The sequence below is a fragment of the Alosa pseudoharengus genome, unplaced genomic scaffold (assembly GCF_046254945.1).
Source record: "Alosa pseudoharengus isolate Yale_2024_CS ecotype anadromous, Long Island Sound unplaced genomic scaffold, YU_APseudo_1.1 YU_APseudo_1.1_scf_13, whole genome shotgun sequence".
NCBI lineage: Eukaryota > Metazoa > Chordata > Actinopteri > Clupeiformes > Clupeidae > Alosa > Alosa pseudoharengus.
This window is the reverse complement of record NW_027468598.1, coordinates 28864168-29008346: the sequence shown is the minus strand read 5'-3', so window position 1 is coordinate 29008346 and position 144179 is coordinate 28864168. Positions and strand designations below refer to the sequence as shown.

Below are 144179 nucleotides of genomic sequence, written 5' to 3'. Positions count from 1 at the left end.
GGGCCAAATACAAAACAAATATTACAAATGTCGCCTAGATATCGGTAAATCAGAGGACAGCTGACTATAAGAGTTTGTGAAAGTAGCCTTCATGATCACAAAATGCTAAACATGCATCTAGGCTATTTGAGTTTCTTAAAGCTGAGCTGTGCTTAAATTGTTCAATACATGATTTCATAACAGGCCAAATATAAAATAAATGTTAAATATAGCCTAGATATCTGAAAATATTAGATGATCAGATGATTTACAGTTATATGTAATATGTCATGTTTTATGTTTTTGTAATGTTTCATACAGTGATGCAGTGAATACAACTCTACTGCAGTGAATACAACTTTGATCATGTTTATAGCCTACTACTGTATAGTTAACTTTGGCCTTGGTGCCCTGACATGTGGCCTTTGTGCCCCCCACCAAATATGCCCAACTGAAGGCCAAGTGGCCTTGCCCCTAAAATGGTGAAATTCTAAGCCTGATTGTGGGTATGCCCTGTTATGAAGGCCAGTCAGTCTTTTAGCCCCGTTCATTGGACTAATACTAAAGGAGGACTTTGTTTACTACTCTGGAAGGTCTGGATTGAAACTGTGCCTTCCTTGTTCTTATTGCACACTACCTTAATGTTGCATCTCTTTGTTGTTGCTCATGTAGAGCAGTGCTGATTGAGCCCAGTTTATAATTTAAATGATTGCATTAGCCCAAGTAATGGGCTAGGGACACAGGCTGCTAAGATTTGTACACCTTAAATGTTACATTTTTTGTACTTCACCTCAAGCCTGAAGTATTTTTTGTAGCTCAAACAAATGTTTTCAAAATTGTGCAGTATAGTTGCCACATTGTAATTGACTCATATTTGTGCATTCATTCAATTAAGGTGATTGAGTTTTAGTTAAAGAAACAGTTCATGAAGCATCCTACAAATGCAGGCTCATTTAACACAGAAAAAGGGTAGCCTGTCATACACTATGCCTGTTATTTTAGTTGGCTTTACATTCTGCTATGTTGCACATAGTTGTTCAGGTACAATGTTTTATTATTTGTGAAGAAGTCAAATTTGCCCTATTTGTTGTGGGCATTATCAAGATTATCTCAGGGAGTGTAATCCAAACTGTTGTTTGAGACAATTTAAAAAAATAAAAATAAACATGGCACTTTTTCCCTAAATTAAGTTGAAGTATTTTTCTTATTTTGCACAGACAATGTTAACATTTGGAAAGCCTTGTTGCATTCAAGAATGCATCCAGTGGGGCATCACAATAACATTAAGCATGTTGTGTTAATTCCACAACAGGAGATATGTGATGTTACCTAAATTAGTTTTGAGGAAAAATAACCCACATATCGACATCGGTATCGGCTGATATCGGAATCGAAATTTGAGAGTTGGACAATATCGGCATATCGGATATCGGCAAAAAAGCCAATATCGGACATCCCTAGTCCTCCTAAACCCTACGGTTCTCGAGATATTCACAGAAAACTGTGTCTGCCCTACCCTCCTTTCGGGGGGTCCAGTCCAGCGGGGGGGCTACAGATCAAAACGAAAAACAATGTTTTTCTCCATCTTGCCATAATTCTGAGAAATTCTTGAATTGTGTGCATGTACATGTTTATGTTATGCGTGTGTGTGTGTGTGTGTGTGTGTGCGTGCTTGTGTGTGTGCCTGCGTATGTGCCTGTGCATGCAAGCGTACATATGTCTACAGTGTGAGTATGTGTCATACGTATGATTACTGTGAATGTATGTGTGTGTGTGTGTGTGTGTGTATCTGTTTGTGCACATGTGTGCACATGAAATGGGTTAACATGACCCCTGGAGGAAAACATACAGAAAAAAATGGTCATCCTAGGCCCTACAGTTCTCAAGATATTCACAGAGAACTGTGTCTGCCCTACCCTTCTTTCGGGGGGTCCAGTCCAGCGGGGGGGCTACAGATCAAAACGAAAAATTACGGTTCCATGCTATCCATGTGGGGGTACATGCCCACCAAGTTTTGTGTACCCCGGTCTTTCAGTGTCCCGGGAATCCTTGTTGGTGTACGTCACTAAATGTACACATAAATTATTTTATTGTAAGGCCCCCCATGAACGAAAGTACACAAAACTTGGCATGCATTCGGAGGGTGTCATAATGATCCTACACTTTTAATTTCGTGCAGTTTTGACCTTGTCAGCCAGAGATATTGTGATGAAAACACCACATTTTTTGCTTTTTAATTTTTAACTAGGTGGCGCTATACATAAAATAAGTGGTAATGGGATGGGTTGACATGCCCCCTTAAGACCAACATACATAAAAAAGGTGGACCTCCTAGGCCCTACGGTTATCGAGATATTCACAGAAAACTGTCTCCGGCCACCTACAGGCCAGTTGGTGTATAGTAACATAAATTAATTTATTGTGTGGCCCCCCATGAACGGAATTCCACGAAACTTGGCGTGCATACAGAGGGTGTCATAATGATCCTACACTTCCAATTTTGTACAGTTTTGACTTTGTTAGGTCACAGATACCTTCAATTACAACACCTCATTTTTACTTTTTTGTGTTTAACTAGGTGGCGCTATACATGAAATGAGTGGTTATGGAATGGGTTGACATGGCCCCTTGAGATCAACATACAAAAAAAAAATGGTCCTCCTAAACCCTACGGTTTTCGAGATATTCACAGAAAACTGTGTCTGCCCTACCCTCCTTTCGGGGGGTCCAGTCCAGCGGGGGGGCTACAGGTCAAAACGGTTCCATGCTATCCATGTGGGGTTACATGCCCACCAAGTTTCGTGTACCCCGGTCTTTCAGTGTCCCGGGAATCATTGACAGAAATTTGGGCATGCGAAAAAGAAAAAAAAAAAAAAATCTGCCTAAACCTATATGACCGCCGCTTCGCTGCGCGGCGGTCATAATAATAATAATACTAATACTACATGTAATATAAAAATAACTTTTCTGGAGGGCTACAAGCATGTGAATGAGGTTTCCTAAAACTGCGCTGAGATCACTACAGAAACTTCAATGTAAACTACCGCAGGGGAACTCCAACCCAGTCCCGTTTCAGAAATAAAAACATCTTTAGAGCTCCTAAAAGCACCGGGGTGGAGACCCTTGGTGGCTGCTTACCCTGAGACTTGGAGGGAAATGTGTTGTCAATGGCAACACAATGAGTCCGGTGGGACAGTCTCTGGGCACACAGCGGTCAGGGCTCAATTTAGTTTGCAGACATTTTTATTTTCTTTTTTATCTTTTTTATCAACATCTCACCAGTGCCAGGACCTGTAACTGTATTATATCTGTAGTGAGCACTGTGTGTGTGTGTGTGTGTGTGTGTGTGTGTGTGTGTGCATGTGTGTGTGTGTGTGTGTGTGAGTGTGTGTGTGTGTGTGTGTGTATGTGTGTGTGTACCTGTATTGCGTGTTACATTTGAGACTTTCTTAAAACTACCACAACCATCACATCCTCTGAAAGCCCACAGGGAAATCCTCAAGTTCCACTGAATCACCTTGACAGCGTTCTGATCCATTAATCCGACTGCCATGCATGCAACACAACCACACTCATCTCACTGAGCCGAACACCTTCAGTCATTATACATTACATTACATTACATTACATTACATTTGGCTGATACATTTTTAACCAAAGCGACTAACAACATGGTAAACAGTTTAAGTTTTGAAGCAATTCTCTCAACAATTTTAGGACAATTTAAAAACGGTAGAGTACAGTAAGAATAAGAGCATCAGTGAGTGCTGTTTTTAAACAGTTGTGTGTCAGTTCAAGACAGGTAAGTGCTAGGATCAGCAAGACTTGTAAGTAGTGCTATGAGAGGAGATGTTATCTAAAGAGCTGGGTCTTCAGGAGTTTTTTGAAAATGGAGAGGGATGTCCCTGCCCTTGTAGGAACTGGCAGTGTGTTCCACCAATGAACAACAACAGATGAGAAAAGTTTGGATTGGCCTGAGCGTACTGGTGGTAGAGCTAGACGTCGTTCGTCTGAGGAGCGCAACGGTCTGGAGGTAGCGTATGTCTGTATGAGGGCATTCAAGTAGGTGGGAACAGAACCGGAGACAGTCAGCCGAGTACCGGCCCCAACGTGGGCCAGCTCTGGCCCTGCTCTGACACATCCAACCCTTACATTTGAAGAATTCAGATGCAAAATAAAACCCTCTAAATCCATCTGACCACTTTTCTTTTATTTATTTTTTTATTATCAGGCTCCTATAGGTTTTTGCCTACAAATTGATATCTCAGACCAGGAATGGATTGGTGTTTAGCGGGTTTTGAAGTGAAATTATTTGATTAACATTTGCTATGTGTGGAAAGCATTCACTCACCATGGTTATCTAATTTTTGACGGAGGTAGCGTTTAGAGGCTTTTGCATCTTCATTTATTCACTTTGATCCACAATGACTAGTGCCACTTAACAACTAGATGTACCACAGAGCGGTACAAAATATGACCGCCGCCCAGTCCAGCACATTTTTTCCACAAAAATAAATCATGCTGAAAGGCCTATATGATTCTAACTGTCTCACTAAATTGCATTATCCACACTCAATGCTCACTGGTATCTGCTAGACAACAAGTACCAAAACATGATTAGTGCATAGATTTCACATGTAAAATTAATTTTATACAACCCCACCTCCATCTTGCCTGTTCATAATTCTGAGAAATTCTTGAATTGTGTGCATGTGTGCATGTGCATGCTTATGTTATGTGTGTGTGTGTGCGTGCTTGTGTGTGTGCCTGCGTACGTGCCTGTGCATGCAAGCTACATATGTCTACTGTGTGAGTATGGGCTCTATCTTCCGTCCCGGCGCAATTGACTTTGTATACTCGCGCGTTTGTCTTTCCTATTTTGCAGTCAGCGCATATTGGAATTTTCCCTCCACAGGTACATGCCTGTAAATTAGGGAATTCAATTGCGCCCACGGGGGCGGTTCAGCGAAAAGACGGCGTGTTCCGGCGCAAACGTTCACTGTTGATATTTTGCAGTTTCAGAAAACAATTCCGCCACAGACCAGGAACTCCCTGGTCTAAAGTCTGTGGCGAAAATTCAGATGCTATTTTAAGGACGCATGCATGACCACAGGCCTGCATGAATGAATGCGTTGCACACCAATCTACAGACACCCCCGTGCACAGACGGAAACATTCAAAGCCTTGATAATATTTGTCCATTTCCCGGTTTTGTTCGTGCATTGGTGACCTAAATATTTAGTAGCCTATAAAGTACAACATCTACATGCAATATCTTTACAACAACGCCTAATTACGACCTATTAATCTGGACAACTTTATAGGCTACAGCCCTATAAAGGCTAAAGTTACTTTTAGTTTTGTTCCAATTTACCGTTGTGTAAGGTTTTAAGCACCATCATTTTGCCTACCTTGTTGTAGCCCATCTGAAATAACTCCAAGCTTTGCTATGTTCCCTCCATCCTTTCGTTATTTTCAAAAAACGTTTTATATCCATGATGGCCTTGAAGTCTTGAGTTAGTGAATTAGCTTAAATCAGCTTTTCATGTGCTGTTAACCAGCAACAGATAGTACAAGAAAGCAGCAAGTATGTTTACAATTTCTGTACAATTTCTGTAGTTGCTGCATCCATTCATTGTTATTCTCTCTCCTGCTCAAATAAATGTTGTGCCTGAATTAAGTTGATGATAATGTGTTTACAAACTCTGCTTTACAGAAAATATTGTAAATAGTCTACTGTCACGCAGTTAATGGGATACTGTGCAGAGTTGAAAGTTAGGTCAACTTAAACGAAGCCCTTGCTTGGTGGCCTGTGCTGCGCAACGCACACTTAGCTCCTCTCATCTATACAATGTAGTTCCCATTTCTGTAAACCATACATAATTTCAAAGAAAAATATTACCACTCGAGGGAAATCAGTGTGGTGTCCATGTGAAAAAATAGGCATAAATCTAGCGTACACATTTTCACGAATCACTGATGTGTTGATGACATAAATTAGGAAATGTTAGAGGACTTAAGGAGACGTGATGTTGAACTGCATGCCGATGCCATTTAACCCAAATGCCCCAGCGGCAGCACGGGAGAGAAGAGATTAACTGACGGAAGATATGCATTGTCTATAGAGAGGTAATGTTAGATTACATTGAACATTGCAAATATATCACCATGCATTCATAACCTCGTGATTCAGTGAGAATGATCCCAAAACATCGGAAAGTATGTCTTTGTGACAATTCTGTATTACATTTTGTCAAGATGAAAAATCAATAGCTAACTGTTCCCAACTGAACAGTGATTATAGCGCTGTGAACGCTCCTGGCTGCGCCTGGCAAATACGCCACCATAATAGCAATCAGCTATGGAACAAGCGTGCCTATTGTTAAAGGGAATGTGCGATGACGCTCTGATTGGTTTATTGCACGTTACACCCAAACCACACCCATGATTAATGTAGCTACTTCAGACCACCCCATTTTAGATTTGCGTCGGGCGCAACAGTCAATATCCCGCCGGTAAAATAGCATCAGCGCCCAAGATCCGCCCACAAAGTCACTTGCGTTTTGCGTGAAGACACTTCCGTTTCAGACCATTAAAATAGGGCCCTATGTGTCATACGTATGATTACTGTGAATGTATGTGTGTGTGTGTATCTGTTGTGTGCACATGAAATGGGTTAACATGACCCCTGGAGGCAAACATACAGAAAAAAATGGTCATCGTAGGCCCTACAGTTCTCAAGATATTCACAGAGAACTGTGTCTGCCCTACCCTCCTTTCGGGGGGTCCAGTCCAGCGGGGGGGCTACAGATCAAAACGAAAAACGACGGTTCCATGCTATCCATGGGGTTACATGCCCACCAAGTTTTGTGTACCCCGGTCTTTCAGTGTCCCGGGAATCCCTGTTGGTGTACGTCACTAAATGTACACATAAATTATTTTATTGTAAGGCCCCCCATGAACGAAAGTACACAATGCATGCATTCGGAGGGTGTCATAATGATCCTACACTTTTATTTTTGTGCAGTTTTGACCTTGTCAGCCAGAGATATTGTGATGAAAACACCTGATTTTTTGCTTTTTAATTTTTAACTAGGTGGCGCTATACATGAAATAAGTGGTAATGGGATGGGTTGACATGCCCCATTAAGACCAACATACAAAAAAAAGGTGGACCTCCTAGGCCCTACGGTTCTCGAGATATTCACAGAAAACTGTCTCCGGCCACCTACAGGCCAGTTGGTGTATAGTAACATAAATTAATTTATTGTGTGGCCCCCCATGAACGGAATTCCACAAAACTTGGCGTGCATACAGAGGGTGTCATAATGATCCTACACTTCCAATTTCGTGCAGTTTTGACTATGTTAGGTCACAGATACCTGCGATTACAACACCTCATTTTTACTTTTTTGTGTTTAACTAGGTGGCGCTATACATGAAATGAGTGGTTATGTAATGGGTTGAAATGGCCCCTTGAGATCAACATACAAAAAAAATGGTCCTCCTAAACCCTACGCTTCTGGAGATATTCACAGAAAACTGTGTCTGCCCTACCCTCCTTTCGGGGGGTCCAGTCCAGCGGGGGGGCTACAGATCAAAACGAAAAACGATGGTTCCATGCTATCCATGTGGGGTTACATGCCCACCAAGTTTCGTTTACCCCGGTCTTTCAGTGTCCCGGGAATCATTGACGGAAATTTGGGCATGCGAAAAAGAAAAAAAAAATTCTGACTAAACCTATATGACCGCCGCTTCGCTGCGCGGCGGTCATAATTACTACTATATTCAGATGAGAGTGCAGAAGTTGCAAGTACTACTAGTCAAAGTGTAGTCAAAGGAGAATGTGGTAGAAGAAGACAGGGGTAGAGGAGGAAAGGGAAGTGCTTGGGAAGTGCATGTTAAGTGTAGTAAAAAAGCTATCGAGTTAGAGTGCTGCCTGGAACGAAAAGTCTTGTTGTTGAGATGGTGATCTTAGGTTGAGGGCTTGATCAATTGTAAAAATAAGAAGATACCTAGGCACTCATCGTGAAAACATTTAAAATGCCTTTATTTCATGGGCAGATCAATATTACAAAAACACTTTGACGCGTTTTGGCACAAAAGCCTACGTCAGAAAGTGAGAATCCCATCCTGATGAAGGATTTTGAGCTGCAACGCGTCGAAGTGTTTTAAAGGCATTTTAAACTTTTTCACTTGATGAGTGCCTAGGTATCTTCTTATCTTTGCATGTTAAGTGTGTTGGGTTCCATTTGGAACAAGAAAATATAAAAAACTTCAGGCATCAGTGAGGAATAGGAAGCCTGTAGGGGTTAATATGTGTGAGCTTCTGGTTGTTGGTGCATAGGTAGACAAAAGCCAGTCATAACAGAGTGAGTTTGGAGTATGTATGCAGTGTAATTACACGTACAGACGAGAATGATTGTGCGTGTGTGTGTGTGTGTGTGTGTGTGGTACAGTGCGAAGGAGAAAGTGCGTCAGCAGAGGCGTCTGAGTGACTGTTGGGATGTCTGAGTGTGTCTGGTAAAGGAAAGATGCTCTGGCCTGTAGCCTACAACCCATTCCCATTCCTGAGTAGATTGTTAACACTAATAATTACACTCTCAATGCATGGGCACGATGAAGACTGCAGGGGGCGATAAGGGTCATTATACAATGATGCATCAACATCATACAGTAACTTGTAAAGTGTAAACTGTTATGCTGCATGCGTGAGTGTTTGTGTGTGTGTGTGTGTGTGGGGGGGGGGGGGTCCTATCCTATGCAGAGAGGAGAGTTAACACATACAGTACACAAATGTATGAAATGTATGAAATTTGAACACACACACACACACACACACACACACGCATGCACGCACACACACACACACATGCACAGACTGCATGTGTGTGCCAATGTGTGATTGGTAACATTAAGGTGGCGTGGTAAGTTGACTCAGAGGCAGGTTGACTCCTTAAGCTCAGGCTCTGTGGGAAGACAGTTTCATTTCCTTAAGTCAAGCTAAATAAGGAACAAAAAAAACACCCTCCTTTCCCGAAAAGGGAGTCCAAAAACAGATCAATGTCAGTGATCAATTTGACCTCTGCTCTTATCGGAATTTGTTACTTATGATTTATCAAAATCATTCTCCCACATATTACTTCGATAAAAGGCCTTTGAAATGGCCATCCAGCAGACTGCAGTAAATCCTCTACATGACAATTATGTAATGTTTAGATCGTCAGCGTGTGTGGATGGTGGTTGCGCATATCACACCCTCTCCCTCTCCTTCCTCTGTGAGCTGGTACAAGGCCCTGAGTCATGCCGTATCTGTCTGAATGTCTGGGTATTTATTTGAAGCTTTCCACTGTGTTTGAACCAGAGGGCTGAGCGGGTGCAAACCACAGCAGCTATCTTTTGTGCCAAACGCAGGACATGTGCGACCTCTCCCTCTCCCCCTCTCTCTCTCTCCCTCTCCCTCTCTCCCTTTCTCTCTCTGTCTCTCTCTCCCTCTCTCTCTCTCTCTGCTTCTCTTCTCCTTCTTTCTTTTAACCGTTTGATCCTGGCAATGTATTCATGTTGTATATGAACAGTAGCAGACAATCCAAGGCATGCATACACAAATATCTGCTTATGTCACATGTGTTATGATTTTTGTTTATGTTGGTGTCCGGACCTTGTTATTATAAAGACCAAGTATTTACACATACTGAGTACATTGTGTCAAATGTGTTTTGGTCTTAGACCCATTTGCTAACAGACATACTGCTTCTGTTTAATCTATCTGATTCTGATTGTGTGCATGTACTTAGCCAACCCCAGCACTGTAATGGATGACACCAAACCTGATTACGTTTTGTCTGCTTAACAGAGGCTCTGTACATTTTAATTGGATTCCCTAAATTGTCAATATATTGAGTATGAGGTCAAATATGTTAATTTATTGTCAGTGGACTCTGGCCCAAGATTCACGCAACTGTTTATTGAAGAAGTGGAGGACAGACATTAATAAAGTGAAACACAAAGGTAGCCACAATCATGCACGCAACACACAGTAAGGGTAATCACACACCAACACAAGATAATACGAGGCACTACCAAAGACTACACACACTGTCCAATACATGACATGATAAAAATGCAAATACAACTCAATACACAACTAATTAGACAGCACACACCCGAGAATACACCCGCATGGCATTCTGGGTACCTAGCACAGTCACTAAAGCCACCTTCGTTACTATATTGAATGTATGGTTTTGGGGCTTGTGAAAAAGTGTCCATACTCTTGCATTTTTTAAAGACAAAAACTTTCAAGATATTGTTTCACAGAAAACGTTCTCTTTTTTTAATCAAACTGAATAAAAATGGACACCACACAAAACCCCCAGCAATATGGCGGCCACATTCTAGTATGCCACCTAATAGAACTTGATGGACAATGCAGTATCTAGCTTTCTAACACCTATGGCTTCAAGCGCAGATAAAAAAAGTAATTAGTGCTTTAAAAGATTAGTTTTCTCAGGTGACTGCCATCACTCCTTCTTGGCCCAATACTGCACTCTTTGCAGTGCACAGTCAACCTGAGACTTCCTCATCCAGGCCTCCTCAAACCTCTCAGGCCACGTCTACACGAAACCAATGGGTGTATTTTTTTTCTTACCGCTTTCACATCTCTAATGATAGTAAAGAAAAAACTTGCAAGCACACACAGAGGTAAAAGCGGCTCAATGTGCTGTAGTGCTTATGCCAGACCAGTCGATGGTGCCGTGATGGTGCAGAGGCTTCACATTTAATTTGTGTAGAAGACAAAACATTATTGTTAAATCAGTCACATGAAATAAGAAGACTAGACAATTCAGTTTTCAATTCAACTGTTAAATTAATAAAGTTCATTTTCAAGGTATGTGACTGCTATGTGGAATTCAAAATGCTTTTACATTTTGCATTAATTCTGGTATAGAGCATGTTACACTGGATAAAACATGCGTTAGTCATAGGTTGTAATTAAGCTAATGTTTAAGCAAGCTAAACTAAAGGTGTGCCTCTAACTTAGCCACAAAAGGCTGATACCTTGTGCACATAAATCATGACAGGGAAAAGAAAAAAAAAAACATTTTAATATGACAAACAAATAGTTTGGTTTGTTCTGACAAGCAGCGTGTCAGGTCGAGTGCAGTAGCTGAGTTGAGGGGTGGGGCTATGACATCATAAAATTGCTGGCTTTTCTGTCGACACGGCAAAAGTTAACCGGCGGTTTCAAAAAATCCCACTTCGGAACCTGGTTTCAAGAAATATCAGTTACAGCCTCCTAAAATGCCGGGGTTGTGTAGACGCAAGGCCTAACCGATAATTAAATCTCCGGTTAAAAAAAAACAAAAAAACAGCATTATGTAGACGGGCCCTCAGTCCTCTGCAATTGACCAATCCCTAGCCCGGCCCATCAAATGCAAATGAGCCAATTGCAGTTTAGCACCAGCCACAGAAGCTCAGATTTCAGCCTTTTAGATAGCTAGCAGCTAATTGCATGCTAACATTGGACCAGCGGGGTTTGTGTAGAGCAGTCTAATATCTATTTACTTTAAGTTAACAAAGTTGGAGAGGCACTGAGATTATTTTAATATTGCATATGCATACAAACCTATCTAACATAACATAGCAAACCTCAATATCAGAATACCTGTCAATTTGTCATCCAACAAAGTTAAATTAGAATTTTGTACATATCCCTCCATGAGACACTGAAGTCCTGATAAATACTAAACGGAATTAGATCCTTAAGTCTCCAAAAGTGCATCTTGAGCGTTGTTTTTTTCCAGACATGCTGACAGCTCCCATTGCAGTTCTAGCAAGCTCTAGTAATGTTTGACCAACCTAGCAACAATAGTAACAATGGGAGGCGGGGCTTAGGTTTGGTCAATACCAGTAGACACCATGGCCTCCGAGAACCGGCCTAATTCCCAAGGACACAGGCTAGTCCGCCACTGGATTTCCTCAGGAAGTCCTCGGCCACTGCTGCCCTCTTAGGTTTGGCAATAGCCACCCACAAGGCTCACGTCAGCAACAGGGAGTTCCCGAGCTATTCCTCCTTCAGGCTCAGGCCAACCTAACAGGACAGCAGTTCAACTCGTCCAGTGATCGCTTTCTCCCAGCAGGTCTCTTCATCAGCCTGCACATCCTCTTCTGCAGTGCACCTTGATGCTCAAATGTTTTGATATGTGGGTCCTCTCCACACAACTACAGGGGCATGTCCCACTGCTGCCACCAAACAAAATGTGAAAGTGTCCATAGTCTTACATTTTTAAAATGATGTAAAAGCGCAAACTGCCTGTCGCAGGAGCTGAACATGGCTAATTGCGTTTTTCGTGTCATCCATATGCATTCATGGGAGGATCCAGGGGAAAGTTAGCCTAGAAATCTAGATCCAATCTCCGTTGGCTTGTGAGCTCCAGAAATCGAAACTTAATCAGGCCAATGAAATCGTGTATAGAGTCGTTAGGTGGGCTTAACATAATGATTGATGGCAGAGTTGCAAGGGTTTGGCTTGAATTCCCTGCTACTTGAAAACAAATAAGATGGATGTTGCTGCTGGCGAACAGTGTGACACGAGTTAAGCTTTTATTAAGTTGGCAAACGTTTGAACTAGCCAACTAGCTCCGCTGAGCGCCTAATTATGTATTCCGCGGTATGTACAAAGACTGCTCCTGAAAGCGCACGTCTATTCTGCGCCTAAATACCTCCACCTTGTAAAAGCAGGTGTTAATCCAAATTGCAGTTCAATGCGTCAATAAGAGAACCTTTCAAAGACAACAGAATCGCTATTTAGAGCACCAGTTTTGTAAGTATTTGTACTATCAAAAGCAAACTTAACTTTCGTTGGCCTTTTGAATGTCTTACTTTCACTTTCACGCCATTCACTTAAACTTTCCTACTTGCTAGATTTGACCAATTTTCCATAGCCTACGTGCATAAGTACTTTGAGTAAAACTACTGACCTTCATTATCTCCCTGCTTGTTGACATCTTATCATATATGGTATAATTTCATGATCGCTAAATGTTTGATTCTTTTTAATGTTATCATCAGTTAACTTCATTCAACTGCGCTTGTATAGGCTCTGCCATTCAGTTGTGGACGTTCGTAAATTGCGTTTATGGGCGGAGAAAGGCAGAGACAGGCGCAGTTTACAATAGTTTTATAAATACGATGGAGACTTGGGTCTGACAGCGTTCGCAATTTGCGGTTTGTCCATGACGCTGAAAACGCTACGTTCGCAAATGTACGTACATCTGGCCCTGAGATGTTAGAATTCTGGGTAACACTTTACTTGACAGCATCAACAAAAGAGTGACATGACACTGTCATGAACACATGACACTGTCATGACACATAAACCCTAACCCTAATCCTAACCTCTAACCTTAACCCTAATCCTAGCCCTAAACCTAACCCTAATCCTAACACTAACTTGTTATGACAAAAACCGAATGACACTTAATAACAGAAGCGTTATGTCATAAACGTTTATGACTTGTTTATGACACATTCATGACAGTGTGATGTCACTCTTATATGTCGATATTGTCAAGTAAAGTGTAATCGAATTCTGTTAAATGAATGTTTGACTTACGTGTCCGGTTTGTGTTTGCTATCTGTGTGTGTTGAAATTAAAGACTTTGACCAAAACAAACTCTTGTAAGCTGCCCCCTTACTAACCAACATGTCCTGGCACATTAGTCTTCATCAGGGTTGGCCTTTATGGCTATTATACAATGAAAGTGCCTTGGGGAGGACGATTCAGTGTGCAAAGAATGTATGGCAGGTTTACACACTGCCAAAGTCATATAAATAATTAGCATTGGAGTATGTCACTGTTTCTTTATGTGAGTGTGTGAATGTGAGTGAGTGTATGTGTGTGTGTGTGTGTGTGTGTGTGTGTGTGTGTGTGTGTGTGTGTGTGTGTGTGTGTTTGTGTGTGTGTGTGTGTGTGTAAAAGAGGCCCAGAGAAACCGACCAGACAGAGGTAGGGATACCAAACAAGCACCTGGGACTGAGTCACACATATAAACACTCACACACATGCACTCACACACACACACACACACACACAGCAAACACAACAAACATAGAGAGAGAGAGAGAATTTACACACACTTACACAAGCATTCACTTGTACAATACACTTATACAAACCCCCATATGCTCCCAAATACCTCCCCCCCCCCACACACACACACACACACACTTATCTACAAGACAGACAGTCAATAATCACCAACATATACAGCCACAGTTAAACACAATCTCACTCAAACTTAAACAGATAATGAAACAAATAAGTGATAAGCGGTACACTTGAAAGAACATGGGAGGCTTCATGTGATGTCTGGACAGTAGCACCCCCCTACCCTCCTAACCTAACCCTAATTTAGAGGGTTTTAGAGGGTTTTAGAGGGTTTTGCATCTGAACTCTTCTATTGTCTATTTGGGAGGTGCAGTGGGGCTAAAGATGCATGGCTAAATAAGTACGCATCTGGGCTCTGCGCTGCATGGGAGCTAAAGATGCATGGCTAAATAAGTACACATCTGGGCTCTGCGCTGCATGGGAGCTAAAGATGCATGGCTAAATAAGTACACATCTGGGCTCTGCGCTGCATGGGAGCTAAAGATGCATGGCTAAATAAGTACGCATCTGGGCTCTGCGCTGCATGGGAGCTAAAGATGCATGGCTAAATAAGTACGCATCTGGGCTCTGCGCTGCATGGGAGCTAAAGATGCATGGCTAAATAAGTACACATCTGGGCTCTGCGCTGCATGGGAGCTAAAGATGCATGGCTAAATAAGTACGCATCTGGGCTCTGCGCTGCATGGGAGCTAAAGATGCATGGCTAAATAAGTACGCATCTGGGCTCTGCGCTGCATGGGAGCTAAAGATGCATGGCTAAATAAGTACGCATCTGGGCTCTGCGCTGCATGGGAGCTAAAGATGCATGGCTAAATAAGTACACATCTGGGCTCTGCGCTGCATGGGAGCTAAAGATGCAAGGCTAAATAAGTACGCATCTGGGCTCTGCGCTGCATGGGAGCCAGTGAACGCGCTGTTTTGAAAGCAGTCACAAAATAGGCCTAATTGTGGAAAAACAAAACAAAAACAAAATAATGAATACATCTCTCTCTCTCTCGCATACACACACACTTTCTCTCCCTCTCTCTCTCTCTCTCTCTCACACACACACACGCACACTATCTCTCTCTCACAATCTCTCTCTCTCTCTCTCTCTCTCTCTCTCTCTCTGTTTGATATGTGTTCATTCAGTGACTTGCAGATATTACAACAATCTGTTAAAAAAATTGTGGTCATTGTACTGTTCATTCTGCAGAAAAATGTGAGGAGGGACACATACAAATCCCTATAGAAGTGTATTATTGATAGATAGTTCAGATATCTACACTGAATCTGAATCAGAATCACACTAGACAGAAAATTGCTATCGTCATTACTCTAGCAGAATTAGATGAAATTGGGTGGAATGGAATGTGTGTTTTGGCATCACTACTTGACCCCTCTGTGATCGGTAGGGCTTTAATCCACATAGAAATGACACAGCATCTTGAAATGCCTTGATGGCATAGTCCGTGAGCAAAAAACTTTAAACCACCCCCAACCTGTTTCCCATTGAAATGCAATGTAGCATAAATCCCCGTGGAGGTCTAGTGAAAGTCCCAGCCAATTTCCTTAATAGCTCTAATAGATGACAAATAGGTCAAGATCTACTCAGTCTCAGTCAATATGTTAGTCAATGAAGTGAGCTCGAGGGTACCTTGACCTGAGATGACAAACCACCCAAAAAGCACACACACACACCACTGAGGAGCGTAGGCTGAGAGGTACTCTATCAGGTGAAAATAAAATAAAAATAAAAAAAGTAAACAAGTAAACGAGGTGATATGGTTTAATTGCCCTCGCAGAGTTCCGGGGTTCTCGTAAGTCTACCGTTCCGCTATCTTAGGCATTTACAGTAGGTTACATGTGAGGTGTCCAGTCTGTGACCTTGCTCCGTCCTGATGTCAAGGCTGTTATGAATAGCGGTGTGAAATAACTGTCATATCTGCGCAGCTGTCTGACTGCACTTATTCAAACATCATTCAAAGGTGTTAAAACTGACATATCAGTGCAATGAGATAAGGTTCCTATCCCCATGCTCAAAGCCCACCATAAAAGGTAGATGAGTAAAGCGCTCATGCTTCATGACATAATACACTACAATTATTGTAGTCTCAACCCTTCAAGTAGCCTTGTAGGCCTACATGAGTTCTCAAACTTTTACAACCCCAAAACATTATAGTAGGCTAGTACCACTAGGCCTACTACTATGCATGTTGGTGCACTGACTCCACTTCAGTTTCCACACAATTCGTTCAATTTCCATCCTTCGGTAGGCTACTTGGAATGAGTTCAGTGTTATGTGAAACAATGTCAAATAGTCTATTATCAAAATTGTGAAATTGTCTGCCCAATTTTGCACACAGACACACACACACACACACACACACATCCTGCTTTAAACACGGTTGTGCTCACGGTTGTGGCATTGTAAGCACGATCGGTTTGGAAAAGCCTGCACTGCACAAGTGACCTACCGAAATAAATTCTAATGCGGATCCGAGAATTTGAGGATATTGAGAGAAGTTGTATGTTCCATTGCAGACAAATAAACCCATAACACCGTGGACGTCAATTCCGATGTAAACATAACCTACCCCAGATAGTGCAAATAACTCAAGTAGTTATATTGTAGACTATTTGTGGAGATTTCTTTATATGGAAAGAGAAATCCGCATCTTCCTCTCAAGTTAAACTTGTGCTTGTCTGTGTCAAGGCATATTGGTGTTGTGTTGTGGCTATATTGTAAGAATGTAAAATTAATATAACAAGGCGTTTGCGCAATATGTGAAGAAGAGCAGAAAGATGAACAACAATGTGCCTACTGTACCACTTGGAGTTTATGAGATGGAAACAAAAGGGAACAAAGTTTAAGATGTCCATTAAAATTGTAGTCGGAACACTTGTGTGTTTTAAATCTGAAATATGGTGGAATGTGAGATGACTGCTATTAACTATAAAGAATGCATCTGCACTGGAAACAGGAAACTCAATCGCAACACTGCTAAGGTCAGGCAGAAGCAGCAAATGTGCATCTTATCTGCTGAAGTCATTCATTTTTCACAAGATAAACAGAGTAAGCAAGTAACAAAGTCATTTAAATTTCAGTAATTGTACACAGCAAATTCTGGCCTTTGGAATAAACTCTCTGGGAGTTTATATCAACTACATTTGAGTGTACATGTGAGACCATCGAATGTACTCCAGGGAAAAGTTAAAGTAACTTTTTTCTGGGAGTTGATTTTAAACTCTTTTCTGGAGTTAAAACTGAACACTTGTGGGAGTTAAAATGCTAATCCCATGTGGGGTAAAATACAACTCTCACCTGGAGTTAATTTTAATGTGAACTCTTTCATGGTGTTAACAGTTAACACTTAAAAATGTGTTTTATTTAACACTTTTCGGAGTTAATAATTAAAAATACAAATAATATTTTAGGTGAAAATTACTACAGAAAACATTCATTACCACAGATTTTTATTTTAAATTCATGTTTGACATTTTGAATGACAAACTGTTTAAACATGTTACAGCCAACCAACCAAACTTATTGTAATTAGTGCGGCCCCAATTTCATATTCAAAACAAACTGTTTTAACAACAGCTAAACAATTGACAAGCAGTTGGATATTTAAAAAATCATGTCAGTACCACATCTCTGTAGTGCAGAAAGTGCAAACATTGTATAAAAGTATGGCTGACAAGATAACAAAGAACTTTTCTGTAATACAGTAATGTATTAACATGAGGTAGACTTTTAACCTGTAATTTGTACATAAACATGTACATAAAAACAATGGTGAATTCCATATATTAAGTCAGCAATGTCACAACATACAACATACAATCACACCCATAGCACATTTGAGAATCAAAATATTTGAAATGTCTTAATCTATCCATTTCTAGAACCAGTATCTTTCTTGGGATGTTTTCACTTAAAATACAAAACAACAATTAATGACAATATTAAGACATTAATTAAGCTGGGCTTTGAAAAAAGGCCAAAAAGAACAAAGTATGGAAGTTATAAGATTACATTTTTTCCGCGGGTGCTGTCCATGACCGGCTTAATCATTTGAGATCCAGCATCGCTTTGAGGACTGCATAGAGTGCTTGAGAGGGACAACGTATCTGTAAGCCTTGGGCAGGAAGACCCTTCACCATCTAGCTGCAGTAGTGTAAAATCTGAGGACCACAAATAACAACATTAGGTTACAGGGCACATACAATCATAAATTAAGAAACACAAAACTGCCATATACAGTAGGGTGCCAAGGAAGATCAAGAACTAGTACATTGTAATTTCAAAAGTTTACTTAAATCACAACTTGCCCCATTAGATGAGAGCCATTTTGTATTTCATAATAAACATTTACTATAAGCCTGCCTACCACAAGGTGTGAGTGTCACACATTCCATCAGGTTGGAGTAGTCTGCAAACTCTGTTGGGTGTGAGCCATCAGCTATGTTCTTGGATGATTCTGCAAGTGGGACGACTGAAATGCACATGATAAAGGAGAGTTAAAATACATTTTTTGATTGCTCAGGGTGTCATCTGCAAGCTGCTGACATTTTTTGACAAACAGTAATACAAATCTTTAAAAGCTTTCCTGCAAAAAATAAACAAACTAGGAAATGTTCAATCCTCTTACCATCATCAGTAGAGATGACAAAACACATTACTTCTGCAAGTTCTTGAAAGACATGCTCATCTGCGACTTTTAGCACTTTATCTTCTGGTATGAGAAACTTCTGCATCACTGAAGCACAACATTCATTTATTAAATTATTATTTCCCCTTTAATGACATCAGACAACACATAGGTACATCACCTACCTGCATTGATAAAATCTGAGAAGCTGACCTCTTCCAGTTTCACATATTTCTTTGTCCTTCCATATTGTACCTTCAACAACATCTTGACCACTGGAGGGAAAAATAATAATTTTACCAGTAATAAATGCAACATGTGGACTGTCATTCTAACAAAAGTCTTTGTGGTAGCTGTTATTCAATCTATAACATGTTTAGCATAATATTCAGTGGTCATAGTCATGTCTTTACAATGAAAATGATTGACAGACAGCTTATAATAAAAGAGTTAAGTTACCGTCAAACTATCTAACACGTTCACTGACATCCAGAAAGAGTTCACACAGTGACAGATAACATCACAACACGTGACAGTAAAGAACAGTTTCAAACAACACTAACGTTACTGCTTGTTAGCTAGGGAAAAGTTAGGTTTAGCAACTAAGACGACTGTGTTTCGTTGTAACAGCCTCTCACGTGAGACAGACAGTAGATGTGCAAGCTGTCCGACTGTTCTCAAGCAAAGCCTTACCGTGTCGTAATTCCCTCACACAGGTCCCCTTCTCGCATCCGTTAGCTGCTACGGTCCAGCCGTGCTGGGTCAACTAGGTGATAAGGAAACAACAACGTTACTGTTCAGTATACGTTGACACGACAAGAAACAGCTTAAATTCACAAAGAAATAACAGTAATGACGAGTATGATGTTAATTCCATGCGCGATTTTTTGGGGCTGTCTAAAGCTGTCTAAGGCTAACTTAAAAAAAAAAAGTTCGGGGCTAACTTCAGCAGCTAGCTTGCTAGCGAGTTTGGCCTCGCAAAAATCAGTCTTCGACAAAACATAAAAATGTGCCGTTATATACTGATAGAAGTCTAATATAACGTTAGTTTGAGGAGTAAAATGGCACTTTTACCTGCCTCACGAGTCCAACAGGTTTGGGGCAAACTACAGTAGCTAGCTGCTAGCAAATTTGGCCATTACAGTCTGACAAAATATACAAATGTCCCATTATTATACGTCCTATTATCGTCTTAAAGTCCTGCACAGCCTAATATAACATTAGAAGTAAACGTATAGTAAAGTAAGTATAGTAACATTAGAAGTAAAATCACACTTTTACCTGGCTCAAGAGTCATGGTGAAGTCCAAGTGAAAACTGCTGAGCTGAGCAAGCTGAGACAAAGCTGTTAACTAAGGTTTAGTGTTGAATCAGGCTCCTCAACACCCAATAAATGAACACCTAAATATTACACCACCAAAGAGTACCCTGAACACAAGCTGTAGTTAAATGTAGAGAATAAACTCCCAAAATCTAACACTTTAACACTTTTTTGTTTAACTCCAGATTTTTGAACTCCAGAAATTTGCTGTGTAACTGCATTACTTGATTTAAAAAAATACTTTATTACATGCTCCTTACTGCTAAAAGTAGTGGAATTACAGTAACGCGTTACTTTGCACTGGTTATGGCCGAAAGAAAAAAACAACATTCAAGCCTCTGTAACTCTTTGCCAGTACATCACACAGTCACTTTGTTTCTCAGAATTATGCAGGGTCTGAGCTTTCAAAAGAGGTCAAGCATTTGATAATGGGCCAAAGTATGTGGGAACAGTGCCCTCCTAAGATGATGTGCAATCGGACCTGTTAAAAAGGGCAGCTGGCCCTTTAAGACAGCTATGGACTGAGCGGGAAGTGCGTTCTGATTGAGAACGTTGGCAGCGCAAGCTTGCAGTGCCAGAGAGAAGAATATCAGCGCAGCTCGGAGTTGTCCGTTAAGATTTAAGTTAAAGTTTAGTTGACATGTCTTAGCCATTTCGATTGCTGTTTCATTCAAGAAGTGTGCGTTCTTAAACAGTGAGTAATGCTGTCATGTCTTGTATGTTGATGTTAATATTTAGACGGTAATTTCATGCTGAATGTAAGTTTAAATGTCGGGTGTCAGTCGAGTGAGACGTTACCGTTTGAATGTTTGATTTAGTAACGTATGCCTAGATAATTATCTGCCGAGTGAAATCGCTAAGTTGTAGTCTTTATGTAGTTGAGGTAATTCGTTTGTATTTCAAGTACTCATTATACTTTATTGTATATTTGTTTCTTGTAGACAACCACACACACACACACAAGATACAGTCCTTTCATCAAGCCCAAATGCAATCTCAGCTGTAAACCATGCCTCAAGAATAAAAGATATTCACTTTGGAAGATCACGGATTCATGTGCATTCATATTAAGAGTTCTAACCGACTCGCCACAGCGTTCTGGAATATTCAAATCAGCATACTTAAACACTGTAAAACAATTTGGTCTTACGAGCCGGGATAAAGCAGATAGCTGTGTGAAGATGAATGCCCCTGAGTTACAGCACACGGTCACCAGAATAAGAAGACAGGAAAATGTTCCAAAGCACCTTCTGGATTATGACCTGAGTGGACCAGGATCAGCAATCAGGGGCCTTGCACCGGCGTTGCAGCAAGTGGTCGAACAACAGCATGAAGGGGATGAAGTGGCCAGATCCAGATCTGTATCACCAATAAGTCAAATTGAGCCAGCAACACAGCCCATTGTCCCTGAAATGATACAACTGGTGCAGGGAGACTTAAGTGACACAAACCAGAACCATCCGTTGCCTAATGCACCTACCCGCCAAACTGACATCCCTCTAAGGAATCGGAGCATCAACATGTCTGAGTTAGTAGCTGTCGTTCAAGAAGTGAGGCAACAGAATGTCACCCTCCAGCATCAGTTTCAGAGCCTAATGGCTGAGTTCAGAGCCCCACCCCATTATGCTGCCCCAGTGTCGTCACAACACTTACTGCCACCAAAGATTGACGTGTACAGCCACCCATCATCCCGCCTGACACAGACACTTGACGCCCCTTTCCAGCCCTCGCAGCAGCCGAGAGCAAACTACAGTCCCAGTCCCCATCCCAGCTTCACCGGTGTAGACCAGTATGGCCAGAGAAAGCAAGCTCATTCCTCACATCTCCCGTATGGCTTAAGATACGATAGCATGCTCAATGCAGACCCCGGGTACACCCCCTATCGTTCCCGTCATATGGATATGTCTCCTACACGTGAAACTGTATACAGAGGGCCCAAGGCAACCATCCCATGTATGACTTCACCTGACCCAAGACAGTTCTTCAGGATGAAGACAGCACTTGAGAACATTCTGCCTGAAGATGCCACAGAGAGATACAAGTATCAAATCCTCACTGACCATCTCAAGTGTGAGGAAGCCCTTCTCGTGGCAGATTCATATGTTAACTCCAGACACCCATACACCGATACAATGCTGGCCCTCACCAAGATGTATGGGCAACCACACAAACTGGCCTTACAGCGGATATCGGAAGTGATGGATGGCCCAAGTGTCCGTACTGGCGATGTAAAGTCCTTTAACATGTTCGCTCTTCAAGTTCGCTCCCTAGTGGGTATGTTAGAGCAGCTGGGGAGAGGAGGCGATGTCGAACTACTATGTGGTTCTCATGTGTCGAGGCTACTAAGTAAGCTACCTTACGACCTCACCTACAGCTTTAAGAGGTACATCTATCCCAGGAGAGTGAAGATCCCTACCCTCGTCGACTTCGCTGAGTGGCTAGAGTATGAACTCGAAATGCAAGATGACAATGGGAAGCCCCGCAGTGTCAAGAGCGAGGAGCCACAGAACAGGAAGAAAGACCACAAGCGAGAGTCAAAGCAGGGCATTAAGACCACGACTGTTCTCCTGGGTACAGAAGCCACTGCCAAGCCCAGCACCTCTACAGCGCCCTCTGCAGCTGAGCCTTCAGCCAATAAGAACACGAACGAGCAGAAGGGAAAGGCCTACTGTCCATATTGTGAGAACGACAAGCACTTTCTGAACAGCTGTGCTAACTTCAAGCAACTTAGCAAAGAGCAGAAGGTGTCATGGATTAAGGGCAATAACCGGTGTTGGCGCTGCGGCCGTGGTCACCAAGCTGCTAAATGCACGCTGAAGGCACCTTGCAAGACATGTAACAGGAGACATCTGCTTGTCCTGCATGAGGTTAATGAGAGAGGGGATGAGGCGCAACCCCCAGCAGAAGCCCGTGCAGAGAGCTATCTCACAAATACAGTCAGCCATGTTCTGTATGTCGACCGTCCCACTTACAACTGTAAAGTGCTCCTGAAGATCAATAAAGTCATCATCAGGAACGGGAACCGATCCATGGAGGCCTACGCTGTACTTGATGACGGTTCGGAGCGGACAATTCTCCTCCATTCTGCAGTGCAAGAATTAGGCCTCGTAGGCAAACCAGAGAAGCTTATCCTCCGCACAGTCAGACAGGAGTTACAGGTCCTTCATGGGGCGGCCAGAAGAAGAGCTTTGAGATACAGAATGCGTTCTCTGCTGAGCAGCTGGGGCTGGCTGAACACACCCATCCTGTGAGTGCACTCCAGGAAAGATACAAGCACCTGGCTGGGCTACCTCTCCAGGCCTTGAACCGAGTCCACCCCATGCTATTGATCGGCTCTGACTACACCCACCTCATCATGCCGATAGAGCCAGTTCGACTGGGTCCTCTAGGTGGACCTGCTGCCGTGAGGACAGTCTTGGGATGGACGCTGCAAGGACCAGCACAAGACATCAGCCTCGGCCATAGCTCACCACAGTGCCTCTTCACATCGACAGCTCCCCAATCTGACCTGATGTCATGTGTTGAGAAACTGTGGCAGCTTGACGTGATTCCGTATCGCAATGAGAAGGTGGTCGTCAGGTCACGTCAAGACCAGGAAGCCGTGACCCTGCTCCAAGAGCAGACAGTGAGAGTAGATATCTGTGGTGTCAAACGTTACGCCACACCCCTCCTCAGAGTTAAGAACATGCCCCGGCTACACGCCTCATCAGAAGCAGTGCTACCGCACCTGAGGGGTATCGAGCGACGATTGACAAAGTTGCCGGAGCAAGCCGCAGCATACCAAGCCGAGATTCACAAGCTTAAGGAAGCAGGTTACGCCGTGAAGTTGGAGCCACATCAGATTGACGGCACAGAGGAAGCATGGTATATACCACACCACATAGTACAGCACAATGGAAAGAACCGGGTGGTCTATAACTGCTCCTTCCAGTACCGAGGCCTTAACCTGAATGACTTCCTACTCACTGGCCCTGCCCTAGGCTCCTCTCTTTTGGCTGTGCTGCTGCGTTTCCGACAACACGCAGTCGCCTTCAGCAGTGATGTACGTGCCATGTTTCACCAGGTACGGCTGCTACCCTCTGACCGACCACTGCTGCGGTTTCTCTGGAGAGACATGAATCGGGACAGAGCACCAGATGTTTACGAATGGCAGGTACTCCCCTTTGGCACAACTTGTAGCCCCTGTTGTGCTACATATGCATTACAGAGGCACGTCCACGACAACACCCAGCCAGAGGAGGAAGTTCGAGCTGTCATTGACCAAGCGTTCTACGTGGACAACTGTCTGCATAGCCTTACCTCACGGGAAGCGGCCAAAGCCCTCATAGACAGACTCCAACATCTCCTAGCTGAGGGAGGATTCGAGCTGAGGCAGTGGGCCAGTAATGACCCGTCCATCATCAGCCACCTTCCCTCTGATGTGAAGTCCACTAGCTGTGAGCTGTGGCTCAGCCATGGCCAGTCGGATGTACAGGAGTCTGCCCTTGGCCTACACTGGAACTGCAAATCAGACACGCTCTCGTACAAGGTCCGCAGGGTGGAGTATTCTGCCGTTACGATGAGGAATATATACAAGGTTCTTGCCAGCCAATACGATCCCCTCGGATACGTAGTCCCATACACGACGAGAGCGAAAGTCCTGGTGCAGCGTTTATGGGATAAGAAGCGCGACTGGGACGATCCACAACTACCTGAAGTCCTGCTGGATTCATGGCATTCGTGGGAAGCAGAGTTGGAACACCTACCTGAGATAACACTGCCCAGGTGCTACTCTACTCCCAGAATGGACCATCCAAGCAGCATTCGAGACGTCCATGTGTTCTGCGATGCCTCGGAACAAGCTTACGGTTCTGTTGCGTATCTCAGGACCGAGGATCCAGACGGCGAAGTGGAGGTCTCCTTCCTTGCTGCACGGTCCCGTGTGGCACCCCGTAAGCAGCAGTCGATTCCCAGACTAGAGCTGTGCGCGGCTCTGACGGGAGCACAGCTCCTCAAAGTCATATCCACAGAGCTGACCCTCAAGATCAACTCCAGCACACTCTGGTCTGACTCGCTGACTGTACTTACCTGGCTGCTGTCGGATTCCTGTCGCTACAAGGTCTTCGTGGGCACGCGCGTTGCGGAGATTCAAGAGTTGACAGAATCTGCCTCCTGGCGTTATGTCCCTACTGGGGACAATCCGGCCGACGATATCACCAGAGGACTGCCTCTAAGAGCCATGCGCGATGACAGTCGATGGGCATATGGCCCCAAATTCCTGAAGTCACCCTCCGCTCAGTGGCCTGACCAACCATCCTTCATAGTCCAGGAGCCTGAGTGCGAGTTAAAGAAGGCGACAATGACCATGACAAGCATCCTGGCATCCGCGACCTCACCGTTGCCAGATCCAGAGCAACATGAGACCCTCGGCAAATACCTGCAAGCTGCTGCCCGTCAGCTTCACGGGGCGGCTGACTCCGACGTCCCCCTCACCGCAGATGCCTACAAGTCTGCTGAGGTAGCAGTTCTGCAACAGGCCCAGAAGAACTCGTTCCCTGATGAAGTTGCCCAACTCAAAGCCGGTAAGCCAGTGGCAAAGTCAAGTCGTCTCCTGTCACTCGCCCCAGAGCTCGATGAGACTACCGGTCTGATACGGGTGGGTGGCCGCCTTCGCCGCTGCACTGACCTGGCCTCAGAAGAAGCTCACCCTATCGTCCTTGAATCTAAGCACCCGCTAACCAGGTTGATCATCCAAGACTATGATGAGAAGCTGTGTCATCCTGGGCCTGAGAGGGTATTCACAGAAATCAGGAGGCGATACTGGGTGTTTCAGGGGCGTGAGGCAGTGCGTCGACACCAGAAGAGCTGTGTCAAGTGCCAACAGTGGAGAGCACGTCCAGACCCACCGAAGATGGCTGACCTTCCACCGTCGAGGCAACGCATCTTCAAGCCCCCTTTCTACTCGGCTGGAGTAGATTGTTTCGGGCCCCTAGTCGTCAAGATTGGCCGTAGGAATGAGAAGAGGTGGGGAGTCATCTTTAAATGCATGACCACCCGGGCTGTCCATCTCGATCTACTCAGCAACCTGGATAGCGACGCCTTCCTAATGGCGCTGAGGCGCTTTATAGCACGGCGGGGGAAGCCCTATGAGCTCCTATGCGACCAGGGCACGAACTTCAAAGGAGGAGAGAGGGAGCTCCAGCAGGCCTTCAACGCTCTCCACCCTGAGCTCCAAGCTCAGTTAGCCAGCCAGCAGATCAGATTCGTCTTCAACCCACCAGCAGCTCCTCACTTTGGAGGTTGCTGGGAGAGAGAGATCCGTTCTCTCAAAGCTGCACTTCGTGTCACCATAGGGGCTCAGACTGTATCTGAAGAGGTGCTACGCACCGTCCTTGTCGAAATCGAGGGAATCCTGAATTCCAAACCCCTGGGGTACACCTCCTCAGATATAGCTGACCCTGACCCAGTCACCCCCAGCTGTTTCTTGATGGGCCGGCGGGACACTTCCCTGCCTCAGGTCGTCTACGAGGGCCCAGAGATTTTGGGACGAAGAAGATGGAGACATAGCCAAGTATTAGCAGACCACTTCTGGAAGCACTTCCTGACCCACTACCTTCCAGGTCTCCAGGCTCGCCAGAAGTGGCGGACCGAGGCAGCAGAGCTACAGGTTGGCGAAGTCGTTATGATTGTCGACAACCAACTGCCCCGAGCTCTCTGGCCAGTAGGGAAGGTCGTCCAGGTCTTCCCGGGAGCAGACAAGAGGATCAGATCGGTGGAGGTAGCAGTGAAGGACAAGAAGTACGTCCGGCCTGTGGCAAGACTGATCAGTCTTCCTGTCCTACCAGAGGAGAAGTGACTGCAGCCCCTTTCTGAGGTGCGAATTCCCTCCGTGAATTCGGGGGCGGCTGTTAAAAAGGGCGGCTGGCCCTTTAAGACAGCTATGGACTGAGCGGGAAGTGCGTTCTGATTGAGAACGTTGGCAGCGCAAGCTTGCAGTGCCAGAGAGAAGAATATCAGCGCAGCTCGGAGTTGTCCGTTAAGATTTAAGTTAAAGTTTAGTTGACATGTCTTAGCCATTTAGATTGCTGTTTCATTCAAGAAGTGTGCGTTCTTAAACAGTGAGTAATGCTGTCATGTCTTGTATGTTAATATTTAGACGGTAATTTCATGCTGAATGTAAGTTTAAATGTCGGGTGTCAGTCGAGTGAGACGTTACCGTTTGAATGTTTGATTTAGTAACGTATGCCTAGATAATTATCTGCCGAGTGAAATCGCTAAGTTGTAGTCTTTATGTAGTTGAGGTAATTCGTTTGTATTTCAAGTACTCATTATACTTTATTGTATATTTGTTTCTTGTAGACAACCACACACACACACACAAGATACAGTCCTTTCATCAAGCCCAAATGCAATCTCAGCTGTAAACCATGCCTCAAGAATAAAAGATATTCACTTTGGAAGATCACGGATTCATGTGCATTCATATTAAGAGTTCTAACCGACTCGCCACAGCGTTCTGGAATATTCAAATCAGCATACTTAAACACTCTAAAACAGGACCAAAGAAATTAAAATGTGGCCTGATCAAGTAACCTGACTCTCGCCAGATGAATTTCGTTCCGCCTAGCTCCACTCACATCCATCTGGGATCGGTTCCATTGAGAGTGATTTCAGCACGAGATTGTATGGTAGAGCCAATCAGGACGCAGGGCGGGAGTTTCATAGATGCGATGTAGCTTAGAAGCGACTGTGATGGGGCATTCAGGGCACTTCGGAATGACAAGGACCGCCCCCATGGCTACTTTGTTTTTCCGACAGCAAGTGTTCATGTGCTTTGCCGTCGGAATGTGTGACAAACACGGATGCCACAACAAAGGTTAAAACATACACTCACTAATCCTAAACAAACAACTGTATTTGCTTAAAATACAGTGTAAGACGCTTGTGAAAGAAAGATATGCAGCTTTCAAGTGACAAAAACGGCAAATTCCCAAGTTCACATTAAAACTGTTGGACATGAAAGGCCACATGGACTACAAACGAACTACAATGTGACGACAAAAGTGATGACGAGCCCCTAATGGGCAACTCTGTTAGCAAAATCTAGGCCCAGTTTCCGACCTCTGACTCACACATTACGTGACGTGATTGACGCGGAATGATGATGTTTTTTGTTGGCTTCGATGTGAGTGGTTGAAGTAGCACGTCAATAGATGACGAACAAGTGGCTTATCCAATCTTATGCAAGGATTTTTTAATAAAGCCCAGCCTTCTGAAGCACCACTCCAATGGATCGATCCCAGATGGATGAGTGGAGCTAGGCTGCACGAAATTCATCTGGCGAGTCAGGTTCAGTGATGGACTGGACGGCCTCTTGTGGGCCGTTTGGGCCGGCCAATCACGGGGCGGCATGCTTGTCGAGTTTGCGCGGCCCCTTCATCGCAAGGCCGGTTCCACATTATCTCTCGGCCCACTATCAAGCATCAATAGTGTTAACAGGCTTCTAATCAGCTATTAATCTCTAACTCCTCTTTCTCCTACTTAATGGGGAAACTGATCAGTATTTTTACCAGATATGAGAGTCTCTATACAGTCATGGTGACCCTCAATATTTACATAAATCTACATTCTTTTGTAGCCTTATTCAATCAAATGTTTAAAAAGTGCATTGTTTGAAATTGAAATACAATAAATATGCCTGTATCTTTTTTTTTATTATTGGTTTACAAAAGTTATATGAAGCAATGACGTCTGGGAATTTCAAACCCAAATGCATCTACTTCCTTCAGCACGGGGAATTGTATGCCGATCTAGCATGACTTGATCCTCGGAAGTTTCCCCTTATAAAAGCTAATAAACTTGAAATTAATGCACTTTGAAAGATAAGAGAATGTCTGCTTAAATTCAGTGAAGATGCTACGGTCGAAAATCTACAGTCGGGATTGACACACCTCGCTATGCACTGACAGCCTGAAAAAGTCTCCTCTAAACAAGTACACAGTCAGAGCGTCGGACTTTGATGATGCCGCGGAGATAGAGGAAGATACAGAAATAAACATGGTGAGCAAGACATGTGCTACCTGCAAGAATTGTGCAATCTGTTGCTATTTCCTTCTCCAGCAGTAAAACCTCTTTACCTGTGCCTACAACAATATATGGTTAGCATATAAATTCCTACTAACACTGTCATGTAGGCTACTCAAGTGGCATGCGAACGGAGTTTTTCCTCTTAAATTCATCAAGAATCGCCTAAGGACACGATTGTCACAGGATAATTTGGAGGCCTTTATGCTGATGGCGACAGAGAAAGAGGTCCTAATAAACTTGGATGTTGATGACGTGATAGACAGGGTTGCGGAGAAGAGCAAGCTCCTTCGCACCTTGTTAACTGCATGACGTTAATTAAGACACGTTTGTGGAGCGGCTGCTCTGATGATCTATTCTAGGCTATTCTTTTTTCATTTTCATATTGCATTCATTTTTTTGGAGTTGTGCATTGATATATCCATGTTCTTGGTTCAGTCTTTATGCATATTAGAGTTCATTACCAATGGGGCTACAAACTTGCGTGTTATTTCCGTGCATGTGAAGTTCTATCTGTGTGTTGCTGGCACATGCACGCGCGTCGTGCGCGTCCCCGTGTGTGAGCCGCTGGTTGGTGAAAATGCCAGGGCCGTTTTTTAATCCCAGTCCGTCACTGGTCAGGTTACTGATCAAGTAAGAGTTGCTAAAATGCCATGCGGTTCTGAAGTAGCCTACAAAGGTTCCCTATGTCCGTATCCTCTCTTCTGCCACGTGTTTCGAGGCACCGGTTTTTCCTTTTCAAAGGTGCACTTGCGCAAGGCAGTTGGATTGTTTGTGCCGCAGCCACACTGTTTTTCTTCGATCCACAAATCAAGTGTGGGAGCTATTTTGCCTTGAGATTTGCTTAATCGCTTTGAAAGAATACCTGTACAACGTTGAGAGAGAGCGTTGAGAGAGAGAGAGAGAGAGCGAGAGAGCACTATTTTGTGCTTGATTGTCATCATGCTTACACACACACACACACACTTACATAGCGCTGCTATCGGGTGAAAACCTATGTCCAATCCATTAGCTTTCAGGAAATTGAAAAAAAAAATCATTAATTAAGAACATATTTCAACATTGCGTCGTCAAAAAACAAACAAAAAACAAATATGGAGTTAAGAGGTTTCCAGAAGTGATGGGCTATAACCATAACCTAACACCTACAGTACTTGACAATGGTAAGCGAGAGTAGACTGTATTCCCTACCCACCCTATACAGAGTTGGCCACTGATACGCTACATGCAGGTTATCCCCTTACCGTAAATTAGATAATATCATTTAAGCAATGATATAGCATCCATCTGGTTCAGACAATGAATTGTTGTGTGTCTGCGCAACTTTCCCTCATTACACAAACCTGGTCAGGTCACTGCCAGATTTGGAAAGTATGACACAGAATTACATATTTAGACAGTGTTTTCTGCTAAGTACAGGTAGGTTGTTAATAAAATGTTGCTGATGAAAGGGATTATAACCATGCTTGTCAGCCACATGCAAGACAAGTCGTGAATGACGTGAATATTAAAGTCGAACTGTGACGCGCACGTCCCCACCCTCGGACATGCGAGAGCTGGCACATTGAATCCAACGTGGTGGAGGAATCATAAGCATTCTGAGCGTGGAGTTAGTCCGGTAAACAACCGCACAAAACTCGTGACAAGTTTAATTTCCTTCTATCATATTATTCGATTATTAAACAGAAACCTCCATTTGATTGGCTAAAAACTTTACAATTAGAAAAACAAGCGGGAGAAGTTGACATCAATTTGACCACTTGAACGAGAGAAAGGGAAGCGGCTATAGGACTCAACGCGTGATTTACAGCTCATGTGTCAACATCTGGTTTTAAGGACTGAGAACTAAAGACAATCTCTTCAAACCGGGCCATCTCGAGCTGCCGACGTTCTTGGACATTTTTACGACCGGAACAAGATGATGGCATTAAGAGACAGCACACTAAGGTGACTGGCCTCTTTTTAAATGGATAATTTCTTAATTAATATCTGATCAGAACCACGTTTACTGCGCAATAGAAAATTAGCTGATAAGTTACTCATGCTTTCTACCTCAACAGCTGGGTGAGCCGTGGAAATGCATCTGTTTCGAGATGAAAGTTAGTCTATCTGTCCCGATGCAAGGGTGCTATTTTCCCACTCGCAACCATGGTGGAGTTTAGTATCCAGAAAGACGCAGCACCGTGATTCACTGCGAATTTGAAACAGCGCTTTACTATGATCTGACTTTTCCTTTTAAAATTTGTACGGGACTCTCGCGCTTTTCTCCACCCCTTCCGGACCATTCCTCGAGGGAAGATGCTTTTTATTTAAACTCCCCCTGTGTCCTCGCTCCCAGCGCACACAAGCGATCATGCACAGCAACCAGTCGTGCGAAAAAATCACCAGCATCAGCGTGGACGGGAGCCCCGTGGTGAGCACGCTCATGTTCATCGCGGGTGTGGTGGGCAACCTGATGGCCCTGGGCATCCTCGGCGTCCACCGCAAGGAGCACCGCGCAAAATCGTCCGTCTTCTGCATCCTAGTAACGGGACTCGCGGTGACTGACCTGCTTGGGACGTGCTTCCTGAGCCCACTGGTCTTCGTGTGTTACGCTCGCAGCTCCTCGCTGCTGGGCCTGACCGGCGGCAGCCAGCACCTGTGCGGCTTGTTCGCCTTCGCCATGACGTTCTTCGGGCTGGCGTCCATGCTCATCCTGTGCGCCATGGCCGTGGAACGCTGCTTGGCCATCAGCCACCCGTACTTCTACTCCAAGCGCGTGCGCCGTAGCTTCGCCAAGCTGGTGCTGCCCCTCATCTACCTGGTCACCTGCGCCTTCTGCCTCCTGCCTTTCTTCGGCTACGGACAGCACAAGCAGTACTGCCCCGGCACGTGGTGCTTCATCAAGATGGAGGCGGACGGGGACGGCGAGGGTGGCCTGATGGACGGTGACCGGCACACGCTGGCCTTCTCGCTGTCCTACGCCACGCTGATGGCGCTGCTGGTGGCCGCCGTGTTCCTGTGCAACGGCTCGGTCATCATCAGCCTGTGCCGCATGCACCGGAGCCAGATGTCGCGGCGAGGCTCGGTGCTGTCTGCCGGACGCAAGCGCAAGATCATGGTGTTCGGGGGACAGGGCGACGAGGAAGTGGAGCACCTGGTGCTGCTGGCCTCCATGACGGTCATCTTTGTCATCTGCTCGCTGCCCCTCACGGTGAGTACTGACTGCTGCACTGGATGTCACTGTCACACACACACACACACACACACACACACACACACACACAGTTGTGATCTACTTGTTGCCCCTTACGATGAGTAGCCACTGCAGCACTGGAGGTCACACACTCTCACACACACAGACACACACACACACACATGTACACTCATACACATGCATACACTTGCACAATTGTGGCGTGCTCGCTGTGCCTCAGTGTGAGTGCTGCACCACTGGAGCTCACACAGACACCAGCAGCTGGGACAGGAATGGGGACGATTCAGGGCCAAAGCCATGAACTCAGGAGTCAATTGCCTTCTGGGAACGTCTCAACACACCACACACACTGCACACACACACACACACACACACACAGAAATATGTGCACACATGCTCAGCATGAATGATAAGTGGTGTTCTTATTCAAATGCTGTAATGGTGGCAGTGGGGAATATTTAACTTATCTAGAACTGTGATCTTAGTAGCTGCACAACCACACACACACACTACACACTACACACACACACACACACACACACCACACCTGCTACGTGCTCAATTTTGTCCAGTTCCTCTGCTGAACTTCTTCTGTACTTCTGACTGTGTGCGAGTATGCTGCCTGTAATGAAACACAAGCTGTATAAACTGTGTACAAGATGTACATAAACACAGGCTTTAAGTGGCGATCTGCAGCTGTCGCCTAGGCCAGTGTACGTTAGTCAGCATGCATGTCAGCTCAGCATGACAAATCATACGGGTGAGACAGTGCAGTTCTCCTTTTTCTGTGAAAAATTTTTTTCCCCCTTGAAATAGGGAGCCATCTATTATTTTTAACAACATCCTGTTGAAGTTTCACAAAGACGCCTGCAAAAGGAAAACGGCTCTGTGACATCAGTCATTGGAGTGGAATTGGGCCTTTACCACTCTGTGATGTGTGATTTCCTACACCCACCCACACACAAGCAGTTTTCACGTTTGTTTTTACAGTAAACGTTCGCCACCTTCTTCTTTCCATTCGTTCTAATGTGCTCTCAGATTGAGGTGGCGTGTGGCGGCGGCAGGCATTTCACACTCGTACGGGGGTGCGTTGCACTCAGCGGAGTTAGCGGTGGTTAGCAGGAGGGCATGCTACCAGCACGGTCTTTGAGAAAGTGATTTTCCCATAGCCTGGGGATTGCAGGTGCTTGTGTCTGGGAGCTGTGGTGCCTTGTAGCGCACATGTGTGTGTGTGTGTGTGTGTGTGTGTGTGTGTGTGCGTCTGTGTGTGTGTGTGTGTGTGTGTGTTCAGCGACGGTTGGAGTGTGGGTGTGTCAGAGGAGCCTAGAGGGCGTCTGCTGGGACAGTTCTGCTTTTCAGCAAGGTTGCATAACAAGCGCCTTGTATTTGGACAGGCAGTCTGCTGCACCCTCTCCTCTCTTTGTCCCTCTCTCTCTATCTATTCCCTTCTCTCTCTCTCTCCCTCGCTCTCTCTCTTTCTTTCTCTCTCACTTCCCTTACCTGTATCTGTTTTTCTCTAGCTCACAAACGTCTGGTTTCAATTACTAATGATGGTAATCTGTTGTGTTGGGGACATGAGATGTGAGCTTTTTTCCCTTGGTGTTGGTGTGGTTTGGGGGTTTTATAGCCATCCTTGGTCCATTTGGTTCAAAGGATTTTTTTTGCTCTGTCTCTTCCTCCTCACTTCCTCCTCTCTTTTGCTCTGTAAGGCCCGTCTTTTGCCCAAACCATATGCATTTCTAAAGAATGCCTTTTTGCATTCAATTTACATGTGTGGATGCCTGTGTTTGATCTGTATTGTCTTAGCTGGCCATGGCCAAAGATCCCCAACACCCGCTCATGCATAAAGTGTGACCATTTGTTCCTTGTTCTGGTCCCACTACTGAGAGATAACTCAGTCCTGGGCCTACTTGATAGGGCTGGGCGATATATCGGTATTACGACTACGACCGATATATTTTGGAAAACGATATGTAGTTGAGACAATATCGTAATACCGGTATTATGTTAAATAATGGGCCATTTTATCAAAGCCACTTGCTCTTCTGTGTTCAGACCATTCAGATAGCCGCAGCTCTGCTCAACTGCGCCCCTTGTGTGTTAAAAATCACTCGTATTACTCACACATGCTTATCGTGTCATTTTAACCACTGGATCAGCCTACCTGCTTTCTGCAAAACACAAACGAAGGGCCATGAAGATGCTTGCTAGATTCGGATACAGGCAGTTGCATAATCTATGGTTTTCTAGCCACTTTCTAGCTACTTTCGGGTAACGTGGAACGACAAGCGGTGTAGTTTTTAATGTCTTTACGCATGGTGGAGTGCTACAGCATGACGGTCATTCTTGTAACACATTTTAGGACAAAGAGGCCTAATTGGAGATGTTTGCGTGATGCGTTGTTACCACTGGTAACAACACTTGTTATATTAATAAATGCTTATTAAAATGCTCAAAACAATGCTCCAAGAAGTGGGGGGACGGCGTTCCCCCGCGTCCAACGCCCACTACACCCCTGGGCCTATGGAAAGGTTTAGTGGTAGGGTTGTCCAATGATCAAGTTGTTGCTTCAATTTGTGTTTTAATTTATGCGACGCACCGGATGCTGGGTTCATACGTTTGGCGCAAGTTTAAAATATTTAGCCGACTGCGTGATTTGTCATTTTCGTTCTTTTGGCAATTAATCCAAGCTTGTTTGTTGTTGCACTATCAGTGTTGCAGTCTTTTAAAATAAATGTTCTGAGTGAAATATATTGCCGTTGCTCTTAGTTCTTTGGGAACGGGGAGCTAAATTGACCTGACGCGAATTTGACCGGAGAAACGGCCGAGTAAACAGTCACCTGCTCTCAGCACAGTGTTGACTTGCGCGCCTAATCGGACGCGCAAGACTGACAGTGACAATAGACGGGCCTAGGCCCGTCCAGGCCTATCCGTGCCTACGCGTATGCTTTCTTAATTATTTAGCTAACTCCATCCCATCAACGAACTTAGGCTATATGGCCAATATCTTTGAAATTTAACGGTCTTGGTTTTATTAGTGGGCATGCCTCAGACTCGTGGTGTGAGCGGTATGGGAGCGGAACAGAGCGGCCACTCTGGCCTCTAAATTAAAAAGCGCGGAGCGCTCAAATTTCATCCATATTACACACAACTATAAAATGATCTAAACTTCTAGACTTGCGGAACAGGCTGCAGGTCAACAGTCTGACAGCCTGCATGAAGATAAGCATTAATGGTCCAATAGTAAAACAGTGCAATTACCAAAGGGCCCTTGAAATGATCTTTTTAAAGCCAAGGAGGATGGCTTGTAACAATGCTAGTCTTTGTTAAAATTGCACAAATTACACAAATACTTTGAAATATTTGTATACTGTTGTATAGTTTGTTTGGTGTTGTTACTTTGTTCTTTGTTAACTGTTATTTTGAGAAGCTGGTTATTTATTTATAATGTAGTGTTTAATAAATAATTGTTAAATATACAGAGTATGTAGTATCGCACAAACAAGACGCCTTCTCTCAACACCTTCTCTCAACACCTTCTCTCTCTTTTTCTCTCTCTATCGCTCTCTCTCCATCTATCTCCCTCTCCCTCCCTCTCTCTCTCACTCCCTCTCTATCTATCTATCTATCTATCTATCTATTATCGATCTACTCCTCCCCTTGCTCCCTCTCTCTCTCTGTCTCTCTCTCTCTTTCTCTCTCTCTCCCTCTCTCTCTTTCTCTCTCTTTCGCTCTCCCTTTCTAACCAATCTGTAGTTGAGAGGTGTGTAGAAAACCTGTTTGCCCCGGTTGACTGGATCGAGATTAACACAGCTCCTCCCACTCTAAGGCACCCTACACTCAGTGTGTGTTTATGTGTGTGTGTGTGTGTGTGTGTGTGTGTGTGCGTGTTCTTCTGTCACGGAAGATGCACACACACAATATCTACAACACACACCAAACCGCAGTAGATCTCTTAACTGTTGTTGGTAAATACCAGCAAGGTGATGGGCTGGGAATATTTTGCAAAAGAAAAAGAGAAGAGAATCAAAAACAAAAGAAAACTTCACAGTACACACACACACACACACACACACAAACACACACACACACACACACACACACACACACACACATGCAGTGATCTCGAGTCTCCTGTAGGGTCCAGCCTAACTCACATGCACACTTACGCACCCTTACACACAAAAACACACACATACACACACACACACACAGTCCAGACTAAGAGTGTATCAGGGCCACTGAGAGGAGGACTCTGACTCATGGGCTTTTGACTCCTGGGGATGTAGTGGTGACTAGTTATTATATCAAACGCTGGAGCATGTGCTGTTATAAAACACAGCTGCACTGAGAGATGCACTATAAAAGCTGAGATAACTGATGAGGGAAAAGCCACTTGGACTTAGTTTACAGGGACAGTGTTGCAACATCTCTTTCAAAGGCACAGCATTTACTGGAAAAAGTTGCAATAACATTGAACGCTTAAAGTCCATTACACAGTTTTATCAAATTATCCTCCCAGTCCTCTTAGTGTGCGTCTAGTGTGCGCTCTCAAAAACACTCAGGGGTTTCACACACAGGGAGCAAATTAAGAGGTTCGGAGACGTACTGTACATTATTCCAAAAATATTCACATCGTTTGGCAACACAGAAGGGAGGGAACGGTGTAATTTGTTTGGTTATTGAAGTCAGATATCAACAGCTTTTCACCAGAACAAAACGTTCTCCCCCCTACACAGCATTCTCAGTAAAAGTGCTACACCAACATTAGCCAAAACAAGATTCCTACATGCTAAGTGACATGACATGACATGACATGACATTTACAGTAAAGAGTAGGCCTACATTTTGATGTAGGCCTACGATTTGATTCAAACCCTAGAGTTTCACTCACCTCCAGTGATATGGCTTTCACTAACTATAACGGGTTACACTAAGGTTATAGCTATACGTTGACTCATTTGTGAAAAAAAACAAAATTCTTCCAATGATTGATCAGTCATTAGGCAGCTGCACACGTAAGAATCCTATTCCACAGCAACATTAATTTTAAAGCAATAAACTAGCATTAAACAAATACTCTGCCATAGATGTAGGATTTTACAATAAGCTGTTAAGCTGATGTTAAACAAGACTTTCCATTTAGTCACAGTTTGTACAGTATTTTAAGGTTAAATAAACATCAGCCAAAACTCTGTAGATTTTTACAATGAAGGGTTTAAGTAATTTGAACAGAACTCTTGCATGGATAAAGCATGGCAGTCCACAGGTGCAGTATTTGACTAAGAACTAAGACTGCTCAAAAAATTCCTCCAGATTTCCCGCTCGGAGAGGGAAGCGCTCAGTCAACCAGCACCTCTCCTCCCACCGCAGCATGGGTGCAAATCGACCTTTGGTCAATACATGGAGCAACCTAAAAACCTTTTCAATTACCAAACACATCTACACACACACACACACACACACCACACACACACACACGCACATACCCACAAATACACACACACTGAGAGGGAGAGAGGGAGGGAGGGAGAGAGAGTGAGAGTGTGTTCTTTGTCAAACACTGCCAACCAGGCATTTCTGTATGGATTGCACGCACACTAGATTACTTGATGTAACAGAAAACCAACTGTACACAACAGTCCAGATATTAGCTCTCTCTCTCTCTCTCTCACACACACACACACACACACAATACCACTCCAGTCTGGTTGACTGATGTAATTGTTCCTAAGCTGTCATGGGTCTATATAATACCTTTTCCCCATGAGCGTGACTCATAGTTCAACCAGTTAGAACACAGTCCGGGAACACGATAAGGAAGATTTCAAAGCAAAACCAGGAAGACAAGAAAATGGCCCCTGTAATCACGGAAGCTTTCCGCTATCTTTGTGCAGTTTGGTCCATTATAAGATTACTACAAGGGAAACGGGCGGCCTCTCTGCAGGTGATGGTTGGAGTTCTGACAGAGAAGCGTTCCCAGAAACACAAACGCAGAGTGCGAGAGAGAGAGTTTGTGTTGGCCCGCCGACAAAGTACAGGACTGTTTGCCTAGCAAACATACAGTAGAGGAGGAAGAACTGTCAGATTTTTTCTTCAGCTAGTTAATTTCTCTCTCTCTTTCTCTCACTCTCCATACTCTCTCTCTCTCTTTCTCCATACTCTCACTGTTCTCTGTACTCTCACACGTTGTGTGAACATCTCTCACCTGTCGGCCCTTGTGCAGTTGAATGTGGCGCTAACGCATCACTCCAGCAGCGAATCACGCCAGTAGGCCTTGGAGTTATTTTTGGTGTAAATTAGAGGCGTAATTTCGTCAGGTTGATTCTATGGAGCAGGCGAGGATCATGCAGTGAGGGAAGCAGCTTGTTAAGGCTCCCATGTGACGGCTCTCTGGTATTGATCACCCCATTTGGGAGCTTACGTGTATTGAAAAGGCCCAGGGCCGTGTTTGTCAGCGGTCAGTAATTCCCCTGCCAGCCAGCGCTGGGCGGGAAGTGTACGCAAGAGCGACGTCATCAGAAGCCAACGAGAGGAACTGCGGGGGCTGCAGCCCGCACGTTCTATCAAACTCTGGTCCAAAAGCCCCACACCCATTTGGATGTGCACACGCTCAGACACACACACACACACACACACACACACACACACACACACACATGGTAATGCACGTACACACACTCTCACACAGAGGATTAATCACAGAACATCCCCTCAAGGGACATTTGAATTTTGACCTTTTCTGATGAGGCTTTTTTTTTTAATGAGCACAGCAAACTTAGCTTTTTCTATGCATTTTGGCATTTCTCCCACATGCATATTCCATTTTGGGTAGCTGAAAACGAATCTTTTGCAAAACGCCTTCCAGAGTTAAGAATGTTTGTAACATCACACCTTTATCTGATGACTTTATGGTTCGGGTTAAATGATGTTAAGTCACATTCTTATTTTCCTTCTTCATTATTACCATATCATTCTTTTTTCAAGATTGGTAAAGAATGTGATCACTTTAAATCCCTGATCAGACACTATGCCTATAGTTTAAATGTGAAACTTCAGGGCTAAAGTGTACACCCCTGAGAGTTGCTCTTGCTGAAAATACTCCTGAAGTTCTTCTAAACCCTAAATTGGTGGTGAAGATTAGGGCTTAAAGCAGCATCTCAAACACTCAAAGACCGCCCCCCTGTCACACACACATATTAGAAATGCTGGTAACACTTTCTATGAAGGTTGTATTCATAACGCCCTATGAATGCATTCATAATGTTTTATAAGGTGTCTATAAAGCATTGTAATGCTCATTATTACCATTTATATGTATTCACAAGTCGTCATAACCAACTTCATGATGCATTATGACAGCTAATTATGAATGATTATAATTTTAATCTGAATAATGCATTATAAATATGTCAAGATCTGCCTACTCACTTGTCAGTTTTATGATGCATCATAACTACTTTGCTTTGCTAAATGTGTATAGTGATGCATAAAGAGTTTTGACTTCTACTGTAGTCCTATATATCTATAGCTATAAGTATATGTAATAAAGTTATAATAATGTATACATCTCCCTACAGCACACAATTATAAACAGCTATGCAATATCATAAGTGTTATTTGTCAGCTCTAAGTAAAGTGACAAGAATATGACCCTATTATCCTACAATGAAATGAGAGCCTGTACAGTAAAGACAAAAGGAATGCATTTAGTTCACTTTATTTTCATTTAAACCAAAGGTCTATTTTGATTCGAACGATCTTTCATAATGACCCAAGATAGATTTCAGTGGCATTGTGAGTTTTATTCCAATAATAACCACCACTACAAAATATAGGACCATGCCGTGCCACTTTTTTGGCCTGTCTCATTGTGTTTGTGTAATGTGCTCAGAGCATTGATAATCAGTCTGATTATGTGTGTTGATTTAAATGAAAATAAAGTGAACTAAATGCATTCCTTTGGTCTTTACTGTCCAGGCTCTCATTTCATTGTGCCTCATATTTGTTTATAATAACCTTATATCTATTAATAACAACACATCATTTGCTCTACTTTACCTAAAGCTGACAAATAACACCTATGACATTAACATAGTAATTTATATTGGGCATATGGGGTAAAGATGCTAGACTGGGTACTTAGTTCATTGCACCCTTTAATTACTCAGTGAACTTATATCTGTTAATAAAAGGGTCATATTCTTGTCATTTTACTTAGAGCTGACAAATAACACTTAAGATATTGCATAGCTGTTGTTAATTGTGTGCTGTACAGAGATGTATACATTATTATAACTTTATTACATATACTTATAGCTATAGATATATATAGGACTACAGTAGAAGTCAAAACTCTTTATGCATCACTATATGCTATATTTAGCAAAGCAAAGTAGTTATGTAATGATGCATCATAAAACTGACAAGTGAGTAGGCAGATCTTGACATATTTATAATGAATTATTCAGATTAAAATTATAATCATTCATAATTAGATGTCATAATGCATCATGAAGTTGGTTATGACGACTTGTGAATACATATAGATGGTAATAATGAGCATTACAATGCTTTATAGACACCTTATAAAACATTATGAATGCATTCATAGGGCGTTATAAATACAACCTTCATAGAAAGTGTTACCGAAATGGTGTATTGGGTTGATGCGCCTGCATAACAGCACGTTAACACTGCATCCGTGGTTTTGTGTCATATAACCGCACTGTCAAACACCCTCATGCAAACAGAAAGGGCTGACATGATGGATAGAGAGGTTAGTGTGGGTGCTCCAGATAAAGATGCTCTGTTTAGATGGGTCACATTTGTGTATGTGTATGGGTGAGATAAGTATGTTATTATTAAACCTTGAGCATGAATACAAATAGAATATTAAAGAAAGAGGAAAGAGTCTGAAGAGAATGATGTGTGTGTGTGAGAGAGAGAGAGAGAGAGAGATATGTGTGTGTGAGAGAGAGAGAGATATGTGTTTCTCTGAAAAGTGCTTCTCTGAAAAGTGCTTGGGGAATAAGAAATGGTAATAGTCATCACCTCATTTGGTGGTATATTTCTGGATGCACTAATAGCAGATGATGAGGTGACATATCTCATATTGTGGTTTTATCCATGTATGGGTATTGATGTGCTGTCGCTTAGTCTTATCAGAATAATCTGATATCCTGAAGGAAATGACTGTCTGTCTGCCTTGTGCGTGTGTGTCTGTGTCAGTTTGTTGATTTTTACAAGAGTGACATGTAGTCAATTTCTCTCCATCTCCCCTCTGCGTCTGGCTGGACTCTGAGGATGCTTGAGCTGTCCAGAACTCATTAGCTCTAAGACGTGGCCCCCGGGGGGCTCTCACACTTGATTTCACAGAATGTGAAAGTGAGCTACAGATACATCCTTTGTCTCTTTCCCTCTCCTCTCTTTCTGTGTCCCTCTCTCTCTTTCTCTGTCTCTATTTCTCCCTCCCTTTTTCTCTTTCTTTTTCTCCACCTGCATCTCTCTCTCTCTTTCAATCTCTCTCTTTCTCATCTCTCCCTCCAGCCCTCCATCTCTGTCGCTGCTTCACTGTCCACCCCCCCCCCCCCTGCCTCTTCATCTGCCCTGTGTCGTTTGTGTGGAACTGTCGATTTGCCTGTGGTCAATGAAGGTCGATAGCCGAGGATATCAGAGGCTCTTCAGTTCAGACCTCACAGAAAAAGGAGTCTGCCGGCTCAGGACCGGACACGGCCCGGAGTGGGCCCAGACCTGGTCCAGACAATCTGGGGATAACACTTCACTTGACAGTATTGACATACAAGTGACATGACACTGTCATGAACGTGTCATAAAGAAGTCATAAACGTTTATGACATTCGGTTTTTGTCATAACAAGTTAGGGTTTGGATTAGGATTAGGGTTAGAGTTAGGGTTAGGGTAAGGATTAAGGTTAGAGGTTAGAATTAGGGTTATGGTTCATGTGTCATGAATTTGAACACACCTTGTGTGTGTGTGTGTGTTTGTGGAAGTAGGTTGCTGTTTTGATTCATGTCTAGAGGAGGCTTACTTAACAAAGCTAGTAAAATATCAACCTCTTGTACAGCAAATAACTGGCCTTGGCTACAAATGTCAATATCTTTGGCAGCCTGGGCCATGTGCATAGGCTTGTCATTAGGGGTCTCAGGATAGTTGGCTTTACAAAAGCAAGGAAGCAAATTGGCAAATACTGCTCAATATCCTCCATTAGAAGTCGCCATATATGGAGAAGAAGGTGTTGTGCGGACATAAATAAAGTATTTAAAATGTGTCTGTGTGTGTGTGTGTGTGTGTTTGCATGTGTCTCAGGGGAGGATTATTTGTTATGAGATCCCCCAGCGGCCTGGGCAGTGGACAAATGAAAACATATAGATTTCCCAGTGTGCTGCTCACTCACTCACACACACCTGCACCTACACCTATAGCTTTAGGCGTCACCATCCATCCACTTTATTAAAGTGGCTCTCAGCTGGCTGGGGCTGGATTGATAGGGACGGTCCAGTACTGGCGCTGAGAGACCGGTGTCGAGGGAGGAGAATAAGTAACGGCATAAGCGCATCCGGTGGCCTAATCGTCAAGGCAACGAAAAGGTTAACCTTTTGTTAAGGCTCCTCCAGGGTCATCGTGCTTCACAGGCTCCACAATTAAGGATGGGGCTGGAAAGATTTCTATTTCACAGGAAGTTGTCATGGTTGTTGCGGGAGCTAACCCAGGGGAACTAACCCAGGAGAAATGAAAACCCTGCTGCAGTTGGTCTTGATGTCTGTTCCCTCTGTCGTGTCTCTATAATGCACCTCATTCAGAGGTGGCCCTTGCTAGTAGGCTCTTGCCCATTGGTTGGTGCTGCTTGGAGAACAGACAGCGAGATGTTTTAGCTGTTGAGCGGGTTTAGTCTGTGTTTGGCTTGTATTGTCACCCAGCCTGCTTGCCTTACAAAAGGAAGCATCGGTGAGTACTCACCACAATGCACTGCAAGGCAAGGCATATTTGTTTATATAGTGCATTTCATACACTGGGGTAATATGCTTTACATAAATAAAAGCAAAAAATCAGTTTTTAGAAAAAGTATAATGGGATAAGAGTTAAGAATGTTTATGTAATACAGATTACACAGTCACAAGAACTTAGAAAAACTGTATTGGGTTGATACACCTGCATAATAGTACTTTAACACTCCCCTCTGGTCACATACAAGTTCACTGACGGTATACAAGTCCAGTACATCCAGTTAATCAGCAAGCAGAATTGAAACATCATTTGGGAAAGAAATGGACTGAATTATCTAGATGCATCAGTCCTTTCTGTAATATACTCTAGATCAGCATTCAGATTTAATTCAGACTATGAATACATTAGATTAGATCAAAGCAATAATTAACGTAAGTAAGTAAGTAACGTAAGCTTGTTAATAAGGCAGTAATCAAAATGACCTCTAAACTACTGTAATATTATGCTATGTCCTCAGAGCTGGGCTGCAGCTAAGCTTCATGGGGCTGATTACCTACCCTAAAAAATGTAATTATTAGAAACAGCTTTACTCAGCTTTTGACAGAATAAGTTCTTTCACATTGAGAAACATAATAATTTAATTACACTTTGATTTCGTATTGTGGGGGATCATGAACCCTACCCTGTTAACAGTCTGAGGAAAAGCAGCTTTGGGGAGAAGGTGTTGTACGGGAGAAACAAAAAGAAGTCAGAGGAGGTTAGACTGCTCTTGGTGCCTGGGGGTTATGTTCGTGTGGAGAGAGAGCACGAGAGTGAAGCCCAACAAGGGTTTGTCAGTAACACTGTGTGCAATTACACTGGAACTTGGATGTGAATTTAGCGCAGGGAGGCCGTCTTCCCACCACCCAGCCTTAAATCCTACAGGTCTATGAGGTAACAAACATTTGTGTGTGTGTGTGTGTGTGTGTGTGCATGCATGTGTGTGTGTGTGTGTGCATGCGTGTGTGTGCATGCATGTGTGTGTGTGTGTGTGTGTGTGTGCGTGTGTGTGTGTGTAAATATGTGTTTGTACATGTATTGTAGATGTGATGATGTGATGGACTGTGAGAGGAGTTTATTGTAACATACTGTACAACACTGGACACTGCCCAGAAAGCAGATAATTGTCCACTCAGGGGGAGTGTAAGAGGAGATTTAAAGGAACCGTATGTAAGATTGTGGCCAAAACTGGTACTGCAATCACTTTCAAAATACTGTAGAGCGGTGTATCTCCTCCCCCTCCCCCCTGACTCGAGGTTGCCAACCCGGATGCCGAAACACGACTGACTTTGTGATTAGTAGATAGGTAGAGGGTGGCGCATCAGGCCAAAACACAAGATCAACATCAGTTGAGGGCTGCAACTTCACTTTTTAAAAGACAATATCCTGGCCGGACTACTGTTGTCAGTGATATAAGTATTTGAAGTGAACATGATTTCTTAATGTCTAGTGACATATCAGGGCCATTTTATGATTATTGAAATACATTTCTTACATATGGTTCCTTTAAACCAGTACAGACAAACACTGCATGACTGATTTGGCTCAGATCATGATTTGACTGATTTGAGCTCATATCATGTTTAGATCATGGTGATTTGGAATTTCAATTTAATTTAATTTATACAGTAGAGCGCCAAAACATTACACATGTCTCATGGCGCTTTACAGAATGTTAGACAATCAGAGAAAAGAAAAGAAAAATAATTTAATTGAATCCAAGCCATGAGTCCAGCTTCATGCCACAATAATGTTTCTTTGCGTTTCCTCGCTGTCAGGGTTGAGTTGTTTATGGTATGGTAATTTATGGTGAACCATCTACAGTAGTGGGATCCATTAGTCTGGCTTTAACGATCACAGACACAATTAACCCCAGGATAAGTCAGCCTTCTGAAGGTTTGCATCAATCCATGCTACCGTGGATTCTGTTTGTTTCTGTCTTCATGCTCCAACCTGGTCAGGATTGGAAAGGTCAGAGAGATAGATTGTACAGTCATATCAGACAGGATGTCACTTTTATAAATCAGCATTCTTCAGCGTGATCCTTCCCTTTGTGGCTTCGATGAAAAAGCTGTTTGTTGACAAGGCAGTAGAAATGCTTCACAGAAGAGCTCCTTCAGTCACGGGTTGCATTGTGCAAGATCCATTGTGGCAACTCATCTACGACCAAATAAACATTTTTACTTCCAACTGGTTTCATGTTGAAGGTTGTCGTGGGAAAGAAGAAGAGAATGCAGAAAGTGTTGGTAAGGGAATACTAAAATAAAGGAGAAATCATGTGCTCTCTGGAGTCTCTTGGTTTCCCAGTGTGTTTATCTCATACAGTGCAAGGGAACTCTTTGTCTTGGTGAAGGTAGTAGGTCAATGATTCTGCTAAATGCTATGCATTGGTGTATAGTCACAGTCACACACTTTTTCATGGCATCCATTTCCTTGTGGCAGCTAGACCTTTAAATCTGTCATAGTCTACATGCACAAAACATTCAAGACGTTATTACCATGAACTGTTTGCCTGATGAAGTAATAGCTTGGTAAGCTATTCATATGGTTAGCCTTCATACATATGACCCTCAGTATAAGTATAGTATATACTCTTTTGATCCCGTGAGGGAAATTTGGTCTCTGCATTTATCCCAATTCGTGAATTAGTGAAACACACTCAGCACACAGTGTACAGACAGTGAGGTGAAGCACACACTAATCCCGGCGCAGTGAGCTGCCTGCTACAGCGGCGCTCGGGGAGCAGTGAGGGGTTAGGTGCCTTGCTCAAGGGCACTTCAGCCGTGCCTACTGGTCACGGCTGCCCCTGTGTGCCACCGCACATTTACTAGAGCTTTTACGGCTGATCGGGAACTCCTGCAGATGAGGAGGATGAGCTGTGAGCATGGGCGTAAAATATATATTAATATAAAATAATAATCAATATATATATATTAATATATAATAATAATCAAAATATATATTCACATAAAATAATAACTTCCCCTCAGCCCCAAATAATCATATCATCATGATGACTGCACAATTGCACATTTTCAACTCAAATTTTGCTGCTCTTATTTTCTTCATTGTATGTGCCTTCTTATTTTTACTTTTTATATTGTTTACTTGAATGTTATGTTTGTCTGTGGACCTAATTGGTAAAATATGTCTTGTCTCCACCGTGGGATAGTGGGAAACGTAATTTCGATCTCTTTGTATGTCTTGACATGTGAAGGAATTGACAATAGAGCAGATTTTGACTTTGATGACTGAAACTGCAGTAGAGGCCGGTGAAGTGTTTGTGTGTGTGGGGGGGTGCTCATTACCCCCATATTGAACTGATTACTAGGGAAAGGCAGATTCTCCACAGGAGGTTATACATTTTGTTATTTTGTTTTTGGGCTGGCTGACATAATGCTATTTGATATTGTGGTTGCCATCGACGCAGTCTCATTCCCAGGAAAATCGCTGGAAGTGTTCACCTTACAATATAACCCACGGGCAGAGTCGGACAACACACAAGTGTGGTTTCTGGTTTTCTGAGGAAAAGCGTATTGTTTGTCAGTTGACCCAGATATTACATGGAAGCCTACCAAGGATCATGTCATGAATATGCTTCCTTCTAATTTTGGATAACGCAGAATTCCCATGGCAGTAATGATCTGCAGGTCATTCCAGATTGAAGCAATTACAAAAGAATCAAAAAGAGTGGTATTTGGGAGAAGCAAAGATAAGTTCATGATAGACTGCTCCTCTAGGGACAATGTGAGAACAGTTGTTTACTCTATATTTTTCATCATCTTGATAATGTTACTGAGGGTGTTGTGCACGTAGATCGGGAGGGAGTGGGGGCGTTTCAGATAATTTGTACATCCGTTACAAACACAAATAATGCAAACACAACGCAAGAGCATGACTCAAATACATTCATTCATTCATTCATTCACCCTTCATTATGACTCCTGGGGCTATGTCGTCTTAGCCAATTGTATCAGTGAATCAGACCAGATGAAATCTAACAGCTGAGATGTAGCCCTTACCTGAGTAGAGCTTACCTGTACACAGCTCACCTGTGGAGAACTGACCTGCATCATTGGGTGAATTTACATAAACATAACTAGCTTGGCTGGGGCAGTAAAACAAACATCAATAGCTTGATTGACCTGGAAAAAATTAGCTACTACAACAAGGGAACAAGGCCTTACTTAATGTACTGTATAATTAGGGTTGGGCACTGAAACACGGTTCTAATATGGCACCGTGCCGACACAAACGGTAGTAACTGCATCGAATAACAACATGGATTTCGGTGCCTCATTTCGGTGCTTAAATAGCGTTTTTTAAATTTATATTTTTATACGAGGCATCACTGCATGTCATGCGCCATCTCTAACGTCTTGCTCTGATAGCAACACATCCAGATACAGTTAGCTAACATATGATAAACACTGGATGTATAAACCAGAGGGGTGCACCACATAGGCAAGTGGACAGTGTTTGACAGCTTGCGTGAGCCCAAGTAGCTTACTTTAAAGTGATATCACGAGTTCCTGTGAAAATCTAGCAGTGGGCCTAACTACACACAAGCAAAAGGCTATGAAACAACATCAACAGTAGGCTAGCCTATACATTACACAATATCCTTGCTAATGCACTGACATTTATTTGAAATGTTATCAGCAAAGTTGTAAGGTGAAAACTTTATTTCACGGTGTGTTAAACCACATAATGGCATGATATTAATCTTTCATGTGCATGAGGCCCATATAGCATCACAATGAATATGAAGATCATGTTAAAAGTTAGCTGGAAAAAAAATATGTAGGTTACATACCTGATGTCACTGAGCTGTCAAAGAGGCTACGAAACCATCTCCGTACGTTATCACTAATTAAACTCAGCTGACTGGTGTTAGTGTGGCAAGTGGTAGGTTAGCTCTCAAATAAAAATGTCGACTACGCCATCTGAGGCCCTGCCCCTCAGAATATTCAATCAGTTGGGCTAACTTAGTACATGAAGCCCAACCAGGCAACACAGGTTCGTGGTCACAGAAAACCAGAGGCGTGGTTCCAAAAATACACTGTCTTTATTAACAAATATTAAAAACATATAGGGAGTGAGTTCTCTCCAGACAGTCAGACTTTTTGCCACTAAGGCACTGACACAAACGGCCTACAAGGCCTGGACACACATGACACACACACATACATACACCAGAATGAGCTCATCAGAGTACTGGCTGAGGAGGGGTGGAAAGAGCCAGGAACAGGGCTGGAGCTTACCCAGGGCTGGAGAGCATATCAGGGAGAGGGTCTACAGACACACAACACGTGAATGTCAATAGCAAATACTCAAAATGCACCACAGCAGGAAAAGTGAAGGGACGCCACCACCTCGAGATAGTCCGCCACCCCAGTTGGCCTGCAGCTCCTGTCCGGCACGAGAGGAGAATCAAAGAAGGAGCCAATACTCCTAATACGCACAATGCACAGTATATGCACTCACATAGTGTGGTGAACATCGTAATACAGTAGCTAAGGTCTACTGGACGAGAGCGTCCATCGATATACAGTTATTCTCCCGTGTGAAAGCTAAAATGTATACAAACATACAATAAACAAAACATGTAAAATCGACCATCACAACTTAGGTAAAAACAAAACAGCAGCGTTCGGAAACCCGGACCAAAGTAGCCTTGATGTTGCCGCTCCTTGTGTTACCACCAAGCTCGATCAGGTTGGTTATGAGGCCCATGTTCTGCGACCGACGGCAGTCCAGGAATGTCACTGGAAGCATGCACAGCGGGCAGGAGGCCAAAAGAGCACAAGGGATCCCGCGGTGAAGGCAGGAGTCAGGTGGACAAACAACAGTATGCAGCTATGACGTCAGCTTTCAAATTAAAAGCTGAAGTTAATATAGCCACTACTATATGCTGATTGGCTCACCTCCGAATGCCAAGAGCCACTTGCAATGGCACTCCTGACCTAGACAAGGGGCGTGGACCTTGTCCTGTTACATTCTACCCCGGCTTCTTGAATCGTCGACCCGACGATTGATGGTCAAACCTCGACAGAGGTGAGGTACCAGGAACCATGAGGGCCTCCACACTAGACCCCGCTAATGGGCCCCACCTTTACGGTGGCCCATGACCCAAAGGTCAGCAGGTGAGGAGGCACTGCAGGTTGCCAGACTCTCCCAAAACACACTCTACGGCTGGTCTGTAGGCCGATATGCCGTGACGGACAGGGGCCAGGGGGGGGGCTCTACACCCAGACCCCGCTAATGGGACTCACCACACTGAGATCCCATGACCCGAAGGTCCCCCTAGGGAGGAGCCACCCTGGTTACCCTTAATGCACAAAACACATAACACAACACGCGGGTGGTCAGTAGGCCGAAACACCGAGACAGAGGCCAGGAGAGGATCTTCCCAGACCCCGCTAATGGGTCCACAGCCCATGCCCCGAAGGTCCACCTAGGGAGAGGTCACTCCTGGTCGACCTGTACACAAAACACAAAGCCACATAGCACGACACGAGGGTGGTCAGTAGGCCGAAACACCGCGACACAGAGGCCAGGAGAGGATCTTCCCAGACCCCGCTAATGGATCCACAGCCCATGCCCCGAAGGTCCACCTAGGGAGAGGCCACTCCTGGTCGACCTGTACACAAAACACATAACACGACACGCGGGTGGTCAGTAGGCCAAAACACCGCGACACACAGAGGCCAGGAGAGGATCTTCCCAGACCCCGCTAATGGGTCCACAGCCCATGCCCCGAGGTCCCCAAAGGGAGGAGCCGCTCCTGGTTGTTCTGCACACAACACAACATAAGTAGCAGCAGTCAATGCTACAGACAAGGGGGTGGGGGGTTAAAAGAGACGTAACCTTTGTTGGCCATGCGCCAAAACAAGCTTGCCTGACTCTCATTGGTCCAACGAACAGCTGCTGTTTTGTCTTGAGAAAAAAAAAAGAAGATAAACAAAAAAACAATCAAACAAAGCCCAGACACAAGATACAAAAGACAGAAAAACACTGGAACACGTCTCTGGCTTTGCCATGTGGTCCTGCCGACTACGCCAAATGTGGCAAGTGGTAGGTTAGCTCTCAAATAAAAATATCGACTACGCCATCTGAGGCCCTGCCCCTCAGAATATTCAATCAGTTGGGCTAACTTAGTACATGAAGCCCAACCAGGCAACACAGGTTCGTGGTCACAGAAAACCAGAGGCGTGGTTCCAAAAATACACTGTCTTTATTAACAAATATTAAAAACATATAGGGAGTGAGTTCTCTCCAGACAGTCAGACTTTTTGCCACTAAGGCACTGACACAAACGGCCTACAAGGCCTGGACACACATGACACACACACATACATACACCAGAATGAGCTCATCAGAGTACTGGCTGAGGAGGGGTGGAAAGAGCCAGGAACAGGGCTGGAGCTTACCCAGGGCTAGAGAGCATATCAGGGAGAGGGTCTACAGACACACCACACGTGAATGTCAATAGCAAATACTCAAAATGCACCACAGCAGGAAAAGTGAAGGGACGCCACCACCTTGAGATAGTCCGCCACCCCAGTTGGCCTGCAGCTCCTGTCCGGCACGAGAGGAGAATCAAAGAAGGAGCCAATACTCCTAATACGCACAATGCACAGTATATGCACTCACATAGTGTGGTGAACATCGTAATACAGTAGCTAAGGTCTACTGGACGAGAGCGTCCATCGATATACAGTTATTCTCCCGTGTGAAAGCTAAAATGTATACAAACATACAATAAACAAAACATGTAAAATCGACCATCACAACTTAGGTAAAAACAAAACAGCAGCGTTCGGAAACCCGGACCAAAGTAGCCTTGATGTTGCCGCTCCTTGTGTTACCACCAAGCTCGATCAGGTTGGTTATGAGGCCCATGTTCTGCGACCGACAGCAGTCCAGGAATGTCACTGGAAGCATGCACAGCGGGCAGGAGGCCAAAAGAGCACAAGGGATCCCGCGGTGAAGGCAGGAGTCAGGTGGACAAACAACAGTATGCAGCTATGACGTCAGCTTTCAAATTAAAAGCTGAAGTTAATATAGCCACTACTATATGCTGATTGGCTCACCTCCGAATGCCAAGAGACACTTGCAATGGCACTCCTGACCTAGACAAGGGGCGTGGACCTTGTCCTGTTACATTCGCATTGCCATAGTTGCTGTTAAAATGCCTACTAGGCTAGCGCTGGGAATCTAAACACTTCAACACCGACATGTAGCCTAACATGTTAAAAACTACTGCGTGTTATGGGTTAAGACATGACATTTCTTGAAGCATTTGGGAACACACTGAATTAACTGGAAAATAGAGTCCCTGTTAGATTAGCTTGCTTGCAGTTTTATGGCAAGCGGTTTTAACATACATTATGGCAAACCGTAGCCTAGAAATCTAGACGCGCCCCTAGCGTCTAGCATTTGCTGCCAGGGCTAGTCTAGCAACTCTCCGTTGGCTTGTGAGCTCCAGAAATCGAAACTTAATCAGGACATTGAAATCGTGTATAGAGTCGTTTGGTGGGCTTAACATAATGATTGATGGCAGAGTTGAAACGGTTTGGCTTGAATTCCCTGCTTCTTGAAAACAAATATCCTATTGCGTCCTATTGCGTGCAGAGGGAATTTGAAAGACAACTGATTATCCTGCCCCTCGGACTGAGCACTGCGAACGGTGAGTGCCCAGACCCTACATTTTAATGTGTGTCTGGCTCGCCAGGCTAGGCAAACCGCCTTCACTGGGTAAACTTGAAAGCAGAGCTCACCATTGTGTGTGCATGCATGGCAAGCTGTTTTAACATTTAAATGTATTATTCGTAGGAGCAATGAGATTGATAGTAAAAAAAAAGCAATTCATGCTTTGGACCATTTTAATTTAAAACATTTTAAAAACAAAGTACCGTTTCGGCTCCGGCACCGTTTTAAAAGTATCGATTTAGCACCGGTATCGGATAAAACCCAAACGATACCCAACTCTATGTATAATGTTTATAGAGAAACTTAATTATTTATATTATTCATTCTGCACTGTGGTCAAGTCAAGATAGCATCCCAAACATTAGTGCTTGATGAAAGGCTGAAGTGTTCAGTGAATGTATTCCTCAGGTTATTAAAGACATCAGTAATTGTAATTGTCTGAATCCTTTCCCCTTTCAGTTCCTCCATTCCAGCGTTCCAAGAAAGACAAGTGGCCATTATTTAAACACATATATAATTTATTATTTATATAAGAGCAAAATCAGCTGACCCACCACTGTTTGTAAGATCTTCCTCATAGTATTACATTTGCAAATAGATTTTGCATAGTTATTAAGCAAGCTTTAGCTTTTGTACTGCATTTAGATTAGGCCTATAGCACTGCAGCTACTACAAGGAGTAGTACTACTGCTGGTACAACTACTAACAACAAGAGCTAGACTAACTTCATGTGTGTCCCCGACTGGATCTGAATCTACTGCAGGCACATTTATGAAACTTTTTGTTATTGTTCCATGCTGCCATGTTGTTATCTCATATCTCATCAGTAGTACAAATGTGTCTACTTACAGCAATCCAAAGCCTTAAAATATACTCACTCACTCACTCTCTTTCTGCAGTCCCAGACAGAGGAAAAATCTCCTTTAGATTCCAATCTGGTCATAAATCTCAACGGGCGTCCAAAATCACCATTACGGTCTCGTCTATTCCTCCCCTATACCTCCCCACACAGATATGGAACTTTTATTATGTTCAGTTATTTATTATTTTTTTTATTTTGTTTTCCACGATTGGACAACCCTTATCCCACCTCCGAAAAAAACAACAGCCATCCATGGGTTGCGTTTCCCGAAATCTGAGAAACTGTAATTTTTCGGTGCTCTAGTTAGCATGCTGATTGTTAATGCTTTTTGTATTGAAACATGGACAATACACTTACATAACATTTCTATCCAAATATGTATCTACTTACATATGTCAATTATACATTTATATTACAATTATATTACAGGGCCCACTGTCCCCGGAGCAACTTGGGGTTAAGTGCCTTATGGCTCTATAAGATTTGGGAAAAATTCTTGAAAGATTGTCTTTTGAGTAAAGCTTGAATGGGGGGCATTAGTTAAAAGACTACAATCTTTCAAGAGTCTTTCCCAAATCTTATAGAAGTTGTTTGGTGTAAGGTGGCCATAACTCGAGGGCACAAGGGTGAAAGCCGGGAATTGAACCCACAACTTTTCAGGCTATTACTACAGCTCCTTAACCACTACACTACCACCGCCGGATAATTCAGTAAGACTTGACTTCAGGGTGTTATGTGTCTCTCTGCTGGGTGGTAGTGATGAGCTCTTGGAAAAAAAAAAACCCCACAGATAAAGATATTTCTTGAGAAAAGGTGTCATAAGGGCAAGCTTCAGATTGGCTTGAGATACTGCAGCTAATGTGAGATGATAAGCAGGCTGAACTGTTGGGAGGATGTCTCTCTGAAGGGTTCATCTGAAGAAGTTAAACTGGCACTGATGTGGAGGAGATAATGAGAAAAAAGAGATAAAGGATGAAAAGGAGAACTCAACACGTAGCTCTGTTGTTTGTGGTCACAGTCCCGTTACTGACAGCACCCCGTGACCACAAACAACGTGTTGAAACTGACCGGAGTTCTCCTTTAAGCTCAACATCCAATCGAATTGCTTGCCTTCCCTCTGTGCTCCAGAGGACATGTGCTGATTGGCTTACACTGTTAATCGAAGCCTCTATGTTTCCCATTTATGCTTATGGGTCATTCTTCAATTAGGGGAACTTTTATGTCCCCAGGTTATAAATTCATGTTAGAAATACTATATTACAAAATAAATAGTTTAGTTATTTCAAATAATGTTTATTGCACCACCAAAAAAAGTAATACACTAAAATCTTTATGATTTATAGTTTTAAAAATGTTTTTAACACCAATATTTGGCTACTTAGGCCTTGTCCCCAACCCAGACTTTCAAACTTTTCTGCTCTTAAAATGTGATTAAATGTTATAATTTCATTAAAAAATCACAACATATGTTTAAATGGTAACTTAAAAATGCATTTTATGCATTATTTTGGTTCACATCTATACAATTTGTGAATATTTTTAACAATTTAGTATTGTCCCCCAACAATACCGTCATTACCGTGATTTTTTTAGGATAAGACTTGTTTGTGCTGTAACCATGGAAATGAATAGTGACAGGGAAGCACATGTCAGCCATGAGAGAAGAGTGATATCTGATGTCTGAAAAAGTAAGTAATTTAATCATGTGTTCCTTCTGATCATGGAGTAGACTTCAGCGTCATTACCATAAATGCTGTTGCAGCAATATTTTTATGAAAAAAATGAAATATTCACATTATTTATGTGTATTTAAAGTTCATGTTGTACTAGCTGATGAATGATGTTAGCAAATCCATGACCTGAAATAAGATGAAAAATGTCATTACCGCAACCGTCATTACCAACACAAAACTTGTCGTGATGGTGATGGCGGTAATGACAGGTGATGGCGGTAATGACAAGTTTTCTGTTTCACCATCTATATTTTATCATCTGTTTAGAAATTAAGCTAAAGAAGCCTAATGGTGTGATGTTGCAATGAAACTCAAGTGAGATACCTTACTTCCTAAAACTAATTTACCCAATTTTTTTCAACCAGCATGACTCCCAAGACATTAGCAGAAAGGTCTAGAGAATACAGGGGGAAAGTATAGGAAGACCTCTTTTTTCTGTCAGTCAAGGAACAATAATAAATGCTAGGCCTACACATATTTTATGCAAATATTTAACCTTATACTGACTTAACCTTAACTTTTACAGATGTCCACTCAGGCACGCATTTAACATTGGAAGTATACCTAAGAATTGTCAATGACCAGTTGCCATGAAACATTTATTTGTATCTTCCTAGGGATGCAGATTAAACAACAAAAAGAAAAAAAAACATAAATAATCCATATTTCAAGGAGGTTTCATTTTAGGCCTGAAATATGCATTGTTAAACCATGCCATCTTTTTCCTACCGGTAATAATCTCAATATAGTTATGGTCTGTATTTTCATATTTTCTGCTGTTTTATGCCATTGTTTCATGTGATTCTCTACAAATTGTTTTAGAGGTTTCTGGTTTAGTTTAGTCCCTATTTTTGTCTATTCAAACATTCCCATTTTTTCATTGCTTGTTATTACCAAAACACTATGTCATTACCAAAACAGCATGTCATTACCGCCACGTTACTTAATTTACAGTAAAAGTACTTTAAAAATAGCTTTATCGTCAATATTTAGCTGCTACATGAAAAGCTTAATGAAATACTTATCCACATATTCAAAGAAAAAATATCTAAAACTACTTTTCCAGAAATTAAACAAACGTGTACTTTGTTGAACACAGAAAATCACATTTTGATGGTGAGAATATCAAAATATATGTAATTTGCTGAATGAACATTTTGAATTTATGCTTATTGTTGATGGTTAACAATGTTTACAACATGAATGAGTTTAAATTATCTCCTTGTTAGATCATTTTATTTAATTTTCAAGTTTTCGATGTTGTGATGGGAATGACATTTTGTAATGCCAGTATGTTGGCAAATAAATATAAATTATTTTAAATATATTTAAACTCGGTTGTGGCCAGCATTATACCCTCATATTAAAGTATGTAAGCATTGTCTTGGCATAATTTAAACCAAATTTTTCCAGATTTTATAATTAAAAATTTGAGATGGCAAAATTGCCCCCAATTGAAGAACCACCCTTATGTTTATGGTTCTTCACAGACCTTCTTAGCAGAAAAATCCTGGCCAAGAGATTGGGAAGGCTGGGGTTGGTATGACATATCCGTTGCCTTTAATCATAGTACGACATGTGTGTTGCCATTAATCATGGCAGCCGAAGGAGACTTCCTGGCTATCGAATAAACTGAAAAAGTTTCTTCCTTAATTTGAGTAACAGTTCACACTTGTACTCACCAAACACAAGCTATACTTTTTTTTTAATTTCACCCCTAAATAAAGTGTTTTCTCATCTCTGGGATTGCTGTGGAATCATTTAGCTTATTTCCAACGTGATCAGGCGATCAGCTGTGCCCCGAGTCAAGTGTGCTCATCGGGATAGCATCCTCCGTTGCCAACGCTGCCAAACACCACAGCTGCAGGGCATGTGTGGGCACAGGGCATGCCTACTGCGACCGCGTGCCAACTCACATTCCTGGCATTGCTAACATGTCACCCCCAATCGACTCTATATACTGTACTATATTATACTATACTATTCTATACTACACTATACTATACTACTCTATATACTACTATACGGTAGAACGATTGGCACCTTTGGTAAAGTTGACTAAAAACAAGTATATAAAAAAATGATCTTTTGGTGATTTATTGTAATCTCACAATGAAAACAATGAGGAAAAATCCACCCTTGAAGGGAAGGAAATGTATTCTGAGAAAAAGGGAAATATCATAAAGCAATAAATATTTTGTAACAAAAACACCCACAATAATTGGCACCCTTTCTTGTAATTCCTTCTTAAGCCTTTACGCCTCTTAAGCCCTTTCACAATAAGACAGCTCGTAATATTCTCCTATGACACCCCATAAAGTTGAAGAATAGAAATCAAGGGGTTTAAGACCATTCACAGTCCGCCCATTGGATTGCTTAGACTGAGTGCATAGAATAGGAAGTTTGGCTTGCTAGCTGGCCATGGTCCTGGGATGCCAATAGCGGAGATCACATGCGAGTGATGTCCGCTAACACCCCCTATATGGATGAGGGGTAATTTAGATTCTTTGATTAACGTATACTATGTGTGGAGAGCATTCACCCGCCATCATTATCTCATTATTGACGGAGGTGCCATTTAGAGGCTTTTGCATCTGAACTCTATATGTATACTGTATATGGATGTTTCTCTGCTATAGATTGGTTGAGTTTCTCTGCCAGTTTGGCGGTTTCTCACCATGTAAATTGGATATGTGTGCTGCTGGTTTTGTTTTGTTTCTCTGCTCGTTGCTGATGTCTCCCATGTATACTGGATGTGTGTGCTACTACACTGACTTTGTTTTATCAGTTAAGATGTGTCTTCCTGCCAGCTAAGATGTGACTCAGTCAGTCTGTCTGTTCAGATGTGTCTGTGTCAGCCAGTTTAGATCTGTCCTTGTACAGTCCGCCTGTTTTGATGTGTTTTTCAGTCTCTGTCGATTTGTGGGTTTTCTGGCTGTTTCTGCACTTTATCTCTTCAGTCTGTCAGCAGAGTTGGCATGGGTGCTCTTTGACTGACCACACTCGCACATGTGGCGTTCTTAGTCAGGGAGAGAGCGAGAGAGAGAGAGAGAAAGAGAGAGAGAGAGAAATTAACTACTGTATATGAAAGCAGATATGTATGTCAGATAAGCATGCAAGACGAGAGAAGGACACATATAAACCTATTTCATACAGTCTGTGATATAAACACACACACACACACACACACTCAAACACACTCACGGGTAGTTTCACAATCAGGGTAAGCGCTTTTGTTTAGGCCTATTTATATTGAAAGATAAAATTCTGAGGTATGCACACTTCCAATGTTTGTATACAATATCTTTATTATTGTTCCTTGATGTGTTAACATACATTTTAAAACTGGTAAAACATCACACATTACTTCATATAGCATATTATGTGTTGGACAGAAAACGTTAGTGATTAAGTTTTACAATTATATCAGTTATTATGATGTTGTATCTACAAATCTGGAAATTTTGTTGATAGGCTGGCTATTACTAGGTTTTAAACATACTGTATCTGATGTATTTCTTCAGCTAAATAAATTCAACCAGATCAGCTTTTTTTATAGACTTGACGGTTGGCCAATATTTCATTTCCTTTAAAATGGTAATAATTCTGTGCTTTTTTAGTGAGGAAGTGGTGTAGTGGTATTTTGGAATTTTTTCCCTTTTCACTGACGAGGTTTACAGATTATGAAAACCGGGTGGCTGTGCTAGTAAACACTTTTGGACAAAAGACATGTTAGACCCATGACATCAGACTTAACAAATGAATAGTCATTTATGATGAGAGCGCCACTGACAGTAGACAACTTTTTTCTACTTTCAAATCTCTCCTCAATCCTCCACCACCACCATCAACTACTTCACTGTCAGCAAATGACTTTGCAACATTTTTCACTGAAAAAGTTGCTAAAATAAGTGCTCAGTTTGATGCTCCTATAAGGAGGGCTTTGCCTTGTGTTAGTATGACCCCATCATTTGACTCTTTTTCTCCTCTTGATGAGGAAGCAGTCTCTCAATTGCTTCAGCGATGTCGTCCAACAACATGCCCATTAGATCCTGTCCCGTCCACTCTTCTACAGTCTATCTCACCCGCTGTTCTACCAGCAGTCACACATGTATTTAATGCTTCACTCAGTTCTGGAATAGTTCCTTATTCTTTTAAACAGGCTAGGGTTACACCTCTGCTAAAGAAAAGTACACTTAATCCAATTGAGGTGAAGAACTACAGACCTGTCTCCCTTCTTCCTTTCTTGTCAAAGGTTTTGGAGAAAGTGGTCTTCAAGCAAGTTTGTGACTTTCTTCATCAGAATAATCTACTAGACCCTATGCAGTCTGGTTTCAAGAGTGGTCATTCTACTGAAACTGCTCTTCTGTCTGTGACTGAAGCATTGAGAGAAGCTAAGTCCTCTGCTCAGTCATCAGTATTAATTCTACTAGATTTATCTGCAGCCTTTGATACTGTTAACCATGACATTCTCCTATCTATACTATCTGAACTGGGAATTTCTGGAAAAGCTCTTGACTGGTTTGAATCTTACCTTAAAGGGCGTTCTTTCAATGTGTCTTGGCAGGGACAAGTATCTAAGTCTCATGCCCTCACCACAGGTGTGCCTCAGGGATCAGTATTAGGACCCTTGCTTTTCTCTATTTACACCACTTCCTTAGGTGATACCATTCGCTCCCATGGATTTGACTATCACTGTTATGCAGACGACACTCAACTTTACCTGTCTTTCCCACCCGATGACTAGTGTTTCCCACCGGATTTCTGCATGCCTTAAGGATATTTCAGCCTGGATGAAAGATCGCCACCCTCAGCTTAATCTCTCAAAAACAGAGTTTTTGGTGTTTCCAGCTAAAACAGCTATTCCCCAACAGATTAACATCCAGCTTGACTCAACTTCACTGACCCCAACTAGATCGGCACGAAACTTGGGCGTTGTAATTGATGACCGACTTAACTTCTCTGAGCATATAGCTTCTATTGCAAAATCATGCCGGTTTATGCTTTACAACATTAGGAAGATCAGACCTTATCTGACACAAGATTCCACACAACTTCTTGTTCAGACCATGGTCATCTCTAAGCTGGACTATTGTAATTCACTATTAGCTGGCTTACCCGCTTGTGTAACAAGATCATTACAGCTGATTCAAAATGCTGGAGCACGCCTGGTCTTCAATCAGCCAAAGAGGACACATGTAACTCCTCTCCTAGTTACTCTCCATTGGCTCCCTATAGTAGCCAGAATTAAATTTAAATCTCTCACTTTGGCCTATAGGACACTAACTAGATCTGCTCCTAGTTATTTTAATTCAATAATCAAGCCTTACATCCCCAACCGCCCACTGCGGTCTTCTGGTGAGCGTATGTTGTGTCGACCAGTCATAAAAACTGGGTCTAATTCCAGACTCTTTTCTTCAGTGGTTCCATGTTGGTGGAATGAACTGCCCAGTGGTCTCCGTTCCTGTGGTAGTTTTGGGTCGTTTAAGAGGGGTCTAAAGACATTCCTATTCAACATATACTTAGTTGTTTAAGCGCTTATGTGTTATGGTTTATATAATGTTGTTTTATTTTAATTGGGCTGTTAATTAATTTGACATTATTGTTTATTATTGATATTCTCCTTAATGTAGTCTTAGCATGTTATTGTTTTTATATTATTGATTGAATTGACATTATTGTTTTATTATTGCCTTTCCCCTTTTTTATATTGCTTTTTCATTAGGCTATTGATTGAATTGATATTATTGTGTACTACAACTATTCTCCTTACTATATTTGACCTAGATTTTAATCTGTTCCCTGTTCATTTTTAAATATTATTATGTTGTTTTGTATTTATATGTCGCTTTGGACAAAGGCGTCTGCTAAATCCATAACCATAACCATAACCATAACATCCATAATCACATATTGTGACAATCACATTTTGAGGTAGACAGACATATATATTAGGGCTGCACGATATATCTAAAATCTATCGTTATCGCGATATCAACGCTTGCGATGGACATACCGCAAAGATTACTTAATTTTCGATAAATTTTGATACATTTTCTGTGCCGTGCGCATTCCATTGCCTACAGTCTATGATGTATTCACATTCTGAATGTCAACATATTTTACCAAACCGATGCTGTCATGCAGCCCTAGAAGCCCGTCCCCTACCAGTTTAGGTGTGTGGTGTTTTAGGTGTTGAGGCAAGAGCTAAGTCGTGATGGCTTTTGGTTTTATAAAGGACGACGTATTACAAACACAGCGCCAAATGCGTCCTTCTCCACCGTGTTAAAATAAACAATTTCTTTCGTTGTTGTTATAGGATCAGAAGATAGCCTATCTATTTTCACTGTAAGGCTTGTATTTCATGATTTGCATTTAGCAAAAGCCCCAGACAGCAGCAGAGAGGTAATCAGGATTCGTTATTTGTAAAAGTTGTTTAGCCTACTTCGTTAGCCTGGACTGTGCGATCGCAGCCACTTACTTTCACTTTCCGCTGCCCTCGTAGTCGGCATGACGGTAGCCTAATAACGTGGGATGCGCAGCGTATGAGGTTAGACTGGGCTACTTAAGATTTTAGATGAGTGACCGCCGCGGCAATGTGGAATATTCCGCTGGTTGGTGCACAAGTATTCAGATTGGCTGTCTATCCGCCTTTTACGAGGATTTTCTTGGAGCACATCTTCCACACAACTTCCATAGCCTAGTCAGTAGGTATCTTAGCTGTCCACTTTCATCAGGCCATATGAAGCCTAGGCTACATAATATACTGCTCAAAAAAATTAAAGGAACACTTACAGTTTTTCACAATTGTTAAAACCCATTTTTTGAAACCTTACACCCTTCTCTCCATTCTCAAACTACATTCACAGAATGTCTGACAGTTCTTGCAAAATAAAACACTCGCCTTAAAAGTTTTTCTTGTGCTCAGAACCAGTGTCAGAGCACCAATCCAGTGTCTCTTTAATTCTTTTGAGCAGTATATTTATATTGTTTATGTAGAAAATTATACATTTATTTCTGTAATTATACATTTACCCCCCCTCCCCCCAACCCTACAGTATATGTTAGCAGCAAGTAGAATAGAGAAAAACATTAAATATTTAAATATCGCAAGTTATATCGTTATCGCAATACTCAATAATGTTATCGCATATCGCATGTTTTCCTAATATCGTGCAGCCCTAATATATATGGATATTGTCAAGCCCTTACCCTGACCCTGAACACTATACCCGCATACTCACACTTGCACTGTACTCCGTCTCTCTCTCTCTCTATCACACCCACACAGACATAATCACTCACACTCTGACACTCACACATATGGGTGGCATGACAGACTGAAATATAAAAGGTGACCAACGGAGTGCGACCGTGTGTGTGTGTGTGTGACTCCGTCATCACTGCCAGTCCAGCTGTTGAAGCTGTTGGGCAGAGTTTCAAAAGCAGAAAGCACCGGTCAGTCAGTCAGTCAGCCAATAGGCTACATGCCAGACCTGCTCCGTCTCCTCATTTATTACTTTCATCTGCTGAGACGATCGCTGGCCTCGGGCCGTGCGGGGGAGAGCAGCGATCACTTCCCACGTCTGAGTGACTGACTGACTGGCTAGGCCAAGTCTGAATACTTTTGCCCAAAGATTCTAGAACAGAGCTTTTCTTTGCAGAATCTTTGCTTTTGCCCTTGGTCAACGTCTTTTTGCCTGCCGACAGCAATAGAGTACCGATGCTATGAGGTAGCGTTGCCAAGGCAGCAATTTCACTGGATCTAAACAAATCAATCTAACCATTGAAATCACCATTAGCGGTGGCTTTCTTAATCTATTTTAATAATTTTACAACGTTTCTAAGATGTTAGTATATTTTTTTACACTGTAGGAATCACATACTACGACATATATTCATAGGCTACCAACACGATCAAATTCGTGACTACAGAGTTTTATTTTAGCATGGGTTTCCTCCGTAAAAGAGACCTGCATGTAACTTCACAGCATGCGGTTAAAATCCTTAAATTCACGCACGTATTTTGGCTTTATTTTTTAAGCAAAAAAAGTCACTCTTAACAGCTGCCAGTCTTTGAGAAGACGAAATATCCACTGGAATTTTGTTTCTTTCTATCACACCTGCCAGGGAATCCATGTTATGTGGCTAAGCTGCTGCCTAGCAGGTAAAACACGTTTAAATGGATATATTTATTTTTATTAGCTAGAAATGATGCCACATGTCTACATTCAATGCTATTTATGCCACTTCGAAAGTTTGTTTAGATCCAGTGATTCTGCCGTCATGAAAACGCTACGTCAGACTTCGGGACTCTATACCATGGAAACCACAACATTTATTGTGATGTCACAATGGTGAACTGTGATGGCTGTAGTAACAGGAGCTAGCCTCAGGCTGTGCGAGTCCTGATATATGATATACAGAGAAGTCCCGGGATAAAGTCAGTGGACTGTCGAGTACCCGTGATCTGCCTGGATGTGTGTCACTCAACCAATAAGCTTCCGGCCACACACTTTACTGGGGGTAATGCACATTATAGGGATGAAAATATTTATGAAATACACATTATATAAACGCAACATGAGCCAAGTTGTGTTTATTAGTTTATTAGGGCTTTGCTGTTACGTAAATGGTATAGTTGTACACCAGAGGTCTCAAACTTAAATTACCTATGGGCCACTTATCAGGTGGTCTTCTTATGGGGGCAAGGCAGTGCAATAGAGAATGAGTAAAAAAAATCTTCTGTTTTCTCAAAATGCACATTAAGAACCCTGCTAAATATAGCTTGTTGCAAATTGCAATTTCCCATTAGCCTACGACTGTGAATGAATATTCATTAAGTGAATGAATATTAGCAACTCTTGCTTAGGCACACTGTTCATCAAACATTCTGCCATTGTATTTACTTTCTAAATAGCATGCCTTTTCTGGGCAGACGGTATTTGCAACCTTGGCTTTGCTTCACTTACCATATTACCATTTTATAACTTTGCTACAGCTTCATGCCTGTATCTCATTTTTTTCAGGCTCTTGGGAAAAGTTCTGCTAAAAGATGTGACCTCAAAGTTTTCTCCCCCAGGCTACTCTTGTACATGTTTGGTAGTGTAATGGTGGTTTAGATTTTTTTTTGTCTCTGGGCAAAACAGACAGGTTGCTGCCTCATTAAACTTGATGAAGAGGAAGTCTTTGCTCACTTTATTTGAAATTGCAGATACCGTTGGTCAACATTTTTCTTTTGCTTCAGAAAGACATATTTGCTTATGTTTATAGGAATAAACCCACAGCAGTGTCAACTGACGTTAGTCTATGCAGCTTCTGTCTGGTTACATTAGTTGAGTATTCTTAAGAAACTAATGGGGGAAAAATGCATAATTGATGTGCAGACTGAATGTCTTTACAAATGTAAATCAACCAAGAGGATGCAAGACACTGTCTTGAGGACCGGATTTGGCCTGTTGGCCACGAGTTTAAGACCACCAATTGTACATTAATCTGTCACAAATACCTGTCAGCAACTATGCTAGTTCTGTGGGGAAAATATTTGAGTCTGAGCTAAAAGGTCCTGCATCCTGAACAACAGCTTATTGTTCATTCTGGAGGTGTTCATTCTGCGAGTGTGTAACCCTAGATCCTACATCTAACCCTAAGCCTACCCCCTCCCAAAGCAAAGATTTAGATGTTCCTGAACGTCAGTCAGTCTGCTGTACACACGGCTTATGTAAACCAGACAATGGGATATGCCAGTGTTTTTGATGGAAAGGTAAATATATTCAAATCTGTGTTTACCTGCTGTGTGCATTGAGAGATTCTGGAGACATCGGCGTGTGAACATGAAGTAAATATTGCCCAAATCCTGTTTCGCAAAAGGGGACAGAGTGTCTTTTTTATAGTTTTATTATTTACTCATTAAGTTGTTCAAACAATACACGACTTTTACGACTGAACGGTTGCAGTTGCTGTGCGTTGTGCCAGGGATGTGAAGGTGATGAACCGTGTGTTTGGAGGTGTGTATGTGTGTGTGAGGGGTATTTTTCAACACCCTCCCACACACACCCTCACACGCAGAGGAGAGAGAACAATAAAGGTGTTGTCACTGTGATGTGTCTGGGATGTTTGCCGATGGCCTGGTCCTCTCTTGGCTTGCCTGTGTGCCCGACTGGCGAACTCCATCAGCCTCCTGTGTGGCCGGCCGGCCTGTGAGCGTCACCCACCTACCCACAAGCACAATCACCAGCTCGAGAACACACACACACACACAAGCACCAGCTCGAGAACACACACACACACAGGCTTGAGAAATACCACACAGACCCAGCACACCGATTCGCTGACTGCCCTTTCTCTCAGTCTCCATTCACTTTCATTCACTTTTCACTTATTCAAAGTCAGTATAAACAGTTACTCTTTTAATCAGAAAAAAAAAACAGTTATTGCTTTAATCAGATTGTTCCGCACGTGTAACCACACTCAGTTTATTTAAACAATATCCCTTTTTCTCAGAGTACATTTGCTTCCTCTCAAGTTGGATTAGTACTCATTGTTTTCATTGTGAGATTATGATACATCACCAAAAGATGATTTTGTATGCCACTTTTTACTCTACTTTAGCAGGGGTGCCAATAAATGTGGGGGACACTGTATCTCGCCTTGCTTGTGGACGTTGTTGTTGCCGTTTGTTTTAATTGTGCTTGGGCTGCCTTCCCGTAATGCAAATCAACTACTAATGCAAATGTTCAGGGGGCGTGGGGAAATAACTGAATGTTTTATACCAAACTATAAATACCACTGCGTTAACTTATACCGTATATAATCACTCCTCTCCACTGGAGCAGAAGTAGTCTACAACCACAGAGAGACAAAAAAAACGATATGATCGGTGTAACAGCAACAACACAGAGATTGTGTGTGTGTGTGTGTCCAAAAGCAGGATCTACTCTTTTCCCAGATGCCCAATTTTATTGCAGGAGTCTTTATAAAGATTGATGATGTGTGTTGTGAACCATGCTTTGGAGTGCAAACAAAAGCCAGTCCCCAATAACACCAGAGGACCTGCTCCTCATTTGAAGCACATATGCGCGCCTGGCACACTTCAAGATGAGGAATGCGTTCTGCAGAGATTTCATCTCAGCAGCTCCATAGGCTATGATTAGAACCATGAGACCAGAGATGCTGGGCCATATGAGGCCTTTCGTGGTTCCGAATCCGGTTCCATGACCTGTGTTCTGTGCCTGTGTTTCTGTTTGTGAGGCGTAATGAGATTTTGCAGTAACGAGGATGTGGGAAACACTAGGAACTTCCCCGTTCAGCTGAGTCAACATAATTTAAGATAGCTTAAGAGATATAAATAATATATTGTGGTGCAGGATATATTGGAATTTCTGTTGTTTCATTAAACAGCTTTTAGAAGGTAAAATCAAAGAACTCAATCCAAGATGCATAGGTTGCTATGGAAACAATGGATTTGTTTTATGTGTCTAGATGTATACATTCAATACCCAATCTGAATCAATAGTACAGCACTTTGCTGAATCAATGTTCTTTTACTTATTCTTTTACTGAATGCTTGTTTTATGAATTCAGATTTATGAGATATGAAGCATCTCATTGATGTCTGAAGTTGCCTTGTGCCCTTCCCTGGGTGCAATGTTGAAAAATCTTGCCCTCAGTTGCCCTGGTGGTGCACCCCATCCATAAAAGGGTTGTAACGTCAGATGTGCTCAGCCAGCGTTACCCAGGGATGGAGATCAATCTCGGAGCCCTCTGGCCTGTGCTGAGTGTGTGTTTGCCTTTCATGGCCTCTTGCCACGGAAACAGAAGCAAACTTGGATCGGCTGTTAGCATTGAGCACAGTGGCCGAATCAATCACATCCTGTGTGCCACTCTCCTCTCCTCCCCTCTCCCCTTCTGTCCTCTTCTCGCTCCTCTCCTCCTATCCTCTCTTCTCTCCTCTCCCACTCCTCTTCTCTCCCTCTCTCCTCTCTTTTCTCCTCTCCATACTCTCCCTCTTCTCTCCATCTCCTCTCTCCTTTCCTCCCTCTCTCCTTTCCCTCTCCTCTTCTTTTCTCCTCTCCCTCTTTTCTTCTCTCCTCCTCTCCCACTTTTCTGCTCTCCTCCTCTCCTCTACTCTCTCTCAATCTGGTTTTTACTGACTGATAACTAGGCCTAACAGACATCAGGTGGTTTGAATGGAGGTTCTCCCAGCAGTGTTTTGCAAGTTTGTTTGCTAGGAGGGGGATTTTCCCCCCTTTGTTTAAACATTGCAAAACCACTTGCACGGTTATGGTGTAAGATATTGTTAAACTGCTTAAACACACCCTGATAAGTAAATACATCTGATAAGAGATGTGAAGCCACAATTGGATGTTAAGTATTACAAGCTCATCGGGATCTACGTATTTTAAACCTGTGCAACTTTTATGACATTTTATTAGCTTTCCAGATATTTATGTTCTCTAAAGGTGTGAGTTGTCTTTTTTTTTTTAAGTATAAATTTTGGCCTTTTTATGCCTTTAATTATAGTGACAGTGGAGAGTGACAGGAAGCGAATGGGAGAGAGAGCAGGGGTGGGATCTGGAAAGGACCACGGGGCGGGAATCGAACCCGGGTCGCCAGCGTACAGTGCAGGTGCCCCAGCCAGTTGCGCCACAGGTGGGGCGTGAGTTGTCTTTTATCTTTCTCTCTCTGTCTTTTACCTTTTATCTCTGAGGTAGTCTATTCAGTGCTTACAAAGCATCCTCTCAATGGGGAGTTAAGTGGCTTGTTGGTTGACTGTGAACAGTAAATGTGGGGTAGCTGTGTGACTGATGACTGAGCATGTTGCACTTCCTGAGAGCTAAAATGAGTGATGTCTTGCTCACTCTCTGCACACTCTGGTTGTGACTGTGAGCTACAGCTGAAACAGGTTGGTATTATTACCTTCTGTGGTATTTCCGCTCAAGAACACATTTCCTGTTTCTGGAACTGTTTTAAATTAATGATTTTTTTATTTTGTGTTTGTATAAAGTGTCCAACGTTATCTGATGCTGGGCTGTTAGCTGAATTGTTGTGACACTTTTAATTGGTTAATGTGGTATGACAATATTTTTACGGAGTAAATGTGCTTTTGTTGTCTCCAGAGACACGTTATGCTTTTAGATAATGACACAGTCATCCAACTGTGACCCCTTGTAAGTGGGTCAGGGGGTCTCCAAGGACTCCACAAACACAAAAGGGGGTCTTGTATACATGCCAGAGGCTTGCCTGCACTATCTGAGTAGATCTGGTCTGGTGCCATATTGCCACAGGCTGCCATGTCATCATGAGTAGTTTGGCATGGTAACAGGTTCCTGCCAAGAATTTGTGCACTGAATGGTGAAATAGAGTAGGTCACTGATAGGGGAGATTCACTGCGTACAACCTCTGTGAGAGGGCCTCACAACTAGCCACAGGCTTGCTGACACAGATAGCCTACTTGACAGCATTGAGAGAAGGTGATGTTTTCTTTTCAGTTATTGTTGTTGATAATAGTTTTCTGTATATACTGTATGTTTTCTTTGATGATGTGTAATTTGTGTGTATTTAGCTTTGTGAATGCAGCACAGGTCTGAAAGTCCTTATCTCAAATAGGAACCTGATCTGGGCATGTCTTATGTGTTGTCTGGCTGGGGGCCAGTCGTGTCTTCAAGCTTCAACATGGCAAATGCAAATTCAGTTTTCGATGACCGTTTTGAGGGATTTGGTGAATATACAGTACTATACAAATGAGTACAGCGGGGGAAAAAACAATTAATTGCTTTTCATATCTAACCAGTAGCCTGGAAACAAACATAACCATATTTGCTCACCTCCCTTGAACAAACTTCCCTCGCAGAGAACCTTCCGTCCAAAATGGTTCCATTGTTCTCATTGGTTGAGCTCCAAAAAAGTTCTCCCTTGAAGAGAACCTTCAGACCTAACTGGTTCCATATCCTCATTGATCTCAGGGAGGTTGAGCTAAAAAAGTTCTCCCTCAGGATGAAAAGTTCCTATCAGTCTCCTCAGCACAAAAATGATGGAGGCTTTAGAGTAATGAAGCGGAAAGCACCAGGATGTAGCCTCGCCCATCCCATCTTTTACGGATCTGTTGGTTTGGCAGTGAGGCCTGTTGGCTCCGAGCTGGCTATCCTTCACTGTGTCCTGCTTTTCAATCAGCCAGCTTGCTTTACGTTTATTCTCTCTGGCCCCAAAGACCAGGACTCTGCTCCAGCTAGGCTTAGTCAGTCATGGGCCACTTTATGAACTCCATGTGTATCAATAACCGTCCTTAATAACACACTGCTGCTCCACGCCTCTCATGCGGTCCTCTGTTTGTGGCCCCTAGAGACACAGCATGCAACAACAACATCAATCACAGAACAAAAACACACAAAACCAACATAAGAGAGCTCCTCAAACCGCTATTGTCCTTCGCCAAGAGAAACGCGGGGAGAACTCATCAGGAATCAACAATCAGGGATGTGGACTTCAGAGTCTGGGTCGGAAGAACCTCAACAAAACAGTTAGTCATCAGAGAGAGAGGGAGAGAGACCGGTGGCATGTAGGGGCCTGTCCCCCTGTGCCACCCTGAGGGATCCCAGAGATGCACAACTTCCCCGGCCCTCATCGTATCACTTGCATGCACAACCGCCAGGCAAATTAACCTGTGCCAGTGGCGAGGAGTTGCCAATTCTAAAGGTGAAACAAAACAAACAGAAACTCCTCCAGCAGTGCTGCAGTTGGGGCTCTCTCTATCTGGGCTGCAGTTGGGGCTCTCTCTATCTGGGCTGCAGTCGGGGCTCTCTCTATCTAGGCTGCAGTTGGGGCTCTCTCTATCTGGGCTGCAGTTGGGGCTCTCTCTATCTGGGCTGCAATCGGAGCTCTCTCTATCTAGGCTGCAGTTGGGGCTCTCTCTATCTGGGCTGCAATCGGAGCTCTCTCTATCTGGGCTGCTATCGGAGCTCTCTCCATCTGGGCTGCAGTCGGGGCTCTCTCTATCTGGGCTGCAGTTGGGGCTCTCTCTATCTGGGCTGCAGTCGGGGCTCTCTCTATCTAGGCTGCAGTTGGGGCTCTCTCTATCTGGGCTGCAGTTGGGGCTCTCTCTATCTGGGCTGCAGTTGGGGCTCTCTCTATCTGGGCGCCCCTGAGCCACAGAGCGGGGTTTGGTGTGATGAGTGGTGGCGTCTGGATCCTGTTCTGCTGGGCTCTACAAGCCAGTAACATTGGTGCCAAACCCCAAGCCTCAACAATTACCCAGCCATCCCCTGAACCCCTCCTTAATCTTCATTCCACCTCACTTCCTCCTTCTCCTTCTCATCCCTTCTTCCGCTTGTTCCCTCTCTTCTATCCTCCCTTCCTCTGGAAGCCATTTTCTGGCGCGGGCACACCACTCCCTCCCAATTATGCGTTTCCCCCGAGGGACATACAGGGCTTGACTGCTGCAGTCCCGTTTCCGTGGCGACCTCGAACCAAAACGTTGTGCAGTCACGCTGGAACGGAAAGATGGTGCTGTCTGGTTGGTCCGATGTGTCTCCTTCTCTGCTTTTATCTGCCTCACGGGATAATGAGTCGATCTGTCATCTTTCAGGCTCTTCCTGGTAGCAGCAGCAGCGTGTTTAAAGCTGGCGGCAGCCATGATTGATTATGTGGGACCCAGATGGCTGGTTTGTTTTTAAAGACAGACCATCCTGAAATGATCAAGAGACACTTGTTACCAGCAAGGATAACCGATGTCCCCATCCAGAGTGATGCAACTAGGCCGACCAGACACATGATGTATGGCGAAGCACTCCCACTCCAAAAAAATAAAATAAAAAAAATAGCTCATGGACTTTCCGCATGTTGCAACACTCAATAGATCTCCCTCCCTTTCTACAAGGAGCTCCGTGGAGCTCTTAGACTTGAGCAGCTGTTGTGTGGGTCACAGATGAGTAATCAATGAGTGTGTGGGTTGGCTGCGGGGGTCGATCCGGAGGCGAAGTAGGAGTGCGGGTGGAGGCATCGGAAGGGAGAGACGGAACAGTCATCCAGGCACATGCTGACTCCAAAACACATCTGGAATCTGGATTGGAATGGTGGTGATGATGAATGTAGTGGGTCTTCAGCCATCATGTTAGTAAAGTCAATGCAAAGATGACTCAAAACACACAAACAAACACACACACACACACACACACACACAGAGGAGTGTTCCGCCATGTTAAGTGAGAATGAGAAGCAGAAATAATGTGTCAAGCTCAGCATGACACTCCCTTCATATGGGAGTTGAATGGGTGAATTACCACAGTGTGTGTGTCACCATGCATCTGCACTGGTGTAAGTGTGTTTGAAGGCTAATGAGAGAAATGCTGCCAAGAACAACAACGATGACAGGACCAGTTTGCTGAATAGCAGTTAGACTATCCCACAAACGTTAAAGAAAAAACAGGCCAAATGCCAAAATGAATGACACACTCCATACATTCTCAATCCACCCCCCAGCAGTCTCTTGCATAATTGACTAAACTAAGGCGAAACTAGGGACACACTCCTCGTAGCAATGTTCTGCTGTAGGTAGATGTGGATGTGGTCGCAATAACATTCTCTCCCTCTCACCCTCTTTGTCTTCCATACTCACAAGGACTGACCTTGCTGACCACCCACATCTACAATACTGGGAGAACATCTCAAGAGTGTGTTGGCTTCTGACAGCAGCACCTTGTCTTGGCATGGATACAAGCAAGCATATCAGTACATGATTTTACTTGGAAAACTGTAATTACATGTCTACATGCTGCACAGAGTTATGGGTTGAAGACAGCTGACAAATTAGAGACAAATTGCAAACTTGTAAAACGATTAGTATTACCAAAAGTATAAAAGAAGTAGGCGACAGATCTCAAGCATATCCGTGACAGAATAGCTAGGTTTTGGACACTTGTGCTTGATCATCTGAGTGATATACTGTATGGTCTTTTGGGCCTCCATCGTCGACTTCAAGGCAGTGCTGCCTGGAAGGCACTAGAGTTAGGGTCAGGGTTAGGGTCAAGCAAGGCAGCACTGCCTGGAAGGCGCTAGGGTCAGGGTCAGGGTAAGGTTTAGGAAATTTAAAAGGGTTAGGGTCAGGGTTAGGCAAGACAGCACTGCCTGGAAGTCAACAGTGGGGGCCCAAAACACCATCAAGCCATCTGAGAGTGTACTGCAGTGATAAGTGGTCATCATGCTTGGTCTGTGGTGGCTCCCCTCATCAGAGTACTTTAACTGAATGCTCTTTGCAGACAGCCACTGAGAGTGGCTGGTAGATTTCAGACACAAAGTAATATTGTAATGTTAAGTGGCTGGTGAATTTGACCAACAATCTGCTAGTTGATGGTAGATATTTTCAAATTTTTGGATTGTATGTCTGATATTTATATTTACCTTCTGCTCCAGTGTTGGGTTGTGTTAATGTAGTGGCTAAGGAGCTGGGCTAGCAAGTAGTAGCCCACACAAATTGTGGGTTTGTTTCCCAACCGCCATTGTTGTGCCCTTGAGCAAGGCACTTAACCCCGAGTTGCTCCAGGGCCCCTGCAGTTGGGATCTGTAAGTTGCTTTGGATAAACTTGTCAGCTTAATGCATAACTAATAAATAACTGTCAGTACAGATGAGTCTCAGACCGTGTTTAACGTCACTGCTTGAGAGATGCTGATGCATAAATGATCTTTCTCTGAGGCACTCTCACACTTGTCTAGTCACTTATACTGTTTTTGTTTTATTTCTGTTTGCTGTTTTATTCTAGGCTGTCTTTTAAAGAACTGGCTAGGGACAACGGATGGAAAATAGCACTCACAAGCTAGCTCCGGCTCATTTACAGCTTGTCTGTTAATTAATAAGCATTGTCCTAATATATAAACAAATAAAATTAAATACATTTCTGAGGGGTCGGTGGACTTGCGTCTCGGTCCAAAGCAGACTGCTGGAGCCATACAGCTCTAGTCTGACAGCATGATCAATAATAGTGGTTTGTTTTCCCCATATAGTGCCCCTGAAACGATGTCGAGCTATTTTAAGTGTTGTGGTTTGAATGCAGCATGATGCATTACCACTGTGCTGGGATCAGTTTTCACCCTTAAGTTTTGTAACAAATGACTTCAGGATATGAGCGGGAAGAGAGTAATCCCAGATAAGCTCTTCCTCCAGAAGGTCTGTGTGTGAATGTTTATCCAGCGCCTAATGTCTCTCAATCACCTTATAATTCCTGTTTCAATTTTTTTTTCCTTTCTTTATTATATCCTATTTCTCTCTCTCTTTCTCTCTCTCTCTCACACACACACACACACACACACACACACACTACCCTTTTAGAGTCTACAGTGTGAGTGCAAGTCAGAACCCCTTTTAGCAAAGGAAGCAAATGCGGTAATGCTTCTACATCCGATAAACGTGTGTTTGTGTGTGCCAGCACCCTAGCCTAAGTGAGACCTGATCATGTTTTGTTCTTGAGAGGAAAGAAGTGTCTGTGGTTGTGTGTGTATGTATGTGTGTGTGTGTGTGTGTGTGTGTGTGTGTTGTGTGTGTGTGTGCATGGTCAGGGGGTGTACAGTAAGTGTTATTGATTAGTCTTCCATGACTCTTTCGAGACGCCCGTCTGGCTCCACAGTGCAACACTCCCTGGCATCCTGGCTCCCTAAAAATGCATTCCAAGTTTGTCTTTTTTTTTTTAAAACAGATGCATGTGATTATACACCATTCAGATATTTACTTTTAAATATATATTTAAAGTATATTTATTAGGGCTGTCAAAATAACTGATTAATTTCGATTAATTAATTTGAGAAAAAATAACTGATTAAAAAAATAACGCAGATTAATCAATTCTTCTTTTTTTTTTGTATATATTTTTTGGCCTTTTTATGCCTTTAATGATAGTGGCAGTGGAGAGTGACAGGAAGCGAATGGGAGAGAGAGCAGGGGTGGGATCCGGAAAGGACCACGGGGCGGGAATCGAACCCGGGTCGCCGGTGTACGGTGCAGGTGCCCCAGCCAGTTGCGCCACAGCTGGGGCCAGATTAATCAATTCTGTATGACCTTTGACCCTGAGCCGTTCTAGTCAGTAACCATTAGACTGTAAAATGAAGAAGAGAGAAGAAAATGTGCTGCCTAGATCATTGATTGGAACAATGTCTGCAGCAAGGAATTTGCATATCACCAGAGTTCGTTAACTCTAAAGTCACACATCAATGCAAAAAAATAGTGTTGACATTGAGGGGAGTGTTAATTTATTTTCATTGTGTCCTCTAGGTTATATCTGTGGCCTAAAATGCCTTACATGTGAAAAAAAAAAACTTCTTCCCGTAGCACTTTTAAATTCATTTCCTCAGAATATTAGGTTATATCATAGATTATTATGGCCATTCTTTGAACAGTGAAAATAATAATAAAAGAGTTTTTGAACTTTGTCACTAATGCTGATTATTCAATGACTCATTTGAATTTAAATATTTAAAATACTTTCACAGCAAAAATGATATACTGTATACGATTAATTAATCACAGAGTATGTAATTAATTTGATTAAATTTTTTAATCGATTGACAGCCCTAATATTTATATGTTTTATTATATACCACTAGTTTCCTTGAAAATATACAGTACCATATAGGAAATGGTTAAACAAATATTAGGGCTACATACAGTAATTCATTTAATCAATACAATTTCACCATCCTCAAATTGGTCATGGTCTCATGGTGGTCTGACTCACACGCTCAAAGCCTTTGCCCTGTTTTAATAAGTTAAGAACAGCATCATCTCGACTAAGCCTCGGGATAGTAGTAATCGTTGTTTTGTTATTAGTGTAGGGACCTTGGGATATCTGTGGGCTGTCGTGACGACAGATGTAGAGGATTCACGCAGTACCCTGTAAAATCCATTACAGTTCATTAGAACACACGTGTGTGTGTGTGTGTGTGTGTGTGTGTGTCTGTGCGTGCGTGTGTGTGTGTGTGTGTGTGTGTGAGAGAGAGGGAGAGATAGCGTGACTACAGTATTATAGACAGGAAAAAGGAAATATGGCAAGACAAGAGGAGTGGGCTTTGAGTTTCTATGTCAGATGTGGGACAGAGAATGTGATATTAGTTGTGACATACGATGGGCCAGAGAACCAGTGAGTGGGAGAGAGAGAGAAATCTCTCAGAGACAAGTACAAACACCATCAGCTTATTATTCATCTGTGTTCAAACCTGGAAATAGTTTCCAGTCATTATTCTGTTTTGCGTAACGCGAAACCCTTGTGTCCCATCACTTGATAGGAATTTCTGGTAAATTCGCCAACGCAAGGCCTTCCAAGTATACTCTGTCCTCTACATGCCTGACATGTTGCTACAATGAAAGCATGTGGTGATGCGGCAACCCTACTATAAACATTAGATATGGGTCATGAAACCACAGACCATACCGTCTGGGTACCAAGAACTAAGAGAAAGGGGGTTAAACACACACGTGCAAAACAGAGACTTAGATGAGTGGCTGATGACTGAGCACTTTCATTATGACCGTGATGTGTTCCAAATTATGAAGCTACAGTGATATACATGTCAAAAGGGTGACTCTTGTGACTCTACCGAGATGCAAACAAATAAACAAACTAAAACACACACACACACACACACACACACACACACGCCACATACAGTACACACGAAATCACCTATTCATTCATTAACATTGTCACACAAGTCCAGAACAAAAGACTAAGGGCTGTATTTTCGGTCACCAGCGCATGGCGTAAAGTTCGTTATTCACCGGCGCGAAGTTGAATTCGTTATTTTGCACCTTTATTTTTTAAGCATTGCGCCCAGGGGTGTGGCAATTAACAACCTAGGGAGGGACCTGGCGCATTGTCTAAAAATCGCTATCATACACCACCTAAACCTGGTCAGAAGTCAATGGCGAGTTGTTCATATGCTATTTTAAGAGCGCATGTCAACAGTCATATTGGCAGGTGCACGCACCATCCTTCTATCATTCATGAACGCACACCAGCGCACGTCCATGCAAAGCATTACAAATTGCACGATTACAATGGTAAACATAATTAGAATAAAGATATTACGAAATACTGTACATCTCATGATGAGTAGTTATTCACCATCATTTGCAAATTGGTAATGACGGTTAAAAGTGATTAGGGGAGAGGCGAGAGACAAGTATGGAGCACAGCTGAAGACGCACTGTCACGAGATATAAGCAACTCCTCTGCAGGATAAATGTTGTTTTATTTAGTCATTTGAGCAACATTAGGGTAAGTGTTGCTTTTTCCAGCCTATGTTTTCTATGGTAACCCATTGTCAGTCAATAGTGAAAGTAACTGCATATAACTGTCTTGTCGTTGACTGACTCCTTGGTGAAGTTAGTTTCACTTTGCCAATGAGTTCAAATAATAGACGAGTGCAAATGCGTGAAGGCTATGCTAGGTTTTAGTAAAGCATGGTTTAAGAATGACTATTCCATACGGTCTTGCAAGCAGCCTCCTTCAAATGCGCCGTTGAATGCCAAAATACCGATGCATTTATTTGACATATCGCGCGTTGCGCCGTTAAAGGGAATGACAGATGTCATTCTCATTGGTTTAAAATGATGTTACGCCCCAAACACACCCATATGACTGATTAAAAGACCTAGGAACACCTTGTTACGCCATGCGCTCCACTTTTGAGAACGAAACCCCTCCCAATGTGAACTGGACATCCTACTAAATTTGAATAGACTTTTGACGAGTGACGATGCACTTTAGAATGTCATGATAGGGCCCTAAGACAGGAATCATAGTGGATTCTATGGTAATGTGCAGTTCATAGCCACCATCATTCTTCCAGTTCCTCTTGTTTTCGTGTGCAGGTTGCCATGGATGGCCAGCCAATCTATTGAGAGCCAAAACCATTAGTGATCTGCCAATAGGGAGTAATTGACTGCTAGCAGAGTACCGATCTATGGGATCATAGCGATCTATGGGATTCCTCTTTCTCTGGGTAGGGGTCATCAGGCCTGCGTTATTATTATAACCAGCCCGTGGGTGGCCACAATATTGGACCACTTCATAGAAGGGCACGGCCCCAGATGTTGTGACTTCAAACTGACCTCTCACGGGATCAATAAAGGATCAATCTATAGTTTCAGTGTGGTAATCACTTATCCCTGATGAAGTTCTGGGGACTGGTCAGAGACTCTTGAGATAAGTCCTCGTCAGTAGACGAAGGCATTGAGCCTATACTGGATAGCAAGAGCCTGTGGGCCAGGTTGAGAGTGGATCTGGCATGTCTGACCTTGTCCAGACACACACAGCTGTTATCTGGGATTCCATTTGGCGACATCCTCAAACAAAGTGATATTTCACACACCTTTTTCCATGGTCTTTCTTCTGTTTGACCGTGTGACAACTAAGAGCACCCAGCTCTGTCTCTCCGTCTCTGCTCGATCTAACCCCTCATCCAGCACCGCAGCACACAGCGTACACGCGGTCAGTTTTTCCAGCCCACCGAGCCAAAGCCGATTCCTCAGGTGACCACAGTCACCAGCTCCTCCCATTTACTGAAACACTTCCACCTAATCAGCCACCACCCGGCGCCGTGCTCCATCACTTCCCGACTTCCCCAAACATGGGGGAAGCTCTTGCCAAGGCTAGGCTTGCTTCAGCATAGCAGCCATGCCAGAAGTCTTCCACAGTGCAGGACACCAACTATGTGCTCTCTAACTATTTTAAAATTAATCAGCTTTACTGGCAAAAACATTTAACGGAACATTTAACAAATGCAGGATGTATTCAGATTCCAAAAGTGTGTCTGTTCTTAAAAGTGCACGTTTGAAAGTGTGTGTGTGTGTGTGTGTGTGTGTGTGTCTAAAAAGTGTGTATCTTCTCTGTGTGTATCTTTGTATCTGTGTGTGTAAGTGTGTGCAGCTTGCCCTCCCTGGATGGCTAGGTGAGACTGATAGACAGTGGACAGCCCCAGTGGCTGTTGCTGTTAAATGTGTTATTATGTGTTATGTGACCTGTCCGTCAGGCCGAGAGGCGCTTGCTCCCCTGGGCCCTGGACGCGTGATTTGTGCCCTGCTGTCAGGAGAGAACACCACACCAGGCCCATATGAGGAGGTGGTAAAGGGGATAGAAAGAGAGGGAGAGAGAGAGAAACAGAGGGAGAGAGGAAGAGAGAGAGAGGGGGGTTCCTGGTTCATCTATTGGTGGGTTTCAGCTCCACTTGCAGCAGTAGATGACAAACAGTAAGAGTCATTATATACAGTATAAGGAGAGGGAAACAGAGGGCAAGGGGGGACTGGGAGGTGTGAGGTATGCGTGATCAACGTGAAGAACGTGATGGCTCAGTTGGCGGCTGTTTTGGCCACATGGCATGACTGGCAGGACGGAGACGGCAGGTGAAGTCCTCCAGATGTGTTCCACAGAGGAAGGCATGCGACGGGCACAGCCTGGGCATCCACAGACCGCAGAGAGGCCCGATGGGCATCCCACAAGATGGTTAAAGTTACGGGGGAATATTGAAATGGCGGCTGTAACTATCGCACAAATCTACTCCTGATGCCATATTATGTGACTTCACGCTTTAGACATCTCCCTCTCTTTCTAATCGGTCACGCTAAGGGGTCTGTCTGTCTCTGTCTTATTTCTGCATGCTCATAATGTTGCTGTTGCTTTGTGGACAATAACAATAACAGTTTCTGCAGAGGAATCTCTTGCAGTGAGCCAGTTTTGTAATTTTTATGCGTTTGTTTTGCATGCATAAGAATGACAAAGGCTGCACTGAATTAGCAAGTACTGCACTGAAATAGAAAGTTGTGGGGGAGACTCGGACAGCAGTATTCCTAGTGGACTCTCAGAAACACTTGTCCTCCATCTGTGTCCCATCAGGGCCACATTAACTCATACATGTTAAGTAGTAAACATGTTCTGGTTGGCTGACGGGCTATTAAAGGAATTATCCGGAGTAAAATGCACTTTAGATCAATTTATGGATAATTGGGAGTACACACGTTGAGTTGAGATCAAAATCATGTCATTCGGATGTGTTTTGAGAAAGTTCGATTTTACCGTTTTTAGTCAAAACTTGTTAGCGTGGAAGTGAGAAGGGCATATTATTTCGCCTCTACAAAATGCTATTTTTATACCTCTTCTACAGTTCCAAACAACATTACACTTACGTGGTAGTGAGTAGAGGGTCCCTAAAGCCAAACCAAAGTATCCCGAGGTCTTTATGTGGTCGGATAGAGAGTCCAGAATGAATTTCATCAAGCCAGTACCTTTCCGGAAATGTTGCCATCTTTGCTGCCATCTTTAGGGGAAAGTCCGTAGGAGTCATATTGTACAGATTTATAATAGCACTAGCAGAAGACTTGGCCAGTTCTAGCCCAATCAGTTGCCCTGAGTTTGCATAGTGCTTCTGCAGAGGCACTGATAAAACTGGTGTTGTTTTGAGGGTCAAGTGTTGGTCCTTGAGAGTGCTGCTGATGGGATGTTTTTCCACACTTCATGCTGTGGATGAGGAAGGCTCTGTTAAATAACTCCATGTAATGTAAATGTTAGGGTAGCTCTTTCCAGTCCAGCCAAAACACAGTCACATGATCTATGGCCTTTGGCTCAATAGCCTGGTCTAGTCCGATTACAATTATCACAGGGACATAAATAAACCACGGAGGTGTGTTGTTCTTTTAATCCTCTCTGTTATCTCCCTCCGTTTTTTTTTTTCATCTTGGCGTCCGTGAAGAGGAAAGGATAACATGGTTGTCAGATAGCTTATGAAGGTGCTACATGACTTCCTAATTTAGTCATGGCCATGACTGAACGGAGTGTTGGGCCTGATATGAGGCTATATCTGTTGCACGCTGTGCAGAACTTTCCCATGGGTTTCCAGTTTTCAGTGCGTCCAGCTCTTGTTTTTCATAACACACACCCCCCCCCCCCTCTGCACCCCACCCCCTCTGTGGTGGTGTGGTGGTGGTGACGTACTTTCTGCAGAACCGGGTCATGTTTGCCCTCTGACCGGTAACTGCACAGGGTGCTGGTAAATTCCCCTCTAACATCACACTGCTCTGAACTGTGGAAAGAATCATGGTCCCAGTTTTTTTTTTTGCCCCGGGGCCAAATGTCGCATCAGCGCCAGGTCCGGCGCTGAACCTGGCCAGTGGGTCTGCGTGCGTCTCCCCTCGTGCTGGACCGCTGGCAGGGCAAGCGGGAGAGAAACAAACAGTGGCGCGGTAGCCTGTGACGCGTGCCAGCAGGGGCGATACACAGTGCACTGCTGACAGGCGAGGGTAAACAGCTGGACAAATGACAGACACAGAGGCTAATGAGTGTGTCAACGCTGGGGCATAAAGAAGCCTTGACATGCACGCTAGACACACACACACACTCATTACAATTTATAGATACACATACAGTACGCATGCTGCTCCTGGGCATGTGCACACACACACACAAACACAGACATACGCACACACAAACACACCCTGGCGCACATCCTGGATTGTATATGGTGTACATCAGTGGTCCCCAAACGTTTTCTTCCGAGGGCCAGCTTACTATGCCTGGCTCTAAGAGAGGGCCAGAGACTCGGAGTATATCAGTAACCATAAATAGCTTAGTGCTGTGAACAACAGCAGTCTACCTTAGTTGAATATTCCATTACATTTAATCTATAGGCTATTGCAATTTAATACCATTGTTAGCTGTGTTTATATTGCCATCATGCCATATCAGTGTAAAACGTAACTCAAATTAAATAATACTAATAAAAAGACTTTTGCATTCCCAAAAGTATATTTTATTAAAAATGTGTGAACTCTGAACTCTGAAAATGTAAAGTTCTCAAACTATAATCATTTTATGAAGCGCTGAAGTGGTCTGAAATGACCACCATTCTAACTTTCACTGAACTTGTGACCTCTTTGTAAGCCTATGAACATTTGAACGAGTGAATACAAAATATAAATAATTATCCCAGAAAGTCAGTTGGTTAGTTAGTTATTAACAATTAATTGATAAACTTGTACAATACTTTGAGCACTGATGCAGTCAGCATAGGCCTCTTACATTGTTTGCAGGTAGGCCTACATTTCATTCCGTTTTTGATGGCAAACGCGAAACAGCGCCAAAATAACCACCAGTGGATTAAAAGAGTATTACATGTGTACTGTTTAGACTCGCCATAGAGAATGAATGGGGGAAATTGCGGAGGTTATAGTTTGATATATAGGTTGCTATATACCACGGACATGTTTTGGGGGGCCACCCAAAATGAGGTGGCGGGCCGTATCCGGCCTGCGGTCCGTAGTTTGGGGACCACTGGTGTACATGCTTGTAGCACAGGGGTGGGCAACTAATTTCCCCAAGGGGCCACATGACAAACTGGGACTGTTGAGGAGGGCCGGACCCAAAATACCGAACTCAAGTCTGAACTCAATTCTGTTCAATTCTATTCTGTTCTTGTATAACATTAAGTAAATCATATGGTTTTCTTTACTAGTCGTAAGAACAGATGAAAATGTGAGGGAGACAAAGGAAAAACAGCAATATTTAATCTATGTCCAGTATTTAATTTAATCGAAAATGATTTTTTGACATTGACATTTTTTTTCAGTTTTCAAAGACTGATATAAAAAAGTACTACACTATCTATATAATTAGGCTAGGTCATGAAAATGTGAAGGAGTCGGTAGCCTACAACCGATAGGCCTGTCAGTGCCACCATTTCATCAACACTCAGCAATATTTCATCATTAAATCATTACCATCATTAAATTAACTCTATGCAGAATTAGACTACGAAAATGTGGAGCAGACAATAGTAGGCTGTCATTAGTTAATCAACATGCACAAAGAAAACTATTTTAAAAATGTAGGCTATGTTTTTGCTTTAACTTTATGCACATAACTGTGATTGGTCAACTCGCTCTGTGTGTTGAGCCGGCTGCTTCAAGCAACCTGTGGGTAGTAGCATCATACTAGTTCGCTAACATAAGCTTTGCAAATAAACTCAGACATATTTTGGTTACAATTACGGGGTTATCCGATTGTAAACTGTCTATCTGCCAGTAACGTTTTGAAATGAACACTTCGTATCGCCAACGAGCAGCAGTAGGCTAGGAGTTTGTTCTAACAACCTTTGCGGTGGTGAGCGACGCAGACATAAGAGACACAAAACTTTGAAAGGTTTACGCCGACGTAAAGGCAACTGCATTGTGTCGACAAAACAAAACAAAACAAAACAAAACAGCAGCGTTCGGAACTTGAACCAAGATGCCTTGATGTTGCCGCTCCTTGTGTTACCGCAAGCTCTGCTACACGAAAAAGATACAATTAAAAACCCACGCAAGCTACATATTATTTTGAAGACGGTTAAAATTACATACCAATTAGCTGAGGTCGGCTATGAGGCCCATGTTCAGCAGCCGACAGCAAATCCTAAAACCCCCAAAGTTTGTGTTAGCTATACTAGCCTACAACATTTAGGAAACGTTACTACTCACGCAATGCCACGATAACCTACCAGGAATGTCACTGGATGCATGCACAGTGAGCAGGAGGCCAAAAGAGCACAAGGGATCCCGCGGTGAAGGCAGGAGTCAGGTGGACAACCAACAGTATGCAGCTGTGACGTCAGCCTTCAAATTAAAAGTTACAATTTAAGTAGCCACTTCCCTACGCTAATTGGCTCACCTCCGAATGCAAAGAGCCACTCGCAATGGCACTACTGGGTTAAGCAAGGGGCGTGGACCTTGTCCTGTTACACACGCACAAATGTATGGGCGTACAAATAGCAGTCGCTTTCAAAATAAAAACAACAATATTGATTTGCTTGCATTATCTCTATGCTGGGCTCTTGACTATTGTTTCTTTCACGGACCTTAGGCGGGCCGGTCAGGGAAAGCCCACGGGCCGGATGTGGCCCGCGGGCCGTATGTTGCCCATGTATGTTGTAGCACCACGTCTCCTCTGGGATATCCCAGCATGCTCTCTGGTCTTCCATGACCGTAAATATCTTTGTCTTGTGCTGTGTATGTGGTGCTCAGTCAGGACTGCTGACTCTCAGTCAGGACCAAAGATTTTAGAGCTTTGCTCTGTTCTAGAATCTTTGGTCAGGACTAACCATTGGCTCTACTCGAGGTCTGTGTTGGACCAATCAAGTGTTGCCTGGGTGCTCAAATGGGGAAAAGGCCTGTAAAAACATACAGGAATTACACTTGCCATGTAAACTACTTGCATAACAAATGTGAGGTCATTAGCTTGCATATACAATCAGTGGTTTGCGTATTGGGTTTCATACTGAAATGGCATAATGGCCTTCAAAGAGCAGGTTAGGTCATACATAAAACATATTATGAAATGTTATTATGTTTATTATGAAACATATTATGTTTTATGTAGGCCATAATTATGTTTTCGTTGACATTTTTTTTTTTTGTTATTGCACATTCTGACTAAGCTCACACATCTGCAAATTTACAATAACACGACTCTGCACCAAAAACTTCCCTGTCACCAGGCGTGGAGTAGGGCACGAAATATTACTGGAACATTTCAACTTCCCACGGCTTCCCTCGGGGGAAGTCCAGGGCTACTTAAAACATGCCATGGCCACTAATCTAAAGTCTTCAGTGGTCTGTACCCATCTCATACCTGTATGTCAGGTCATCATAGTGATCACCACATTTTTACCAGGGCTTAGGGGAGGGGCCCCAGGGAGTGAGAGAGAGGGTCTGCAATCGCACCGTCCAGGCTGCTGTAAGAATTTATACTAACAGTGATGTCCATGTCCAAGGTCACAGTAATCAGTCCAACCTCAAAAACGTTACTAGTCGACCGGGAATTCTCTCGATTACCATTCCGCTAATGCCTGTGACAGTATGGTGTGTTATGCATAAGACCAAAAACAGACAAAAACAATATATATATATTGCCAGAAAACGGCTTTTAATTGCGTAGCACATGTTCAGTGTCTTCTCTGCCGTTGACACTCTGGTAACCACAGGGTGGGACGGCAAAGTCTTTCTGTATGAGGCAGGAGGGCAAGGTCTTCCCAAGCTTTCCCCACTAAATGGAGATGCTGACGTTAAGCTGGGCGAGGTGTCTCTATGGGATGGATGGCGAGGTCGTTCTCTCTAGGTCAGAAAAAAACACTCCGGAGGTGCCATGTTCTTTATATGTGCCAGAGCTCGTCCGCTCTCACCCTACCCTGCTGCCCGTGAGTGTTTGTGTGTGAGTGTGTCACATCCCAGCCTTCTGTCATTCATCATCCTCCAGATCTCATAGCAACCCAGAAACAACACCCGGCAAGTGTGTGTGTGTGTGTATGTTTCCTTAATTGCGAGAGCGGCTGTTTAAAAAGTCTCTGTTAGGAAATTGACCGGGCCTGGGGAATTGCCTCTCGCCGGCCGACCATTGGGCGCTGATGACAGAACATTTTCCTTGTCGTTAATAACTGGTAAAAAAAGAGCAGATTTTTGAGGAGGAAAGCTCTAATTCTAGCCTAACAGCCTAAATGGTGGCTGGATTGAGAGTGTGCTAACATCCTCCCTTACGGTCTGCATCAACATGCACCATCACGCCACCGCCACAGTTTTTCCCCCCAAGCAATAGCCCTCCTAAATAACTCTTAAACTTGGACTTCATTGCACTTTATTTTTTATTTAGTTTATTTTACACAGCACTATCTACATGCCTATTAATTTATTGCTCATAATGGTTCTGTTTGTCCTTGTATCGTGTTTTTGTCTTTGTTTTTTGACTTTCTGTTTTACTGTGTTGACTGCATGGAGAAGACCAAATCAAATCCTAGTATCTGTATACATGGTGAAATAAAGTTGAATTGAATTGAATTGTTAGGAAGACCATGCGAGGGACACAGGCGCGCGATGGCAGCGTTTGGAGTGTAGTCGCTGGGGAGTAGTCGCTGTATCAGTACCGAGTGGTCCCCCTCCCAAACAGCCTGGGTCTGTGGGCATGGTGTTTCCGTCTTTCGCAGTACTGTATGTCCCCTTGAGGACTCAGCGAATTAAGAGCTCTCTCCATGCGTGTCATGTGTCCCTGTTCATCTCCCACCCCAGCACTTCATCCACCCTCTGCATACTCCAGGAACAGAGCCTCTTCAGCTCCCCCACTGATAACTATGTTCCTGTTCCTTACTGAAAACTCTTCAGCTCCCCCACTGATAACTATGTTCCTGTTCCTTACTGAAAACTCTTCAGCTCCCCCACTGATAACTATGTTCCTGTTCCTTACTGAAAACTCTTCAGCTCCCCCACTGATAACTATGTTCCTGTTCCTTACTGAAAACTCTTCAGCTCCCCCACTGATAACTATGCACCTGTTCCTTACTGAAAACTCTTGATTGCAATTCAAAACTCTGAACATTATAACATATTAAGGCAGTTTTCCCTGCCTCCTAGTATAAAATCACCCATGCTGTCATGATGTCAAAGTCACATGTTACATGATGTCAAAGTTACGTGTACACAGAAGTGCTGTAAAATGGTGCAAACCAATTTAAAATCTAGAACCAAGTTATAATCTAGAACCAAGTTATAATCTAGAACCAAGTTCCCCGTTTGTGACAGTTTTGCTGCCTCGTGCGATGTGTCCTTTTGCGTTTATTTAACTTTTGCGTTTGTCACACATCTCTTCACTTCACACATCTCTTCACTTCAACCTTCATCTTGTGTCTCTGTTCATCAGTCTGTTGAACCTAACTATTCTCTGTCTCTCTGTGCTGCTATGTCCCTCCCTCACAGATCTGTGGCTACGTCAGCGCCATCTCGCCGACCGGCAACGACAACCTCAACTTGATCTCCTTCCGCTTCTCGGCGCTCAACCCCATCGTGGACCCGTGGATCTTCATCCTCTTCCGCAAGGCCGTCTTCCGCCACTTGCGGCAGCTGCTGCGCTGCCGTTTCCCCGGCAACGCCGTCAAGGCCACCGCGCACACCGCCCTGTCACTGCCCCTGGAGGTCAGCGAGGCCAGAGCACCCATCGGCGCCGCCCTGCAGGCCAAAGCCTATGCCAGCCTCCCCCAGCAGTGAGGGCAGAAGACACCCAGGTCAGGGGACAAGGTTCAAAGGGGACAGGTGACACCTACAAACTGCTACTGGCAGCCATTTTAAAAATTCTCCCTAAATGGGCCCAGGGCATGTAGATGAGGACCAGTGAATGTGCTGGTGCCACCTGTGGCATCTTGACCTATCCAAAACAAAACAGATTCTGTGATTCTGGACTAAATGACAAGGAATGTATAGTGAGAACTAAAGGCCCCAGACATGGACCAAAGGCCAAAGGGCACGGTTGCATATTACTACTACTGTTTTTAGGGCTGCAGAACAAGGTTGCTAACCTTTGTACTGAATGCACTGATGAGATGCACTGCTAATCATTCATCGGTTTTGTAGTCTGATTCAAAAAACGACTGATTCCCCTGTCCTCAAACAACTAAAAGATCTACTCCTCGGGAAGCCCAGGAATTAATCCAAACTCCCAGGGACACAAAGGACTGTGGAGAGAGGTCTTCTGACACACCCAGGGCCAAAGGTCCAGAGCTTTCAAACAGCATCGTCTGACTGGCCAGAGTGTATCAGCCATCATTGAACTAACATGGTTGGGGCCGACATGCAAGCTTTCGCTCGCAGTGCATAGCACTCTATGTGTGTGTGTGCGTGTGTAAAATTACAGGAAGAAGGTTGAGGATTTTTTGCTGGTCAAACTGCAGTAACTGTCGGTTGCTTGCTGACCTGGCGACTGGCCCAGACTACCACCTCACCTGCTTCAGAGTGTGGTGCTCTCAACACCAAATACAAATGTGGACCATTTGGGATTTTTGGCACGTCATTCTAGAATTCCACTGTGCAGATCTAGAACTCACATTGGCATCATGCAATTCCATGACATCAAATAGAATCCTTGGTTAGGGACAATCTAATGACATATGACCGCACTCCCAAAGAACACCTACTCATCTTCAGGTTGACCATACCAGACAGTGTATGCTCTGAGCTGTTTACAGACCAAACTTGGAAAAAGTGAATATGTGTGTATCAGAATGCATTTCATGGTTCAGTCCATTGTGTGTGAATGGACAGAGAGATCAAAGTCATTTAAAGGCAATGCCATGTTCAAACTGTTTTCAAAGAGTGAGTCCACTGATAAAAAACAAGCAAACAAACAAAACATTAATGTAACTGTATTTTTACCACTAGTTGTGAGGATGTTGCTTGGCGGCATTTGCTTTTCCTGCACTGTAAAAGAAAGTTTAGTCCTGCAAAATTATACTGCGGCAAGCTGGATGAAATGAAACACAGTTGTTTTTATTCTGTCTCATTTTGTTTCTAAAAATTGCTAAATTTTGACATGAAAAAAAAAAAAAAAACAAGCAAGATCCTAAATGCAAATATTGATGGGTGAGCTTCATGCCCTCACATCCCACATAATAACTTAAGTTTATGCTCGAGACACTTTGCTCTGACTTTTCACTTTGTTATTTAAATTGGAGCCCATATTGTGCAATTGTCTTTTAGACGTTTCTTTTTTAATTATTATTATTTCAAAGTTAAAATGTATGCTTTAGTGATGTGATGTTTTAGTGATTCCCTGTGCTATGACTCTTGTGACTGGATTGTAAGAAAACTATATGTCATCCATATGATCATTGACACACACATGTGTGTGTGTCAAAAGTCCACATAAGCAGCTGTCACTCAAACGACCACAGCTCAACCTGACTAACAGAGACCTATGTGCATGTTCTTGAGAGATTACTGTTAGCCTTCTGCAGCTGACATATTAGGTTTTAGCTTTTTTTGTTCCATCTGGTCGTCTGGAAACAAACTAAACAGAACATTTTAAATTCCAATCTGCCAGAGTGATACATGGAAATGTAAATGTCACCACTCCATTACAGTCACCCTGAGGTCACAGAGGGCCCTGCATGTCGGACTGTTTCTTCAAAGTGATTAATCGAAGAAATCTCTATTTTTTCCGTCATAGCTTTACCGATGCACATAGTTTGGACGGGATATTGGGGGTTTAGGCGCCAGATTTAGAAACAACTGGTAGATTCCAATCCAAGCCATTTGGCTGTTTTGCTAACAGAACAAAGAAACAGAATGGTGACAGGGACAAAAGTAATTAAACTAGGGTCCATACCACCAGGCAAGATGTGAGAATAGGTTATATTGCAGTATAATCTGAAGGCAAGAGGTGAGAATAGGTTATATTGCAGTATAATCTGAAGGCAGCTTGTATAGCAGCTTGACAGACAGACAAACAAGCACATAGATTTGAGATATGGTGTATCAGCAGTTCAGGTCCCCTAACATTTAGATACGTTTCATTTAATACATAGGGCTCTAATTAAATGCGGGGCAAAGTGCTAAGTCTAAAGTCGAATAAAGTTTGCTTAATAACTACGCAAAATTGCAAATTTAATACCACGAGAAAGATCCGAAGCACAAACATCTAGAGTGAAACGGCTGAAAGCCAAATGATGCCGTTAGTTCATGCACAAGAACTTTGTTCACAGACTGACTTTGCACGTTGCCCTGCATTCAAATGAGGGCCCATAGATGTGAAGCACTTCTCTAGCCTTCCATCCCTTCAAACGCTACATGTTGTGATTGTCTGTTTGTGTAGCCCATGTGGTGCTATGTGCTTGTCATGATAACTTGTGAGCTTCTGTCTGTGTGCAGTGTGCTGTGGTGACTGTGCTGACATTAGTTTAGGACTCTGCATGATGTTACTTAGTGCCCGTCGCTAGTGTGCGCTGAAGCTGAACATGGCCGACCTGGTGACCAGCGCTGCGACTTCAGCTCCATTAAGGGGCATTCTCTGGCAGGTAGAGCAGTTAGCTTGTTGCTTTAGTGTCTGAACAAATAAACAGATCATAAAGAGGGATTAGCAGTGCTAATCCAGCGGCGGCTAGGTGTATCCGTTTTAGGTAAACTGATGTGATTTGGCAGGACAGTGGGTTTTCCTCATTAAACATACTGTACACATTGCAGAGTCTGTACTTTATTTTCTCTCCGGAGCAGTCTGATCATTCCTCCTTACTCGCACTCTCTCTCTCTTGATCGAGACCACCGGTTAGCGCTGTTTTTAATGGCGACACTGATGCGAGCTCTGAGATTGATTGCACATGCCTTCGCAGATCTTTAAATAAATAAATAGCTGTGTTCAAAAGGCGAGGAGAAGACGAATGTGTCCTGAGAAGATTTGTCCAAATAAACTATCTGGATCCTGCTACTGTAGTGTCATCTATCAACTCACCCCACGGTCACATGTTTCAGCACCCAGATGGGATACATTCCCTGCAGTTTATGGAGAACCTTGCGCCATAACTGAACTGTATGGAGTGAGAGACACTCTATAGACACAATCATATCAATGTTTTTGGTCTTTCAACATTTCAAAACAAATGCATACTCACAAATGTATTTTCAACTGCATTCAGTATGCCATTGGGTGAGTCTATCTTTTTGTTATTCTGTGGACCAATGGCAGTGGAAAAATTATTTCCAGACCAAGGCGGAGAAGAAAAAGCATGTTTTCTTGTAGTCTACAATTCCCCAGATGTTTTTCTTGCTCAAAAATCAACACCATTAAGTCAAATATCGTCCAGGATACAGATACAGAGATACATCTCTATAAAATGCCTTGCAGTTCATAGAACAATGACTGTTTATCAATAATTCTTTTCTGATTAATGTGTATTTTGGAGTTGATTATAGTGTCAAAACACTGGCGTACTTGTGCAAATGTTACAACTTTCTGAGAATCTGTGAATAAATGTTCCCACCATTGTAGAACATTGCTGAATGCCTCCTGACTGTTTCATCATAAAAACCTAAATACATTCACCGTAGAGAAGAACTAGACACTTAAGTATCCATGTTACAAAAGTCTTGTCTTCTGACTTATTTACAAAGGGCAGCCAAAAGAAAACTTCCAGATAAACAGGAACTCAGGCTTGTTGTGGCCTTCCTGCTGTCCTAGTTGTGCAGATGACAATACGAATAGGCTACAAAACTATGACAGCTTTTGGGGACAAAATGCATTCTCACACAATGACTGTGGCTTACACAATTATGGTGGATGTGGTTGCTAACTCATAAATATTGACAGAGTAGGGACATTCAGCTGTGGTTGGCCACCGGGTCCTGGAGATGGATCAAATCAAATAAATACTCAATTATGAGTTGAATTGTTTTGCAGAGCTCAATAATCATCAGTAATTATCAGTGGCAATGGACCAACATCTAGCTCACGTGAACCACAAGCATGTCAGAAACACAATCTGTGCTGTGTTCTCTGTCTGTTTCACAATCTTTTCAGAGCTAACTAGCATCCACTGGATCTATCTGATTTTTTTAGATTGTGCCTAGGCCCTGGAACATGAATTCTGAATTCAGTAATTCATCATGCACATATTTTGCAGCTGGGAGACTGTCAAATTCTCATCCCTTTTTTTAATGAGCTATTACTGCTTTCTTTGAGGCATGGTTGATTGATTCAGGGTTGCAGGTTAACAGTGAACCAGAAATCATAACATCCTGCATATACTGAGAATAGAAGGATCAAGCTAAAGTTTCCCATCTAACAGAGAGCAATACAGGTCACAGTTGCCTCCTACAAACATGCGCTTCCATCTTGTATCACTGTCATTGCACTACGTGCTATTTTGCTATACACATCACAATCACCAAATAGATCAGACGGACGTGCTACTTTATCAAGCAGAGTTTATTCTATTGTCGCAATGGAGTATAGCAAGTGTTGCACTGCATCTGTAGAGTACTAATTTTTACTGTAAAAGCATTTACATTTTTACCCCCCCGCCCCCCCCAAATGTCAAAAAACAAAAAAGATTGCAATTCCTAAATATTTCATCAACCTTAAAGACATGGCAATGGTCTCACCACATTTTCCTTTGCTGGAGTAATTTCTTGTTTCTCCCAGAGGTTACAATATTAAATGCACTGCATGAAATGATTGACAACAATATGCTTAGACAGACACAATAAGGTTCAACTAAGGTAATGTTACTGTCAGGATGACGTGGTTTAAAGCCTAAAACTACAGTAGGGTCTGTTGATTTGGCCACTTTCCCCCCCTCTTCATTACAGCAGACTTATGGGAAGTGAAGATTATGATGTTAGTTAGTGATTTGTTAGTGATTTTATCAGGGAAATGAGATAATCAATAATGATGAGATGGCCAGGGAAAGGAGATGACCCAATTTAACATCAATTTGAGAGGGCTGTTCCGAGTCAATGTTCTTGTTGTTTTAGTTAACTTCGGCAGGTCAACTACTTGCAAGCCGGCATCTTCACAGGGCTCTTGAAGGTATCCATTCTCTGTAAGTTTCAGCAATACAGGCGCGCTTACTCACGTACTTATTGAAGTATTTTGGGTGCGAGTTAAAAATGTCAATCTGGAAGTGGAGGAAACCGCACTCTCTTGTATGTTACTTTTTAAAAGGATTTATTGCACCATGCCCTTGACTACAGACGCGTTTCGCCATCCGTTCTGTGTGACACTCTGTGCTAACTGCATGCGATGTGAGTGAGCGTTAGTGACAAATCAGTTTGATTACAAACTTGAATTGGAATGTCCTATAACTGGATGCGATGCAACACAGTGCTGTGCAGCACGGTGCAGTGCAACAAACTTTTGTCAGACGCCCTGTTTCTATTTTCTTTCGGTCTCTTTTTGTTCTGCATGGGTGCATCCCCTGCGTCAGTAGCTATCTGCCAGGTTGGCACTAATCAGAGTCTGATTCGGTGGGGTCCACATGAGATGGAATGTCCAACGCCATCTCCCGTCAGCCTGGAAGGATACTTAAATCCTAACAGTATCTATGTCTAACTTGTCTAGAAAACACTCACTGCTACGCCATAGTCTGACACTCTCATGCAGTTAAGACAAGCTCTAACTGAGGAGTGGACAACAGGACATCCAGGTCCAGATGCAGCTTTTCACTTTAAAGCAGGGCTTGCATGTGACAGCTTCCATGCCAATGACCCTATAAACACCCTGTACTGGCTTTCAAGGAGGCATGTGCAACCACTCATAATTAAATCTGCTTGACCGTGGGCTGCTTGTTAAAAGCCTTTAAAAGAGTTTGCCTTGTCTTTTTGCCAAGCAAAAGCACATTACGTCGTCCCAATCAACCCAACTCGGCCAGGACTTGATTTGATAACAGATGTGCAACACCACCAGATATGCTGAAGAGAGGAGGGTGCTTCTAAACTAGTTTTAAGAGCCAACTATGTTTACCAATAAGAGCAAAAGGAGGTCAACTGTGTTTACAGGAAGTGAGCTAGCTAAACAGCACCGAGAAGCTGAGTCATGCTTTCATGCTCTCCCCTGAAACAATTACTCTCAAATCTCCCTCACGCTGCCATGTGTCCTCTCCTTAGGAGCGATACATCACTGTCAGCACCCCTCTGTGGACTCTCAACTAATAGCCTGTTCACACGTACCCAGATATGTTACATGTTTTTATTTGTTTTCATTCCGTCCACACGACATTAGCTTTTTTTTTTTTTTTTTTTTAAATCTCTGTCCACACGAGAACACAACAATTGCAAACTATTGTCTGTCTATGTGTTCAAACTTTCATGACAGGTCAGTACTGTAGGTGGCAAAAAAAAAAAACGAAATCGGAATGCGATTCTTAGGTATGGACGGACGACAAGGTTGAATTGCTATTAAATAACACGTTACAGTAAGCTACAAAACGTGAAAAGTCCAGGAGCGTATAGCCAAAGATCCTTGATTACTTCTCCCCTTTATCCCCCTCCGGTATAGCCTACTGATTGGAAGTCAGTACACCAAGTTAGCCCCAGACATTCACGTCATCATTTATAAAAAATCTCCGTTTTGCATGTCCACGGATCCAAGGAAACCGGTGTTTAAGAAAATCTTCACTTTATAAAGCGTTTATAAAAATATCAGTTTTGAGCGAGCTAAAACACCGTTTACATGCAGACAAAAGGCCCAAACGCATAAAAAAAATTTCAGCTTTAAAAAATATCCGGGTACATGTGTACAGGGTCTAAGACTAAGTAATGTCACAGAGTTGACTGTGCGTCCTGTTACTGTACAGGCCTCTCTAGACATGATTCACTGGGTTCGAGACAATTAGGAGACACAGGACGACCTTAGGTGCTCCCCCAAGAGTCATCAGAGATTGGATTGGAAGCATGGACCCAGGAGCCCAGAGCGACTGTGTACATTAACCTATGGCCATATGGCCGGGTTAAGTACTTTATTAGCCGGCGTGCGGCGACTGATGGCACCATCCTCCAGATGTCCACTGCTGCCCCTCTTCAGGCGGAAGCAATGTGGCCTCTGGGAACGCAGTATTGATCACAATGTGTGCGTCACAGCAGCCAAGGGGTTAATCAAGGTGCAGGACATGAGAGAGATGACAAGGTAGGTAGGTAGGTGTGTGTGTGTGGGAGGGGGGCATTCCCCTGACGCATTCTGATTAAAAAAAGCTTTCCATGCAAGCTCAACTTCACTTGCAGGGTTACTATAAAAATCACACCAAAATCAGCAGAGAGCGTGCTGTGAAAATGGTGAGGGCTGTGTGTATAGAAGGCCTGCAACCCTACGTCAGATGAGATGAGAGCGGGAGATCTTTTTCTCCTTCATTAGAGCGTGCATCGATAACGGCAGAAGGGTAATTACTCCGCGGTATGGACCACACAAACGTATTTTCCAGCACGAGGGTTGAGCAAGCGCGGGGGTGGGCTGCTTGTTAACGCACCCGCTCGCTCGCTAGTTCTCGCTCTCCATATTTTCCATTGCGTCTACTGCTCGACAGAGAGGAATGGGCAACAACGAGTTTGCTCATTAAGATTTAGGCATGCTGCCTCATACAGACAGCCCATTCTGACCTGCTGCAACTCCCAGGAACATAAATGGGCACATGGTGGAAAAGGCCATGCATGCCATGAGGGCACTGCTATGGCAAGACAACAACAAGCTGATAAAAGTCTGTGTGAGTGAATAATGAGTGAGGGCCTTTTCCTGTGCACTTACTTCATCAGATAAGACCAGGCAGTATCAGAAGCAAAGAATTGTTTTCATCTGAAAATGTATCTAATGGTTTACTATTTGATCTCTTAAACATACTTAAGTGCCCAGGTAAAAGCAAACACTTTGCTTATATCAGATAAACAAATGATGCAGACAATAAGGGCTGATATGTAAGGTCAATAAGATGAGATCAAATAAGATAGCCAGAGGTGTAGAGATTTTTCCGGCAATTTCTCACATGGATCTGTTTCTTGGTCACCGACTGAGTACTGAGGGTACAAGAAAAAACGGTTCTAAAACGTACAAGAACAATCAGTTAGCTTGTGTTGCTGCAGCCAACCAGGCAGCTACACGGCTACACTCTGAGAGCATGAACATACAGTAGGGGCTCAAAATTGCCGGAATTCTCCTTTAAGGCCAAATGGTGGCGTATCCCTTTAAGGCCAAAATTTTGCTTTGATAGCCATGGAGTAAAAACAAAATAGGTACACAGGAATGTCCATGCTCCAGGTCCGTCCTCAATATATGACCCTGTGTGTCCACAGGTTCTCACCCAAAGTCTAACCAGTACAAGTCATAGAGAAACATGATAGAAAACAGGACTGAAAGCCAAAAAGAAACAGGGAGGCTGGATATGACCAGGCACTCTGGCACTTGATGATCTCCAGTGGGGAGCCAATGAATTTCTCTGAAAAAAATAAAATAAAAAATGTTATCGGTCTACACAAATAAATAGTTCCTGCTAGTACTGAGGTCACCCGAGTACCATCTACCATATACCAGTCCTTGCCAAAGCAGATGGCAAACAGCTGTTCAAAACAACAGACACATAAGAAAAAATAAATAAAAATAGATCTTAAAATAACACCATGCCTATAAAACTTTTCTGATATGAATATGTCCCCTCACAACTGAATAAAGCACTACAACATTGCAATTCTGTCTTTATCTATATATCTGATCTATATCAGTGGTTCTCAAAGTGGGGTCCGCGACCCATAGTCAGGGGGTCCACAAAATAATTTGCTTGAAATTCTAAAGTTTAGTTTTATCATTTTAAAACAGATGATGTCTAGGGATGATGCCCCTTTTCACCCATAAAACAAGCAAATTGTGTCTATTTGATCCTACCCACATTTAACTTCACTTAGGCCATGAATAATCATTCCTATTACTGCTTAGCTTGGCTTATTTGTTAGCCAGCTAGCTGATAAATGTGTAGAAATGTTTGAGTCAGTCCATGTTGTCAAGTGACGGAAAAGCCAAAACTGACAAAAGACGAAGTTGCACATCTGCCAAAAAGGTTCCTTGGAACCAAAAACATTGAGAACCCCTGTTCTATATGACACATGAATACACAGACCAATGGGATATGATCTATCACTGAGTTTTGTGAAACACAACATATACACCAGTGGTTCTCAAACTGGGGTCCGCAACCCATAGCTAAGGGGTCCAAAAAATTTGATTTGCTTTAAATTATGAAGTTATGGTTTATCATTTTTTTAAAAATCATATGATGGCCCTTTTCAAATTGTGTCTATTTACTCCTACCCACATTAACATTTAAATTGAATCAGTTAACAAAGATCCATTCCTACTGCTGATTAGATGGTTTATTTGCCAACTAGCTATCTGAAGAATGTGCAAAAATGTCAGATCATGTCAGGTGATGCAAAATCTAAAGTTCACAAAAGAAAGATCAAGATACACACTTGCCAGAAAACACAGTGAACTTGGCCACAACTTCAGAGAATACGAATGGCATATGCTTCATTTTTACGATTATGAGGGCGTCCTTGGAATATTTTCTCTTGCACAGGGGGTCCTTGGAACCACGCAATTTGAGAACCCCTGTTTTAACACTATTGATACTATTCCTTTATGGTTTATGGTTCAGTCCACATCAACGGGACGGACCGACCTAGCCAACTTAGACCATGCCTGGGCTGGTTAAGAGTATTTTGAGTATTGGATATTTCAATGTGGTAATATGGTGGTAGCATGGAGGGGAGTGTCTCCAGGACGCTGGTTTCACTGTTAAGCCTTCATGAGGTGTCGTGGGCCTAACTTAACGAAACATCGGTGAATGAGGGTGCCCACTTGATAACCCCAATGACATGCCGCATACTATATAGGCTACTGCTGTTGGATAGGCCATTTGCATTGTGCTTGTGACCATTTGTTGGCGGATTTGTGGGTAGTGTGCTTTTTAAAGTTAAACTTGAGCAGGGGCTTCTGAATGTGTTTTTACCTTGGATTTTGGCACAAGGGATTTTAACATCTAATCCTGTGTATTAATGTAGTGTAGCACTGATAAGCAAGGATGGGTGCTGGTTGACTTTCAGCCACAGGGGGCCCCCTAGTGTTCATCTGGCAATACTACAACTCCAGGCAATTGCTGGAATTTACCCCCGGTGCACTTATCTACTCATGGCTGGGTAATCACAAGCCCATTACACTCACTTAAATAAGACCCATTCAGACAACGCTCTGCAGTTACCACTAAATAACAAGGTTCAAGAGACTGCTGAGGTGGTCCTCTGGACTAATGCACAGAGGCAAGCACATCCACAGGAATACCCGGCTCCCTGTTTCCAATCCTGTGCCTACAAGCTACTTAACATGGCAGGTGATTAGCGAAAGCCCATTCATTTGACGAGCCTCTCTTAGGGAAGTATCTTTTCCACAGCCTTAAACAGGGTGGCACACACTGACGAAAGCCTCTCACCCTTCAATACACATCAAACACAATATCCATCTCTCTCTCTCTGAGTCACCATCCAGATAGTAACTTGCACTGATAAGAGATCTGGTGAGTGGTCCTGTTCATCTTATGTGGGCCGCATCTAAACCACATCAGGGCCAGCCCCAGGCGCTCTCTCTCTCTCTCTCAGAGTGAGCGAGTGAGTCACCGAGATTCTGTTCCTCACCCCACAAGGGCGGATTCGTGTCCCAGACACCCATGCTGACCTCAGACATAGGGTCAGCACAACCCGATTAAGAAGGATTACTCAAGACATACCACGCGTGTGTGTGAGAGAGGAAGTAACGCCCATGAAAGAGGGAGGTTCAATGCACACACACACAAACGCCATTTGGACCGAAGTTCATGTTAGTTCACATGGAGTTGTAACATGTGATAATGTGGGTCCATGTAGGCCCAAAAGCTTTCATTGCTTAAATATCAATATTTTAAATTTGGGGGAAAGGGGTTGGGGTGGGAAGGGATTACATATCAAGGCTGCAGAGGTAACACCTGTGGCAATTATATATAACATAAGTCAGAGAACTGTCCAAATGTGGCACAAAGATATGGTAAAAACTGGTGACTGTTAACTAGGCTACACAAAGGACTGAAATGTTGCCTCCTGAATTCCCGCAGAATATTAATAGAGTGGTTCCAACCAGTCACACAAGCATGCAAATAAATGCAAATAGAAAGGCCAATGAACAAGTCAGTTTCCGAACATTAATATACTTTTTATTGCAAAACAATATTTTATTCCACACATTATTTGCAGATAGTTCTACATGTTTTAACAGTCCACATTCCTGCAACCTCCATTTGTACACCTGAAACAAAGCCAGTGTGAGACACCTGACCACAGAGATCAAACACATTGCGCTCTTCTACTCCAACGTTGCCAAAAGGTCACGCCACGAGAACCAAACCGCACCACGTCCGAGAGTATAAACTCTGTCCCTCGCCTCAAGTTCTCCACATCTGAAATCCATTCGAGGTTTGCCTTGTGTTTGAGACGTACTAAGCAGGCAGTTCATATTTAAATGCTCAGTCACACAGCAAAGCGGTGAGCGGACGAGCTGCAGAAGCAGCTGGCAGACTGGGAGGGGGTGAATTACCTCACAATTGCAAAAGACAAATGAGTTGTAGCGGTAGCAGCGACAGCAACATTTTGGTTCCTCGTTGGTGACTTAACATGTTACGGTTCACACAAGAGTGCAAATATAGATATATATATTTATATGTGTATGTAAACGTAGATATAGATATATAATTTAAATGTATATGTATTTATATTTATATATATGTATGTTTGAATATATATTATATTAATTACTACAAGTCATCTTGCAAGTGAGTCTTTGAGGCTTGAGATTCTTATGGCACATTTATAAAACTGTGGACACAACTTTAAATAAAAAATAGAATAAAAGGGAAAAAAAAATCACAGGTCATTCTAAACTGCAGTAACAATAGGCAATGCAAGGTTCACCAGACATTAATATGTAATGATGCACAACTTGTATTATTTTTTAACTTGTATCTGTTAAGTAAGCATAAGCATAACATACTGGTATTTGCACCACATTTAACCTGTAGATTATTTAACTGTACATTTACGTTGTTGTCTTGCAACTTGCTCACACTGTCCACACACAACCATGCATTCCTTTAGTGGTAGCTGCAGGTATGCCCACAGAACTGTCTACCGGACAGACAGACTGATTTACACACGGCAGGAAGCCCCAGTGGCACTGACCAATACCACTGGACGGCCGGAATTCATCTGCAGTTCTACGCCAACAAAGTAATGTAGTTGGCTTTCACTACGTGCAAGTCAACTTTCTTATGTGGACACTAACTTTTTTTTCTTTGATGTTTTTTTTTTGTTATTTTCTTTTGGTTGTTGTCATTAGTTTTTTTCTTCTCAAATATATGTAGATTTATATTCATATATTACACACATCTAGCTTTGTACACGGCCCAGATCTCCATGGTGATAACAAGCTTTTCAACTGCAACTGGATAGGGGCCCCAGACAATCCAAAGCTTTTGCCCGAGTTCAGGCGACCAAACTCTAATGTTCCAATCAAATTCTGTTTACGTCAACTGGAATTTGTAATTACTCTTTACAGGGACAACGGTAGCCAATAGGAGAGCTTTTTTTTTCAGCTAGACAGGAAGGAATAAGCTAGCGCCCTCAAAGCCGATCAAACAATCCTTTCAGAAGCTAATCAGCTGAATACTTTACGGTGAGGATCTCTGTAAGACTCTCATAAAGAAGAAGGATCACATGCTTGAGAAGGCCTCCGTGCTCTTTCTCCACGCAGAGGCTGAAGGGGCCAGGAGGTTTTGACCAGACCACACCAGTTATTGAATTTTAACACTCAATAGTTTGTGAGTTTAAGATTTTGGTTGGATTGTTATGGATGTTGGTAGGTTTTTTCTTCACGGTTATTACTTTTATTATTATTATTATTTTTAAGACAAGAGTGATCTTAGTCAGTCATGTTATGCGAGGGATGTGGAGGGGACACCTGCTTCACTTTGCAGTCATCATCTGCACAAACTCTGCAAGGAAGAACACACAAAAATGGAAACATATTAGCATAGAGAAAGAGACATAATTTACCTAGGAATGAGTCGTTCGTTGCCAACCGATCGATTTGTTATAATTCCAGTGTATAGTATGTAATTTAAAACAACAGGTTTTTAAGTGTTTACTGTATCTAGGCCATGCAAAACCTCATCAGGTACTTGAGGCTTTTATTCGCTCCCACACACGCACCTTCGTAGTTGACCTGTCCATCTCCGTCAATGTCGGCCTCGCGAATCATCTCATCGACTTCCTCGTCTGTGAGCTTCTCTCCCAGGTTGGTCATGACGTGGCGCAGCTCCGCAGCACTGATGTACCCATTACCGTCCTGCATGAACAGAGGGGATCAGAGAGAGAAAGAAAGAAAGATGTGGAAGCAGACAGGGAAAGAGAGTATGGTGTCAGGTAGGATGGAATGAGGGCGAGAGAAAGAGAGGGAGGGAAAGAGACATGGAAGAGAAGGAAAGAAAAAAAGAACATCGGAACAGGTAGTATGAAAGTAACGAAGCAGAGAAAAGGGGGAGGGGGTCGAGAGTGATGTAGAGAGGGATAGAAAACCAAAGATGAAGGTATGGATGTATGAAGAGAAAAATGGAGGGAGGGATGTGAGAAAGAGATAAAGTAGGAGGAGAGAGACAGACCGACATAGTGAAGGAGAAACAGAGACACCCGTATGGAGAGAGAATGAGACAGACAGACGCATGGCGGGAGAAACAGAGACGTGTAGAGGGAGAAACAGACGTGTAGAGGGAGAAACAGACGTGTAGAGGGAGAATTAAATGAGACGTGTAGAGGGAGAAACAGACGTGTAGAAGGAAAAACAGACGTGTAGAGGGAGAAACAGACGTGTAGAAGGAAAAACAGACGTGTACAGGGAGAATTAAATGAGACGTGTAGAGGGAGAATTAAATGAGACGTGTAGAGGGAGAATTAAATGAGACGTGTAGAGGGAGAATTAAATGAGACGTGTAGAGGGAGAATTAAATGAGACGTGTAGAGGGAGAAACAGACGTGTAGAGGGAGAATTAAATGAGACGTGTACAGGGAGAATTAAATGAGACGTGTAGAGGGAGAATTAAATGAGACGTGTAGAGGGAGAATTAAATGAGACGTGTAGAGGGAGAAACAGACGTGTAGAGGGAGAATTAAATGAGACGTGTAGAGGGAGAATGAGACGTGTAGAGGAAGAATGGGACGTGTAGAGGGAGAATTAAATGAGACGTGTAGAGGAAGAATGGGACGTGTAGAGGGAGAATTAAATGAGACGTGTAGAGGGAGAATGGGACGTGTAGAGGGAGAATTAAATGAGACGTGTAGAGAGAGAATGGGACGTGTAGAGGGAGAAACAGAACTCCTGCATAGAAACTGCTTCTGTGCTGTGAGCAATGAGCCATCAGTTTATTTAGACACGCCCTTCCATAAGGCTAGGTAAAGGCCAGTAAACACACCAATCTGGTTGCTATAGTGACAGAAAAAAAACCAAAAAAAAACATAAGCCCAACGGCACCATGGCCCAAACCCATTACTCCTCTTAATGCTAACTTGATTATGTTGGCCGAGACGTCTACACTCGTTTGTTCAAACTGAGGAGGTGAAAGAAAGCAGGCTTGGTAATGGATGATGGCTGACTGCAAGGCAAAGTCAGCAGGTTCAACCCTACAGCCTTCTCTTTATCCTCCCCTATTAAAGTCTTTACCTGGCATAACTACCGACTGTCTTTTGTCTTAGCGGTGACACGCCCTTTCTAACAATCAGTTATTGTGTGTGTGTGTCCGTGTGTGAGACAATCATTGGCTTCTATCCAACCTGTGCGATCTAGGCCACTCCTTAGATGTTGCTACATTTATGTAGCAATGCAAAGTAACCTATTGGCTTCATCACTATGAACTCTGGATGACACCAATTGGATCTAATTCTATTTATATTTCATCCAGCAGGCCTACTCGCTCTATGTCTGACTGGCTGCAAGTGCATGTTAACCAATCACGCTTTCTGAACCCATTGTTAACATATACATCTATCAAGACAGTAAATATGCTTTCATCTGAAGCAACACTACACTACATTGTGGATACACAATCAGATCGGGATGTTCCGTGAATGACCTATGACCTCAGCTGAACAATGACCCATGACCTCTACTGAACAAAGACCCATGACCTCTGCTGAATGATGACCCATGACCTGTTGGTTGATTAATACAACGGTAAAAAGGTGGCTGATATTTAGCAGGCGCTTTTGGCTGAAGTGACTCGAAACGGTGATTTGATTCCCATACCCAGACAGTGACTGTTAGGTGGTGTCAGTACCACAGGTACACCACGGCCACAGTAATGATGACCTCTGTTGTTAGCACCCTTCTGGACCATATTCAGTGATTATTCTTACCTTGTCGAACACTCTGAAGGCTTCCCGGATCTCCTCCTCACTGTCTGTGTCCTTCATCTTTCGCGCCATCATAGTGAGGAATTCTGGAAAATCGATGGTGCCATTTCCTGTTGGGAGCAGAAGGGTTTTTGTGTCTTTTAATAAATAATATCAGCTTTAAATCATTCATGGAGGAGCAGGGTGGGCTTCAGGGCACTTATCTGGGAGGGTGGGGCAGATTAAGGAAAGAAAGAGAGACAAATACTGTACTAGAGACGTGCTCTCCTCTCACTACAAATCACACACACACACACACCAGAAAGAGCATGCATGCACATACACACACACACGCGAACATACACACACACACACCAGAAAGAGCATGCATGCACATACACACACACACGCGAACATACACACACACACACCAGAAAGAGCATGCATGCACATACACACACACACGCGAACATACACACACACACACCAGAAAGAGCATGCATGCACATACACACACACACGCGAACATACACACACACATACCAGAAAGAGCATGCATGCACATACACACACACACACGAACATACACACACACACACCAGAAAGAGCATGCATGCACATACACACACACACGCGAACATACACACACACATACCAGAAAGAGCATGCATGCACATACACACACACACGCGAACATACACACACACACACCAGAAAGAGCATGCATGCACATACACACACACACGCGAACATACACACACACATACCAGAAAGAGGAAGCGCGCACACGCGCACATACTCACGCATGCACGCACACACAAGAAAGAGTACGCACACACACACACACACACACAACACAGAAAGAGCAGTCTCAAACTAAAACTGTGTGTGTGTGTGTGTGTGTGTGCGCGCGCGAGTGTATGTGAGTGTGTGAGGGGGCATTTGGCAGGCTGGTGGGAGGGTGATGAGAGAGAGCATTTCTGGCAGCTAATGACCGCAGGCCTCCTCTACATCAAGACGTGGGAAATGGATCTGGACTACGGTCCAGAATAATGACTTACTGGAAATCAATGGGGGTGAGTAAGCAGCACAAGCACTGAGAATTATGGAGTTGTCATTGATTAACCTTGGTTTACAATACTGAGAGATAGTCAACATGTAAAATTATATCAGTGAAATTATTTTTTTATTAAGTTGTGTGTGTAAATGTACATGTGTGTTTGTAGTATGTGTGTATGTGTATGTGTGTGTATATGTGTGTTTTGGTTTGTGTGTGTGTGTGTATATATGTGTATGTGTGTGTATATGTGTGTGTTTGTGTGTGTGTCCGTGCTCACCGTCGGCATCCACCTCGTTGATCATGTCCTGCAGCTCGGCCTCAGTGGGGTTCTGTCCCAGCGAGCGCATGACCGTGCCCAGCTCTTTGGTGGTGATGGTGCCGTCGCCGTCCTTATCAAACAGGGAGAACGCCTCCTTGAACTCTGCCAAGAGGACACAGCCACTAGTGAGACAACACACACACTACAATACACACACGCACTACAACACACATACACTACAACACACACATGCACTATAACACACATGCACTACAACACGCACACACACACACACACACACACTACAAAACACACACTACAACACACACACACACACACGCACTACAACACACACACTATACTTCAACCTAATACTATCAACCTAATAAAATACACAGGGATGCAAACAGTTGAGAATGGGGCCGTGGGTAGTGCTCCTCTGACCTGCACAAATCTAGTAGGTGACCTTTTTTGATATCAAAAAGGTGAGCCTCACCTAAGAAGGGAGTTTGCATCTATAAATACTGTTTACACCTCATTACCACACCTAGTGTGTACTGTGCCTTACTTGATAATGTCTGCTCCATCAACATGGCCTTCATCTAAATGTAGGGGCTAGAGGTGTTCAACGTTTTCTTTGAGCTTTGTGTGTGTTTGCTATTTGAAGATGTGAAGTTGTTTGACAATATGTATAAACATCTAATAGAGCAAAGTACAGACAGTACCAAGCTCATGGGCTTAACACCAAGGCAGCGCACAGGCTGATTAATGTATTCTTTCTTTTGCTGCAAGTTGCTTTGCATACGAGCAACTGCTGTATGAAGAAATGCAAATAGCTACAAACTGATGAAGATTAATGGGAGTAAGAAAATGACTTCATCCTTAAGATTTAGCCTGTTAAAAAAAAAATGTGTCAGCTGCTATCCGGGATGAGATCATTACCACGTGCACTATGTATATGAGAAGTGATGACTGGCAGGGAAGGGCAACCAAATGATTCCATTTCCTATTGTCTGTGACTTAATGTGATTGCTGAGAGCAACTTTTGTGGTTTTGGAGAGGACTCAAACTCATTTAGCTAAATTGCCAGACAGACACTGGGGTGTAGAATACATAAAAATATATATATCTGGCTTTGTTTTTTCACCACTGAGCATTCAGATAAGCAAAGTAAGGGTGTGTAAAAACATGTTTTTAAGACTTTTAATCCTTCCTCTACCCTAAGTCTGACAAATGTTGTTTTCCTTTCTTAAAGCTTTTTTCAAAAGTGATGTGGTTTTACTGTGAGTGACTGGCTCAACACCAGCCTAATTTCTGAGAGGTGCAGATCAGCAATAAGTGCATTCTAACAAATTGGCAGCTGGCCACGTTTCAACATCTACACAACATGTTGTACTATCAAAATAACAGTTTCATAAGATCTGGAGTAGGCCAACAAGTTGATTACTGAGCTACATGATAATAGTAAAAGGTCCAGTACCTCATCCGTAAAAAAAAAATAAAAAAAAGAAGCTATGATTCACACACCACATTGTTGGCTTTGCCTTAACCCTTAAAGGTGTAGGTTTTTGAACATTCTAAGTTCCGCAACAATTGAAGGTTCTAAAATTCTATGTTGAATTCAATGAACCCAGATATTCTTTAGAATGTTAATTTCCCAACATTCCCGTCACACCGGTGTGACGGTACTCATTTAAGGGTTAATCACTTAAATGATGACAACCAGGATGTGGGTTTGGTTATATAAACAACGCACTGGTAATCACACAGCCCAGACTTCCCACAGCAGTCAAAGCCACTGCTGCCCACTCACCTGCAATCTGCTCCTCGGTTAGCTGGTCTGCCTGTGGACAGATGGAGAGAGGGAGAGATGGGAGAGAGACGTCAGCGTATAATAACAGTTAATTAGCCTATGACTTATGAAGCCAGCTGACAAAGGAGGGCATAAAAGGCAGGCAGACAGGCAGGTAGACAGACAGACACAGGTAGACAGGCAGACACAGGTAGACAGACAGACACAGGTAGACAGGCAGACACAGGTAGACAGGCAGACACAGGTAGACAGGCAGACACAGGTAGACAGGCAGACACAGGTAGACAGGCAGACAGACAGACACAGGCCACAAGTAAGTCAATGTATGGGAAACACTGCATGTCTTATGATTACCCTCCTGCTCCCCCTTCCTTCTCACCATGGAAATACAACCAGGCCCCACTTTCACTGTCTAATGCTAGAGAGTGTGTGTGTGTGGGGGGGGGGGGGGCTCTCCAGTGGCTGTGTGTGGACTAGAGTGGACAGTAAAGGCAGGTGGCGATGCGATGTGAAGGACGTGTATAAATACTTCACATCACCTTTAAATACGCACGCAGAACATAATTAGCAAATGCACTAACAGGGTCAGCAATGTAGCACACCGCATATTAAAATCCCTTTAGCACACCTCTCTGTCTCGGTGTCTCTCTCGGCTGAGAGACACACTTGGGGGATGAGGAGGTAGTCACACTAGGACTGTTTAGGACACACTAATCATATGATGTGGCAGTCGTGGGAGGTGAGGTGAGGTGAGGTGAGGTGAGGTGAGGTGAGGTACAGTAACCACTGATAGTCAAAGTAGAATGTGATCTGTGGTTGGAGAGCAGCAGGTTGTTCAGGTGTACACATCATGCACTTCACAAGCACAAGGAGGAGGAATTGAACATCTTGTCCCGTGCATGACTGAAAAGGTGAACATCTAGGTTAATAAAGCAGGAATTACAAGGTCCCAACTGCTGCGCTGTAAGCATTATAAATGAACTCGCAGACATAATCTTACCCGTCACCCTAGTGTAGCCTATACAATTCTTGTTTTATGCAAGCGATGCATGGCTTATAGCAATGTGTGATCATGAATCATCAAATGACTGCACTTCTATGCATAAAGAGCAACAGCACGTTTACCATAGATTTGAGGGAACGTGTGGATTGCTTTATAAGGATCCAAGAAGCATCATCATGATGACAGGCTGCAGCAATGCTAACAGCTTTGAAGCAAACCAGAAAATAGACGAATGGTAACGCCACGGAAATTAGGCTTTTTTTACTCTGCCTGTCTAATCACAATCTCTCCTCATTTGCATAAAGATGCTCTAGGCTGAGGGCGCGATGAGCTAAATTATACACTGTGCGCGGCAGACGGAGCTCTGCGAGTGCAACAGGGACTCGACGCTGTGCCAGAGACAGGGCAGGTGTTTGGGGTCGAGCCGCACACTGGCTATGCCACACAACCCGAGTGCCGCTCAACGAGCCTCATGCTTCACAAATCATAGTCCGTTTAACACACAGATACGACTGACAGAAGAGGCTTGAATGCAGAACGACCGCCGACAAAATCCCACGTAACGTTGCGATCCTCGTTACGTTGTTTTAGTACGTGGTGCCTTACAGGGTGTACTGCAGAGCCCCTGTCAACCCGGTCCTGCACCAGCAATGATTTGGTTCAATGCGGGAAGGGAGGGTGGCGGCTAGGATCATTCTCACACATACACACACACACATACACAGACAGTGCTGCAGCTCACTGTGGTGCAGTACGCAGCATCACTATCCCAGCTGCAGTTTGTTAACGTTAACTGCCATTGCTCTCATAACTGATGCATGAAATATCATCCTCCCAAAGTGAGGATAATTCGGTTGGCGCATGCATGAAGTATAGATGCAAACCATCGGTTTCCTTTTGCAAGTGGCGAAATGTAGCGGACTAACGCGAGTAAAAGTTACATAACCTGACAACCCCTTACAACATGTGGTAAGATCAAAAACATGCAATATGCTAAGTGACCCGGAATCCAATTTATTTTAACGTTACTCATATGGCTTCAACTTTTCAGGACAGGCCGCATTCAACACGGCGTGGTTAACACGCCCACCTCGTCGCATTTGCGCACTACGAGCAATTAATTTACTGAGCTAAAATTAGTTTCTCGTAAATTAGCTGGGGGATAATGATTAAGTTATCGATTAGCACAACTACCTGCCTACAGTGTTAGCTAGTATGTATCCTAAATTGTCCTTGTCAGGATTATGTGCGATGTGCAAGTGTGTAATCCTGCGAGGGCCAAATTAGGACACACCTTCATCTCCAACGCTAGCCACAGCTTTACTAAGGTGCTAACGTTAGCATAGTAATCTATCGTTACCTAGCTAGCCTACCTGTCTACTTTGGCTGAGTAACCCCATTCTATAAACATTAACGCTAGTCATGTTGGCCTAAATGATTTGTTAAACCTAACAATCCTACACATATACAAACATGTATGTGTTTGTACATAGCCATTACTCCAAATGACTGTCATCAGTCAGTGGTGGTGATGATGCTTGGGAATCAATGGCAGTTCCATCATAACGTAACGTTAGCTAATGTTAACGTTTAACGTTAATGTAACGTTAGCTAACGAAGACATCTTAATATATTCAGTATCATGTATAGCGCGTTTTTTAGATGGACAACGCATTATGATCAATCACAATCGGACTGACAAGAGATATTGTCACACACTAGAGTTAGCTAGCTAACGTTAACCAACCAGCTAACGTTAACGTGAATCCAGACAAGTTATCATAGCCCGCTATGTCATTCCACTAGCATTCGCTTAGTTTTCTATTCATTCGCTCGTCATCCTGCTAGTAGGTTGCACTGTCAGTGCTTTGACGTTAAAACGGAAGGAATACTTACCATTTTGTATACAAGACTTTGGTCTTAATTTAGTCCAACACGAGACTCCTTTCTGGTTCTGTTTACCCTAGTCCGTTATTAATAATTCAAAGAAGGAATTCGGCCAGTCAAGTTACTCAGCGTAGACAAGCTTGCCAGACCTGAAGTCGCCCGGAAATTACTCCTCTTCACTGACGGTTGAATATTCTCATATCCATCCGCTATGACATCATTGGCTTCCTACTTACCAAATCAAGATTCATCCTGCCTGCACTTTTGGGTGTGATGGGATGTGTATGATATTCTCGATTTGTTTGATTAGGCTTTTCATTAGTTTAATTTATTATTGATAAAACCCTAGATAAAAGAAGACAGCAGTGATCTACTTAACAAACCCGCGGAGGGATATCGGACTTCACAGACTGACAACTCAACTCAAGCACCTGCAGAGTATGAGACGTCTATCTGACAAAGTTGTACAAAAATCCCTATCCTAACCCTTGTGTATAGGATTGTAATGTACATGTGCGTGGTAAAGTAATTTTTTATATCAATAATAATTTAAAGTTCATAGTTTGTATTGCAGTAGCCTTAAATTACCAAAACGCACTCAGTGTCTAATAGAGACAAAATTAGAACTTGGCCGATGGACTGCTTGGGCCAAGGCCTTTCAAATGCATCCTAATAAGGTTAACAGTCGTTTGTTCTCTCAGTTCTCTCTTCTCTCATTTTGAGTCGTTTTTGTAATAGAGCATGAACACTGCACTGCAGAAAGCCTGCACTGCACAGAAATATGCCATCTTTATGGACCTTTATGCATCTTTATGCTGACTTACATTGTATACCACATTGCACTTTTCTGCTTTTTTTGCACTTTCTGGTTAGACGTGCAAACTACATTTAGTTGTCTTTGTACTTGTAGGTATACTCTGCATAATGACAATAAAGTTTAATCTAATTGAATCTAATCTTTTTATTTGTCTGAAGGAAAAAGCCAGGGGAGAAGAGGCCCTGTCATGAACTAGATTTTCATACCTCGGTTATTTTGTAATTAAAATGAAATCAAAATGCCAATAGAGGTAATTAATTTTATTCGCATACAGAAATGATGTACCACTTGCATCCCTCTGTGGATTTACATATTGATTCTGGTCTCCTGTAGTCGATTATTGAGCATGGCGATTGCTCCAACTCCCTCAGGTGAGCTGTTTTGCCGTGCAAAGGTGCGAGAGCACCTGTCGCTCACAGGTGTATGGAGGTTTAGTGGACCAGTTCCTGATGTCACCACCTCCCCAGGTCGCTTGCACCTTTGGGCCTCTATGTTCCTTTCTGCTGCGTCCCTCCTCTCCTCTACCTTACACACCGTCTCCACCACCGAGCTATTGCACCAGCACTTGCCCCGAGGGGTGGCAGAAGCTGCAAACCGGACCACGCTGAAGCTCCATCGCCTCCCGTGCCGTGTTGCGGTCAGCCGGAGCTGGGTCCTCAGCGAGGCCTGGCCCTGGACGGCGTCATGGCTCACGCCCGGGTAGCAGCAGAAGCAGCAGCAGCAGAAGACCCCTCGGGGCCCCTTATCGTCGTCATCATCGACGTCTGCGTCTCCGTCGCCCCGTGTCCCCCCCGAGCACGCACCGCCACAGCCCCTCCTCAGACGCAGCATCTGGGCCAGCATCCAGTTGAGCGCCTGCTTGATGATGATGGACATGATGTTGAAGAGCGAGTAGGTACAGCAGACGCCCAGCAGGATCACCAGGCTGTTGCCCACCTGGTAAAACCAGCGAGCGGTGTACCACTCCCGCTGCCCGCTCACCAGGTCCCCGAAGCCCATGGTGCTGAACGTCACGAAGCAGAAGTACATGGACTCGAAGTAGCCCCAGCACTCCACCGACGAGTATAGACCCGAGGCGGCGAGGGCCACCAGCAGAGCCAGGGCGCCCAGGATGAGGGTGACGTAGTACACAGACGGCTTCCACTCCTCTTCCTCCTCTTCCTCTCCTCCTTCCCCTGATCTTCTCATGCTGGCCTTCGTCCTCCTCCGTCTCCTGTGACAGATGTCCATGAGGAAGGAGATGAGGGTGATGGCTCGCTCCAGGAAGAGATTAAAGAAGAGGATGGTGGCAGCGCAGCCGAACAGCCCGTAAGGGATGAGGAAGATCTTCCCGCAGGCGGTGCAGGGTGCGGTCATGCCGAAGCCTGTTCAGAAGCAAACGAGAGGTGACAGGAAGGTGCTACAGTACACACCTCAGGCAGTGGTATACACAGACTCTTTTGCCTGAATTTGGCAGATGTTTGCTCAGATAACAGTTTGGAAATGTACATTTGTTGAGAATATTTCCTGATATAAGTGTGAAAAAAATGTAACACAATGTACTGCCTGTTAGATTGGGCGCTGAATCCTCCAGGTGACGGATATAACGTTTTTAAATCAGGGACAGCACTCAACAGTAGCTGAGTTAACTCAACAGTAAACAGTTATCTGAGGCAATTAAAAAAGGTTTAAAAGGTACATTTAAGTGCTGTCCTTGATTTAAAAATCTGATATAAGTGTGGAAAGGATAAGGAGATAGGAAGTTCCTAGACTTCCCCTCAGTGAGATATGGGGAGTGAATGATCTAAACCCTGTCAATGTAATACCACTCAATGTCAGTGCAACTAATATAACACTGTTGGCAATGCATACTGCAGCCGCTGAAATCCTACATCTCTTTGGAAGATGTCCAGACCACAGTTATCACAGTAAATTATGGGACCTGCAGACATCAGACTAGTTCTCTGCCAACTTGTATCATGGGTCCATTTATCATTCTGTCAGTGATTTATTAGGCCTCTATAGTCTGAAAGACTGATTATCATTTGCTGACAGAGAGTGACAACATCCTAAAAAAAAGTAATGTTTGAAATTCACAGCTCCTTTACCTCCAAATGTCTTTAAATAGCCTACTCCCAGTGCTACGAATATGATTAAATATCTGACTTCACTTCACCAGTCATATTGTATGTCTCCGTCACCTGTTAATTGATTCTCGCTATCTTCGCCTTCCATTTTCTACCCATGGAAATGTTGATTCAGGAGGAGATAACGATATGTGGCTGTAAAGTCTTATGGTCCTCCTGTCGGCCCACTGTCAATACTCCATGCTATCCTTAAGTCATTAGATAGGCCATCAGGAATCCCAGCAACAGTAATTGACTGTGCAAATATTTATAGGTGCGAGGGCACTGCTGATGGAGCAGTTCTGTGCAAATATACCCACGACACGGTCAATCAATACCTCTTTGTTTGGATTATGACTGAGTGCAATTTCTATGTTCAGACAAGTTTCATATACAGAATGTGTTGAGTTCCCTATAGTTTCTACAAGAAAACATGAACAATGTTATATTGAGATGTATTTCAGTTATGCAGTAGCTAGAGGAGTAGGAGTAAAGGTCACAGTACAAATAAATATCATAAATATATCATATCATCTGTCTATCTATCTGTCTATCTGCCCATAGATACAGATCCATAGAAATACTCTCTGTACCTATAGTGGAGACCACCGTGGCCACAAAGTAGAAGGATCCAGAGAAGTCCCATCGGGGTCGGCGTGGGTCTACCCTCACTCCAGCAGAGTTGGCCTCCTCGTACTGCTTGAGCAGTGTGCGGAGGTCCCCCGGGCTCACCTGGTGCTGGCGGACAAACTCGGCTACCTGTGAGTCCCAGCGGCTCTGAGCCTTGAGCTCCTCGGGTCGCTCCAGCGCCGAGAAGACGGCCGCGCCAAACAGCATGTAGAGGGCAATGAGCGTCCACAGGAGGCAGATGCGGGCGAGGTCCGTGTTGACCCAGCCACAACCGCCACAGCTGCCGCCGCCACGGCCAGAGGGGGCATCTCCACGACGATGCACACTGTACTGACCCTCGGTACCCATGACTGAAGATTCTAATACTATTTCCGACGAGATGATTGAAAACAGCACGTAAGATGTTTCCTGTTGTTTCTGGGTCTGCTCTCATAGATTCCCTTCACCTCACCCAGTGTCCAAACGAGCCGACCCAACAAAATGAACACCTGTAATCCACATGTTAAATGGGAGAGATATGAAAGTTAGACTTTAAAAGACCTCACCTTCAAAACCTGGCCTTTACATGGCAGCTAGCCTACCAACAACTGATGCAGCGGAGAGAAGGATTAACTGTATTGACTTTTTCCCCCCCTTTACCTACCTTATTTCATAACATTTATGGCCTGCATGGTTGACACAGCTTATCATGATGGTGTCTATCTGAAGTTTGAGCATGGTTATTGCCTCATGACTTTACGGCTATTTGCAACATTAAAACCTAATATATAAAAACCCCAAGTACTGCATCTGCAATTAAATTATTTCCATGATGTAAGCAAGCAGTGTTATCAAGAAATTCACACAGCTTAGTGAGTGGGCTATTTGACATTTGAACAGATTAACAGCATGTAAGTTAATAATGAAGAAACATTTGCACCCTTGGATTTGAATTGAATTTGCATCTGTAAAATTGTCTAGGTCTGTCAGGGCCTCGTCAGTTTTTGAGATGATCAGGTGAGAAGCATTCCCTCTGCCTTGAACGAGATAAAAATGTTTCAAGTCATGTTCACTCATAATGAGTTTAAACAACACAGTGGATTGAACATGTGTATATATAAAGTATTAACATGGGGTTGTGCCTCTCTATGATTTACTTGAGCACCAGATTTGCAATCGTATCTGTACACACAGGTACTAACTGGCCCTTTTGTCTGGCAGAGCTCTAAAACCCTGTGTTAATACCTTGAATAGTGTGTGAACCAAACTACCAGTTACCTACGGAAGCTTATTGCTGCCACACTAAAAGAAATAAAAAGGTTCAGTATTATGTAATTACGTGAAAAGTTTCTTGTTATAACAATATCTTTTTCATGTTTTAACAAGATATGTATCACGTTATTACATGAAATTATCACGTTATTTCATGATAATGATATTTTCACGTTATAACATGAAAATATCATGTTATTTCAAGATAGGATTTTTTCACGTTTTTACAAGATATTTATCATGTTTTTACATGAAATTATCACGTTATTTCAAAATAACAAAACTAAACGAAACAAGGCCACGAGAGCTCATGGCTGGCATAAATGATAACTAGTCGTGTCTATGAACTTGCACCCTGGCTGCTATTACAGTGCTGCTTGATGAGTGTTTGTTTTTGTGCATGTGTGTATGAGTGTGTAGGCTGTGTGTGTGGTCAATTCCCAGCTGACTGAGGAGCAGCGAAGAGGGATGTGTGTGTATCGGCAGAGAGCTGCTGAAAAGGAGGCCGATAGAGAGGTTCTGTGCAGGATAGCCTGCTCACACCATAGACTGTATGGCTCACACAGCCTCATAGTTCTGCTTTATCTTCTTATCAACACAATAAATAAAACTTTCGCTAACTTGACGCAAGAGGGAGAAAGGGCTTTGATAAATATGCAAATCTTCACGCAATGTGGGTAAATGTATAGACCGCTCTGGCTCGGTAGCCTGCATGTCAGGTCATCGCTGTCATTTCTAAGGCTGTGGGGAAGGGTGAAAATATCAGTATCATATCAGTATCATGAAATAACGTGATAATTTCATGTAATAACGTGATAAATATCTTGTTAAAACGTAAAAATATCATATCTTGAAATAACATGATATTTTCATGTTATAACGTGAAAATATCAGTATCATGAAATAACATGATAATTTCATGTAATAACGTGATAAATATCTTGTTAAAACATGAAAAAGATATTGTTATAACAAGAACCTTTTCACGTAATTACATAATACTGAGACTTTTTATTTCTTTTAGTGTGGCAGCAATAAGCTTCCGTAGTTACCACTAGATTTTTATGTATTCATTCTCAAAGGATATTTAATGAGTGCTTTTAAACACCAGGGGGTGACATTGCAACATTACTGTTTGATCAAAATCCCAATCTACATGCTCTACCCAGAGTCCATTAGGTGCATGTTTGACATCCTGACTGACATTAGTCAGAAGTTACTTCATACCTGTCAACACTCCCGTTTTTCCCGGGTTTCTCCCGTATTTGAAGGTCATCTCCCAGCACCCTCCCGTTTTGTTATTTCTCCCAGAAAACTCCCGTAATTTGCATGGCCATCAAACTTCATTTTAAAATCATTGATCCATTCAGGTTGCCAGATTGTGTATGAAATACACCTTACACATACACGATCACTTAGTTTCAATTTCAACCGTTTTGTCATAGGCTAAAACCTGGCAACCCAAAACCCAAATAAGGAAGCGGGTGCCGACTGCGCAGCCTGAGTCTCGTCGTAAGCAAACGGGGCTAGTTGAATCTAATACCTCCATGAGTTGAATGGACTACTCCAGAACTAGCTGTTGTGAAATTGTTGGGAATTTAATTGATTAACACATCACATAAACTGTTATTGAGTGTTGTTGATACACTGAACTTGTGCCCTCGGAACCAAATCTTTGGATGTTAGATGTTACTATATGAAATAGTAGCCTACCCAGCCCTGGGTGAGCCCAGACAAAACATTTGATGTCAGCCAAGCTTGCCACTTTATTTGCAAATTTGGCCTGATGTCACACTCTATACCAGTGTATGCAATCAAAATGCTACAAATAATTGCAATATTAAGTGATGTCTAAAACATAGCTGTCAGTGCAATTATCGGGGTTCAAGCAGAATGTCAGAAGCACAGTCGCAAAAGATTGATGGATTTGACAACTGAAGAGGACCTTGGAACTTTATGGAAGAAAATAGATCACTCCAGAAGTAAAACCACATTAGGATTTACATATTTAGATTTTAGGTTAAACTTCCCCAAAATTGACATGCATCCAACAAATGTCACCATGATTGATGCAAGTGTGTCAGTTGTGGTATTAGCGGAATGGATGGTGGACTTCACAGTGTTTTGGTTGCTGAAGAATGCATTTATAATGGGGCAGCCGTGGCCTACTGGTTAGCGCTTCGGACTTGGAACCAGAGGGTTGCCGGTTCGATCCCAGACCAGTAGGTGCGGCTGAAGTGTTCTTGAGCAAGGCACCTAACCCATCACTGCTCCCCGAGCGCCGCTGTTGTTGCAGGCAGCTCACTGCGCCGGGATTAGTGTGTGCTTCACTTCACTGTGTGCTGAGTGTGTTTCACTAATTCACGGATTGGGTTAAATGCAGAGACCAAATTTCCCTCGCGGGATCAAAAAAGTATATATACTTATTTAGTTGTGGCCACTTTACCACAATGAACACACAATAATGTTACGTTACATAATGCATGGAAGACAATAATAAACTCTATAAAGACGATCTTAGTTGGGGACACATATTCCATGTTTATTTATATACACATTCTCTTTTTTCACAACAAATCAAAGAATGTCCAGCATTTCATTTAATAATAAAATCCTTTTAGAAATGTAAAATGTACATAAGCCTGGGTTCATAATGGGTACTAAATTCATAGAAAAAATATTTTCAAGACTTTAAAAACAAACAAACAAACAGATAAAAACACACCTTTGCATTGTTTGGCAAGGATGGCAGATCATTCCCATGATTGACACCAACTATAAATCAACTTGCATCTCATTGCCACCAGGGGGCATAATTGCACAGTTCTCCTCTCTGACTACATTGCAATGCATTGTTGTCCTCCACTCGAGGATCACTGAATTGAACTTAAAACATGAGCATTTAATATCAAACTACCTCACATGACCCTAATACACAGATGTGCACAGTCTGTGTTCTCAAGGCCAATAAACACAGCTCTCTCTCTCTCTCTCTGTCTGTGTGTGTGTGTGTGTGTGTGTGTGTGTGTGTGTGTGTGTGTGTGTGTGTGTGTCTGTGTGTGTGTGTGTGTGTAAATTAATTGTACAGCTGGTTAAACGCCCAAGAGAGTTAAAGTACTGTGTGGTTGAGCCAAGATGTAACATAACTCACAGTGCCCAAAATAAAGAGGTGATCAACACCTCAGGCGGAGTTCTGCACATAACTGTGGCCCTTGAGACATGGCGACAGTTTTACAAGCAATGCATGCACCGGTTTCTTGGGCTTCCTATTCCGCATCATTTCAACAATTGGTTATATTTGAATTAAAAAATAAAAAATGAAATGTTGCTTAAAGTTGAAGTTGACTTGAAATAGAATGAGAGGCCAGGTTTGTAAGGGTGATTAGTGCGGGCTTTAAACAATTGGACAGAAAAGGTGCACTGTGTACATATTCAATTTCAAGACAAGCTAAGAGCACACCAGGTGTGCTGAGGTGTGGGCTGGACAGCCGAGATCTACTACAGAAAGGAATCTGTGAGGTACATGTGAATACTTAAAGGGACTTTGTGTAGACTTTGTAATTTGAAATGTTCTAATAGAACCTAGAAATAGCAACAGAATGTGAAAAAATAACCATTTTGAAGTCATTTGAAGGCATGCTAACCTATTACCACGTTTTACCTGAAGAGGCGCTGTATTGAATACACACAAAGCCAGTGGAATCATGGACGCAATGGTGTGTTCAGGACTACTAAACTTCCATACATAGCCCATTTAGGCCCGAGTATCACATCCGTATTCTGCCATTGACCCTGATCCTCGGAAACAACAAACAAACAAACAAACAATATTGCATCTCAAGTCTACAGCAACAGTTTCTCCTTTCACCACAGCCACACCTTGGGCAGGTACATCTAGAAATCCAGCACTGTTGTAGTCTTTTGCCCCAGACTACCCCTTGCCCACTCCCGCCACCCAGCGTCGGCAGGCTACTGTTCGCTGTGCCCACACACCACGCCGACGTCCTCCTGGTGTGAGCAGTTGTTCTTGCCCACGCGGGCGTGTCGGCAGTCCAGCAGCGTCTTCTCGGTGCCGTCGCACTCCACATCGTCCAGCAGGATAGGCACGTCGGCAGCGGCCGCGCCAAGCTCTGCCCGTTTGGCAACGCGCAGTGCGTACGGGAATCCTAGCTGCCGGCACACCACGGCGGCTGCCTTGCTGTCGAACAGGTCGTCACACACCGTGCCCCATTCCCCGCGCACAAAGATCTCCACGCGCCCACGGTCCGTGTGCTGGTCCCCGGCCTCACTGATCAGCCTCACCCGACCGGACCGAGACCGGCGCCGGCCGTTCTTGCGCTGCTTATTGCCTCGGCGCCGCGGTTTCTGGACCTGGTTCTCCCCCTCCTTTTCGACCCGGCCATCCTGGCTCTGACCCTTCCCAGATGACTTGGACAGGGTGAAGTTGGGTCCCTGGGCTTTGGAGGTGGGCTTCGGGGCAGGGGTCCAGTACGGTGGCCGGGGGGTGGTTCTGATGTTCGGACTGGCTGTGGGCTGGGGCGGCCTGGAGGTTGGGTGTGGTCGGGAGGTGGCGAGCGGTGCCCGGGGCCTAGCAGTGGGGACAGTTCTGGGCCTGGGGCTTGCAGTGACCCGTGCTCTAGGTGTTGGAGTGGGTCTCGTGAGAGGAACATTTGGCATATGTCCAGATCTCGCAGTAGTGGCGCCGTAATGTGGCCGAGGGGTCGTGACACTCCGAGCCGGGGGTGGCGTGGTCCGTGGTCCTCTCGTGGTGGTTAGGGGTGGATTGGTGACGGGTCTCGGCGTGGTTCTTGGACCCCCAGCAGATGGAGGCCTCTTGGGGGTTCTGGCAGCAGCAGGACGGGCCGTTGTGGTTGGAGGTCGTGTTGTTACAGGCTTAGTGGTCAGAGGAGGCGCTGTGGTTGTTGGCTTCTTGTCAATCACAAACTCTGCAAAGAAACAATGTTAATTAGCAGCCTGCGATATCACTGTAGTTTTAGAGCAGAAAAGAGCAAAACAAAATAAAACTAATCAGGGCCCGATGCTCCAGCAACAGTGGTGAGTAAAAACCGCCTGGAAGAAGAGAGAGAGACAGAGAGAGAGAGAGAGAGAGAGAGAGAGAGAGAGAGACAGGGTAATTAGTGTGATTAGTATGTATTTTGATTGGTGCTTACCCTCCTTGGGGTGGAAGGGAATCAGCTTGCCCTTTATCTGGACAGGGGTGGGCTTATAGTGGCACTTGCCTGGAGGAGCTCTCCTATATGGGAGATGGAAAAAAGCACAAGCACACATCACAACACGTCTAGTGCAAGTACTGCACAGCTCCCAAATCTGCACATCCTCTGTCAGGTGACAAAGCTGAAACTATATAGAAAAGGCATGTCATATAAAAACTGACACAGGTCTTACAGTATAAAAAAAAATGTGACCTCTTTTTCTAATAAAGATCTTTTTTTTCATTATTTTCAGCGTAGTGACCCTCCATTTATTCAAAATGACATGACACATTCCTTGTGGGTGCACAACCTTTGGTTATATTAGACACACTAATCAGTATATATCAATAAAAAGTTTTAACAAACCGTAACTCCAGTTACATTCCAATGCAAAATGTATCAGTAACACTATCTACATAAGAGTGACATGACACATGAACCCTAACCATAACCATAACCCTAACCTCTAACCCTAACCCTAACTTGTCAAAACGAATGACACTTAATAACAGAGGGTTATTAACAGAAGCGTTTATAATATTTATGACAGGTTCATGACAGTGTCATGTCACTCTTATGTAGATACTGTCAAATAATGTGTAACCAATGTATCATATGCAGTCCACTGTATTTCCAGTCATAACACATTTCTCTGTACGTTGTGAAAGTTCGGTGCATGGTCCATACCTGGATGGGTCCACTATCTTATAGACAACTCCGGCACGGGAATGGGCACTAGGGACCCCGGTGGCCAAGAAGTACAGCTCCCCTAAAACAGACCAGAGTAATCAGCAGCAGATTCAGAGTCATCAGGTTTGGAACATTCCTTAAACAATAATACAAGTATACCTTCAAAAGCTGACAGAGACTCCATAAAAAGAATTATTCACTCAATCAATTGCTGGTTTGACAACTTCAAAACTACGCAAACTGAGCCTTCAAATCTGAAACCTTTGGATATTTTAAAAACTTTTTGTGAAAAAGGAGTTTTTTGATGAAAAGCAAAGTAGACAAACTCCTTAGTTTACAGTCTACAAATGAGACAGGTTCTCTACACCCTCAGAAGTGCTTCAGGCATCACAGGAAACAGGAAAGCAGACTTTAATTAGTGACTCTTCATCTTTCTGCTGAAAACAGAGGAAATCCCCCCCGCTTCTCTTACACACTAAAATATTCATGCGCTGGAGTCGACATGGGCAGACATTGGCATCCTATCCCCCCACAGAAAACACTCTGGGCCTTGTAATGGCATTTTCTTGTCAAATCTGCAATTTGTGAGAAAGAGAGAGGACAAAGAAAGGAAGAAAGAGAGAAAGAGAGAGAGAGAGAGAGAGAGAGAGAGAGAGAGAGGGAGGGAGGGAGGGAGAGATGTAGCGCTCTGGATTACCGGCCTCGTCCTCGGCGAAGGAGATGATATACTTGTAGTAGCTGTTGATGAGCTTGGGGAAGCTGCAGGTCTTGTCACTGCCCATGCAGACCTCTGTGTAGTCCCATTTCCCTGTATTGAGATTCTCCCTTAGAGACATCAGACGCCTGGTGCGGACACACACACACACACACACACACACACACACACACACACACACACACACACACACACACACACACACACTGCATTTAATGTGATAGTTGTGAATGACATCAGATCCTATGGTTAGATGTTGTGGTGCCACAGATATGAAATATCTTCTTTAAGTTTGGGGTTTGTACTTGTAAAAAAACATGTATAAGTTAAATGAGTTTTCCCTTTCTCTATATCTATTATAATGTTTTGGTTTTGTACTTTTGTACTTTGTACATGTTCATGTTGGGAGTTTCAAAGTACAGACCCACTCATGAAATCGCCAAAGATGTATCGGCCGTTTAGATTGGGCATCTGGCACCCTCGGTAGACATAGCCCCCAGTCACAGATTTGCCCAGCTTGTGTGGGTAGGCGAAAATAGGGAGGATGTCATCTAAGGAGAGAGGGTTCAAAATGACAAAAATAAACAGCAATCAAACATGAATAAAATAACAGAAGAGATGTTAGACAGCCCTGCCAACTGCAGGCCATCTTTTAGTTGAACCTCAATTTAACCTCGAACACTGGAAGCTAGTTCATCATCAGGGAGAACATGTGTATAGTATAAGTATAAGTATATATACTCTTTTGATCCCGTGAGGGAAATTTGGTCTCCGCATTTATCCCAATCCGTGAATTAGTGAAACACACTCAGCACATAGTGAACACACAGTGAGATCAAGCAGACACTAATTCCGACGCAGTGAGCTGCCTGCTACTGCTCGGGGAGCAGTGAGGGGTTAGGTGCCTTGCTCAAGGGCACTTCAGCCGTTCCTACTGGTCGGGGTTTGAATTGGCAACCCTCTGGTTACAAGTCCGAAGTGCTAACCAGTAGGCCACAGCTGCCCCAGCTATATGTTGCACTCCATTGTTTGCAATAGAGTGAAAGTGATATAAAATGAGAATACATGTCGGAATTGAAACCTCTGGAACCTTTTTTTATGTCTTTGTTGTGTAGTTATATCCTCTATTGTGGATGTAAATCTGGGTATTATTGTGTATGAACGACTGCTTTAATCAGCTAGATGATTGCTCACACACAGAATTCATACTTTTAAAGGGGTGGTTCAGGATTTTGGACATAAGACCTCATTTCCAAGTAAGCAAGTGTGATATTTATCAGTGGAGACCGTTTTCAACACGTTTCATCCAGTTCTTCTAATTGCAGAGTTCGCAGGTGCTAGGCTAGCGCAAGTCAACGGTATGTGCTAGCCTGCCACTAAAGACAGTCTTACCCACTCCAAAGTACACCCAAGGCAAATAAATTATAACGCCAGACTATCGATGTAAATGTCTGTTTTGATAGTGTTATTTCTAACGTTATTCTATCCTTGCATTTCAACGATCGCATTACATTTTGAGGGACTAGTTTCTTAGCAGCGGCGGAATTATACTTGCTCCGGTTAGTAGTACTGCACCGAAAAGTAAACAGTAAAGCGCACTCCAATGGGGATACCTAGTAGTAGCCTTGGTAATATCAGTCCGCCGCTGAGATGCAAAATGACTACTACCAACTTCAGGGACCAAAGTATAACTATTGCAACGCGATGCGAGGGTAGTTGTATTTCTCACACTATTCTATCAACACAGACATTTACATCGATTGTCTGGAATTTGCCTCGGGTGTACTTTGGAGTGGGTAAGACTGTCTTTAGTGGCAGGCTAGCACATACCGTTGAATTGCGCTAGCCTAGCACCTGCGAACTCTGCAACTAGAAGGACTGGATGAAACGTGTTGAAAACGGTCTCCACTGATAAATATCACACTTGCTTACTTGGAAATGAGGTCTTATGTCCAAAATCCTGAACCACCCCTTTAAGGCGAGACACTACAGGTGAATACAACAAACAAGCAGATATCACTATGAAACTTACCCAGTTGATTACTTACATTAATATGAGAAAAAAATGTATTACAAGTTTTCTGTAATTTAATGTTTACATATGCAAATTAGGCATTATCTAATTAAATATGTGCTAATTTGCATACATTTTAAAACAAGAAAACTGAGCATTGGATACAGCCAGGTTCAAAATTATGTTTTCATTGTGTTCAGATAATAGATGTTTAAAAATGTACAGAGGGATTTATGAATATCTACTTTAGTTATCCTGTAAATCAGAATATAATGTCAATAGCCCTAAAAAATCGCCATGTTTATGCCATGTTTTTAGGCATAAAATGTCATGTAAGTCAGGCTAGGAATAATATATCAACAAACCCCTCTGTAAATATCTTCGAAATATAGATAGGCATAAGTCTAGAAAGTTTAGTGTATGTAAGTGCTTCTGAAGTGGAGTTTCCTTGCTCAGAGTGGGAGAGGAAACTCGTTTTGAGAAAACAGCCTTGAAAGACAGCCAATGAGATTCCGTTCTCAGCCTAGACTCGTCTTTGAACTTTCGCGATTGGTTGCTGATACAAAGGAAGTGTCCATATATGGATCACATAGCGTGATACAGGAAAACAGAGCTTTCCAATGGTACTACACACGATATGTTTTGGGTCACAGTCGCGGGAGTGCATGCAAGGTTTAGAATGCTAACTTTTGCTGAATTTAGGATAAATATACAGGTGTGAGTAGACACAAAATAATGAAATAAACACCTAAATGTGTAAATCGGACTTTTTTGTTGTAGTAGTGTGATAGGTACTACGTAACAGACTAGCTCAAAATCTCGAAATTGACCAGTGCATGAAAAAACGATGTTTTCACCTGCCGTGTCTCGCCTTAAACATGGAAGCAGTGTCTTTGATTGATGTGAGTGGTCAGTGTTACACGATTCGCTGGCTAAGTTACCTGTGACGGTCAAGTCAAGGTCAAGAGAGGTCAAGTGTTCTCACCGAGTGAGGAGTTGAGACAGAGCCTCTTATCGTAACAGGAGAACCCCTCCTTGGCCCTCCAGCCGTAGTTGCCTCCCTTGGCGATGATGTCCACCTCCTCGAACTTGTTCTGGCCCACGTCCCCGCAAAACAGGCGTCCTCTCCCTTGCCCCGTGATGGGGTCGCCGCGGTCGATGGAGCAGCGCCACATGTTGCGTACGCCGTAGGCGTAGACCTCGGGCCGCGCGCCCTTCTCCCCCAGGAAGGGGTTGTCCGAGGGGATGCTGTAGGGGGCGCCGTCGTCGTTGTTGTCCACGTCCACCCGAAGCACTTTTCCCAGGAGGGCTGACCTGCAGAAGTGAACCAGTACGTGGCAGATAGTGGGAGCATCAGCATCAGGCGGGTGTTAGGTCTGGATGTCTGCCTCTTTTAAGCTTCCAATTGGTTATGGCCTCTGCTTTTCTATCTCTCTCTCTTTTTACCCTACACATACACACACACACACACACACACACACATTTTCACACGCATACAGTACACACATCTGCACTTGCATGCATATTCACATCCACTAATGCATTTACACTTTCACACATTGCATACACACACACACTCATACAAAGACTCTGCACACGCATCCACACATCAGCACACACACACAGACACACATCAGCACACACACATGCACACATGGCATAAAGACGTATGAAATGTAAGATGTTCTCTTAAGATCATTAGTGTTTGCATCAGTTGCAACAAACAATCTGGCAACAATCTGTTGTACTCTCTGAACCCTTTATGTGGTGGTGGTGTGTGTGTGTGTGTGTATGTGTGTGTGTGCCCCTCTTTCTCTCACTTATGTAAAGTGCTTGGCAGTGAGCATGTGAGAACGTCCATTAAAGAAATGTGTATGACGCCTCTGTCTCTAGGCACACAGCTCAAACTTACAATTAGCGTCGCTGCTGAACGCCTTGAGATCAACAACTGGGTGACACATTAAACATAACCCATTAAAGCACTCAAGGTCCACTTTGGTGTTAACCACTGTGAACAGAGGACTTTGGAATTGTACACTGAGGATGTGAACAATGTCCATGTAACGGGCTGGAAAGTGAAGATGTGTGAATGAGCCGGCCATCTGTCTTGGTACAGTGTGGGCTGAATTATAAGGACAATGTGAAGCTGATGAGAGTTTAAATAGGGAGAGCCCATTGCCAAGCCCAATGGATTACAATGCAGTGGGTGTAAATTTGTTTTTTACAAGTTGGTGGTTGGCAAATTAATCCAAATAAAGCTCTCTTTACAGCCACATGGGAATGTCTGGAGGAGAACAGAGCTATTCATTTTTCATGGATAGTCGGACAACAGCCATGAGTGTGTGTGTGTGTGCGTGTTTGTGCCTAGTTTACTTATCTGCAGAGAATGTGTGTTCTATCACAGTGAATTGTAAGTCCCTTGTAAGTGTGTGTGTGTGTGTGTGTGTGTGTGTGTGCGCACATGTGGGAATATGTGTGCATATGTGTATGTAAATGTGTATATGTGCGTGCAGGCCCTGTATACCACGTCACTCGTGAGAGTATATGTGGGTGGATGAGTATTATGGAGTGTGACACCCCCCCCCCCCTTTCCTCTCTCTCTCTTCGCTATGCCAGCATGCATCCTACGATGCCCCTGTGTCAATATTAGCCTTGACTTGGCTGGGCTGCAGGGGCTGTCTCTGTCAGTGCCTGTCAAAAACGCCTTACTCTCTCCACTGCATGCCACTTCCCCTGGGGACCACATGCACAACTGCCTTCACTTTCTGCCGTCCACATCATGATGTTTCACCCAGTTCTACTCTGAGTGACAGAATTAGTTAAAGTACCAGCCCACCAGTGGTTCCTATGAAAATCACATATATGGTGGGCAAAAATAACTCATCTGACAGACCCACAACTGTTGGGATATAAGACGTGTTATAATGCACTGTGTGTGTGTGTGTTGTTATATACTGCACTTTTTGAAAGACTTCTTAGGGATGTACCGTATGCCAATAGCTAAACTCTAAACTCTGAAACAACAGGTAGAGAGAACATAAAAAGAGTGAGAGAGGAATTCTCCTCTGTCCATAAAAGAAAAGTACCCAGGACAGGGATCCAGAGGGATGCTGGGTTTAGCACAACTGACGATTTGCCTGGACAGCACCGTGTCACATGAACTGGGCCGTAAGTGCCGTACGCTGGCTGGGAAACAGGCTGTTTTTATCGTGTCGGCTCCAACAGAAGACGTGGCTGCAAGTGCCATTCCTGTCTTGTCAGTCATTTAATTTAACATAAAAAAAAAATGTGTGTATCCGAGGTGCTGCTAGAAACTGTGGACCTTTTGAAAGAATATCTTGGAACCCCCCAATGATAATAATGTTGGTCATTATGTTCTATGAGGGTCTCCTGTGACACTTTACAGTTTTAAATGATCAAAATGGTTGTTATGAAAAACAGCTTAACAGAATGAAAGTGCTTGTCATGGCTCATTGGGACAAACATATTTGTGCAGATTCACCAGGAGTCCAATATTACCACTGGCTCATTATGCAGAGGAGCGCTCCAGTTTGGCCGCAAACCCAAACCACTCCAGGGACTCTCTCCACCCCGAGCACTCCATTTATTTACATGTGCATTTACTCATTTAGCAGACGCTTTTATCCAAAGCGACTTACAAAATGAGGAATAACATTCAAGCTACAATGCAAAGGAGATCTTAAGTAAAAATAAATACTGCTACAATAGATAATACTATGCAGAGGAGACCTAGGCAACAATGAATACTACAAAAATAAATACTACCAGAGGATGAGAGGCGATCTCCTGGGTTACTGCGCAACCTGAGGAGGACAGAGTTCTGTAAGTCACACAGGAACACAGAAGCGTCCCAAGAGCAGCACTGTATTTGCAACGTAGCTGCTACTGACTCTCAGCTCAGCTCTGCCAGGTCGTCCCCTTCAGCAGTGTGCGTCCGTGCTCTCACTCCGCTCTCTCCTGCTGCGCTGGGTGTTTCATTTCATTTTATTTCATTTCATATTTATTATACAGGAAAGTATTAAAAGTAACAAAGTTACAGTTTAAAACGGGTCTGACTCAGTAAAAAACTGATTTCCAGCACGTTCCTCCTGGGTGTGTGATGGGCTCAGCTGAGGCGGCGGCCATCTTGTGGCGTAAGTAAACGAGGAGCGTCCCTTCAGCGGGTCTGGGCACTGGGTTCTGCCTGGCACGGTGACACCCTGTAGGTTCAACTGGGCACTGTTATGTCCAGTGGTGTCCAAGAGGGGAAGTCTGCGGAGCCGTGCCAATGTTAATATTTTGAGCCAGTGTGTGGCTGTCTGGTTGGCCCGTCCCTGGGCCGTCCCCACACGGCCAAATGTCTGCTGGACTGGTGCAGTAGGATGCCACTGAGCAAAGGTCACATGTTGCTGTTTACACTGGTCAGAAACAAGATCGCCATTGCAGCTTTCTCCATGTCATAGTACTGAAGTGAAGTACTGCAGCTCCGTTTGAGAGCCAGTCTGTCCTGACATGTAAGTGTGATACTTCCAGTATACATCTTGTGTGTCCAATATAAACAACCATGGACACTGAAATAGATGGACAGAACTCAATACTTGAGTCATAGTTGTTTAACATCAGCCTGCAGATCTTTCAGAGAAAACACGGTTACTGACTTAATTGTATCTGGAACACATAGAAGGCAGAAAGTTTAGCCTTATAAATCTTTAAAATGAAATAAAACTATTTTATCTATAAGTGGATTGATGATGTCGGCATGAATAGATAGATGTTTTTCATTTATTATGCCACTTAAAATGTTCTTTTTCTTCTCAGGGGGCATTTTAACCCAGACTTCACTGAATTTTCCGCAGTGTTAACCTCTTCCGACATACATTGCTTGACAACATTCCAACGCTCATTTGACTAATGTGCATTAGTCAACCCCAGACAGCCTGTAGAAGCCCACTGCACAGTGGACGGTGCAGCAGAAAAGCAGTTTCCTGTGTGTGAGATGAGTCAGAGACACAGAAGGGACTGAGCATGCCCACAAGGCTCAGATGTATACTCATCTATAGCTCTCAGGATAAACAAGTGATGTCATTCCATGTGACGTCTCCAGCCATCAAGGCTATGATCGATAGCACATTCCCTTTTAAATGACCGGGGGGGGCGGGGGGGGGAGGACACACACCACACAGCCCACCACAAACTAGCGCAGCAGCAGTTAGTAATCAACTTGTCATCTCGCCAGTGCCCTGAGCTGTTGAAATAATTGTCATGTCTTGCTGAGCAGATGATTGATTGCGGTGGACAGTTGGGGTAAATGGTGGGGAAAATGGGACTTACTTGTTCTGAGAGTTGCCGAATTTGCCAAAGGGGTCGCCGGCTCTCCCACCATCTCCAGTGAAGATGTAGAGATAGCCATCGTGTCCGAAGAGAAGCTGACCGCCATTGTGATTGGACGCTGGCTCTTTAACCTCCAGAAGAACTCTACACGCCAGAACAAAAGCCCAGTTGGGATTTAGTCCAGTAGTTACATTCCTGACACAACTAGAAACACCCAGGCTCTGTTGAAAGACATTGGACGTTAAAGAAACACTATGCCGTCTCTCTATGTTACGTAAAATAACAACTTCAATCTCATTTTGATGGTACACTGACTTGTTGTCTCTTTCCCAGTTAATACACACCCAGAATGCCTCCTGTTACATTATGTATATCTAAAGTTGTAGATTGGCGTTAGGTCAACGCACGCCTTTGTATCACTGTGTCTGTGCATGTCCCTACCAGGGGATGGGCAGTATTTCTGATACATGGAAGGTTTCCCCTTGTGAAGTGATCCCTTGAAAAAAGTATTTTGAGTATTTTCAAAATGCAAAAATACATTTGATTCGATACATGGACTGGCTACTGTATACAGTATTGTATTTTATTTTGATAGACTTAAAATTAGGTTTCATTTTATTTTATTTAATAACATATTTTGATGTATTTTCCAACATCTGGTCCCTTCCTACCTCTCCGAGGTGTGGTCCAGCATGTTCATGTCCGCTACCGACAGGGTGAACTCGCTGATTCGGATCCTCTCCTCCTTCCCCACCTTTACGGAGTAGTAGACGTAGGCCTTCCGCACGGTGGTGAAGCGTGGGTGGAGGGCCATGCAGAGGAAGCCCCTCTCGTCGCCCGTCCACGGGGACGTCAGCACGGCCTTGGTGAGGTTGAGGAAAGGCCTGTCGATGCGCGAGCCGTTGGGCAGGTACGTCCACACGTAGCCCAGCTGCTCGGCCACCCAGAAGCGGTGCGTGCCGTCGTCCGCGTGTATCATGGCGACGGGGTTGCGCAGCCCGTTGGCCACTTCCTGCAGGCACAGCTGCAGACAGCCCTCCGGGTCCTCCTGCAGGTCCCCCAGGTTGCTGTTGAGATCGGCGTTGGAGAGCACGCTCGGGTAGCAGTACTGGGGGTCCTTCAGCACCAGGAAGTCGCAGAACTTGTTGCGGTCGTCCTCGATGCCTGCGGTGAGGTTGTAGTTGTCAATGAGCAGGCTCAGGGTGTAGCGACATTGGCGCCAGTAGTCGGAGCAGTAGTCGCCACACAGGCCTGGCAGCTGCCGCATGGGCGTGTTGGCATCCTCGGCGTCGTACAGGTGGGCAGCGTACGGAGAACATTCCTGATGGACAAAGCATGTTCGGTCAAACAATGTTTCTGAAATCCGCATCTATGCTTACTCCAACTTCCCAAAATATTTATTTTTAATAGTGACTTGTCTGATTAAAGCTACAGTTGGCAAGTCTAACAGATTGAGGAGACTTTTTGAATGTTTACAACTCTCATGCCCCTCCCCCACTACCACCGAGCACCCTCTCATCGAATTCATGCTTGTCAGTGCGCACCAGACTGTGATTGACAGTCAGATCTCACACAGCCCTGCTCTGATTGGACCAGAAGAACCAGGAGCTGTGGATTTTTGCAAAACAAATAACAGGCTAGGTGGAGGTAGAAGTGCAGGTTTTTTTTCTAAAACCGGCTGATTTATGTTGTTCTGTTGGAGCATTTCTCGGTTTCAGTGAATATGATCAAAATAATCTTGCCAACTGCTTTTTTTTTTTTAAAGTATATATTTTTTGGGCTTTTTATGCCTTTAATGCTAGGACAGTGGAGAGTGACAGGAAGCGAATGGGAGAGAGAGAAGGGGTGGGATCCGGAAAGGACCACGGGGCGGGAATGAAACCCGGGTCGCCGGCGTACAGTGCAGGTGCCCCAGCCAGTTGCGCCACAGCTGGGGCCCTCCTATCACACTTTGAGTAGTATGTATAATGTCTGCACTTCTATCCTCTAGTAATAGTTTTGACGGACGCAGTAGTAGTTCCTTCCTAATGTCTCCCCTGCACTGTAGCTTGAATGTCCCTCATTCTGTAGTTTGATTTGAATAAAAGCGTCTTGTGTATGAATAAATGTAAATGTTAATGCAGAACTGTCATCCACATGTGATTAGACATCAATCCTGTTAATGCGAAAACCCTACAGCGCATGACTGATGATCTATCCATCTCCATGCACACTTACCATATCCAAAGCAGATGTGTAGTCTACCATATAGGCTGATATCATTTCAATGCCTTCATTAGCATTACTCGTGCGATGGTAAAACACAACATAAACATCTGAAGTTGTATAAGTTGCAATAAATCAAACCCACAGGGCCTGCAAACAGCCCAGCATGAGTATTTGTGCCTGGTTGTCATAACAGAATAGCCGTTCCTCGTCTTTGATGCCAACATTAGAAGTATGAGGGTGGGAGATTTGAACTGTGAGATCCTGGAGCTGGTTTAAAAAGCAGATCATTAAAAGTCTTAGTCTTACTGTATAGGTTTTTGGTGTAAGTGTGCTCCAATAAAACAGATATGACGTGACTCAATCCATGGGTTAGGTTGGAGACTGTAATCTATTCTGTTTGTCTGTTAGCTCTGATCATAATGCTCATGATGGTCTTTAACATCATTGTGCATTGGTTTAGTTGTGCATATCCTGTGATGGGGGAGATCTTGTTCATTTTGGTAACCCATTCCAATGTCTGACATTTGCTGTTGTTTTGAGTTCTTCCCAATGTTAGGAGTCTCTTTTGAAGATAATGTAAGATAAGTCCTTGATTTCAGGTCACTTTGCCCTTCATGGAGTCTCTGTGTCTGGCCTTGCTTGAACCGATAATGAAACTATCAGAAGAACGGTTGAAAAATGCACTACTGGAAAATATGCCTGAAATCTCAAAGGCAGCTTGGATACTATGCAAAACAAACATGTTAAATGTTTACTAACCTCCCAATTTTTGGTAAATGTTAAACTAAGTTATTGTTAAATAGATCATACTGTACCTATCCAACAGCAATTAGCATTAACAGTTAAAAAAAATGTATAGTGTCTTAAAGTTGCAACTGATGGTTTGAAGAAAAGCATTGTGCCAGTTATCCTGAGGCCCTATTTGTTATTTATTTACTGTAGTCTACTTGTCTTATTAGTTACCCAGTTAAATTTTTTATTCAATTTTATTTATTTATATATAACCCAAACACAATAAGAATGGTCTCACAGCCTCCTGCTAGCCTGAGGCCTAAGTAATCCGTTTTAATGAGTCAACTTTGGGCAGAAAACCAGCTTCAAGAAAGTTATAGCAACATATCTGAGATGATTTCTTTTAGAGCTCATTCCAGGATTATTCTATTCAGATCTTAGGGTCAGTTTACATCTGTTTTTAGAACGTGTTTTGCATAACCTGATCACAACTTGACAGCTGAGATACACATCGCCGTTTGTTTGCAAGGCCGTGTATCCAAGGTCTGTAAAGCCAGAGACATCTAAAGCCAGAGAGGGTTGAAATCACCAAAGATCTTAGCCTAGACTGACTGCCATTTAAAATTGGTGTGTTGGAGCATTGGGCAGGGTGGAGCAGTGGCAACGTCACCCACTGACAATCAATTGATCTGGGTTCCATCCCCGCTGTTACAAGTCCACTAAATATCAGTCGACTTTAACTTTAACGGTAACACTTTACTTGACAGTATCGACATAAGAGTGATATGACACTGTCATGACACATGAACCCTAGCCCTAACCCTAATCCTAACCGCTAACCTTTAACTCCAGTCCTAACCCTAACCCTAACCCTAATTTGTTATGACAAAAACCGAATGTGACTTGAATAACAGAAGCGTTACGTCATAAATGTTAATGACTTGTTTATGACACATTCATGACAGTGTCATGTCACTCTTATGTCGATACTGTTAAGTAAAGTGTAACCACTTTAACTTTAAAATGGCCCCTTGAGTTTATTATAACATCGTCAAATGGAGCTTTCTGTAGGGACAGTGAAAGTAAGATGAAGTGAAAAGTAGGGAAGGAAGTCAATGACCCTGTTTAGATTTGTTTTTAAAATGTGTCATAGTGGATCAGATCACAAGCGGTCAGTTCTAAATGCAAGTGCAACCACCAAGTTGCATTGTGATCCGATCGCTCGCTCATACCACTTGCCGAGGTGGTTTGTTTTTTATAGAGGACTACAATGGGAATGAATTTGATGTTGAAACTTGGCAGTAATGTAATATAAGCACAGATGGTCAGCAACATCTCTGGCTGGACACCGTGATATGTGTAAACAGAAATGGGTTGTGGCTAACCACTTTTTTGTAGTTATTTTTGCCAAGTCTGAGTAATGTGAAATGAGTAAAGTCAAAATACATTTCTATTAATTACCCCTTAATCACAACAAATAAAGGGAACCCCTGACTTGACACCTTAATTGTAGATTAAGGGGTCACACCTTAAAATGGCATTTTAAGGTAAAATTAAGGGCCTGTTTTACAAATTAAGGACTACTTAATATAAATTGAGTGGATTTGGTATGTTTTCAGGGGTAATTTAAGGTAAATTTGAGTACATCACGTTTCGTAGTGAGTTCAGTCTCAGTAAATAAATTCCGAAATTGATATAACAAGATTAATATTCTGAATTCAAGAGAGTTACACTAGTTAAGATTTGGATTTTCTGCAGTGGAGATTATCTCTGTTTGTTATATAATAGCTCCAAAACACTTGGCACAATGTTACAAGTGCTAATTCATCTGAAGATTTCCTTTAAAAATATTATATCTGTTAAGGTAAAGTCTTTTGAAGTCTAAGTTTGTCCTCTTCAAAGCCACTGTTGATGCCAACTCCCCTGGATCTGTTGTAATAAGCTGTGTCGCTGGTTCCGGTCCACTGTACTCATCACCAAGCTGGCTAATGGGTAGCTGTTAAACTATAAATACTGCCATTGATAGGCATCTTGGAAAGTCCAATCCATCATTAAGTTCAAGCCGCACACGTACACACCCACCGCGACCAGGAAGTGCATCGTAACAACATGCGCAAGATGCAGCCCGCAGAGGAAGTCAATCGTATGACTCATTTAAACTAACGGTAGGCACAAACAGTATCTCAAGGGATGTTTGGAACAAGCTGTAAACTCCGAAGTCTGCTTAGCTATCGCCATGCCATGCAAAGTTTGGATTCCAACACAAACATTGAGCTGTTTTTGGCATTTGTAATGTACTCAAATTAGACATTACACCTCCAACAACAAGCCCCTAAGAGATGTCACGTCTATTTTATTAGCCTGTCTTCTTCTTTTTAAGGGAAAACCAGGGAAACTATTTGAACTGTGAGTGTGACGCAATGACAAGCTAAACCTATGTTGAACAAGAGACTGAAAGTACACAGCTGTCCAACACATGTATAGGGAAACCAAAGGGATTACACTAACTTTAAACATCACACACACACACACACACACACACACACACACACACAGTGAGAGAGTTGGGGGGGGGGGGTCAATACTAACATGATTGACCCAGATGAAGAGTAGTGATGCTTATATTATATTTTTATTTTTTATATTATTTTTTTTCTCATGTGGGGTGCTGTTTATACAAGCAGGTATTACTGTTCACGTGGAGCATTATAGAGGTGTAATGGAGGTGTTATACAACTACGTCTTATAAAATAAAATACATGTACAAATATCACAGAAGATTTTCAGTGTCAACTGAAATATAACCCAAATTCAAGGCAAGTCTCTCACATTAGACATCTGAAAGCTTTTTTCTCTCTCCCCTCTTTTTGGCCTGGAGTGAAGCGCATCTTTGTTTTCATTAGGATCTGAAGCAATATTCCAGATCTTCATCACAGGACAGCTCTCTCTCTCTCTCTCTCTCTCTCTCTCTCTCTCTCTGTCTCCCCCTCTTTACAGTGCACTTTCCTTCTTTCTTTCTTTTCCCTAACTGTTCCTCTCTCTCTCTCTCTCTCTCTCTCTCTCTCCGCTACATTAGTTTTGGTTGGCCTCAGTGTCCCCTGTTTTGTTTTATCATGTATCCTGTGCATCCACATGAAGTTAACTTTTAAAAACACATTTGCAAAACACAACACGTTACAACACATTTTCATTGTGTCACTGCTTCTGCAGTCCTTACCCACTATACACACACACACACACACACACACACACACACACGTTTTTTTAATTGATCCAAAATCTAGAATAATTAATCATTTATTGATTTACGTCCAGAAAAAACAACAGGACTTAAAAACAACTCTCTTACTTTGGCTGCTAAATTCACTTAATTATGTGTTGTCAAGTGCTGCATGCTATCCAATGATAGGTTAATGTCTTCAGTCAAGCAGCGCAGGGAAGAGTCCATTCCACATTGACCTCATCACTACGTCAACGCTCTAATTTGCAGTGATAAGCAGTGCAGTAACAGCCCAAACAATGTTATAAATACAGCCCCGTTTAGGTTGTTTTTCAACTGGCTGAACCACTTTTCAGTCTCACTTATTCTTTGAACTTCTGTAATTGCCCAAAGAACACGCAGAGAGAACAGAAGAGGAGAGGAGAGAGAAAAACAAAGGGACTTTAAGGTCAGGACGGAGATATCATAATATTGAAACTGAGAAGGTGGCAGTGTGCCATACAAAAAGATAGATAAAAAAAAAGGAGAATGAGAGAGAGAGAGAGAGAGGGAGAGAGAGAAGAAAGTGGAAGAAGCCGCTTGAAAAAGAGCACGAGAGAAAGAGAAAGTCAAAGATAAGATAGTCAGCGGCAGCAGTAAATCTGAGCTGTCCTTGGCTGAAAACCCAAAACGCATAGTGCGCACCCACAATCATCCTTTTCCCTGCTCACTCCAACCAACCAACAGCTCAAGCATCATCTCTGCCTGCTGAGGTGTTGAGCATGTTATGGAGATTGATTGCCTAACTCCAGCAATCATTGTGTCCTGAAGCCTGTGGGCACACTAAAGACAATCAGTGTGGGTGGCCCAATGATGTTTTACTGCCCCTTCTGGCCAACGGAATTGTTTGGATTGCTTCCTCTGTGTCTTTTTCAGCTTACACTGGCTTTTCGTCATGAGGGACACACAAGTTATAGTAACCCCATGGCTGTGAATATGTGTCAGTGGATGAAACTTAGGGCTAGCATAGTTTTTAAAAACGCAAATGAATTTGTGAAACGCAAAAGTGTTGACTTTCAAAAGTGGTAGAAATTAGTAATTTATTAAAGTATTTCAATCCAAAAGCAAGATTTTTGTTTTCAAGTTTTTGCTTACAGTTATATTTATTTGTTTGCTCAATAATGAAACAAATGTCATTCCATAGCACTGAAGGAAAAGTAGCCAATAGCAATGTCTGTGTCAGTGGGTGAAGTATTATGGGATTGGTACATTGATCTGAGGGAGCTGTGTGGCAGATGAAATGCTACGTGTATTAGCATAATTTTATGGGGCTAGCATGGCTGTAGACACAGGTACCTAAAGCAATGAACTTGCGTCAGTGGACAAAGCTTTATGGGTTAGCTTTTAAACTCTTACTCTTTTATTTATGCATAATTCTAATGTCAATTTAAATGTCCTTGACTGTAAAACACTTTGGGGTCGACTCCTGTTGTTGTCCTGTCCTGGCTTTTGAATAGAATACAACACCGGAGAGACAGTAACGTGTAGCAGTGAATGGGTCTCACAGCCTGAGGCTTTATGGGGTTAAATTCGTGCTCAGTGTGTGTCTCGGTTCCCTCTGTGAGTCAACAGAAATACCCTCAAAGGAACCTCAACGACTCAAAGAGGACTGTTGCGCTACGAAAGAGGGTAGCCAATAAAAACCAGAGGAAGAGAAGGGAAGAAAGGAGAAAAAATAAGTTCTTGGCCACATCTGAGAGCGACAGGCTGTCTCTCTCTCTCTCTCTCTCTCTCTCTCTCTCTCTCTCACACACACACACACACACACACACACAATGCTTTTTTCATTAATGTTGCTTTGGCAACACTGCACACAAACAGTCATGACAATAAAGATACATGAATCTGAATTTGAAGTGGAGAGAACACAAAGTCAGGGAGAATTAGATATCTGACTTGGTCCATTTTACCCATGCAGTTCAGGAGGGGTCAGGATGTGTTGCGGTTGGTCTGGTGTAGCCTACTCACTGCGCTGACGCCAGGGAAGCACATGTCAGAGGTAGTAAATATTTACAACCTCATCTGCTGCTTTGTCAGTTCTCACTCAGACTGTGTGTTTCTGTGTTTATATGATTCAGCTCTTTACCTCTCCCACAAAAACTCAACTCTACTCTTGCTCTTTCTCTCTCTCCCCCCCCCCTCTCTCTCTCTCTCTTCCTCACATGCTCTCATTCTCTCTCTCTTTCTCTCTCTCTCTAATCTCTCTTTCTCTCTCTCATACACAAGCATGCACTCTATCCCTTTCTCTAGGATGGGGATACACACTACATCCTGTCCCTCCTACCTGGAGAGGAAGTGGATGATTTCCTGGTCAGTGCGGGCCTCTGACTGATCACAAGGAGCAGCCTGTGGCAGTGATAACCGCTGGAACAAAGGCCATCATTGAGCGCAGCCTCCCTCCGCTAAGTGGCTAACACCACTCGGTGCCCCCACAGCTAAACCGCAGGCCCTGCTCTACTCTGTGCAGCTGTAATGGAAACCCTGCACTCCTAATTCATCTGGTACAGCAGCCAAGTGCGGGTACCAAGCTGCGGGTAACGATTCGTGAGCTTTTTTTTCTCTCTTTTCCTCCTCTTCTGTCTATCCTTCTTTTCCTCAGGCAATGTTGTGGCTGTTGAGTTTCTAGGGCTAAAAGAGACACAGTTGGCATGCACGTGCTATTACTCATGGTTTCAAAGACTAGTCAAGGTCTTACATAATGATATGTTTGCTGCATGGGTCTCATTTAGGTCTGTGTTTGTGCATATTCTGCAGTGCAATGGGCAGACGTGTGCATGGGGGCATTTTCTGAGGGATGGGAGTGTCTGGAGACGCAGTTTAGTGAGGAGGTTTAGAGGCAGTCTCCTAAATGCTATTGCTGTACTGACTGACATCTGACAGAGACTCTGCAGAATACCCTGAATTGCACTTCTTATTTTTTCATCTTCATAACGAGGAACCTTTCCACAATGTTCGTTTTGACACTAGTGAGGTAAAATATGCTATGTTTACAAAGACATTTTATTAATTTTAGTTGAATACTGCACCATCTCAACCAACATACAGTATTTTCCTGTTCATGATTCCCATCCTGTGAAACGGTGATCTTGATGTGTTTTCACCTACATGCTGACTATGTCAAACTTGTTACTGTATGAGGTGTGGCTAACAGAGAGAGTGCATACTATTGCTTGCTTACCTGACAGAGGATGCTCCGAATATACTTCCCACATGCAACAAATCCAGTGTAATCAAAGTAGTCCATGATCTGGTAGAACCTCTCAGATATTATATTGTCCTTTTCCAGAGTGCAGCATCCAAACTTGGCATACTCCTTGCAGAAAACCAGCGGCTCAGGAGGCTGAAATGGGGGCTTGTAGTCCAGGCACTGTGGATGGGCATCTCCTGACCAGAAGTTCACAAGTACGCTCAGAACAATCAGCATCAGCCCATTCTCAGGCATTCCAACTGCCCAACAACTCACTCCACTCATGGTGGGGGGACAAAGTTCCCAAGTCTCACTGGAGCCGGTAAGCTAACAGACAATCAAGGGCCTGTTTCGATTCCCAGGAATGCCTTTTGGCTAAAGCCACTCTCTTTCCACAGAGCTCTACTCCAGTGCTGAGCTGTGTGTGACAGATTCTGCACAGCTCTGGACATGTGCTCCGGTGCTGGAAGACCATCAGCACTGTATGGCAAGGGCCTCTTTCATTCAGTCCTAGCCACGCTTCCACTAACACTCACACACACATGCCCACACACACACACACACACACACACACACGTGTATGTGTGTATGGACAAACACACAGAGAGGCTTTCCACTCCCTCCGTTCCCTCCTCCTTAACTCTTTTCCCTGCCTCTTTCTCTCTCTCTCTCTCTCCTTCTCTTTCTGTCTCTCTCTCCCTCCTTCTCTCTTTCTCTCCCTCAGACACAGGCATTCCTTCCCATTGCGGCTGTTCTATATCACCCTGCTGTAGGTTCCCTCCCCCTCCACATTCCTGTCTACTCTCTCTCTCTCTCTCTCTCTCTTTCTCTCTCTCACTCTCTTTTTCTCTGTCCCTCTCTCTAACTCATTTTCTTTTTTTCCCTCTTTCTCTTACCCCCTCCTTTGCTCTCTCTCTCTCTCTCTCTCTCTCTCTCTCTTTACCACACCTCCTTAAACCCTAGAATGGAAGAGGGAAAGAGTGGGAGGTGTGTGTGGATGTGTGTGTGTGTGTGTAAGTATCCTCCACGAGGACGTGTGTTGGACGAGGAGAGCAATGGGACCCAAATCACACTCACCCTCGCATTCCTCTGCGAGCCCTGCTGGGACTATCCAACCCTATGGATGCAGAAGGCCTTTTGCACTGCGCTGCAATGCACTACGTGTTGGGTCAAATCAAACTTGCATGACTTCCATCTGTCCATTGTCAGTGTGTGTCAGTTCAAAATAAACAGCGGTGATTTTAATTATGCAGCCTATAGCACTCCCCCTGAAGACCACATGTGCATTCTGAGGGGGTTATGTAACATATGAACAGTCCTGACAATACCCTCAGCGCCAACCTGGTTCTGTCTAACATTCTCATGTTCATTTTGTACCCAGCCACTGTTCCTAAGGGGCACCACCGTTGACCAGGAGCTTTAGGCAGGGGATCACATTAGCCAGCGGCAAGCGGCTATGGTTCTATGGTTCTATGGTTCGGCAGCAGAACGGTGGCAACGCTGGCATAACGCTAGCGTTGAACAAGCTGAGCGTTGGACTTGGTTCAACTTTCAAAAGCGCAACGCAAGCGTATTCAATTGACAAACCGTTTGTGTTGCTTAGGAACGAGACAAAACTTATTATGGTCTGAGCGTTGCGTTAGGTTTGCCGCTGGCTGATTCCCGCCTCAACCCCCCACCCCCAATCCCCCATCGCTCCTGCTGACGGCTAGTCTCTGTGGGAGCGGAGTGGTGTTAGCATCTGTCTCCTGTTTCATGTCCTCCCGTCCACCTCAGGGCAAGCACCACTTCTCCTTCTCGTCCTTCTCTGGTCCACCACCGTGTAGGACCACTGGCGCATTCCTCTGTGTGATTTAAAGAGCCCAGTCTGAGCCAACAGTTTCATTCAGACACCACGGGAATAGATGTGGGCAAGAACTGGCAACTCCAGTCACACAGCAGCTAACACAGGAATAGATCTCAATTGAGAACTGGTCTGGAACCTCTTAGTGATTGACATCTTTCGATTTGCTTTCTTTAAAAGAAAGGTTTTAAATGAAGTTGTTTATTCATTTTCAAAGAAAATGCAGGTCTGTGTCATTTTAAACTGACAGCATCAATGCAGACATTGGTTGTACACAAAAGTGGCACCAACTGTTCTCCTATGACTATTATCGTAAAAAGCTCATCCCATGCTAGATAAGTGGTTGTGATTGGTTCCAGGGATTTCAGTGACTTTGGAAACCGGCTTGAATGGGGGGGGTGCCAGATGCATCTGTTAGAGCAAAGATGGATCTGAATCAAATTCAAATGTGCTCTAAGATTCGTCTCCTCTCCATGCTACATGAGATCTGGACCAGGGAGTATACCTGGGAAGGATCTGGCAACCCCACTCAGGCACCAGTGAACACGGGAACAGATCTGAGCAAGATACAGCAAGAGGTCCATTGGGTCGCTCTCAAAGTGGTGCAGAAAGTGATTTTTGTATTTCGCCATTGGTGCCACTAACTCCGAATGAGGCTTCTTGCAAACTTTCTTTATTCCTGTGTAATCCAGTAAAGTCTTTGTTTGACTTTGACTTATTCTCAGTAATTCCTCACTTAACTATTGTTTATTTATTTTTGTTTGCCACACTTTTGTCTTTCTTGTACATTTTGCAATCCTACAGTACATCAGTTTCTGTGGCCTTTTATTGTTTGGATTAAATTACTCACACAGACTGTAGGTCTGTCTGTATTAATCACATCCCAGTGCTATCTTGTCTCCAGCCTGCCCAGGACACACTGTTCCTCATCAACTTCAAAACAAGACCCTTCTTTATTTCCCTTGGCCATCCCACTAGCCGATATCAGAGAAACTCCTACTGCCTCCCTAAGCATCTCCTAATATTGCAGTTTGTACTTTCAGAATTACAGATTTTCACAGGGATCACCAGTTCTCAGCTCAAGTTATTAAGTGTTTAGTGGTATTTGTTTGCCCACTATTATTAAAGAAGATTCCTTCTGTCTGGCCCCAGTAGAAGGGGAGAGAGGCCCATGTTGCTGTTATTAAACCCTGAAGGGCCGTCTGAGCTGAGGCTACTCCTCTGCAGGCCCCCTACGGCCCCTGGGGAACATTATTCAGCTGGATTTGCGGGAAACACATACATAGCACGCCAGTGAGATCGGGTGACTCAGCAGCTGGTCATATGGACGTCTGCTGAGAGGGAGTCTCTCTTCCCAAGTCAGGCCAGATCTCCCTCTTTTTCTCTCTGGTCAGGCTGGGAACGAGAACCAGATCTCTCTTTCTTTCTCTCCGGTTGCGAGCGTCAGACAGCGCAGGAGGCGGGGGGCGGGCTGGGATGGGCCTGCCACGCTGCCGTTGGGAAAGAAGGGGTTCATCCAGAGTCTGCCTGCTGCTCCTTCAACTTATTCTTTACTTTCATAGTTTCATATTAGGTAATGTTCATAATTAATGTATCTTTATTGAAAATTTAAAGCGTACATAGAAAACAAAGATATTCAAAGAATATCACTATTGCTTATGTGGCTTGAACTTAATGTGAAACAGTGTGAAGCAGTGTTGCCTGCTCTGTAAATGCTGCCCTGATGCCCTGTGCTATTGTGTAAAAGTGAAAGTGGCGCTGAAGGAGTCTGCAGGCGCGGAGCCATTAGAGTGCCCTCGTGCTGGTTGGCGCTTCTCTGCCAGCCCTGGTGATTGCCATGACAACGCCAGCTTGGCTCACGTCAGGCTCAAAGCGCTCCGTCTTAGCCACTCCTCTTTTTTCTTTTCTCTTCTACACAATCACTTTCTGCATTTCTTTCTGTCTACCCCTTCCAACTGTCGTTTTTCATTCTTTAAATCTGTCTTTTTGTCATCTTTTCTGATACTCTTCTCTCCATCAGCCTCTCTCTTTTCATCTCTCCATCTCTATATCAGCCTCTTTCTCTTCATCTCTCCATCCCTGTATCAATCCTTTCTCTCTCTCATCTCTCCATCTCTGTATCAATATCTCTCATCTTTCCATCGCTGTCAATCTCTCTCTCTCTCTCTCTCTCTAACTCTCTCTTCATCTTGGGGGGATGGACAGGAACTTTGAGGTGAGCGAAAACAATCAGGGACCCAGCCAGGTCACATGTGCAGGCCCTCAGCCCAAACCTCATGGTGAGAGAAAACAAACCCTGGGTCAACGAGTTCCTGAGCCATCCCAACCATGGAGGAATGACACACAGCTACACACACACACACACACACACACACACACACATACTCGTGCATGCATGCATGTGCGCGCAGACACACACACACACAAACACATGCAGAGTTCCTTATCCATTGCAGTCATGGAGGAATAAGACACATCTATATACTGTACACGCACACACACATACTTGTGCATGCATGCACACAAACAGACATGTACACCAGCTGTCGTCTTCAGCACAACGGACCATTACAAGTCTGACAAGGCTTCAAGCATCCAGACCCACCCCATTATTCAGCCCAGCTAAGTGGAGATCATCAGGGCAGCACATTCGAAATGTGTGTGAGGGTCAGCATCATGCATCAGCTGGACCTGGCCAAGCATGTAAGAGGCATGTCATGGGTGTGGATATTTCCACAAACAGCACAGAGACATTTTAATACTGGTGTTGTACCACAATAAATCAATATTAACAGAACATAATCTTACCAACTTATTGACTGAACAGTCAAAACAACAGTAGAGATGCTGAGGTTATAGAATGTACAGTAGAATGCCTTTCTCGTTGATGTATCACCAAAGTCTGGTATTTACAACATTAAAACTCTCTCTTATGCACTACAGCTAGTTGTATTCATTACTAATCTAACACGAGGGAGTTCTTCTCTATTGTTGAATATCTGGTGTTGTTTGAGTGGACTTGGCTGAACTCCTCACCCCACCAGCACTGAGGAGGAGAGGGGATCCATCTTCAGCAGCACGTAAATAAATAACGAGTCCTGCTTTCCACTGATGTCTGGTTTGATTCACTGTGCACACAGCAGAAACCTATTAATGCATTAGCAGCCATGTTTATCGGCTCCTTCTAGACTCGACTTCTCGTGAAAAGAATTGGCATCGTAATTTATTTACAGTTGAAATGATGAAAGGGGGAAAGACAATGTAAGGTTCTGAAAGGATTTGTTTTTATGTGGTAAAAACACCCAAAGTCAATCACAGTGTGTGAAATTAAGCCCATCACAGCTGGGCACTGGGAATCAGGCAGAGCAGCCTGTGAAGAAAAAGATACTGTAGATTGGTGATTATGCTACAGTACACACAGGTCTGTACTGTTTGTTGGCACTGCACACACTCTTGAACTTTTTGATTATGAAGAGATGTTAGAGTGTGAAAATAGCAGCAACAGAAGGCGTTCATGGCTCTCGCTGCCTCTAGAAGAGTGTGCTCAATAATACTGGGTGCATTTATATGTCAATATTTTTATATTGATTTTTTTGTTGTAGTGTGCGTTTAAACGATGTCTGAACACCAATGTTGCCCTTGGCATATTCATAACTTATAAATGATGTATAATAATGTAATGATATCATTTAACAAATAGGCAAATAAAAACATAAAATAGTTTACAAAAATAAAGAAATAATAGCTTATGCAAAGGTATGAACTTTTACCTGTTACAAACATTTTAGAAACATTCAGCTTTCCTACAAGTATTTTTATTGACATTTCTAAATGTGTGTATGCATTGTATATGTAGATGACATTGGACATATTTACAGTCTATAAAATATTTTGTCTTTTGCAACAAAAATATTATTTTAATGCCTTTGGTTATTTACAAACTACCCAAACAAATCATTTAAATAAAACAAACTACTTCAATATTAAATGGGGCATATATATATTTATAAACAAACTCTATGCATATCCTTTTACATCCATTTCTGCCTTTAGTCCAAACAATAACAGGATCTAGGATTTCAGTGACTGCCAGTTTTGGTCTAAGTTACACGTATGTGGAAGGGTCATCAACATGCAGTCTTACCCGAAACGTAGCAGAACAGCCCAGCTTTTTAAAACAAACAATTAAAAACATTTTCACATTACTTAATGTGTGTGGTCTCTCACCAGCTGCATATGGTATATGATACATTATGCTTTGACGTTTTAGTATTTCCTTTTTGCACATGCTCAGTACATTGAAGGACAATGCCCACTAAATCACCCACCCTGATGCCAAGTCATGCCCACTCATGCATCACTACAAGAGAGATCCAGGGACGACCATCTGAGGGAGCCGGACGTTGGGCTTCTGCTTGGTACAAAAGCACAAGAGGCTTATAACTGCATTCATTACTACAAATTTCCAAAGATGGAATGATATTCCCTGTACATGCAGATATGCACTAACGTACGTAGGTAGTTACGGTAATGCTAAAAGGTAGAATAATCACTGCTAGTAACTGACATGTAATCTGTGACATCCTGTGAAAAACAGGATTATGCACTAATTCACTCTGGTGCCAATCTGATAGTAAAGATGTATGTTCATAAATATGTTCTGCATTTACATGTCTCGTAAAGAGGATTACTTACATAGGTGAATAGGAACCTAAGGTGCAGTGTACAATATAGACGTAGATTTTTCTGCTTTATGAGATTACAAGTCATTTTTAATTCAGGTGGTCCTTGTCCATTGTAGAAATGGTCTCTGTGTAATAGCTTCAGGTCTCTCACACATATTTTGTTACATCATCAGTCACTTCTATGTGCTGTGTAAAGAGCTGAATGACATATCGAAGATGTTGGACATCCAAGATTCCCAACAATCCCTTCAGGGCATTTGTTTCACAGGTTGGATTCAAGTTCTGACCGCTCACAGCGTCCACACAGAACGAGGTGATGACACTTCCTCTCAACATCCAGTCAAATCCAGTTGCCATGGTTCCCCAGGTAAAATCTTCCACTGATTCCAGAGATTTATGTGAGAAGTTGAAGTATTGCACTACTGTACTCATTCCCCATTAGGTGCATGTTGGTCCTTTTTTTTCGCCCACTGTGCCCCCCCCCCCCCCCTTTCAAAGTAAAAGACCCCTCAGATAATGAAGTGCTGAGAAGCTGTGTGTTATTTTAGGATAAACTGAATATACTTGTGTATTATTCCTTCCAAACAGGCCACAAGAGTCTCCCTTTGCCCACTATTCATTCCAAACTGTCTCTCAGGTCTACGCATTACTTTAGCCAGGGAGGCCACTGTCACCAGAACCATAACATTGTGTCTTTCGATGAAAAGTTTTTCACTGGAGCTTGGAGGAGCTCCTTGTTCGTTCGTTTGTTCGCTCGCCCGCTCAGGAACCCAATCTGGGGGGCATTCGGAGGGTCTCTCTCCTCTCTCTCTCTCTCTCTCTCTCTCTCTCCCTCTCTCCCGGAGCCTGAGAAGACAAACACAAACGAGACCAAGGGGTGAGGGCCTCATCTCTGGTCTGCGTGCCCCAGAGGGAGGAGTGTAAAGGGGAGGATGTGCCGTGTGCTCTAGAGACGAGAGACGCTGTCCTCGCTCTGCATAAACAAACACCGCAGCCCGGCTCAGCTCAGCTCGCCTGCGGTGGACACACATGCAGTTCACGAAAGGGCAACTTTGAGTTTTCAAGATTCATGTAACAGTATGGTGGTGGGTTGAGGCTCGGTAAACTAGGTCTGCCTAAAGACACTGCTGTGGCTGCTGCTACTGGGAGGACATACTGACATATACTGACATATACTGGAGCCGTAATTAAAATGCTGAACCCACATTGATGTATAGGCTACTCAACTTAAGAAAAAACTAATCACCACTTTTGTTTATAAGTATAAGTATATACTCTTTTGAGGGAAATTTGGTCTCTGCATTTATCCCAATCCGTGAATTAGTAAAACACACTCAGCACACAGTGAGGTGAAGCACACACTAATCCCCGCGCAGTGAGCTGCCTGCAACAACAGCGGCACTCAGGGAGCAGTGAGGGGTTAGGTGCCACTTCAGCCGTGCCTACTGGTCGGGGTTTCGAACCGGCAACCCTCCGGTTACAAGTCCGAAGCACTAACCAGTAGGCCACGGCTGCCCCCTTTACATTCAACATTCAACCTGTTATGGTGACCCAGTTATGGTGTGTCTTTCCAATGAAAAAAGCATACTATAATTCACACGTGCAAATTGCGCATGCATAGATACACACAGACACACACAGAAAGAAACACACACACACACACACACACACTGACTCAGAGAGAGAAAGAGAGAGAGAGAGAGAGAGAGAGAGATGCACACACAGAACAGTACATTTAAAGACCACCCCATTTTAGAGTGCACCCTAGTGGTTGAGTTCTCTCTTTGTCCTCCATTGGGATTTTTGACATCCGTACAGGTGGATCTCAACATGAAGAAGGAGGACGTTTTTCTAGAGCTACAGCATCTTACAGTTAGCTTCAGAGTTAAGATGTGCAACTGATTCACCCTGAAAAGGTTTAACATTTAAACACAATTGGGACCTAATTTACATGATGGGCAAAGTGAAAAGTGTTAAGTCTAACTGAAGCTACTTCAATAACTGGGCGAAATCTATTTTAAACTTTGCAAATTTAACACCATGGG

The 144179-nt window shown here is 43.4% G+C and overlaps 4 protein-coding genes and 1 long non-coding RNA gene across 6 annotated transcripts; 2 read left to right on the top strand and 3 right to left on the bottom strand.

Moving 5' to 3' along the window:
* The first annotated feature begins 30755 nt into the window (after positions 1–30755).
* On the top strand, positions 30756–89491 carry ptgir (prostaglandin I2 receptor). Of its 2 annotated transcripts, XM_076282780.1 has the most exons (3): positions 30756–31113; positions 31227–32359; positions 85428–89491. In XM_076282780.1, exons 2-3 carry the CDS (start codon positions 31520–31522, stop codon positions 85713–85715), a joined length of 1128 nt encoding a protein of 375 aa, XP_076138895.1. In that variant the 5' UTR covers positions 30756–31113; positions 31227–31519; the 3' UTR covers positions 85716–89491. The 2 variants fall into 2 exon arrangements, with proteins under 2 accessions (XP_076138895.1, XP_076138894.1); XM_076282779.1 differs by having other exon boundaries at positions 30756–32359.
* Positions 89492–97188: 7697 nt separating this feature from the next.
* Positions 97189–107647, bottom strand: calm3a (calmodulin 3a (phosphorylase kinase, delta)). Its single transcript, XM_076282778.1, has 6 exons — positions 107464–107647; positions 104565–104595; positions 102770–102913; positions 101457–101563; positions 99261–99396; positions 97189–99043 (listed from the first exon to the last, which is right to left on the bottom strand). Exons 1-6 carry the CDS (start codon positions 107464–107466, stop codon positions 99015–99017), a joined length of 450 nt encoding a protein of 149 aa, XP_076138893.1. The 5' UTR covers positions 107467–107647; the 3' UTR covers positions 97189–99014.
* Positions 107648–108577: 930 nt separating this feature from the next.
* On the bottom strand, positions 108578–111354 carry kcnk20 (potassium channel, subfamily K, member 20). The gene is made up of 2 exons (XM_076281753.1): positions 110970–111354; positions 108578–109635 (listed from the first exon to the last, which is right to left on the bottom strand). Exons 1-2 carry the CDS (start codon positions 111352–111354, stop codon positions 108578–108580), a joined length of 1443 nt encoding a protein of 480 aa, XP_076137868.1.
* Positions 111355–114786: 3432 nt separating this feature from the next.
* LOC143122006 (HHIP-like protein 1) lies at positions 114787–135891 on the bottom strand. Its single transcript, XM_076282777.1, has 9 exons — positions 135598–135891; positions 126892–127541; positions 126221–126364; positions 121875–122203; positions 119300–119426; positions 118858–119003; positions 118158–118239; positions 117429–117511; positions 114787–117203 (listed from the first exon to the last, which is right to left on the bottom strand). The coding sequence occupies exons 1-9, from the start codon at positions 135889–135891 to the stop codon at positions 116227–116229; spliced, it is 2832 nt and encodes a 943-aa protein (XP_076138892.1). The 3' UTR covers positions 114787–116226.
* On the top strand, positions 134752–136141 carry LOC143122007 (uncharacterized). Its single transcript, XR_012986573.1, has 3 exons — positions 134752–134953; positions 135706–135928; positions 136005–136141. It is a non-coding gene; the product is annotated as an uncharacterized LOC143122007 (long non-coding RNA).
* The last annotated feature ends 8038 nt before the right edge of the window (positions 136142–144179 follow it).

What these genes read in the sequence shown, in the direction of transcription:
- ptgir (XM_076282780.1), top strand. Translation starts at nt 31,520, where the DNA reads ATGCACAGCAACCAGTCGTGCGAAAAAATCACCAGCATCAGCGTGGAC. An exon ending in TCTGCTCGCTGCCCCTCACG is followed by an intron (nt 32,360 to 85,427) that starts GTGAGTACTGAC and finishes CCTCCCTCACAG; the next exon opens with ATCTGTGGCTACGTCAGCGC.
- calm3a (XM_076282778.1), bottom strand. An exon ending in CAACGAGGTGGATGCCGACG is followed by an intron (nt 101,564 to 102,769) that starts GTGAGCACGGAC and finishes TGCTCCCAACAG; the next exon opens with GAAATGGCACCATCGATTTT. An exon ending in CCTTCAGAGTGTTCGACAAG is followed by an intron (nt 99,397 to 101,456) that starts GTAAGAATAATC and finishes CTGTTCATGCAG; the next exon opens with GACGGTAATGGGTACATCAG.
- LOC143122006 (XM_076282777.1), bottom strand. Translation starts at nt 135,891, where the DNA reads ATGAGTGGAGTGAGTTGTTGGGCAGTTGGAATGCCTGAGAATGGGCTG. An exon ending in TTCGGCAACTCTCAGAACAA is followed by an intron (nt 122,204 to 126,220) that starts GTAAGTCCCATT and finishes TCACTTCTGCAG; the next exon opens with GTCAGCCCTCCTGGGAAAAG. An exon ending in TTTGGCGATTTCATGAGTGG is followed by an intron (nt 119,004 to 119,299) that starts GTCTGTACTTTG and finishes TGTCCGCACCAG; the next exon opens with GCGTCTGATGTCTCTAAGGG.
- kcnk20 (XM_076281753.1), bottom strand. Translation starts at nt 111,354, where the DNA reads ATGGGTACCGAGGGTCAGTACAGTGTGCATCGTCGTGGAGATGCCCCC. An exon ending in CACGGTGGTCTCCACTATAG is followed by an intron (nt 109,636 to 110,969) that starts GTACAGAGAGTA and finishes GCTTCTGAACAG; the next exon opens with GCTTCGGCATGACCGCACCC.